This window comes from Anguilla rostrata, chromosome 10, assembly GCF_018555375.3.
Source record: "Anguilla rostrata isolate EN2019 chromosome 10, ASM1855537v3, whole genome shotgun sequence".
Classification (NCBI taxonomy): Eukaryota; Metazoa; Chordata; class Actinopteri; order Anguilliformes; family Anguillidae; genus Anguilla; species Anguilla rostrata.
In genome coordinates this window covers 15985280-16107175 of record NC_057942.1, presented here as the reverse complement: position 1 = coordinate 16107175, position 121896 = coordinate 15985280, and the positions used below count along the sequence as shown (strand labels likewise).

Here is a 121896-nt window from a genome sequence, read left to right as displayed (position 1 = left end):
ACCTGACAAACATTGACACATTCACCCGACATTTAAAAATTTGGTTATTGAGTTATCAATCAACAATGTCAACATACATCACTACTAAACTGCATGTGTGTTGTGCAATATTGTGGATTATTTGCATGTCATCATGTGATGCATATGCTTTAATACTTTCTGTATCTGCTTGTTTTATGATGTATATGGTTGCCTTATGTGGTCCATTGTTCCTTTGCATGTGCCTGCTTCTGTGTTGCTCATGCCTGCTTCCAAACTCTGTGTGTCTGTTTCTATGTGCTTTTAATGTTGTACTATGGCTTCTAGTCTGGTCTGCTTGTTATTAATGTGTTAACATCAGCCTGCCCAGGGACAACAGATGGAAATTAGCGATCTAGCTAAATCTGGCACATTTACATCACATAATAGTGATGTTGATCAATGTAAATGGTAAATGGTAAATGGACTGCATATCATACACTTTTTATCCGAATGCTTTACATGATGCCTTCTCATTCGCAGAGCAGTTTAGGGGTTGGTGTTTGCCAAGGACAATTACACGACAGGGGGTTGAACAACCCTCCGACTGCCAGACATTTCGTTTACCTCTGAGCTATGTCGCCCGTGTATGTGTATTCCTAAAATTAAATAAATTAATAAATAATAAATAAATAAATAAATAAATAAATAAATAAATAAATAAATAAATAAATGCAAATCCATACCTTTGGTTTCATGTGAACTGTTTTGGATACTGTGTGTGTGAGAGAGAGTGTGTTTGTGTGTGTGTGTGTGCCTGAAAATACAGACAGACTAATCAAAAAACCATGACTGCACAAGTACCTTTCCCTTATAGAAACACTTGAAAAGTGTTTGTGTAAATTGTGTAAAGTCCCATGAATTATTGTACCAAAAACTGTGAACATCATTTGAACTTACATTTTCATGAGTTTATTCAAAAAGAAATCAAAAACTTTTTTGCCCAATGACAAAAATCTTTGACTAAGAAAAACTCACTGTTTTGCCTCATACCTGCCAATTATGAAAGCATTTGTAAGATTTGTAAGATAAGACCAGGGGACAGTTGTACCAAATAAAAGTTGAATTTTCATTGCGGACCTCATGAAAACTTGCTTTATGAATCTATTAGACTATGGAAGTGTAAGAAAAAAGTTTTGTTTTTTGCAGAAGGGTCTGCCAGCATGTCAATTGAAAGCTGCATTTCTAGTGGTGCCCACAGCAGAATCCTCATGATCCAAAGCATACAACCTCATCCGTGAAACATGGTGTAGGTAGTGTTACGGCTTTGGCATGTATGGCTGCCACTGGAACTGGCGCATTTGTGTTTATTGATCATGTGACTGTTGATGAATTTAGGAAGAATGTGAGAGCAGGACGAATTCTGAAGTGTAGGGATATATCATCTCAGATCCCATCAAATGCCTCAAAACTCATCAGGCTGTGCTTCACCTTGCAGCAGGAAAATTACCCCAAATATTCTGTTAAAGCAACCAAGTGAGTTTTTCAGGGCCAACTGGATTCTAGTTGGGTGCTTGACTTGGCCAGTCAAGCACCTGACCAGAGTTCAATTGAACATGTTTCACTTGCTAAAGACAAGACTGCAGGAAAAAATCACTTTAAGCAAACGGGAACTGTAGATGGCTGCAGTACAGGCCTGCATGGCAGAACATCACCAGGGAAGATGCCCAGTGCTTGGCAATGCCTATGGGTCACAGACTTCAAGCAGTCATTGCATTCAAAAGATTTGAAACAAAGTACTAAATGTGTGACAGTAATGTCGAGATATTGTGTTTGACTTTGATACCATTTTATTTGTCCAGGGAATTTGGATGCATGTTGTTTTTGGTTGTTTACGGCCCTTCAAGTGGCAAGGTTGTGGAAGCAGCAGCCACTATCGTGGACTGCGTACATAAGTTGCAGCAACAACATCCAGAGGCCCCAGCTATTGTACTCAATGACGTGAATCAATGCAAGTTAGACATAACACATTTTATCTATATGTTGAAGGATGAACAAGGAAGGAACATATGCTTAATAAATGTTTTGTAGTTTTGTAAGCTTGGAAAAAGGCCTATGTGTCAAAGGCCAGGTTACAAATCAAAACTAAAGCATAGCAAACCAGTGAAAGTCAGTAGTCAGAGTCTGGTCACCTGAAAGCATAGAAGAGCTCAAAGCATGTTTTGATTGTACAGTGTGGGAGGAGTTTCTTTAGGGCTCTTTAGATTAAATATATATCAATATAACTGACTATATGGACTTCTGTGAGCAGTCTATTATACCTACAAGGAACTAAAAGTTTACCCAAATAACAAGACATAAATAACTAAGGACATGAAGTCTACTATGAACCTTGGGAAGATTGCTTTTAAGAACAAGGACAGAGGAGAATTATGGCGTGCAGGAAAATAACTAAGAGGGAAATTGGCAAAGAAGGTACATAGGCTACAACTAGAAAACACCTTAAAACTAATAATTCTATTTGTTTCTATTATAATTAATATTTTTTTTTCATCGGTGCTGATTGTACCATATACTGACTTGCATTTTGCACAATATTTCTTATTTTGATAAAACAATAAAATAATTTGATCACAATAATAATAATAATAATAATAATAATAATAATAATAAACTAATAATTTTAGACAGTTATGGGATACTATGAACAGCAAGACTGGGATATCAGCCTCCCGGAAACTACTACCGTTAGACAATGAACTGGAGTTCACAGACAGATTGAATACGTTCTTCTCCTGGTTTGACACTGAGAATAATTTAGAGAAACGTTTGAAACTTAGTTACACCTGTAGAGTCAGATAGGACTTGGCAACATTACTATTGACCAAGAGGAGTGCATTTTTAAACACACAAATCCAAGAAAATCCACAGGCCCAGATAAACTTAGTGGCTTTTATTTAAAAAAACATTTGCATCTGAATTGGCCGCCGTGTGGCAACCTATTTTTCAGTGGTCCTTGGATAGCTACACCATTCCAATAATATGGAAGACATATATCACACCTTTTCCAAGAAAATTATGTTTTGAAGAACCAAATGAGATTCATCCTGAAGCTTCAACATCCATTTCGATTAAATCATTTGAAAGAATTCTGATCCAGCAACTCACCATTTCCACAGGTAGTAAACTTGATCCCTATCAGTTTGCATACAGACAGGGCCGTAGTACAAAGGATGTAGCAGTTATCTTAACACACCTGATAGAGAAGCTTGAACAACCTAGAATATTTACTAGGGCTCTCTTTTTGTATTTTTCATCTGAATTTAACACTACACAGCAAGAGATCCTACTTACAAAGATGATTCAACTAACAGGTCAACCCTTATCCGATTTAGTGGTATCATCCATTTCTCACTAATAGACTGCGAGTGGTTAGGGTCAACCAAACCATATTATTACCAGGGCTGTGTGAGCTCACACCAGCTCTTTACTCTTTATACAGATGAGTGCACAGCCAATACTTCAAACACATTCATAATAAAGTCATCAAGTGACACAACATTACTGTTCCTGCTTGAGCCTGAAGATGATCCCATTCTTCATCAGTTCAGCATTGACAGATTAGTGTATGCTGTGACCAGAATTGTTTTATTATTAATTTAGAGAAAACATTAAAAACAGGAAATTATTTTTGGTATTCCATTTGAATCTTATCCTTCCCCAGTCACAATTCATAATATGCAGATTAAACTAGGTACTTCATATAAATATCTAGGTATATATGTGGATGATACCTTGTTTTGGAGGATGCACATAAATTTCACCTGCAGCAAAGTATAGCACATGCATTTTCTTAGAAGGCTAAGGTCATTTGGGGCAAACAGGCAGATTTTTTTTTCCATCCATAATATAGAGTATCATGCGATATGGGTTCACTGTTTGGTACAGCTGTCTTTCTGTACAGCTTAAACGTATATTGTCCAGAGTATATTGTCCCATTGTTTGCAAGTATGCTAAAAGACTGTACGTCAAACATTTATATTTCAAGCTGCATACATAAAACAAATGTTAAGTCAGCTGGTGGTATTTCATCTGACCTTTCACGTTTCATCTTATGCCATCTAACAGAAACTATAAGGTCCTACAGGTTAGACTTAACATTCTGTGGAACTCATTCAACTCAAGTCTATCAAGCTACTAAACAAAAACATGGGCTCAGGATAGGCCATGGGAAAGTGTATTTTGTTGGGGAAATGCCATGTAATTGTGTATAATGGGCTATGGGCAGGTGAAATGTGGGCCGATGCAATTTTGATGGGCACCTGTGTACATTTTATAATGACGTATTATTAATGAAATGAGCTAAAACTGTTAGTATTGTTTGTCTTATTTTATTGTATCAATGTACAGTACGTCTGTACCTCTGTATGTGAGAAGTACGGCTTGTGACGCAAGACAAATTTCAGAGAAATGTGACAATAAAGTGTAATCTAATCTAATCTAATCAAACTGTTGGGGAACCACAGAATTGTCTAGAATGAAATTTTATGCTCTAGCATTAAGATTTGCCTTCAAAAAAAAAAACTGACGAATAGTTTTCAAAACTGGAGAAATCAGCCGAGAATAGTTATTAAAATGATTGTTTAGTTAGCTATTTGGTTAACTAGCTTATCTTGGTGAACAGGCTGTTTGGTTATTTAACATTTCAGTACATTGCTCGCCAATATGTTGATTAATGTTAGGCTGTGAGAACAGGTTTAAACCTATTCGGTCAGCAAGCTATGCTGCAACCCCTAAAGTAAATAGGCTGATATTGATATGATATGTTTTATTGTGGTATTACATAGTGTAACAACACTAAATTTTAGATGTGAATTCCTCAGAAATTGGGTATACCAAGTTAGTGGGCAGCATGCCCCATACCTATACAGCACCAAGTTTGGCATTTTCAGGGTTTCCTACAGAAATTACCACAAAGACCTCACATTCTCAGCCCTTAAGAACATTAACTTTTGTACCTTCTGACCTTATGTAAACAGACAGACTTCACGTGTTCCGAAGTAGAACTTCACATGCACACACAACAAAGCCACACACTTGGGTCATTATACATTTTCTTCTTCGTCTTCTTCTTCTTTGTCCTGTGTATTACATCATCACAAATACTCCAGTAACACAATCAATCATTCTCCCCATTTTGTGTGGAAGCTGGCTGGCTTGCAACCTTATTCTCTATCATTGTACATGCAAACCCCACAGAATATTGTTTCATGACTCAGATAGCTACATGACTACAAGATAGGCCAAAAACCTTGGACTGAATTTGTGACCATTAGACTACTGTTAACCAAAACATTTTGTTTATTATTTAAATAGCACCTTTCAAACAAAAAGCACAAGGTTCTTTTACAAGCAATCAGCAAAACATCCAAAATAAAGACCATGAAAAGTTCAGGCAATATATAAATAATAAAGCAATTTCAATATGCAGTTAGTGACAAAGGAGACAAAAAACAAAATAAATTAACAATCTAAAGCAAATATATACATATATGTATATTTTGTACAGAGAATACATTAAAAGACATTAAAAGCTAACTTACAAAAATGTATCTTCATGACAGTGACTCAGCTGTTCTAATGGCCTGGGGGAGATTGTTCCAGAGCCTAGGGGCTGTAACTCAAAAAGCACAATCTCCCTTTGTCTTCAGGCTTAAACCATGCAAAGCATTAAAAATAATTAATAACATTTTTAAATAAACCTGTGCAAGTAAGCTAAAATTGGAGTAACATATTATCTTTGATTTGTTCTTGTTAACTTTGGACCATTTGGAGCCGTGCTACTTGATGGCTTAAACAGGTACAGTATATAAGGAACTACAATAATCCAAACGTGATGATACAAAAGCATGTATGACTTTATCAGTATCCTCAAATGATAAGATTGATCTAATTTTGGATATATTTCTTAATTGGTAGAAACATGCCTGAATTAGCTTGTTTATATGCAGGTGAAGACTGAGGTCACACCAAGATTTCTGAAAACAGATTTCACATTACAAGCAAGAGAAATAACATTTACCTTAATTTGTTCAGACATGCTTTGATCCAGCACTTCAGTTTTATCGGTGTTGAGCTTGAGGACGTTTTGAGACATCCAGCATGGAACATCAGTCAAACAGTTATGCAAAAGAGTTAATTTGCTTAATTAATTAGGTTTCTCAGATGTAACTGAGAATCATCAGCAAAAAAAGTGATAGGATATGCTTTTTACAAGTGGTAACACGTATATAGAAAACAGAATTAGCCCAACGACAGATCCCTGAGGAACACCACATTTTATCATTGCTGATGATGACGCAAAATTACCTAGAGAAACAGAAACATTTTCTGTTCTACAAAACCAGTTCAGTGAGGGACAATTTAGCCACACAGCTTCATTAAATCAGTTGAATGGATAGCTAGTGAGCTAACTTCCGCTCAGTTCAGTTAAAATGAAAAATGAAACTAATGTTCCTGAAGTGTAGCTAGCTAGTCAGCATGGGCATGTGGCATCAATAAAATACTATTAGATGGATGGCTACCTGGCTGTTTCATCACAGCAGTACACTAGCTAGCAACCTTCTGTGCTGTTAACTTATAATTAAAACTAAAACAACTGAACAATAGTTTGCTAGCCAGTAACATTAACTACAGTTAAAAGTTAACTCCAATAAACCAGCTAGCAGTTTCCACTCACTGCCTGTAACGGTGAAGACACATGTTAACTTCAGGGGGTAATAATCATAGACATGCATATTTAACTAGACAGGAAAGTCCTAAAGGTACGATCTGTACAGCATGTGAGGGCAAAAAATTGGAGCTCCCATTAAAGTGAATGGGGAATATCAGATTTTTGAAAGCAAATTAAAATGTCCTTGATGGTATTTTGAAACTCGATTTACAACCGTTATGTTTCATGTGAAAAGCAGATTGAAAAATATGCATTATGTAATAAAATATATATATTAAACATTAAACATTATAAATATTTTCCCAAAACTTCTCATCCAAAACATTATTGTTTCATAAACTGCTGCACATAATGAAATTTATGGTCACAAAAAGAGTCCAGTTCCTACTGTATGCATGCTCTATGGTAATAATGGGGGGTGGGGGGAGATTTTGCCCTCACGTGCAGTACAGATCGTACACTCGGGACTGTCACATTTATAGATTACGGCATAAATAGATTACGCCAAGTGTTTTTAATTGGTTATTGTATGCATGATAGACGTACTGAGTTTATGTCGGAAGATGATCTATAGGCCTAGCTAACATTAATTTAAACATGCCATTTGTAATGTAGCTACAGCTGACTCATTAAAAAGTTGTTAAAGCCACAGCTTTAAACAGGGACCGCTGTCCCTTTAAGACAATCAATAAATCTGTCGTCATGAAATGCATAGCTTTGTGGCTTTTACTAAACATATGTATCAAACATTCTTTAATAATTTGAATATTAATATTGATAAGGAAATAAGGTTATAAACAGTTACATAAATGGTCATAAACGTTCAAATTGGTTCATTTATCGTACCTGTATGCTTGATAATTTTGACTGCAGTGCATGAAAAATGGACTCCAATAGTGTCCAGCTGCAGGCCTGCAGAACAAGTCCCGTGGCTGGGCAAAGCCTGCAAAAGTAGCCCTAGGGTTTAGGGTCAACCTCGCAGTCATGTAGCCGTCTGAGTTATGAATAGGCTTGGGTAGTGAAAGCCAGTATCACTATGGCCTACCTACTGGACTGAATTGCAACACAGATTTTGGGGGTTAATTTCAGTGCCATCTTGATCACCTTACGCTCGCTCTGCAAGCTAGCGAATGGCTTTAACAACCCTCTACATTCAGTTATCTTATTATATGCATTATTTTTAACAAACAATACAAAAATAAATGATATCTCAACAGAAATACATTTTAAAGCACAGAAAAATGGCAAGTTTCTCACTCATACAAAGCACTGTCTACAAATCATGAAACTCGCAAAATCGAGGCCTGCCGTTAAAAGTACTGGTAGGCCTACAAAATGAGGGAAAGTTACAACAATCAACATCGGCTATCCTAGCTCACGTAATTCAAACAAGTTATATTCCAGAGCAATGTAATTTTACCCTGTGTTTTTTTTTTTTTTTCCAGTAATAATTTAAGAAATATGTTTCGCTTTTTCTTAGGTTCCCTTTGTCTAAAGTACATTTTGTCTAAAGTAATTCAGCAAACAAATATACAATAATATAGGAATCAGGAAGAGGGCAGATATTTTTCATGGCACTGTAGCTACTCACTTCAGATTTATTTTTGGGCTGGACCGCAACAGCGGGGCCAGCCCTACAAATGCGAATGTCTGTGACTGAAGTGATGAAGTTACATCATTGGTCGGCTGAGTTATGAAGTTACACCATTGGTTAGCCGGAGAGGTCCAGGTATACTTGGTTCTGGCCAGGTCTTGTTTAAAGTGATGCTATCACTTTAAGGCACTGATGCTACCACTGTAAATAGATTACTGACGCGACTCAAAAGATGTGTAAAAAAAGGAAAGATTGACTATGGATGCTGCCTAAAAAGGGAGCCACTCCAAAACGGTAAAGAGACATAAGCTGAATGTCTTCGTTTTACACAATAGTATTTCGATCATCAGATTTTCGGGCAGTCAATAGCAATGGTAAAAATTCAGTCATGACAAACTTATTGATGGGCCTCTTACATTAGACAACACATTATTCAAGTAATGTGCATTAATTCATCAAGTAGGATAAAAGACACAGACATTCAACAAATACCAATAAAAGTATTATAAATGTGAAATTATTGCTATTACAGAGGGCTGGGCGATATATCGAATATTACAATAATATTTTATGATTTTGTAGAGGATACAAAATGATGAGACATCGATCGCGTGCTTATAATTTGTGCGGCCAAATTAGTTTCTTGAAGACCCGTCTAGTCGAATACGGAACCGGCACGGCGCATGTAGTATGTATCTGTTTGGCAGACATGGAGGACGGCAGCAATGAGATAGCATTCTAGAATTCTACCAGAAGTGGAACGTACAAGTGGGGGTACCAAAGCGTGGCAGTCGCAGCATGTCAGTTAACAGTAAAAACGTTCGCGCAGTCCACCAGCGGGCTGCCCAAACAATCCTGGCACATTATTTTCATTTTATTTTATGAACTATTTGTTAACATCACAATTAGGCCCACGTTGCTTGTCGTGTTAATTTGTATTACTGTTAAATAGCCCATGTGCTGCTAGCATTTTAAAACGGGTTTAAAGTATTTCCCTAAGTAGCCTATCTTTAATAAACATAACTATTTCTCCTGGGGATGTCTTATTTACTGTAGCATTTTTAGTTTTGCTGTGTTTACAATCAAAGTGCCCTCCGTCCTCAACCCCACCCACTCACCTTCGTTATATATTTTCTATCCGTTTTTATAGCGTTTTTTTCCTTTTGATTTTTCGTGTCTCCGTGTTTTGATAGCTGTTGCTGTCGAGGAAAAGCAGTATTAAGGTTAACTCTGGTTTCTGAACGAGCCCTGTCAGCTTTTCGTTCTCTCTCGGAGAGCATTTAGTTCCAGTAGCAACATTCTGTCATTCCACAAAGCATAGGCTAACTCAAACCAGAAACTGGATTGTGTTCTGGCCAAAAACTTCTAAGAGCAGCTAAGTTGCTGAGAGTTTGCCTTACACAGGAGTCAGAACCCATACACACCAACATAAAACATACTTGGAAAAATTACTTTGTGCTTAAAGCAGCTATTTTTTCTGTTAATTTGCACTGTTTTGTAAGTGCGTCATGCTCATTCGGTATGCACTATTTCCGTCATTGTCCCACAGACCCCACTCAATTTTTTGGATCTATTGAAAAAAATATTGTGTACAGGGGAGAATTTGTGTTTACCTTTTCAACAATTTATTTTCATTTGGCATGCATTAGTTTTCTATGTTGCATTTGAAGTGACTTGTTTTGCACACAGGTACTTTTATTAGATTTCTTTTTACATTTAAAAATTTATTTTTTGGAAAAATATTTAGTGCAAGCATGCTGTAGATTTATCTGAGCACTGTTATTGTCTTATTGAGTAAGCTTCTAAAAGAGGTTATGCACAATTGGTGAACATCTGATTACACTAAATATATGGTTTACATGAAGTATGTGATTCTGATTGAATGTAACTGTTAAGCTATTTCAGAGAATGCATTAATATCGAGATATGTATCGTATATCGCCAAAAAGCTTGCAAGTATTGAGATATTATTTGAGATATATATCGCCCAGCCCTAATATTACATATCAGGTGAGAAAGACTCGGGAGCATAGATCATTGTCCCGATGAAGGCTTGGCAGAACTATTTTTGTTTAACAATCATTTTATTCAGTTAGTTATTTTTTGCTTTTGAATTTCATACATACACTAGAGAACTGTGAGGTAGCAGCACAATATTATTTGTTCACGAGCTCATTGAATCAGAAAATTCCCAGAATGCCCTCAGTGGAGACGCAGGGGTCAGCACGTGAAGGAGGATTTCTGAAAGTCATGCCAAATGCGGAGCAGCTCACGTGGTTTAAATCCGGTCGCGATGACCAGGCGGTAGAACAAGCACCTGTCGTATTCCAAGCGACGGATCTCAAACAAGTTTCGCATGTACGGCAGGCTGTAGGAGTACGCCGGCCGCACACCCAGCACCCGCAGGCATAGACCCACGTAGACGTCCTCCATGGGAAAGGGCCTCACAAATCTAGACGCCCATGAAATCCTTGCTGCCAGGTCAGTGGAGAAGACATACCCCGCCCCAGAGACGTAAGGAGGATAGGACGGTTCGGGGTAAACCTCCTCCGAGACGTACCACTTGCTTTTCTTGTCCCTCCGTGGGTGGCCATCGCTGATGACTGACCCGGTGATGTACCCCTGCCGGACGGGGGCGCTGGTGGGGGGACCCAGGAAGTGGTCGACCAGGTAGCGCACGTTGAGGAAGATGTCAGCGTCAATCTTCATCGCGTAAGAGGCGCCCTGGCAGCTGGAGGCCAGCCAGTTCATCATCATCATGGTCTTGATGGTCAGGTTGCGGTAACTGTCCAGGAAATTCATCTGGACAATGTCGCCGTGCTCCTGGCTTTCCCGCTCCAGTTCTTTTTGGACACGTGGGCCCTGCTCGCCGGTGGCCAGACCCACAAAGAAGATCCTGGTGACGACCACGTCTGGTATCAAGCCCTCCTGACCCCAAGTTGCCCTGATGGCGTCCCTGGAGGAACGGTCACCTGGGGCCACTGGGACCATGAGCACTAGGAAAGGCTTTTTTCCTCTGCACTTTTCTGGCTGGTTCAGTACATACCTGTATGTTGATGGAGAGATAAACTTGTAATACTCTTGTGCAATCGGATGTGGACTTTGGTTGGTAGTTCCGCGTTGCCTCTGAATTAGAAAGAAACTAACGATGAAAGTGGACAAAGCGACAAGTGAAAGTGAAAAGACACAGCATTTAATTAACGTCCGACTGCTGTGGTTAAACATCCTTTTACGGTAAAAAGTACGAGTCGCATACAGAGCTAAGTATAGCTTTCCCAGTGTGCGGTGTCAGTTTACATTCCAGCAACAGGAGAAATGAACGTTTTTGCTCCTGATGAGATCCCGGCAGGCAGCGCTCCATGTAAAAAATAAAAAAAAATTCATCCGCTACTTCCTGGCTTTGTTCATTGCAACATAGAAAGCCACTCCCTGAAATGGAAAAAAAAACAGATGACATCCAACCCCCCTTTACACGGGCTCCTCCTCCCTCTGCCAGGACGAGGGCTATAAATTCATTTGTGAAAGTGATGTCTGGCCCGAGCATCCACTCCGTCCGTTGCTGCCGTGGAGAGCGGCCGGGAGATCAGCAGAGCCACTTTTATTTCCTCTTTTGATAAGCCACGGACGGTGAGGGCGCCAGATGGGCTGGTGTGAGATACTGTGGGCGGGGTACCTGCCCTGCGTACGTCCTGCTACATCTCGTCCATCCAATTCTGATTCGCATGATTTTAATACGCTTTAATACACTTTGCTGAAAACGATCGATTTCCTTTGAAACATAATAAGCCACAATCAGACGTATGGCCTTGATCCATTTGAGAACCAGGACAAAGAGTACTTTATATACTTGTTGTTTTATTCACATTTACAGTACTGACACAAATGATAGAAATACTGCATTTAGAGCGTTTGACTATTTATGCAATATTTAGCAACATTTCCTCTTTTTAGCATAATAAATGTAATATGCAATAAATCTAATATTGACATACAACTAAAATGTAGAAACAATGAGCATTTATGTTATACAAGTAATAATCATTTAATCTACCTCTATGTATAAGTTCATACCTGCATAATTGACCAGTCTTATGTATCTTACTGTTGGAAATTGTATAATCAGCTTGAACATGTATTTCTCTGTTCACTATACTTTGTGCCAGTACTGTGTGCTTTTGAGAAACATCTGATCTCACAGCAAATATTATCAGGCACAGGTTTTGGTAATTTGAATGAGAATTAAGCTTTGGCATTTTGTGATCATTCATGGTATTCAGCAGTGCGTGGGTGTGAGCATATACATGCACGTGCCTGTGAGTATATATTGTGAAAAGCAGCTCAGATCTGACTTGCTTGAAACTGGTAACAGACCTGTGACCCAGCAACCTCTCCTTTTAAATTTCATCTTAGATGGAGAAAATATCTTCTGGTTGCATCCTCGTTGTTTTGCATATTGTAAAAACAGACTACGTTTTTTAATTTTTTATTCACAGGTCTGAGTGTGCGGTGGTATCTTACCCTGATCACAGCAGAGTCTTATAGTGTGCTGGACTGCCCAGACTGGCAGGGCTATCTGGCAGTTTTTCAGATAGTTGAAATATTTCAAATCCTTGTAGTCTATAAGCGGTAGCCAGAGCTGGTTATCCTCTGGCATGGATTCTGTGGAAGGGATTCACTCCCAAAGACTTTCTGTATCTAGTATTGAGGCCTAGACATTAAACATTTACCGGAAGTACCACACGTTTCCTGCCATCTTCTAGCCTAAAGCCACAGGCCTGTGGCATTTTTATCTTCAGCCAGTGAACACAAACTGTGCTATAGTCTGGAACCACTGTTATGAAAGTGAGGCAACCACATTCCTCGGGTGTAATTAACCTCACACCACAACTTTGCTACAGTATGTTAAATCATTGCACGGGAGTCAAAGAAACTCAAAATGGCTTTTTTTTTTAAACAAAGGTTGTTTTATTGTAATAAGGGTTACATAGGAACACCTGTTTTTCACTTAGTTAAAAAATAAACAAGACAAACAAACAACAAAACAAAAACAACAACAAACAAACAAACAAATAAAAAAAAACCCCAGCAGAGTATTTTTAACTTACACAGGTATTCAGTTGGGTCAGTGGCTTTAGCTTTTAGGCATTGCCATTATAGGGATATATTCCTGCCATCGTAGCACAAGGAGTTTGGGATCTTTGCTGCAGAAGCACAGCATGTTTGGTGCATGTAAATGTTTTGTTTTTTATTTTTATTTTTTAAGACAAATTCAGATTAGGAGAGTGTCCAACCCAATCGTTTTCACAAAGCTGACGAAGCTGAACTTTTTCAATTCACAAATTCTGCATTAGACTGATTTACCTTTATTTGGATCCCCACTCCTCGTACATTTCTACAAATATTTTTACAAATTTTTCCCACATTTTGCAAAAATGCAATCATTTTCTTTTTTTAATATAATATGTTGAATAACAGGTCCTGCCTTGGATTTTGTAGAAGACATAATTAAGAAATAAACTGAAATCTACCAATTTTTATTTTTTATTTTATTTTTTTATATATTTTTGCCCAGGAACTAGAACATGGAAAGTGAATAGCAGGGCTGCGCGTGGAAGCCGACTGCATTGGGACTGTGGATTTACATGTTGCCTAAAGTGACCTGGACATGCATGGAGAATATTCAGAGGTTTTCCCTTGCAAATCTTTCCCTTTCTTTTCAGTGGATGGTTTAAGCTGATGGAGAGATGAGGAGAGGACAGCAGGGGGGATGGAGGGATGAAAGAATGAGTGTGACACCACTGCCCCCCCTCTCCCCACCGCGGGGTCTCTTCATTAAAGTGTAACACAAGTGTCCTCATAAGACTGCTTACCTGTGTAAATGCTCTGTTATTCATATTATTCATACCTTCATCAAACTGAAAACTGGTGTTTGTGCTTATGTTCAGAATAATTGTTGAGTTGATATGCCTGTGAGGACCCAATGGAGCCACTGTATTAATACTTAATGAAGAAGAGACTCCACAACCACAAAGACCACAAAAAATGCATCTGTCCTCTGCACAAAAACCAGGGTAAACTGCTATGCCTAGATGCAACACTGATCAGCGAAACATTGGATTCTGTAGCTAAGAAAAGAGATGAAAGCACCATGCCAGACTCGTCTGTATTGTACCAATGCTCCATCCACCTCCTAGTCTCCCATCTCAACTTCAACTTTGCAGAGAAGGAAGAAAAATTGGTTTCATCTTTTGCTCCAGAGAACATAGTATTTTCTCCTCTTTGGTGTGTGTGTGCACGTGTATAAGTGCTCGTGTAGGTCGTACTGTACTCGGTTGGTTAGCCGAGAACTGTAAGTCTGCAGTAACCACAACAGTCCTTAACTGACCTTGAACCTAGGTCACACAACCACTAATGGCTGAGTCTGGAAAATGAAGGTCTGGGCGGTATGTTGGGGTGGCGCATGTGGAGGGGAAGAGGGCGTGGCCGTAGCTTTGGTAGATGCGGGGGGGGTGACTGGGCTTGCAGGGACAGAGGGGGGAGGATGGGACACGATGAGCGGCCAAAGGGCAAGCGGGCTGGCTGAGGGTCTATGATCGTTTCCTCCTGCCCTCAAAGTTTCTAAAGTTGGAAGGCCGGATCTTCATTTCGGCGAACTCGATCGAATGCTCGTGGCCTTTCCAGTGGAACCAGTTGACTCCCTGACAAAGTAAAAGAAAAGTGCGTTAAAGTTCTAGTCTGTCTGGAAAATGGTGCAGAGATCAACATTATGATGCAGAAAAGCCTTTATGGGCACTAAATATCTAAAATAAGCACATGCCTTATGGCTATCATCATATATAACCACCTTTAAATGTTTCAGGAAAGATCTTACACAAAGATTCATGAGATAGCTCACTGTGTCTTAAAACCTGAATTATTACTCCTTAATACATCCAACCAAACTCTCTCCTTTAGGTTTTTTCCTGATAGATGTACCCTTTTTGAAAATGGTTATTTTTGTATGAAAATTATGTTTGTGGCACCTCCTTCTCCATAGGTGAGCATCTGACAAAGGTTTTTTTGTGAAGGTGTTCTCCTAAGTTTCTTCCAAGACCAAGCTTGATGCAACATTGTTCTCCTCATCAGACATTCTTAAGTTTTTGCACTCCATTGTGCAATTGATTTATAACAGCTGTGGCTGTTGCGTTGTGTGTGCATGGCATGGGATGGCCCACAAAGCAACTGATGTATGCCTACCTGAGGAGTGGCCCCAGCCTATGTGGATAATGTAAAGTTTGATATGCAGCTAAACTCTCTGTGTGGTTATTGGGCGGCATGTGAAGCGATCTCACCTTGCTGTGACTGTTGTCCCCGTACCGTCCCATGATGTTGACACGATGGCAGTTCTTGTACCAGAAGGCGCCCTTGTAGGACAGCGCGCAGTTGGTGACGGCAATGTCGTTGTCATGGTCGTACGTGGAGAACGGGCGACCGTGGTGGTAGGTCATGGAGTCACCTACGAGTGAGAGGGAGCGAGTAACCAGATCATGGAATGAATAAAGATAATGGAAAATGCTGAAAAGCACCTAGAAGCTTGGAGAAAACATGCAAATAATGGAAGTGTTTCCCAGGATGTTGTGACACACTGATTTGCTAATGAAAGGTGCTTACCCAGGGTGACAAAATAACACATAGTCCAGCTGGATATTAACAGAGTGTACTGTATTTCTAGTAAAATACTTCTTGTACTCCTGGATGCAATACCAGAAAAGCCACCCACAGATTGACCCGTTTTATCAGATTTTTATCAGCACAAAGCTGCTGATGACGGCTGCAGCTTAGAGTTCTAAACCGTTCGTCCTAAACGGACAGAGAGGAGGGCGACGGTGGAAATGGAGGCTCGGGCGTACCGGCAGTGCCGCTGTAGCCTCCCACGTGGACCTTGTAGCGGCTGCGCGGCTCGGAGACGGTGAACCTCTCGTACTGGGCGTAGGCCGTCTCGCCCTTGTCCCGCAGGTCCACCCGCAGCTCGTACTGGCCGGACGCCGTGATCTTGTGGAGGTTCGTCAGACCTGCAGGGGGGAGACGCGGCACAGTCATCTTTCCTGTAATACTGAGCATGTGCGACCGAGGACTGGAGATTACAAATGAGACAGACTTCACTGAAAAATATGCACATTGGTTTGGCATTTCAGTGCGAGTTCAGAACTTTATGTGGTCCATTTCCTGTGTTTCAATCTCACTTCGCATCTACGGACTGATGAAGTGAATTGTTCTTTACAGATCATGAGCTTCTTTTAGCACTTTTCTCAATAAAAGTATAAAATTTACAATTAATATTCTTTAGGACAGCATTGGCTGTAAAATGTTTGTTAAGATGCGTTATCCAAGATAATTTCCAGACACCGTGAAACGGCTCCATATTATTTTCCTCAAATGTTTTTTTAGATTATTAAAATGTAAATGTACTTCTGAATTTAAATGGAAAGACATGATATATTTGCATTATAATAAAAAAATCTGAGCCTGTTACGGTCAGTTACAACAGCCACGATGTTATGAAATAACTTCCCCTTTCTCCTTAACGTGTCATTCAGGGGACAGGATTGCGCACGCTGGCGTCTTTCACAATATTGCCACATGCGTTTGTCTGTGTTCCGCATCACAGCACCGAAGCCGAGTGCTAGCATCATTAAGCGAACCGGCGGAGGACACACCGAGCCAGAACTCGTCGTTCATGTCGCCGAACCCGGCCGTGTAGTTCCTCCAGTTCCGGAAGAACTCCAGCTTCCCGCTCTGGCGTCGCACGAAGACCTGCGAGAGAGACGAGAGCAGTGCTGAATCACACCCGTTAATCCTTTGGGCGGGCGGACACTTTTGTAATACCGCCTGCATCCATTATTAGGCTCTTACATAACTGAGACAGGCTGCGCTTCATTGTTCCCACGGTCAAATGAGATTATATATCTTCACTGCAGACATCTTTACTGTGTAATAATCTATACTGTATATATTGCTTACATCTATGAGTTTTATCTATATGTTACACTTAACCCACAGTGTAGGAAAAAAATAGCTATTCGGGTTTCCTTGGCAACTCACAATCCATCCGCCTCCATCTGTGGTCATATCGCAGTACACCTGGATGGGCTGGCTCTCGTCTCCGCCCAGGTAGATGGTGTAGAGGCCTGAGGTAGTTTCGCCGTTCAACAGCGCCTGGGAGCAGTCCTTGGGGTATCTGTACAGCATACCAGCTACACGCGCACGCACACGCAGACAAGCACAGGCAAACAAGCACATATAGATTACATTCACCACATTTCCCCATATGTCACTTTGTCACCGTATTGTTTGATGTTACTTCCACTTCTAAGTGTATCAAGCAATTTCAAAAGGGTGTACTGTAGGCTGTAGACAAACAATCAACTGAAAATGGCTCCTTACCCCTTTTATGAGAGGAAGGCAAGAAATGAGAGCGGTACAGACAGGAAATGAAAGGGGTACAAGGAAGACAGTGGAGCAGAACAAGGTTTAATGGAAAGAGTTAGAATGGAAAGGGTACTCAGATAAAGGGGCTGGTGGTTGGGGGGCATGGTGTCTGAGCAGCTAATGGTAGCAGTAGTCCTGTATACTCACTGGTGGTGAAGATGGTGGTGATGTGGCGACTCCTCTTGGGTCCAGCGATGGCCTGCAGCCTAACAGAGTACTCTGTTGAGGAGCTGAGCAGGGTCATGCTGTAGGAGGTGGCTGTGGGGCTGAGGACCACTTCCTGGATCAAGAAACGGCCACAAGTACAGTTACTTCCTGTGACATGTCAAACGTGAAGAAGATCTAAATACAGACAACATTGTCTAGATTCATACTGATGCATAAGCATATATACACACTCACACATACACACAGGGGCCATCTGCTGCTGGGCCAACAGTGAATAGCCTCAGTATAAGGACAGGGCAGCCACCAGGGGGCATACTCACCCTGACTTTGCCATCGGCCGACTCAAAGCTGAGGATGTAGCCTGTGATGTCAGCGCGAGGGGCCTTCCAGGTCAGAAAGGCGCTTTCTGACTGGACATTGCTTGCTGCTAAGTCCTGGGGAGCATCCACATCTGGAGCAGAGGGGGTGGAGCCAGAGAGCAAACAAACTGAGGAATGGCCCAGGTAACCTCACCTTCCCATAGTGAAACTCACCGAATATACAGAATACACTTAGTTCTGCCATTCCACTAACTTTCTGTACCAGTAGGTTTTTATTTTCAAGTTCTGAGGTAGCGGTTTGTTGGGTAAGGAGACTCACCGGTGGTGAAATCGGTGCTGGTGGCGGCGCTCTTCTGGGCCTGCCTGACCGCATAAACCTTGACGGTATAGTGTGTGGCGGGCGTGAGGGAGCTCATCTCAAACTCAACAATGTTTCCGGAAACGCGCTCCATCACCGGGGCCACTGCAGGGAAAGCACAGGGCTAAGCTGACTGAATTATCTATATAATAAGAGTCTTCTGTGATGTGAATCTTTATTATTATATACAGAATGTATATACGATACATTTTTATCATTTAACAAAAAACGATATATTTCAGGGCTCCAGAGAAACCCAATCCATAAAAGCCCATGCAGTGGCAAAACCCATCAAGGGTAAAGGCAGGTTTCCTTAGTTACAATTCCAGTTCCTTTTTGCGTGACCCATAGTGCTGCCCTTAAGAATATGAGTTCACAAGGTGATGTTTCAGGGCTTTGAAAAGGACTTCTCCCGTATTTCTGTTTGTTTCAGTGAGTGAGCAATTCTGTTTTCCGGAGGTTGTAAAAAATAAATAGATTGTCCGCATATAGCAGCAAGCATAATCAGTTGCATAAGTGACAGACATCCTGCCAGCTACTGTGGGAAGAGGAGAGGAGATGCAGCCAATCAGAGGTCTCCTGGTGTCAAACCTGTATCCATTACTGTACCTGTGTCTGAGCTGTAGGTGATAACATAGCCGTCGACCATGGCGATGGCTGGTTGCCACAGCAGCAGGGCCTCAGTGTCCGTGATGTTCATAGCGGTCAGACCGCGAGGCTTGTCCAAAGCTGGACCACAACCGGGAAAACACACAGTCAGGGTTATCAGTATGGTCACATGGAACACCCTTCAGAGTGTAAAACTATCCCTCATACTCAAAAACAGATATTTATAATCCTGTCTGGATCAATCTATACTTTCTGTCATCTACATATCATGATTAATGTTGTGCAAAAACTGTGTTGATTTAGCTGTCACAGCTCATATCATTCAAGCTCATTTCCCCAGATTTCTCACAAAGCTTGATTCTAGTGCAGATTGCTATTTTTCTTATGTATAGCAAGCCACTTAGGTATAGGTTTACTGATGATCAAGACTTTTTCCTAGTCATAATTTTTTACTTCAGCTGGTGCCCACTGGAGGTCCAGTCCCACCCTTCCCCACTAACACCTACAGCAAGACCTGTTCACCCTGTTCAACTGAGTCTTTGTTTATGTGTAGAAATAAGAGGCACATGATCTCCTGATCTACTTCATGTGATTATGTGCCTCAAATTTCTACATGTAAACAAAGACTCAGTTTCTCTTTACTGTCCCACCAAGGGGTCTTATTGCTTTTGAGTGTGAGACAATGGGCAAATAAAGCACATGCGTTTTGAGGGGTTCTGGAGGGTACTATCTTTCATAGAGCCTCTAAAGGTTTAATATGACTGGGTAATAAGGACAATATTCCATTTAGGTTTGGTGTCATTTGGAGAGGTATAGGGACACAGGGACACTTGGGGAAAACACCTGTCAAATGCTTTGCTCAGTCAGTTCCATGCTCTTCATCCTGGGGTACTACTGCAAAAGTATTTTATTTTATTTTTTACCCAGTATATCCTTCCAACAGGTTTACAAAGTGTAACTGGTTTGATTCATTTTAGTACAGGGGCACCAATGATTTCTAGCCTTCAAACATGTCTTCTCTGTGTATAATTTGGGAGATAATAGTATTGATTTAAGACAATGAAAAACAGGTGGACATTCTTATAAAATGTTGACCAAGCAAATTATTACATAATACAAACCGGCAAGTGTATTTGTTCAATAAGTGCATGATTTATACAATAAGCGCAAGTGTAAATGGGTGTGTGTATCTTGGTGTGAGTACTCACCTGTGGTCACAGATGACGACCCAGGTGCGCTCTCATCCAGGCCTTTAACAGCGATGACGGTCACCTGGTAGGTAACTCCCGGGGTCAGGTTGGACAGCACTGTCTGTGAGACAGCCCCGTTTGCGGTCACGGTCATAGGGCTTCCTGTGGATGCAGGAGATGACACGTGAAAGACAATAAAGATTTCCCCAAAACCAGTGTATGTGCTTTGATACTGTATGTGACTTAAGGTTTGAATAATCTTATGTTGACAGAAATTCATTTGGTGGTGTTTTTCTATTTTTTATTTGAATGCTGGCAGATGCTAAGATAATAGGTAGTTATTAATTGTGTATCCATATTTGAAGTTCTTACAGCAGTACGTTTCTCAGAAGTGAAGACCGTTTATTATCAGGATTCATTTTTTCTAGTTTCACCAACAAAACTTTTCAAATGAACACATCTTTTTTCATACTACCACTAGAGGGCAGGCCAAGACTGGCTATAAAACTTCATTCTGCTAATGACCACACTTATTAAAGTGCCACTTATGTTATTTAATGAAGGGTGCATAGAATATATGCAAATTCCAGGCTGTTTAGGTTTTAACACATGAAGCAAATGTAAAAACCTATTACTGTTGGTCTGCTTCTAATTGACTATCAGTGAAGCTGATACTGAGGTGAACTGTCGTGGCACAAAAAGGAGTATTTATGAAAAACAATGATCTTTCCTCTACAATAAAGCTCAGTTCAGTAATGGCAGGTTTCATAATATTCAGAATTGAGACTGAATGTATTCTACCAAGCAAGCAGTGGCCCATATCACTGATATCACCAAAGCTTAAATTTATAACAATGAGACATTCAAATAACTTGCACAATATTTTAAAGGAATGAAAAAAAAAGAATCAAACCATTCAGGCACCCATTATTGCATGTGCAACATCATTCCTGCATTGAGAGTTTTTTTTGTTAGAGAATGTGTGGTGTGTTTTAAATTGGTTTGGTAAACAGCCGCTTGGCCCATTGGGCACTCACCTCCCTGGGTGGGCACGTACGTGACCCGGTAGCGGTCCACCCTGGCGCGTGGCACGATCCAGTGAACGGTGGCAGATGTGTCCGTGACGTCAGAGAAGCGGAGGCCCTTGGGAGGTCCCACACCTGTCGTGGCGTGACGAACGAATCCGAGCCAAATTAACAAACAAACAAACAAATGAAAAAAATCAGGAAAACAGTCACTTCCTGCGAGGAGATAACTCTGAGGCATTACTTTTGATTGCGGGCCCAACACCGCAACAGGCATCTTTTGTTCAGCTTGAGACACCGATCGATGTTTAGTCGATAAAACAAAACGAAAAAACTGGAAAAAACTGACTTATTTAAACTAATGGAATACAAACATTCTGAAAGACTGAGCACAGATAGCACAGCTAATATCATCTGACTTCAAGTGGCAGAAGTGCATCAGGAAAGAAAACCAATCTGGATTAACAATAAAATATAAAACGATCAGTACAGAAAACATAAAATAAAACATTCAACAGCATAGTGCAAGGCCAAGCGGTTACCTAGAGGAAAGGTGTGAGACAAAGAGTATAAGGAGATGACAGCCCACAGGACAGACCCCCTCCCATCCCTCGCCACCCACACGAAAGTCAAACATGCCAGTGTCAGACTCAAGATTATAAACAGGCCGGGGTGAACACGCAGGTGCGTTTTTCCCTGGCTCAGAGTTTGACAGAGGGAAAAAAGCAACCTGTAAAAGGTAGACACGCAGTATACCCTGAACACACAGAGTCAAGCATCGCACAGTCAGAGCCTTTCATTTGAATCTGAGACGTTACTGTTTGGGAGAGAAGAGGTGAGGGCCAGCAAACACAGGCCAAGCACTGAAATGAAGCAGCAGGTGCAGGAACAGAGTGTTAAAGTGAGGAGAGATTCCCTGGCTCAGCGCTCAGCGCTCAAGAGAAACTGTAAGCCATTATGAGGCACAGACACGGAGGGCACTGTTTAATATATATATACATATTAAACAGATTTGTCTATATATATATATATATATATAAACAGAAGATATTGAGGAAATGAAAAGAATCAGTCTTAAAACCAGTCCTGCAAAGCAATAACCCCCCCCACCAACAGATAGAAGAAACATGAGCAAAGTCTTACTAGCGAATATTTCGTCAGACTTCAGTCGGCCAATGCAAAATAAATAAAAAAGCACAGAGGGGCATTTAATCCTGCTTTTGTCACCTGCTTTCCCCGGACTAGCTCCCGTGCAAAAATACCTGTTTGGGTAACAGCAGTAATGGGCTGGGAGTGTCGTCCCAACGTCACACCGTACAATATGATTTTGTACTGGGTGTCCGGGCTGAGACCCGTTATGACTCTGAATCTCTCGCTGCCGGCGACGGTGAGCTCCTGCAGCTGGTCCGCAGGTTTTTCAGAATCGCTAATTCTAATGACGAAACTATCAAACTCGTCATCTTCGGCTGTCCAGGTAAGTCGGAAACTTTCCGCGGTGACGTCCGAAACGAGAAGATGCTCCACTTCCGGTTCGGCTTCTGAATGGCAAAGGAATAAGATTTTGTCCTGATTTGAGAATCATAAAATTGCATCCCCTGTAAAAGACTGTGAATACGAGACTGAAGGAAACACTTATGACCTCGATCCCTCAGTCAGTGCGTGTAAGAAATCAAAATTAAAAGCTTTTGTGTGTCATTCAAAGCTGTTAAAATTTGGTTTGAAGAGTGAGGTCACAGTGAAGCAGATTTGTTTTATTTTTTATGATGGCATAAAATTTCGGAGACTTTTAGACTTTAATTTAGAATTCTTCATTATGAACGATGTCAGCGTAGTTAACAAACAAAAACGATCATCATCTCATCTCCTGCCAATGTTTATTTTCAAATGAAAGCTAAGCAACTTGCTTCACAGCGTTCTTTCTCTCTGCTTTCTATTTTACAGCCTCGTGAAACTGGTGTAGTCCATAGTTAAGAAACAGAAGATGTTAGTATCAGAAACTGGAGAAAAAAGACAGTTGGTACTGCTGTGGTACCATCCACACTGATCTGGTGAGAAGCTGAAATGGATCAGTTAATTATATGGTGCTTAATTTAGAGGCTGAAGTTAAAGCCGCTGAGAGTTTTTAAAGAAAACGCGGCAAATATTATGTTGGAAAGAAAAGAGAGGAGTAAAGGAGTGCAACTTGCCTGTAACAAAATCTCATTAGAAAGATGTGTGTAACATAGGGAGACAAAAATGGAGAAAAGCAAGTGTTGCTGTGGCACGGCTGTGAGAAGGCCAGGTTCTGTTGACAGCTGGAGAGTTCTCAACCAATACTCTTTGTGTCAGGTACTGTACAGTACAAAACTATTTCTTCTTATTACCACAGTGGGCCTTTTAACCAGTGTGAAATGGCTGACCCCTGCACTCCTACCCCTAATTTGCTTTGTTTTGCTTGCAAATATAAACCATATCTACTTGTTCTTTGCCTTGTCAAAGTTCTTTCTGAGCACTTTGTGTAATTTATTCTGCATGATTTACTGCAGAATTGGCATTGCGGTCCATTTGGTGTAGACCAACACTACAGTGCATCTGTCATAGGACAGCATTTGTGAATTTGGTGTAGAGTAGACTGAGGTTTCATAGAGACTCTAACAGCGCAAAGCATTGGTGGAGAGCTCCCTTATGTTGTGCCGAGGAATGGTACTTGTCAGCCACTGTGACCTCAGGCCGGAACACTTTTCAGGCCTTAAATGAGAGAAATGGTTTCCCAAGAACTCCCCGGTGTCCCTCACCAATGTACAGAAATGTCAAATCCATCATCTTATCCCTCCCAACAAGACCTAAAGGCTCAATATAAAAAAATTCTTAAGTTTTCCTCCGTGGGTGGTTCTGCCAAAGCAGGGGATGTAGGGGCAACATTGCAATGAGAAAAAGGGGATTGTTGGGATATGAGGTATGGATGACAGCACATGATTTTCAGTGGACAGTGAAGGCAAACATTCCCCATGTCTGACATATTTTTTAATAAAACATATATATACATGTACAGAAAATGTATTGGACTAGCGGCAAATTACGTTACAGCCAGTGAGCATATTGGGATCGGCCTGTATTTTATATGTTCTTTTCTATGCTTGGGCAACATAAGATATATCTCGTCATGCCAATAAAGCTTTTTGAATTGGAAATATGCTGCAACCACCTTACTTATGACTCCATGCACATACACCATAATCAAAGCCACACATGAAAAATGAACGAACACTGCTGTTTTTCCAATGAGAGACACTAACCAATGTTTGCCTGAATTGAATTATACTCAGCCGTAAAATGTATAAACATGTATAGAATTACAGTGACATGAACAAAACCTGCATGTTAAACCAAACAAAATGCATTGCAAGACGCAAGCAGCCATTTCAGCTTGAACCCAATACTGATTCACAGATAGAAAGTGTTTGATGAAACTCAGGAACATATGCCCTTCAATTCATACGATTCATTTTTCATTGATCATTTTAAAACCAATGAGTACAGGTATTCATCAGTGATGAATCATATGCGTTTAAACCGTCGTCTTCATTTCAGCATGAAGCAATCCTTAAATCGCTGAATGTCACAGCAGAAAATGTATTTCTCAAAAATAAGTGCCTTTCAAAATGCCATGGACTTTACAAACATCATGACAGGATGTTGACAATGTTTATGATTTACTGATCAGCGTGTAGTAAATACAGAATGCACCAATATGGTCTGTTGGTACTGAAATGCAGCATCAGATGAAGACGGAAAAGAATAATAAGGGACTGAAGCATGCGCTAGGGTTGGTGGTCGATAACGGCTCACACTTGTAATCTGTTCATTCTTGTAACCAAATGGACACATTGCAGAGCAAGCTAGATCTTTCAGCACTTTTGGATTAAGGCTGAAAGTTACTGCTTTCACTTTCTCATGTTGGCAGGTTGTCATGACACGAACCCAGAAGGCAGTCATGATATTTAAATTTTCACCTTCCTGATGGGTGATGATCCCAATGGTATTTCCAGACGACAGTGTCATTTTTTTTTGGGTTACAAAAAAAAATCGGTCTAAAGCTGTCATTGTGAAATAGTCTTCAGCCCCGGTTGATAATGGGTGAGCACAGCTGTTAGTGACAGGAAGTATTCTGATGCAGCGGATGGGCCCGTGGCCTGTCTGCACTGTACTATAATTAAGTAAACATTCTTCCAGGAAACAACACGAAGATAGAAGGCTCAACTATGAGTGCTTTCTGGAGGTTCAAACAAGAAGGAATTATCCCTGTCCTGAACAGTAAAATCATAATTTGGCCAGACAATGAACGAATCGCATCTAAAAGCCCTGTAACCTTTAAGGAAGGACTGCTCCTCTGCTAACTCAGGGATCACCCCAATAAAAAAAAGATCACGAAAAACAAGCAAGGCTCAAAAGGGGCTGAGATCTAAATGCAGCAGGAATTCGATTTGAGCCCCGTCCCTTCAGATTTGTGTGAAATGCCAGCGCACAGAAGCCGTTTTGTTGTAAGATGTGGCGGAAATGAGAGGCAGACCTGACAAATCCCACAGAGCCGTCAGTTCTCATTAAGGCCCAAGCCGGTGCCTGCCAACCGCTCGATGTGCGAGGGAGTGAGAGAGAGAGAGAGAGAGAGAGATAGAGAGAGAGAGAGAGAGAGGCAGAAAGGGAGAGATAGAGAAAGAGAGGGAGAGTAGCTGACTCTTCAGTAGCACTATAACATATGGCAGCCACTGATCCCTTACCTGAGACCTGCTTGTGCAAACATAATCTGCGCTCACAAAAATGAGGCCACGTCTGCCACTGGAAACGGAATGGAGGCCCGTCTAGCCAGCTTAAAGTATCCCGTACTGTGCAGCACACCACATCTTAAGAATTTGGCAGAAACAAGAGTTTAAAAAAATGGCCATAGCTACAGTGTTACAAGCAATACCTTTTTTGTGGGTATTTCTTGAATCCTAAAACCCTTACAGGCACCATCTTGCTTAAGACGTGTGGCAAGGAGGGGGCAGGGGTTGGCTTGTTCTCTTCTTGTTTTCCTAGGCAAACTGACTATACAGCCATTGAATACATGCTGGACAGGTACCAGAGTGCTTTCCAAAGGCTGGCTTCGTTTTACAGTCAGGTCAGCTTCGCGCACCAGAATGGAAACAGGAGTCAGACGACGACGAAAGTGCCGAGACGGCATTTTATGGATTAGGATTAGGCGAGTCGTTCCCGGTTCGTCTGGTTTGGCCTTTTTTCATTGCATTAGCATGCAGGGTTCAGTGCCTGGCTGCCACTTTCAGCTGTGGTCTCTGAAAATCCCTGGCAGCCATGAACGCCCACCCCCCAAAAAAAACGTGTGAATGCTAAAGCATGAGAGCGACGGGAAAGTCCAGCGCCGGGGAAACTCGGGTCGCATACTGAGCGCGGCCCTCCCAGGAAGAGGCTAAATAGCGGGGGAACAGCCCTCAGTGCTCCCTCCTGTGGGGCACCCCTGTGCTTGCCCCTTTCCAAAAAAAAAAGAATCTGCATTTCCATTCAGTTTTTTTGGCCACAAAAATAAAAGCCAAAGAGAGCATCATCAAGAATGACTCATGGGAAAAAAAGATTGTGGATATTCATTTACCTAATGAATGAATAAATGAACAAATTCTCATTTTTCACCGTTCGTTCAGAGTTTCTTGACAACGACTGGATGACCGCCTGGAGAGTATGCGGGACATTAATCATTGGAGAGGTGACACAGTGCCTGCAACATCTTGGGGGGGGATACCATGCAGGTATGGAAACAGTTGGCATGGCAACAGTTGCCCCCTATGAGGAACTAGCTCATAGCCACAATATCACAGTATATAATTGTGGAGGCCAGTAATCAATTAACTGCTGAATGTCAGGCATTACTCACAAAAAAGGCAAATACAACAATATTTTGCAATGCCTTTTGGGGCAAAGGGAGTTACAGTGTTTGATTACATCCTTGCTAAACTCACAGGCAGTTTTCCTGTGATGTCAAAGAACAGAGATAGTGAAGCCCTGTGACATAACCTTGGGCCACTGAACTCTGATATGATATATGATACACAGGAGTCAGTTATGTTACTGGTCAGCGAGTCGGGAACATACAGTGTGCCAACCATAGGCTCAGCCCCTGCACTCCAGGTATCCACTGTAATTGGCTTTTCAGTCAAAGTGGTATATATTATCAATACCACAGTTGGCAGATAGGCCCAGTCCAGAACTGTAAATGCAAGTTTTAGGCAATATAGAACATTTACATCTGTTATTAACATTGTCTAAATGTACTTGGGGAAATGCAGTGACCAAAATCCAACTGAACTGTCATCACATGCAAACAGGAACCTTTGACCTTTGGAACTTTTTTGGTTCTGAATTACGATGTCCTGAGATATTCAGGTTTAGGAGGACATGTATGAAAACACTATAACAATTATGGACCTGTAGTAATGGCAAAAAGCCATGTTCCAGTTGTCTCAGATCTCTGTAATATCAAAATATCTGGCAAAATTTTCACTACACATTATTACAGTATATGCTTGGCAATGCATGTGGCTGCCCATATTGTACAGGCTTGCAAATCTTTGCTGAAGATGTGCCCAGTGAAGCATATAGGCTACTGTACTTATATATGATGGGCATATAGTACAGCTGTTATGCTATTCTTGTGTAGATATTTAGCATCACATTATATAAACACACACAGTCTAAGCTTGATGCAGTGATAGACACTTTTATTTGTAGATAAATGCCAAGCACTACTGCAGATGCTCTCTAGTCTGAAGATAAATGGCATGCGTAGGTTGGCTGAATGGCCTGTTCTCATCATTATGTGTTCTTGCGTTCTTATGTGCTTATACAAACGTATTTTGGTGATGCATAAGTATGATAGTTTTTTCGGCTATAGATTTTCCTTGGCATGCTAATCGCCCACACACTGAATACTGTACATCCCTTCCCTCGCCCTCTCCCTCATCCATTTCCGGTTGTAAATGAATGCTGCTCAGGTTTGTCATAAATCTCCTATCTCTCCTCTTTTGTATAGATCAGAATTATCAGTTGGATTTGAATGGCATGATAATAGATGGCAAAAGGAAATATAGGTGAGATGTCGTTTTGTGACAGCTATGGCATTTCAGGGATAGGTGTATGGGTCGTGCTGACACGTACAACGCCGGGGAAAAAGACACATGCCTGTCAGGTTGCCGTAGGAACAGCAGCCATGAATCAAGGAGGCCGAGAACTTACCTTTAAACTGATAATGCTTGCAATTTTAACAAGCTTTCCGGTATTAAATTGGATCAGCCTGCCGGTCAGTGGATTCCTTTTCACTCATGTTAAATGCCTTGAATGTGAACCTTTGCGCACTTAGACATTAAGACATTAATTATTATAAAGCTAGATTAAAGGTTTAAATCAAATCATATGAACAGATAGCCAACCTGGTTCTTCTATTAATTTTGTTTAAATTACACTTGATTTGAGGTCAAGGGGAACATGGATGAGCTGGCAGACCACATAAGATGTAGTCAAGTATGAAAAGGAATCAGCTAACCAGCAGACCATATTTGCATTGCTATTGCTTGTTAATCACATAGCGCTACCAACTACAGTTTTAAGATACCACATTGGATAAAGATACTCTGCCTCTCTCACTTTTATCACAATAAAGATCTCAACAAGACCCACTCTACCACAAGTATTTAATGAATGCCTGAAGGGTGCCTTGGTCCTGTTCCCTTAAAAAATATACTGTACTGCATCATTAGATTTAGAGGGAAGCACATCTACTCCCTCTCCAATTGACACAGAATAAAACTGAGGGGTTAAAGCGAGTGTCAAAAAAAACAACAACATACAATCCTGCTCCATTATAGCCAAGTTTTTTTCCTCCACACAATAATCTGGCATAATCTGACAGGGAGTGGTATGTCTTTTCCATTGTCGATTTATACATTACCACAGTTGGAATCCATTTTGCAGCCTTTAAGATTATCCCTTATCCCAAAACTATTCAAAGACAAATTTGGAACTGATTTTCACAAGTGAAATTAGGCTTGTGATATGTACAAGGCATTATTTGCAACTGTCTGGGCAGAATGGCCACACTCAAAAAAAAAAAATCAAGCTTAGCACCACATTTACTGTAGCACCACAGATGAAACCCTGCAATCATCCACAAGCCAATGAAATCCTGCAGCTAACTGCATTATTTCCAGGCACATAATCATTGCTCAGTATTACCAAACCATTTACCACCTGCTCATTCTAAAAAGCCTTTTTTTTGATGAGGTGAGCCTTAGATTCGATTGGCTAAAAAGGCTCTCATGAGGGCACGTGCTGTAGGACCATAAAGGGAAGCAAATGTAATGATGCATTTACAGTCAAAGAGCCAAATATGAAATGGCTCAAATATGAGCGCCCATTTAGCCGCGAAGCTATTCATAAAATGGAAAAACTTGTGAGAAGAGGTACTTTTATGACCGAGATGTCTTTCATTTTATAACCACCTCCATAAAAACCAGACAAGAGACCACTTACGCCTGATATCTGGGGTGTACTGGAAGAAGTGGAAGAGATGGGGGTAGTAGGGCACTGGGAAATCTGGAAGTTTTTGGGTTTCACCTTACCTCGCCATAAGGAAACATGGAATACACCACGCCGTGCATTTTCAGAGCCCAGAGTGACACAGTGGCTGGATAACTCAGAAAGAACATTTTAATATATTTTGAAAAAGAATTAAGTTGGTGTGTGGCATGCTGTGTGTTTTGCAACCTTCAGGGCATAGAATAGAGACAAAAAGCAGATGGTGTTAAAAGAAAATCGCCGGACGCCACAGGGCTAAAAAAGAGAGAGAGAGAGGTGGATGAGCGGAGCGCCTAGGAGCAGAAGAGAAGAAGAAGGGTCCTGGGCCCCCCTGGGGGGGAATACCTGTGGTTGCCACGGCAAAGACGGGCTCTAAGAGGGTTCCCCGGGACACCCCGTAGAGGGTGATCATGTAAGTTGTGCTGGGGGCAAGGTTGGTGATGCCCAGGGTCTGGGTGTTGCCGGGGAGCGTGTGGTTCTGCCCATCTGTGCCCCCCTTCGAATCTGCAACCTCAATAAGGAAGCCCTCAAAGGCCCCCTCCGCTGGATTCCAGGACAAACGGAAGCTGTCCCAGGACACGTCTGAGACTTTCAGACTGCCCATGGAAGGTTTTTCTTCCTCTGGATGACAAATAAATCATAAGTCGTGAGAAAACAAACTCATAAAAACCCTGTAAATATTTGACTCAATTAAATAGAAGTATTGTGTTTCCTCCCCTTTCTTCATTTTTTCTTCCGTAATTCAGCCGATTTTGCTGAATGTGTTAAACGGTTTCTGAATGTTTGAAAAGCAATCACACCCATTTAGCTGTGAGCCAGAGTTATGGACAAATGTCAGTTGAATCCAGTGCTAAAGGCATGGAAAATAAAAAAGGTGGTATGATTCCAGAGTTAATTTGCCAATGTAATAATTTAAAAAAAACTTACAGCAGCAAGTGTTGCTTGGTGCTATGCCTCAGCTTGGAGGAGGTGCTTTTCCTCCTGGCAAGCAATAATTAGATGTTTGGCATTTACAGTATGAGGTAGTAATTACTGAGTCAGTGCCACTTTGATCTCAGGGCATGATGCACAAAGTTGCTTCTGGTTAATTTTAAGCCAAATGATGTTATGATTATAAGCTATAACAATTCAAAACAATCAATTTAGGAAATATATATTTTGCCTTTAAGACTGCGCAGTTTTGATTTTCATCTCATTTAAACCACGAAAAAGGCTGCAGATGAGAAGATGGAATGCAAATGAAATGAAGACCCGATTTCACTGAACAGAACTTGTAATATGATTCAGTAATGAATGAATGCCAGCATAAAAAAATATAAAAATTTGTATTGCATGGGAAAAAAATGAATAAGAATCATGGGAAATGTATGGCTGGCCAGTATTTTAAGACTTCTGGATGCAAAAAAAGACTTTTTTAATTTTCAAGTGAAGTGATATAGTGCAGATCACATCAACTGAATGGTGAAAATATGCAGAGAAAATTTTAGTTTATTAAAACATTTCCTCATTGTTGCATTATTTGAATGATATTCCCTGAGCCATATCAGTGAGAAAGTTTCAGGTACATGGTTTCATCACATTTAAAAAAAACTTTCATAGCGGAACCAGGCTAGCTCATTATACCTCTATATCCACTGCAGAGTGGTTCATTAAGAACCTTCAGACTGGTTCATTAAGCCCTGTTTCTACTGTAAAGATGAAATCAGGCTCATTTGACTCATTTCAGTGGCTTAGATTGATTAAATCCAGCAGTGAGGTCTCCCAGAAGCTCCAGGTTTGAATCCTCATGTTGTATATCAGAAGTTTCTTGCACACTGACACAAACTGAACCAAGACTTTAAGTTTTTTAAGATAGTTGCTTTGTGTTATGTTCGGGTGCCCTTTCAGGGTGGAAGACAGACCAGAAGATTAGCCACCTGCAAAGGTTAAAGCTGTGGAACGGAATTAAGACCAAACAGCAGCAACAAAGAACAGCTCCAGTGCTGGGAAATCATAAGACAATGGTATGAAGATTCCTCTCCTGTGAAAAAAGGTGTGATTATATGTCTTTTGTCAGAAACAGGTGTAGTCAAATAAGAGAGGGAGGGGGGAAAAAAATAAATGTCCTTTCAAGTGCTTTACTCGTTCCCATCTGCTCAGCATCCAGGGAAAACCCCTAAAAGGTCACCGCCACAGAATGGGAAAAAAAGGGACGGGGTGACTGGTGGGTTCATTAGCACCACCCCCTCCTTTCAATGAGGCCTGACAAGCTCACGTGCACCTGGCCTACACCCGGCCCAGCAGCCTGTGCGTTGCTTTAATGGCTCTTGACGAGCCATTAATCTTTTGAAGGTCCCGCATAGCCCGTCTGAACGGAGGTACGCGGGTGCTCTTCAAAACGGTGAGGAAGCCATGCAGAGCAGAGCGCGTTCGCGACGTGGCAGGCAGCTTCAGGATTCACCAGCAGAGCCCACTGTCTCCCCTGCACTGCCCTCCCACCCAAAATTAGTTCTGGAAACGGGGCTAGAGTGCTCACCCTTTATTTGATAATCACCCTGAACATGTTTGTTCATTTTGCACAGTTAGCAAACCTCATGATTTACGCATGGATCAACGGTCTAGTCGCAAGCTTTTCGAGTCTACTGCATCCAGCATGGTTGTTCTGCCTCCATGGCTGAAATAATATTAGCTCTACTGAATACAATAGACCGATCTCTAATTTCTTTTTTATGAATTAAATAAAAATCATTACAGCCTAATTTGAATGATAATTAATTATATTATCATTATAATGATAATGAATGAAAGGTATACAAAGATGATTCTATTATACTTAGTTAAGAAAAAAAGTATCCTGTTACCAACGGCAATCCTTAATTACAACCGGCAAACTGTGAAGCACAAAAAATCATGTTCAGTACCTCTACTGGTAATTATCATGGTTATCAGAGCAGTTCATGGTTCAGTGGTCACATTTGAGTGGAAAAACATTAATGAAATGGGATGGAGAATGATGAGAGTTAATGAAATTACGTGAAATGCTTGTTGGCCTTTACCAGTTTACGGAGATTAAAAATTGCTTTATGAAACTCAAACGGGATTAACAGGACAGGAAAGGTTTTTTTTTTTTCTTAAAAAAATCAAAATGTTTCTGTGACTAGAGAATACTTTATTCCCATTAAAATGCTTTATTTTATTTTATTTTTTTTACGTGTTCTCCATTAATTTCTTCCATTAAAGTAATAATCCCCTGTCTGTTCAGTTTAAGGCATGTAGAGGATCAACTTTAAATGAGTATTTTACTTGTGAAAATGTGGGTGCCTTCACATAAACTGAATGTGTGAAGTGGGACTGGGAGTATGTGCTTCAACAATCTGTTTCCATTCCCAGTTTGAGGCAGTAAAAGCAGCTCTCTCTGTGTTTCTGGCCCAGCCTTCCCAGCATGCAAATGGAAATGAGGTATGATGATGCCAAACGGATGCTCTTTATGGATCGGTCATGCCATGCTTTGTGCTCAACCACACAAACTGTGGGAGCAAATCTCATGCAACGCATTCATTTCGACACCGAGGACAAAGCAGGACACTTCCAGTGCCATTTCCAGGGAAGGAGATTTCTGTTATATCCCATAATCCCATTGTGCTTCTGCACTCTATTGTGTAACAATTGCACATAAAATACACCCCCCACCCATACATGACAAAATGTCTGTTGATGATTGACATTAGCATATGGTAGTGATGGGGAAGGTCAACTATAGAACAGTGTCCAGCATTGTAGCATCTGAAAGAAGCTATAAATTGAAAATAATGCAAAAACATACATAAAACAGATTTAGAGAGAATCATCTGAGTGGGTTTATATCATCGTGTTAGGTAAAGAAATATCATTTTCTTGATCTTTTTGTTTTGACTGCCAACCAGTAAAACATGCTTTATCTTTCTCTGCAGCTTTTGGCCTTCAAAATGTCTATTGCTTTATTCATATATTCGTGAAATTTCCTCGAAGCCTTCATATAATTAGCCAAGTTGCTAAAATCCCTGATTAGCTAAAGTTATGGTAATCCTTAGCAATGATTCATAGCTCTCTTCATTATTGCCCTACTGGAAAGAAAAGGGCAAAAGTTCAGCTGAATCGTTTGTGTTCACAGGTTTTATCATATGCCTTGACTGAACATGGAGGTTTTTTGTGTGATGAAAACATTATTTGGGTGAGATGAAAATGATCCATCATATGCTATGAAAAGCAATACCAATTACAACTTAAAACACAAAACAATGACATATTTCCTTGCGTCTTATCTTGCTGTTATAAAACTATTTTCCTTTCTTTTGAAGATTTTTGGTCCTGAAAACGGAGGGTTTTTCTTTCTAAGCATTTGTAGAAGGGGGTGTCCTGGGGGTGTTTGCGAAACGAATCACAGAGGCTCTGTAAAGTCGGCCCGCTTCGTGGTCACACACTCCAATGTGTCCCTGAGCTCTTGAACCCCCGATCCTTGTAATCCTCTCAAAAAAAAAAAAAAGCTCAGCGCAATTGTCAAACAAGAATAAAGCCCCAGACCTGGACAGTTCCCACCCCCACCTCTGTCCCCCCTCTGCCCCGCCCTCCCCCCCCTTTTGTATTCCTGGCGAATGTGCATCTGCGCCGCATGTCTGGGGGCTGATAATGTTTGCGATTCGATCGGGAGACGTAACCGGGGCAGATTACGGGTTTTTTTTTCTTTTTTTTCTTCCCGGAGAGACAATGTTTTCTGACGGCGGACGCAGCATGGGAGCCATTCATCTGAGGACGCCGCAGTTCATCGCGGTCAAATCGCACAAGAACAGAGGGGGCGCGTATCGGGCTCGCCAGGCCATTATCGCCTAAATGAGCTTTGTGCGGCGAGCTCTGTTCTGTTCCTTCGGCAGCACGGGGGCAAAGAAAATCCAATAAAGAGACATTCATTCTAGCGCCCGGCCGTCCCCCCACCCCTGTTTCCTATCAATTTTGCCGACAAGCACACTGTTTTATGGTTACACCCCCCCCCCCCCCCACCACCACCCCCCAGTCCCTTCACATAACTGGAATTCTCGCAGCAAAATGCACTTACTTTGGAGGTGTACCCGCCACACTGATTCTGAAGTCAAAATAATAATAATTATGTTTTTTTATTGTTGCCCTGTGTCTCAGAAGGGATAAAAACGTACTTCCGTATGATAAATGCATGTCTTTGCGGCATTGGAGGTGGCATGGGGGCGTTTATCAGAGGCAAGACTAACAAGGAAGTCTGTTCCTCTCTTGTGTTTAGCTTTAACACCAGATAATCAACTCTCTCAGTAATAACAAATCCTGTGTACAAACATCACAAATCTCGGTGAGCCAATGGTCAAGAATGTAATTTTAAGAATCCTCTTAATACGAGGTTTCTGGCCTCTGATCTCTCTGATCTCTCATCATCACCAATGATCTCTCCCGATGTTGCTTGTCCTGAACCAGAATGTGGACAGAGAAAGGTTCCTCATTTATATTCCCAAGTACACTCTCTAACCTGTACGACACATTACATTACACTCTTACTTTATGTTAAAAAAAGCAGAACAAAAAGGTTTAACCCCTGGAACAATAACAATCAGAGCACAAAGGGATACCAAAAAGAGTTTTGTGAGTTTTTGTTTAAAACAAATAAAAGGGGGACAGAGCTTAAGAGGGACAGAGCTTCCGAGCCCTCCAGGGGAGCTCCGGGACACTCACCTGTGGATGCAGCGAGGGAGATGGGGGCGCTCTGCTGCCGGCCCCTCTGCGCCACCAGGGTGATGGTGTAGAGCATGCCCGGGATCAGGTTGCGCAGGGTGGCGGTGGTGAAGCTCCCCGGCACCTGCAGCTCGGCCCTCCTGCCGTCGGCGGACACGTACGTCAGCTTGTAGGAGTCGATCTTGGCCACCGGCCTCTGCCAGGTGACGATGAGGGTGCTCTCGGTCACCGTGTTCACCTCCAGGTCCTTGGGAGGGTCCAGATCTGAGGGGCGTTTGAGAATCTCAGCGTGTGCCTCAGGTCTCATGAATTCGGTGTCATGGAGGTGCAGACTGACTACATCAGACAGGACTTCACTAGTCTACGGGCAAATCATGGCTGACAAACTAATAGTGACTTACTCAACTTACTCAAATCAAAAAAATTATTATGTTTGTGCCCAACTTAATTACAAATGTCCAATTATTTTTCTGCTACTCTGTGAAGTATCTTTGTGACAGTTTTCTTTAAAAAGTGCTATACAAATAAAAGTGATTTGATTTGATTTGAGATGAGACAAGACAATACCCAGCTCATAATTAACATATACAGTAGTAGAACCTTCAAAGATAGCAACTGACCGACCAGTCTCCTGAATGTGGTATAAACCTTAAAGTACCATACATAATTGCGCCTTATCGAGTTCCTTATTATCGCTAATGCAGAACGATGAGTGTTAAAAACTTCTGACAAAACTTGAAATACTATCAAAATTAGGCAAAGAGCATGTCTTAGCACTGCTGATAAGGAATTCAATGTGGCAAAAGTCAAAAGTGTTTTAAGGGTCAGATCAAAGAGAAAAAATTATTCTCACCCGTTGCTGCATTCGTGGTGGTGGGCAAGCTCTCGCGTTCGTCCTTCACTGCAGTCACTCCCATTCCATACTCCGTCCCTGGCTTCAAACCTTGCCAAACATGACGACAGTGATCAGTTTGGGTACGTTATTGACAGACAAAGGCATGTACAGCTCTTCAGAGATCACCAGAGATTGGCCACGCAATGACCAAACAACCATTCTTTTAGGTTTCATCAGTATGGACACTATTTCCAAATGATAGATTTCACTTATTAAAGGCCAAAATAAAAATCAGCTGTGTTCTTTGGATTACTGGGATCGGGTGAAAGATTTCTAAATAGTTCTTTGACATCATTATTACAATAATTACTTACAGTATGGCCATCATTACTAGCATTATTACCCTGGGCTGCGGTTGTACCTACTATAAAATGCCTAGGCCGTCTGCCTGAAATTTGATCATATTTCAACCATGTTCCAACAGGCTGGCCAATTTTTGCTGTGCTTGCAATTTATATCATTTTGCAGAACTGGCAGGGGGGTGGGAGAGGTTGTCAGGAAAACAATATTTGCTATGATACGAGGGGCTTTGAGATCCCCCCTCAGCCTCGCTAATTGGAGGCTCTCGGTCTCAAATCCCACAATTCACTGCACCTAATTCCTTTATTAGCTCCAGCAGAGGTCAGCACACAGGAGTCTCCCGGCATGAAATTATACCTAATGCCGAGGAAACTCATTATCAATAAAATCACAAAGCGTGGCAGCAATTACCCATAATAACAGCATGTTTGAAAAGAGAGAGAGGGAGAGAGAGAGGGAGAAAGGGAGGAAGACAGAGGTAGAGAGGAGAGAGAGTGAGAGAGAGAGAGAAAGAGGGAGATAGGGAGAGAGAGAGAGAGTGAGAGAGAGAGAGAAACTGGGCTGAATGGCCCCCGCCTTCACCCATCCAGGGGTGCCGCGAAGGCAGGGGGGAACAAAGGAGGGGGTGCAGACAAAGACACTTGCGTGTTTGGAAATATCACTTTCTCAGGGTCCCTAATCCTCGCATGCAGCCGTGCGAGGAGGGGGAGGGGCTGACTGCGAGCTGAGCCTATAACAGGCCCCGGCGATGAGTGATGGAAAACCGTTCTGCTCGTCCTGTTTGACCAGGATTTGGTATTGAAACAAGCCGGAGTGTAACTCCAAATGAAGGGACTGAATGAAATGTCTCCTCCAGCCCTTTTTTTCCCCTCCTTCTTTTTCTCCTTCTTTTTTCTAATAAAGTGGGGCTTTTGTGGTTGGAGGGGACAACGTTTCAAAACACAAAAACAAAGCCGCCCATTTAAAAGCAGTGTATTCAATTTAATACCAGCAATTTGAAAAACACCGCCACAACTGCCAAAGCAGAATACTTGGCAAAAACAGCCTGATATCCTTTGTTTTTCTTGAATAATGTCAAAAACTATTCAATTTTGTCAAAGACACTGTAGACCAGGCATGGCTGCCTACTTTTTTTTTTTTAACTTTCTTTTCAAAGAACAAAAACTTTGTAAAAAAAAAAAAAAAACATCAACCCAGAACACACAAAATGGTTTAAAGATGCAAAGGCGATGAGCCTTACAGCTGTTCACTACCATGGAAGAGTTGACTATGAGCAATGACGGATGAATGAAAAGACACAAAATGGCTTGATTAGATGTCCGCTGGCTGTGCTTGGCTGAGACCTGTGTTTTTGTGCTGTCAAACGCCTGCCCGTTTCCACCGCGAAACGCGCGCACGCACGCCGCGTGACTCTCACCGGTGATGGCGGCTCGGGTGGTGTCCCGCGGTCCACTGGGGAACATCATTTCCCCGTGCGCACCCCCGGCGAGGGGGCCGTACTTGACCCGGTAGTTCCGCACGTCCGCCCTGCTGTTCCTCCACTCCAGTGTGATGCTCTCATCTGTGTGCGTCACTGTGCGCAGTCCCTTGGGGGGGTCCAGGTCTGGAACACATGCGTGTGTGAACGTGCGTTTTCCTGAAGCTGTGCCTGTGTGTGTGTGTGTATGTGTGTGTGTGTGTGTGTATATTCCTGTTGCTACATACATATACATGTGTGTGGTCTACATTTATAGCCAAGGGTCGTACCTAAGCTAAGTCTCAGTATCGAATTGCTAAATGCTTACACTGAGTCTCCTCTCACAAACGGTATAACTTTAAGTTAATTATAAGAATAGCTCAATGTTTATAATAATAAAGGCATAGACTTTCATGTACATGAATTACTAACCAGACTCTTCCTCTGTTACTTCTAAGTCTATGCTAAGATATTCGAATTAGTTATTAACACCTCATTGAAATGGTTTTATAATAATTTTGGAAATTAATCTTCTTGTGAATCAATATCATTTTTTTGTACCCAGTGAGATCCAGCAGCACAAGCAAGCGTTTGTGAGTGATGGTTTTGATCGATCTTATGAGAGGTGACAGCATTAGATGATTTTAATCACAGGAGAGGGGGGTGGGGAAAGGCTGGGATAAGGGTGGGGAATGGTGGGGTCGTGTGTGGGCAGGGTTTACGCCCCTCCCGCTCTTACCTGTGGTGAAAGTTTCATAAAGAGGTTTGCTTGTCACTGGACCCCTCTTGGACATCAGGGACACCTCGTATTCGGTGTCCGGATTCAGGCTGTCGATGTGGTACTGAGTTTCCATTGGTAGGAGGTCCACGCTCTTCCGCACCGAACCCGCGCTCGGCCCATAGTTCATGATGATCCCATCCACCTGGGCTACAGGCTGGAACCAGGTGATCAGTGCCGAAGAGTCTGTCACATCACGCACCTCCACTTGGCTGGGACTGTCAATCACTAAGGGAAGGAGGATGGAAGAAGAGGGTTGGTACGGGTCTCAATTTTGGCGAATGTGCAAAGTATTGTACCTTGATGCCTCTCATTGCATTCCAAGGAAAGCCAGCAAGACTGAAACCTTAACGTGAAACCTTAAGTGAACTTTAAAGTGCAATTTTCTTTGCCATGTACCAAGCCAGTGGAACAGAAACCCACCAACAGAAACCAACAGAAGTTTGTTTGGATATGTTCCACCCTCCTTCTGGATATATATAAGACTTTCTTATTATTTTTCGCTTGGTTACTGACTTATTAATAAGCTCTCAGGGGAGAGGAAAGCATCACTTCACACCCCAGAATCAGTTTGTTATACCCAGCAACTGTTGAGAGTCACCTTCTGCAAAAGGCTGATAAAAGTTTAAATCTGCATTTTGAGCTTAACAGAGATTTGTCTTTATTTGATGTCTCGGTGGGCTGATTATCTCTTGGGATGAATGGAGCACACATCACACATGGGGGCTGTCTCTCACACTGAGAGACAGAGATAGAGAGAGGGGGGAAGAGCAGACAGAGGACAGTGTGGGAGAGGCTTGAAGAAAGATTGAGCAAGACGAGGGATAGATAGAGGAAGCTAAGTAAGAGAGGTGAGAAAGGAAGAGTGAGAGAGACAGAGAGAGAGAGAGGGAGGGGGAGAGAGGAATGGATGGATGGAGGAGGGTCTTAAGGCGGCAGGGTGTCCCATTATTAAAATCCTGCCTGGTGAAAGCAAAGTGTCTTTCATGTCAGGGGACACTCACTGACTGGAAAGTTAAATAGAAGAGAAATCAGTCTGACTTCCATGTGTGGGGTGATCCCTCTCTGCACCTGAGTAATCCAGGCTGAGCTCCATGCATTGACAGCGTATTGTGTCAGACAGCTGAATAGCAAGACACAGACGCTCCAAAAGCCCCCCTCCCTCAACACTACTGTCGAACGCTTCCACCTGACCTCCCCCACCCAACTGGAGCAGGAGGATGTGTGTTGGGGGGGTATGCTATGAAAGTTAAACTACACCCGTGTAAATGCAATGCTGGTGAGTTCAGTGAAATTATGGTCTTTTAAGCACAGATGTTGCTCGAACAGAGCTGTCACATTCGACTCCATTTCGGGGGCTATAAAGCTAAACTGCACAAGATCAGTGGGGTGTTAACGGGTTTCCTCTCTCTCTCTCCATCTGAAATTTGTGCCATTCTTGACAGTTTAATTGGACCGTTGCGCTCTTTTTCACCTGGACAAAGAACTGCGCTTTTCAAACCTTTAAAATTGAAGGAATAGTCGATCGAAGAGACCTTTATAAAGCTCCGTAATGGTTCTGTAATTCCACGCTGCCACACAAGCCATTACACTTTATAGATCAACGGCATTCCAGGATTCCACTCCTTGCCACAACACCACCAGACACCTTCCTTGAAGGAAGTCCAGATATTGACTGATAACTTGGCTACAATCTTTTTGTTATTTCTTGAGGATCAAGCCTCCTTTTGGCCAGAGAGAGAAAAAAGGGACCCGGTTATTGCAAACTTTTATCTGTACCTGGGTAATTTGGTACAGATTATGTTTTGGCTTGGCATGCTTGTTGCTACACTTGTTGCGGCACTTCATCTTCTAAGTGCACCATTGGATGAAGGGGAAAAGGGGAGGGAAACAGATAGTTATGGAGTGGGTTGATCATATGGGAGCTCAAGGATGAAAAAACTAAGAACTAATATAGACTGTTTTCTGCCTAGTTAAGGTCATTCATGAAGGGATTTGGCCAAAGCCAAATCAACCCTATCTTGCACTGCAAAGCAGGCAGCACTGAAACCTCTTTGTACAGCACCTTCTAGACTCAGAAGTACAGCAGGAGAGAAACTCTTGTATTGAATTTTGATTAACTAGACAGCAAATTAAATGCTGGTTGTGTAATGAGGACTCACTTGTAATTACGTTCTTGCTCGCGGCGGGTCCTTGGCTGTTGTTCTTCACCACATGAAGCTTGACCTCGTACTCCTGTCCCGGGCCCAGTCCCGACTGCTCGAAGGTGGTCTCAGGGCGTGACAGGGCATTGAGAATCTCTCCGTTCTCCTCTTTCTGCAACCCCACATTGAGAGGTGGTTTGTCACTGCTCTTTAATTCACGCACCGCTCTAGAGACGGCCAAAGCCCAGGACTAGGCATGGGAGAGACCCATTATGGCTGGAGCTGACAGGTTCATACATACTTTTGGCTCATTGCTCTAAATCAATTATTGGCTGAGATTCATTCAACATTTGTCCTTAACTTTGACTTACAAATAAAGATAAGTATCATTTATTTCTCTTCACAAACACATTTTCAGCAGTGCAGTAACTGCCTAATTGTATTTGCCAGTGTTTTAATAGTGTTTTTAATGCTAGTTTTTTAAATAAGTCACAGTAAAGGATATGTTTTAAATGAACCAGGCCATAGTCATTCTTAGAAAAGCTCGCAAAAGTAAGTTCCAGGCAGCTTGAGGCAATTTGTGAAGCCTCCCTTTCCCATGTATATCCAGGCACCATCTAATGTGCTCAAAAGTCCCTTTTCTTACACAGCTGTGTATCAGGTCTACCGTATGGATTGCGTTTGTCCTGTTTAAAGACTAATTGGCCAGAGTTCAAGTGAGATCAGTAAGTTCAAGGAACTTTCTTAATCGATCCTTGAAATAATCTCTTAAATAAATTAGCATGTTATGCTGATATGTATCATTTCCAGATGACTGTAATGATATGAATGTGCTGAGCAGTAAAATACATTGTCTGTTTGGCACAGGTTTGACTTGCTGTACTGGATGTGGATTAGCACATTTTTGCAATGGTCATGCGATCCAAAAACACTGGAGAGCGTTGAAAACTCTAAAACCAGCAAGCGTCGCTTTGTGCGTTGGTGTTAGCAGCCTCTGTATGATCTATGGTAGCAGTAAGGAGACCAAACCTCTATGGTATCCATATGAGTGTTCTAATGCATTTTGCTACCTTGAGTTCCCTGTATTTGGATCTTATTTTCGCCTCCTTTTGTCCTTTTCTCCGAATTTTGAATGGTTAAATTTGTCACCCTATCCTGTTATCACAAAATGCTTTGTCAATTTTGGTGTGCTGAAAAGAACCTCCTAAGTGTGTTCTGCCAGTACAAAGAACTCAACAGCAACTTGAGTACCTTTTCTTTAAACCCCAGACCCTCCAGGCTCTGTGCATGATGTATAGCAGTTTCCACTGGATGTTCGGTGTAACACCAATTCATGTTTCCACCGAGAGATCAGATCTTGATTTAATGCTTACATTGTGGCATGCAGCAAAGGGCATGCACTTTCCTGAACAGGAAAAGCTGTACCATGAATGTTCACAGACTGCAGATTCCAACAACTGTTAGAACTGGCAAAAACTATGCATCTTACAGAGCTTATAGCCATTCCCTCCTTAAACTTCTATTCACTTGGGATTCCACTTTGGCAATAATGACCTAATCATGTGATAACCCCTGGAACGTACTTTATGAGAAAGTGTTATTCATTAAAAAGAAAAAAATATTTAGTAGTACAATAAAATTACTCCTGTATCAAATTATACTACATTACAATAAAATTACCACAGGATTCAAAAAGAGCCAGCAAGCCATCTTAAGGGAAAACTTAACTTCTCCAGTTAGTCAGATTTTCTAAATAACAATGGGTGTTTTGATTCAGTGCATGGGGTTGATTAAATCTAGGGGCATATACATTACTGGAACTAAAAGTTGCAAATGCTGTGGCCCTCCGGGACCAAGCCTGTATGTTTCATGTCTGGAAAATGGCAGCTTTATGCTTTGGTAGAAGGGGGATCTGGCAGACAGACTCTTCGCATTTCTTTAAACATTTTGTGCTGTCCTTGTTCATAGCTTAATTAGGAATTGCCACTTGTGGGTCTTGAGACCTTACTCTGTCTCCCTCATCCACAAACCAGAGTCTATTTTCCACACTACAGACCACACGGTAGTAATAGTGCTCACGGTGTTTCTGAAGATGAGGTTCCAGCCATCAAAGGCGATGTTCAGGGGGTCCCACAGCACCTCCACAGAGGTCTCCTTCACAGATTTAAACTTCAGGCCCTCGGGCTGCGGGAGATCTGAGCGGTTCAGAGCAAACACAGGCTTTCTTATTTATTTGCATTCAAACTCTTCAGACAACATATGTAGATTTTAATAAACTGAGCACAAAATAGCTGAACTGGCGTTATCATACAGGATATGAAGAACTTAACTAACTGAAATTATTGGGAAATAATAATAATAATAACTGTAACAATAATAATAATAAAAATAATAAAAACAAAGGTTATATTCATAAGTATAGGTAAGATAGTGGTTAATGATAAGCATCTTTAACAAATGGGCATTCTAATGGTGTCTAGACATAACTGCATTAGGCAATGCAGCAGAGAGCTTTTTCTGTTTCATTATTTAGCTGATGCCATTAACCAGAGCCACATATATAATGTAGATAAGATATTTTCATATTGCGCATATTTACCTATATATATATGCAGCATGGTTTTCATGGAAGAAATTAAGCCCATGTGTGCACCTGTATAAAGGGCTAATATTTAAAAACTGTATGCTAATCACTGGACAGAGCAAAGGTGTTTGCTGAAGGCTCGGCTAGCTCAACATTAGCCTTATGTCATTTTTATTGGCTGCAACCCAAAGGGTCAATGTTCCATCGCTTGCATTCAGCAATGGCCAATACACTGTAGGCTGAATACTGATGTTGCAGATATTAGGCTGTGTGTATCAAATGGTGTTTCGCTGGCAGTAGCTGACATAGAGTCAATTTGGCCCTGTTATAGATAACCCACTGCTGGCACATTTCAAAACATCTTTTCTGGAAAATTGAATAGACCTTCAAACTACCAACATAGCCTGCTGACTGAAGTATGAAATATAGCACAGAATTACTGGACAAAAATGACTTTCTGATTGATTAGTAATAGCCGTTGGATTACAGCAGAAACAAAAGCAAGCCAGAGTTGGTCTTAAATGCTGACTACACAGGCCACTTTGACAGGGCAAGTAACCGAATAAAAATCTACAGCCATGAAGCAGCGAACGACGGTTGGGTTGACCTACGCGTAGCCACGCGGGCGCTCACGGGAACGCTCCTCTTGTTGTTGAGGATGGCGTAGACGCTGATCAGGTACTCCACGCCTGGCTCCAGTTCGCGGATGGTGGCGGCTTTCTTGTCGCCCGGTACGTGCATCTCGAGTTCCAGCCCGCCAGGGGCGGTTGGAACATAAGTGATCAGGTACTCTGTCACAGTCATCTCGTTGACCCAGGTCAGGTTCACCGTCTCTGGGTTCACCTCTGTCACGGTCAGGTCCTTGGGAGGAGACACTGCCAATAAAAGAGAAGTTATGATGATTAATGAATGAATTTATCACCTTGTGGTCTATAAAGTTCCCCCTGTGTACAAGCTCATATTATTATTATTATTATTATTATTATTATTATTATTATTATTCAACAACAACAATAATCATCGTCATCATCATCATAAACATCACATTTCCTGCCCATTATACCAACAGGCAGGACAGTGACCAGTATGCGATTTATGGACTCTAAAGTAAAAGATAAAGTGATCTGAAAGCTGTTTATAGAGTAATGATATTTTTAATAATTCTTTGAGAACTCATGGCATGTACTCTAGATAAGAAGGTGGTCAGAATCACAGATTCAAAAAGAGAAATCTCAAAAGCATCTGCTCTATGTCTGCAGTAATTATTCCTCCCTCCACCCTCGCTTTTCCAGGAAATGAGAGGTGCCCAGAGGCAAACAGAGAAGGCAGACAGTGTTATGTAAAGGTTCTGAAAAAGAGTTTGACGCAAATATTAACTCCTTCAGGAAGTTTGCTGACAGTGTTTAGTCAGACAGAAAAATAAGTGAATGATGTCCTTTTTTGTCTGTTCCTATCAAAATGTCATGATATTAACTCCTGATATTTTTCTGAGTTGATGTCAGTGAACAAAAAGGTTCTCCATGGGATAGCTTAGTACAGGTTGCATTTGTGGTTGCATCATGTGACTTAAAAGAACATTTTTTTTCATTTATCCTATATGGAGTAAACAAGTTTATTACATGCTGAATGTAGAGAAAGAAGAAAACATGCATTTGTGAAATATGCTGACATCCCATAATATCATCCCGCACCGTCCGCCGTCTTACCTTCGGAACAATCTGCACCGATGAGGCCCTCGTCACAGATGCACTGCCCATTGACGCAGCGCCCCCTGTCGTTGCAGTTGTTGGAGCACGCGAGGTCCCCGCAGTCCTCCCCCACGAAGCCGCTGTCGCAGACGCACATCCCGTTGATGCAGCGCCCCCTGTTGTTGCAGTTTTCGGGGCAGGTGAGCGAGGAGCAGTCCGTGCCGGTGAAACCCTCCAGGCACACGCACTTGCCGTCCACGCAGTAGCCCCGGTCCCGGCAGTTGTTGGGGCAGGTGCGGACGCTGCAGTCCTCGCCGGAGTACCCTTCCTTGCACACGCACTGCCCTTTGACGCACCGGCCGCGGTTCCGGCAGTTGTTGGGGCAGGTCATCGTGCCGCAGTCTCGACCGCCGAAGCCGGAGTAGCACACGCACTTGCCGTCGACGCAGTCGCCGCGCCCCTGGCAGTCGTTGGGGCAGGTGCGGACGCTGCAGTCCTCGCCTGCGAAGCCCTCCTTGCACACGCACTGGCCGTTGACGCAGAGTCCCCTGTTCTGGCAGCTGTTGGGGCAGGAGAGCTCGCCGCAGTCCTCGCCCTGGAAACCCGCGTCGCACACGCACTCGCCGTACACGCAGCGGCCCCTGTTGTTGCAGTTGTCCGGGCAGGACAGCTCCCCGCAGTCGTTGCCCTGGTAGCCGGGGTCGCAGATGCACATGCCGTTGAAGCAGTGGCCGCGCCCGTTGCAGTTGTTGGGGCAGGTCATCTTGGAGCAGTCCTCGCCGGTGTAGCCAGCGCTGCACACGCACTTGCCGTCCACGCAGAAGCCGCGGTTGTTGCAGTTGCCGGGGCAGGTGAGCTCGCCGCAGTCCTCCCCGGTGAAGCCCTCCTCGCAGTAGCAGGTGCCGTTGTCGCAGCGGCCGCGGTCGAAGCAGTCGTTGGGGCAGATGAGCTCGGAGCAGTCGAACCCGGTCCAGGGCTCGTCGCAGACGCACTCCCCTTCATCGCAGTGCCCGCGGCCCAGGCAGTTGTTCGGGCACTCGCTCTCGGAGCAGTCGTCGCCCGAGTATCCTTCTGCGCAAACGCACGCGCCGTCGATGCACCGTCCGTGTTCGCCGCAGTCCACCGCGCACAGCTCGGTGCTGCAGTCCTCGCCGCCGAAGCCATCGAAGCAGACGCACTTGCCGTCCACGCAGCGCCCCTGGTCCTGGCAGTCCTCCGGGCACTCGGGCTCAGAGCAGTTGCTCCCCTTCCAGCCGGCCTCGCACACGCAGCCACAGGAGTCTGTGCTGTAGTTGCCATGGCCGCTGCAGTACGGCTTGGTCCCCACCTCACCTGAAGAGGAACAGGGAACGTCAAGTCAATCACCAAATGAAGCGTCAAAATGGGATATCAAGCTTGCCTCATCATTTCTTTGTACTCTGAACACATGACATAATGAGAATAAATTATTATAAAAATAATCAAAGGACCATAATTTTAACTTACATCATTTCTATTGTCTTATGTTTCAATGTTACATTAGAATGTGATTTCCACTGTGATGCATTTTGTGCTACCAATCTCTGTTAGACCCCTCAGTCCGTACCTGTAACCTGCGCCCCACAGCAGCCAGCTCCCATGGTGCACTGCTCCCTCAGGGCGGACACCTCGGCCTCCAGCATCTCCAGCCGGTTCAGCAGGTCCTTCAGCTCCGGGAGGTGGCTGTCACAGCCACAGGCCTGCCGGGGGATGTTGATGCGGTGGGTGAAGACGATCTGGTTCTCCCCGTCCACGGTGTGATGCTCGGCGGCGTGAGGGTCCGACAGGGGGGAGGGGCCAGGGGCGGGTTTGGGCTTGACGTCGGTCACGTCGGGGGAGTCCAGGTCCACACTGCACAGGGAACTCCCGGGCACATTGATGTTGTAGACGTGGTTGAAGACGACGGGCTGGTCGGGGCTGGGGAGGGTGACGTTCTCCATGGTGGGGGGCATCAGGGACTCCCTCCGGTGGCGGACGATCTTCTTCACCAGGCCGCCGCTGGTGAGCTGGAGCAGGATGGCAGTAGCCACACAGCCCAGGAAGAGGGCTTGCATCCCCATGTTCAGCTACTGTCACCAAGGTCTGGTAGCTCCAGGTGACAGCTGACTGGAACTCTTGCTAAAAAATTGGGAGGGGGATTGCCTATGCAATCTGGCAAGAAGAAATGGACAATGTCAGTGGGGTATTAAAGGAAAGATTAGTCTATAGACTTATCTGTAGGCTCTGAAAATGGGAGTTTGAAAGAGACCCTCATATTAAGACATTTTTAGGATTAGGCTTAAGCATTCAAAATCACTTAGGATTTTAACAGCTAATCACTTGGTTCACTGCTTATTTGTTCTGAAAAGACCACCCTCCTCCTCCAGGAAAAAGGGGCATCATTAGCCATGGGAGAGTGAGGCATCATTTCGGTGGAGCTGTCAAGCATTATCCATGGATCAAGTCATTGACTGGTTTCTCAGTGTCTGACATGTCATGGGAGAACCAGTCCGCTTTGGCTCAGAAAGCCTCGCCTTCCCAAGAATGAGTGTGACTAAAACAGCTACAAACCACCCCAATTCATTCACTGTGGACCAAGCGAGGTAAACAGCTGAACATCATGTGCGGTGAATGTTGGTGGTATAAGTTTTAAATCAACGCAACAAAGACAATTAAAAAGGGACAAAGCATTCCTATGGGAGAGATCTCCAGACAGATTTACTCTTTGCTCAGAAACATTTACAATGTTATTGTGCTGAACTGGCCCAGTTAAGCGTCAGCAATCATGTACAAGTGGTATGAAAACCAAGGTGGAACATGTGGCCTAATGAGCCACAGCTTATTTTCCACTGGTGTTTCCCTCCCTAAAGGCTTCCTTTAGCTGACGGCAGGCAACACCTGCAATTGGGGAACCACCAACCTCCCCACACCCCAGTCCAAGCTGACAGATTGATATTAGCCCGTTGAAGACAATCTGCATAGCGTCTGCTCTTTTTGACATTCAGGGCTGCCGCCAACCCACAAATCACCAGATTGGCAGCCTTTGATCACTGTCTGGATTCCCGTCCACGCTTTGCTTGGCAATTTTTATCTCTCTTAAGTTACACACAGGAAGCAAGTCTCATATTATGCCATGCTGGAGGGATGCTGTTTTTTAAAGAGTAATAGCCGGTCGGAAAATGAACAGAAATAAAATAGCGGTGGTGGAAACAGCTGTAAAACACTGTGTCTCCCCTTTGATGTCGTTAGCCTGGATTCCTGGGTGGTTGAGTGCTCTCTGTCTGGGGTGTGCCGTGAAATGTAACAAACAGTACGCAGGAACTTAGGTGCAGAGAACTCTGTTAATTAGATTAGCCGTGATTCTCAGCTCTGTAATCAGAGTATGATTAGCCCAATCAGATTGGTGAAATTTTTTTGCCAACACAGCAGGGAGAAGCTTTGCCAAAAGGTAAATTGGCACCTTTGACTAATTATGTGCTTGCTGGCCGCTCACAGATTTTTTTTTTTTCAAACTTTCCAGCTTTCAACTGCCAGATAATATCTACACAATGCATATTTTAGCAAGTCTTTGCTGCGTTGACAGCTCCTGCTTCTCTCGAATTGACACAATGTATATCTGTCTTCCCAGCAGGGATGACAACATTTCCTTACACTTCTTCCTATTAACGTATCATATGCAGTGGGATAAAGTGCGATGATGGTCTCATGCGGATTTACGCCTCTCTTTTAACAATCGCACGCGTTTCCATCTTCCTTGAACCGTAGCCTATACGAGGGCGATTCTCCTGAAAAATCTTATATATTAGCAGTAATCATGTTGCTTTTTGTTTGAATTTATTTCTGTCTTCTAAATTGCTGAATTAAACAAACATTTTATCAGCCGAGTACAGTTGAGTACAGTATATAACAGACCTTTGGGGAATTGAAAATGGTCATTTGTTATGAGGAACAGAAGGTCTCAGTAACTCTCAGACTCCTGGACTGTTTTTCTTTTATATATTTTTAGCAAAAATGATTTCTGAACCAACCCCTGGAGAAGCCCTTCTCCAGGCTTACCCAGCTACCAGTGCAATGATGGCTACTGTGCGTGGGACCATGAACTGGGCCAGGAGGGACGCCAAGGGGCCGATTGACTGCACACAGCCTGGATGAACACCAGAGTCTTCGGGGAGATCGTAAATCCTCCTTCAGCAGCGTGAGAGCAAAAGGCTGACAGCCACTGACAGGGTGAGGTCGTTTACAGGTAATTTCCTCTAAAGAGCTCATTTCCCCTCCACCCCTCTACTGAAGTGTGATTAACAGAGCTGACAGGCTTCTCCCAGGACCACTAAGGGGGTGGGGGGGGTGGTTTTGGCAATCACAGAGCCACACAAGCAGACGGCGGGGGGGGGGGGGGCACCTCCGTGAAGGCGACACAGATCGGCATGTTCAGGCCTGTGCCTCCAGGGACCCAGAAAAATACAAATAAATAAAAACCTCCCTGCCCTAGAGCCTTATCCCGCCTAACTTTTGTTGCCAGGGCATCAGACAAACCAGGGATCAAATCGACAAAATGGTTGGAAAATTGCTTTGAATCACTACTGGGGTTTAGTGCTGCATGGGTGGCTGCTGCTTCTTTGGAGGGTTGATTCCTGTCTGTCAAGGGGACTCCCAAGGCAATGCTAGAAAGTCATGGAGCCCCTCTTTGTGCACATCTTAACGGTAATAATGGGGAAGAACTCCTCCTGCGGTCATCTCTCTCCCTGTCTCTATCTCTGTCACTCTCTCTCTCTCTCTCACGCGTGATGACCTGCGTGGGCCCAGATGTGTTAATATGGCAGACATCTGGGTGAAGATAAGAACCAGTGCAGGTAAAATGTTTGGAAGTGGGAAACCATAGCGATTCAACCCCCCCATACCCCACCGCCCCAGCATAGGAAATGGACAATGGACTTTTTTGTTTTTTCAGACCTAAGTGCCTGAAGTTAAGGCAGACTGCAAAATTCAGCTGGAAAAGTTAGCTAGACCATAGGCGCAGGGCCATCTCTTTGGATTGTTTAAAATGATATGAAGCGGTTACTTGATCATGTGTGATTCAAAATAGCACAGACACGTATGGAAAATATACCCTGAAGACACATGAAATACATGTTACTATATAAATTAATTTACTACAGAAATACTATTTTTAGGCTATGTTGGCAGGAGGAATTTTGCTGTCCTCATAAAAGTCTGAACTAAGGAAACAATTCGGCACTGGTGCTAAATTACGTTTTGCAGAACAGCCAAACCCAGGAACACATACTACAGATTCAGTATATCATTTGCAGTGACACACGATGAAGGAATATGGGTCTTTGACCTACATATTGGACTCCCAATGCGGAATACTCACAGTCTGCAAATAAATCTGTAGGAAACATGGCACATTCTTTGGTCCCTGGGACCCTGTCTGGAGCAATGGCTGGCATCCTCAACTCTGATTTCACACGTTTTACTCTCGGCTAAGTTTCCTACTTTGAACTACTTCAAAAAGCATATGTGTTTTATATTGAATGAAACACACAGGCTGTGCTGACTATGGACAGGACCTTCTTGAAATCCAACGGCTGATATCAAACAGCTTCCCAGTGTGATTTGCCTACTTTTATCAGATTGATCTTATGGGGGTGTGCCCATACATAAAAAAACTGAATTTGGTAGAAGAGATGATGTAGGCTCAATTTGGGCATGCGTGTCTGTGAGCGTCCGGGAAAGCAACATGGAGGTGAAGAAACTGGTCAATAATACCGATGTTGTCATAAAATAAGCATATGGCCATATATCCTACATCTGTGCAAAGTGTTCCATTGCATTAGAGACTGTATGGCTTGGAAATAGCTGAATAGTTAAATAGATACATAACCACCCCATCATACATTGTGTCCCATAGCCAAGCAAAGGAATGTCAGCAATCCCATTGAAAGCTTTGTCTTTGATGCTCATTTCCAAGGTAGGCTGAGTGCGCTTTATTCTATGACTGCTTAAGGTTTCATTTCATGGGTAATAGCTCTGGTGCTAGGGAATGCACTGTTAAAATGCTGTAATGTCTCCCTGGGGTAGTGTGTTCATCAGTGCTTTTTGATTTTGAATGCACTTTGTACAGTAGTGATCATTTACCCCTAATGCATCATTTAAAAGAGAAGTTACTGCATCCAATCATTTCACCTCATGCTCCCTTGTATCAGAGCAATCTTGCATAAATGTGCTGCAACGGTAACAGGTAAACCAAGTGAGCAAAGTCAGAGGAGTCATAATGTGTGCTGGCTGAAACTATGCAACTGTACAGCATCACGCACCTCTGATGAGATCAGGCAAGAAGGCAAGGAGTGTTAAGTTGGCTCGCGATCAAGCTTTGGTGCGGCATTGTTCAGGTGTCATGGTCTTGCGCTGTACAGTGGCAATCGCCTCTCCCTCTCAGTCATGTTAATAAAACAAAGCACTTTCAAAGAATGAACGATTGAAAGAACAAAAAAATAAATAAAGAAATCCATTAGCTTTAACTTTTTTGGGCTTGCGTGAATAACACCATGCTCTGTAATTTGTCAAAAGTAAATAAATTAATGAATAACTGAATAAAAAAAAGGAGTCATTGCTGAGAATAATAGCTCTTTGAAATAACCTAGTAAATGGGATTCATTATCACCGGACGTAATTTCCCTGGAGTTTTCCACCTCTCGTGCCAGACTCCCCATTACTGTGACTACTGACTGTTACCCATTCTCCAGCCGTGCGCTCGTTAGGGTAATGTGGAAATGCTTGCTTGCCCCAGCCAGGGGCACCAGTCATCTCTCATGCCAGGCATTCCTTCCCTTCAAGCCTCCTACACTGGAGACACAGACCTCTCTGTACACTGAAGGTTTTCTTGTTTGATATTTCTTTATTTCTTTATTTTAAATTTCAGTGCAATTTTCCATGTCTGATTCTGAGATAAAATTATTCTCAGCCTATTTTCGTCCCCTGTGCTTTCGATCCCGATTTTGCAGTTCAGCATGCCTCATTAATACTGAGAGAGAATGGGATCTATTATACAACAGTTGAATTAGATTTAACACAAACAAACACACACGACCTAGTGAAGCAGCATTAACAAGTGTGTTTGCTATTTGTTTTAAGTTAATAGAGTGAAATGAGGGAGTAAGACCCCAGCATGCGCATAACCCCATTTTTAACGCATATTTAGCACTAAAAGCTTTTAAAAAGTTCAGAAATACAAAGAAAGCAGGAATGACTATTTGCTGAAACAATTGTTTTATTGCTTGTACGTTACAAGTGCTTTTTTAAAAGTCTAGCAGATATAAAACACCCTTCATCACATGCTTCAAATTCATTACTTACTAAGAAATGCTTCTGGAGTAGTCTATTAATTAAAGAGCGGTCGAAAGCTAGCCAGCAAATTGCTTTTGGAAAAAGATGTCACTTTTAAAATGGAATAATCTCAACCTTATCATGTGGGCAATTTCCCACGGATTGACAGCTCACTGCTGTGAGGGAGTCTTTCAGATGACCAGAAACCTCTGCTTCACGCTGGTATAATTAGATCCGTGTGGCGGCACTCAGAAATTTGCCACGTGTATAGAATGACAATTAAGTTTTAATGGCAGGTCACTCGATTCTTCACGCGGCTACCACTTACCTCATGCGTGACAGCATGTGTAAGACACAGATCAAATTAATTACTCCATACAGATGGTGTAACTGAACGCCAAATAGGTATGAAGGAGTGATTGTGTTGCGATGATTCGGCCATTCATGATGAAACATAATTTGACTTTGATTCGTTTCTCAGAGTGGTGTGTGTTCCAGGCCATGATAATAACAATCTGCATTTCATGTTGAATCAGCTACTATTGCCCATCCCATATGATTAGCCACTGTACTCCACAATTTTAGATATCCAATCAAACAATTCTCATGTAGGTAAAGTCTCAGCTTTTATTAAGTATTTTCACAGCACTTTTTACACATTGTTTCTGCTGCTGCTATCAGAAGTTACATCATCAATGAAGACAAGTGAGCTAGCATCTGTTGCAGCCATACATGACCAAACCATCACACCCCCATCACCATGTTTCACAGATGAGAGTGGCTGCTTTAGATGTTGGACAGTTCCTTTTGACCTCCTCACTTTGCTCTTGCCATCCCTCTGATACAAGTGAAACTTTGTCTCATCTGTCCACAAGACTTTTTTCCAGAACTCTGAAGGCCCTTTTAGGTACTTCTTAGGAGACTGTAACCTGGCTATCCTGTTTTTGATGCAAACTAGTGGTTTGCATCTTGCAGTGTAGCCACTTTAGTCCTGTTCACAAAATATTATGTGGATAGTAGTCAATAACACATCCACACCTACCTCCTGAAGAGTGCTTCTGACTGGTGTTTGAGGGTTTTTGTTTATTATGGTGAGAATTATTCGATCATCAACTGTAGAGGTCTTCCTTTGCCTACAAGGTCCTTTGCTATTACTGATCTCACCAGTGCTCTCTTTCTTCTTAATGATATTCCAAATAGTTGATTATGAATTTTATATAATAATAATAATAATAATAATAATAGGTATAAGTATTATTTTGTCATCAGAGGGATTCGTTTTAGCACAGAAGCCTTTGTAGACTCCAAACACTCCAAATGGTGGGACCACTGCTGTTCATACAAAGTTTCATTCCATTGCAGGTAAGGGTGTCTTCTATCCCACCACCCCACCCACCCTACCCACTCTCCCAATACAACGTCTGCACTTTTCACATTTCCGTTGCTTTTCTGGGAGATGTCCTCCTGTTCAGGTGAAAGAAATGCGTCTGTCGGCACACAGCCTGGCATCGCAACGCTCGGCCCCGCCCCGTTGTATGCCGTTACGTTCTGCAGCGGAAATGCTATCTTGACAGCTGAGTCCTGGTGACAAATCGTCAGAGGTGAACTTGTGGTAAACTTCAGGAACCCCGTTGGGCACGGAGAAGTCAGCCACTTCCGAGGGCACAACCCCTGCAAAACGCAGTTATGCCCCTTCCACAGATGCGGCCTTGTGTCACATCGGAAGCAGCAGAATTACGGCACTTTTAAGTTGCCTTGATGCCTTTTCCAGATCTTTCCATTTCATCCCTCCACCCATCCATCCTAAAGCTTTTTTTTTAGACTTGGTTCTGGGGGATCACTTAACAATCCATGAAAAACCGTTCATAATTTAGATGATTTTGTGTGTCGTAATCAAGTAACAGCAGGTTTAAAACAGTGATGGGTTTTGGACCGAGATAAGCTTGTAATGTGTCTTCTGGTGCATGAAGGAGAGTCAAGGAGGAGAGTTAATCTTCTGCTCGCACTTACTGGAATGCAAAGAATGACTAGTGATAGATGCTTTCCTGTTACACTTAGTCATAAACAGTAAAAGAGTTAAGAGTTGCAGTTTATTATAGTGTCCCAGATTTGAGGCCCCAAAATAATAAAGCTTTACAACATTGTTTTTTCATGGTTGTTTTCCTTCTCCAGTTCAAAATAAATAACATTTTTGGTACCCGTTTTCCCATTTGGTTACTACACAAGAAAAATTTTAATCTTACTGAGACACAAGAATGTGTAAAAATATGCAGTGCCTTGACCATAATTCATCTAAATTCAAATGAAGGTATACACATGTATAAGGGTTGAGAAAAAAAGTCTGTTTATAAAGAACACATATTAATAGTAGGAATCAAGGCCTGTTTCAGCTTAAATATGACTTTTTTTTCCTTTGCATGCATATGGATGAACTTAGCCATTTGTTAGCCATTCCCCGCTTCAGTGTGGGAAAGATAACCAAGTTCCAGTCTTATGGCGTAGGGATACAGGGCGTTCATGGGGGAGCCAGTGTGACAGGTTCGGTTTTGACAGTTCTGTCTTCAACATAACTTCCAAAGAAACAAAATTAGTAATGAAGACGACTGCTACATTTGATGTGCAACTGCAGCAAATGGTCCGTGGCTAAAACATGTCTCCCCCGCTTGTCTTTTATATTAAAATGGGGGTGGGGTGGGATCAGAGTGCTTTCTCGTTTCTTTTCAGTTGAATTATCAAGCTTGCCTAGTTTTGTAGGTCACCCATGACTAAAAACACGCTCGCTGTCTTCGGCGTACACTCATAATCTGGGTCGCCCAGACAGCCGGGTGAACAGCAATCGTCTTGGGGGATGGGGAGAAGGGCATTTTCACCTTCAGAGGTGCCACGCAAAGGCATTTGGTGGGTGCTGTGTGGGTACCCGCAAGGGTGAAAGTCACAAATGAATGGCCTCTATAAGGATAGGATAAATGATAGAAAAATCGTGCATCTGCAAAAAATATTAAGTTAATTAATAGAGGAACAAAGAAAAGACATCCCTTCTGCCAAGAGGGGTAAAATCATGGAGATGAACAACGGGCGGCGAATATTGAAATTCATAAATCATAATCAAGCTGTTCATGCAAGGTGGACTACTCATCTTCTCCCCCCACCCCCCAGACACACCCACAACAAACACACCCGTGTGTCCGAAAGCCATTCCATATCGATCCCTGCTCCACCAAGGTCAGAATCGGAGAGACAGACGGATAGAGAGAGCTGCTGAATCTAGCATGGGCTCAGGTTATAATCATCAAACACAGAAATGGATTTCCAGGATGTCTCATAAGCTCCCCCCCCCCCCCCCTCCTTCCCCCCAACATGGGATCGATGGCAGAGGCGGACATGCTCTGGCATTCGGTCATATTACCGCACTCACAAATGCCATTTTAAGCCATCGGCACTATGAACTGTGTGTTTCAGCCCCATACCCCTCCCTCAGCACCCCCCCTACCCACCCCCCCCCCCACAGCTGTGTGCACATTCCCTGTCACTGTAGGGGGCAGAGTGGCATCGCGGTTAAAGATGAAAATAAAAAATGGATCATTCCTTTCCCTGGAGAGCTTGCTGTTGTACCCTTGAGCAAGACCGTTTTTTGAGAAATGTACTTAACTTGCAGCGTACATATGCAATGGGAAAACATAACTATGAAGTCATACTGGACGAGGGCATTTATCCCTGGCCATTCTCAAATTGAAGACACCCGAGGTTGTTATTAAAAAAAGCCGCTGTATACCACAAAATTATTCCCTGTCTGTGGACCTCTGTAGATTCCCCTAGCTTTCTTATTTAGACTGGCAACCGCTCACTTTGGACAGCCATGGCCCAACACCGTGGTTTGAGTTCAGTGTCCATACACAAACAAATCCTTTGCTGCAGTAATAATAAGCACAACCCTGCATTTGTGAAAAGGTGAAAAGAACCCAAACATCACACACAGCATTCCTTGACCTTGAAGCGCTAAGAGTTTTGCCAGTAGTGTCTTCAGGTCACTGTTCCTTTGTTAGGCAAAGCCTTAGTCCCAAATTATTTATTGAAGGTAACTACAAGCGGGCTAGCCGATGTAAATAAACGAATAGATAAAATAACACCCGGTTCAGTTTTGCAATATGTGGACTCCAGATGACATTCCACATTCTAGGCTGCTTATTTTATTTGAATTCTGGAGGTGAAACGTGGGCAAAAGCAGCTACACTGTCACAGCGGGCGATATCAAAAGCAGGAACTGCAAACGGTATTTACATTTCCCGCGCATTTGAAAAAGTTTCTGATTTCCAACCCCGTGCATCAGGACAAAGAGAGAGAGAGAGGGAATAAAAAGCCGAATGAAGGCTAAATCAGTTTTAATAGCGCCGATACTTTCAGCGCCCAGCCTTTCGTGTCTTGGACTAGGACGGGTTTTTTTTTTTCTTCCCCTGCTTAGATAAAGCATAGTGTTACCAGCCGCATGGAAATGAGAGGCCATTAGGGTCTCTTTTCCAGCGCAGTAGCGAGGCAGAATATAAAGGCTCTTTATAGGTGCGCGTGATGGCGGCAGGAAACCCGTGCGCTCTGACAGAGAGGCTACTGTGCGCAGGGCCGATACAGCAGGTCGGGCGCAGATGGCCGCGGGCGGTGCAGACGCGGGATACCAAGCTCGCTTGTGCAGGCCGGACTCCACCAGAAAGGTAAGCGGTGTCAGGTTGACTCGGAGGGGGGGCCTAGGCCACATCCCTGGGATTAAAGCCTACAAGAGCTATTATGTCATAAAAACCCTATAGCCAGAAGGGGAAGAAAGAGGTATTTCTCACATAAAACATTCAATTTCCAGCACACATACTGCGAGGGAGGGGGCCAGATAGGGTATGTGAGTGAGGCAGAGAGAGAGGGAGAGAGAGAGACCACTTCCTATGTGCTATATATGGCACACTGACAATATTTACAATGTGTATTTCAAGCAGAAACTGAACGGAATTGATTAAGACCGAGAGAGGGAGGAAGGGAAACGGGAGTGACAAAAAGAGCGGGAGACAGAGAGAGATGAGTATGGAGAGCAGGGGTGAAAGAGAAATGGGGCATAGAGTGAGGAGGATAAAGAAAGGACGATCAGCCGGAGAAGAAGAAGAGGGGTAGAGAGAAAAAAGAGAAAGTTACAGAGATTTGAACAGAAAGAAAGGGTGGGAGGGCGATAGATGGCAAGAGAGCGAAGGGGACACAAAAGCAAAGGGAACAGAAAGGGAGAGGGGTCAGTGGAAATTGATGGTAGAAAGGGGGGCGTTTGACGGAGATGATGTTTATTGCATTAGGATACTGCTGTCCCCTGGACGGAGGATCCATAAATATAGTTAACTGCTGCCCCGGCGCTCTTCTGGCCGGGTCTGCGGAGGGAACGCCGCGCGCGTTTTGGCGCATTTGCCGCTCGTTACTCACCGGGGTCTTCATTTGCGCACTGAAGCCCGGTGACCTCACATTTTATTAGCCCGACCTCTGTAGCCTCCCGGCACAGAAGATTCACCTTCTCAAGACCTCCCAACCCCCTCCGAAACCACCACCACCACCCCCACCCCCCACCTCCCACCTCCCTCACCCAGCAGCAGCTGCTAACGCCCCCCCCCTATTCCCCCTCCTTCCTCTCAGCCACCCGTTAAAACCATACTGCAGAGACAATAAAAATTAGCCTGCCTTTCATTTGTCTGCTGCCCGCATTTGCTGAGTGGGGTCGCTCGAATGGCTCTCCTAGAGAAAGGGTCTTATGGGAGGACGAACGCAATAAAGTCACGACGGCTTCCCGCTTTCGCCCTCGGGTCAGCGAGGGCCGGTTTTATTGGACAGGGCCGTACACATCCTCGCCTTACTGGATCGTTCTGGTTTTGATTAAACTCGAGGAGCTCTCAGCGCCCTCGCCTTCCTGGGCCGGTAATCGGACCCGAGCAACGACAAGGAGACGAAGGCCTCCGCGCGGGGAAGCCGGGCCGCCATGGCGGGATATCCGATGTCTTTCATCACCCGTCAGGTGCTGCTGTGACCACTCATAGCCTCGTCTGGCACACGTTCATACTCTCTGACATTTAGGGGAAAAGAACATGTGCAGAAGGGAGGATGATAAAGGACGAGGTGGAAGAAATGCTTCATATTCCTCACAGAGAAAGAGAGAAAAGGGCTCAGCTTTCCTGTCACTAGCTTTCCGATCTAATGGTTTTCTCTTCCTGCACTGGAAGGAGTTAACCAAGGCATTCATTTCTTTGCAAAAGATAGAGAATCTTTGAAAGGAATCTGCCAGCAGTAGACAGATGGTTTCTTTATTTCTCTCCATCTCTCCCCCAACCCTCCCACCCCCCCCCCATCCCTTTCTGGAGAACACGGAGCTGAACAACGTCCAGGGAGTGTTTCCTCTGGACCGTGCTCCTCAGCGTGGCTGTAAATCCAGACCCTGGAGGCACGGAGGAATTTCTCTGTCCTTGGTCCTAATTCAGCGCGCTCGGGCTGTACCGCAGCTCACCGCTGGGGGAAGCGGGCGGACGCGACACGCGCTAGCATCAAAACAAGGGTCCCGTCACTAGGAAAAAACGGTAGACGGAATCCGCGTGTTGCCCCCCGAACAGAGAACTCCCTTTGTTCTCGAAGGAAATAAACTCAAGAAGTGCAGAAAGAGGGCGAATGGTCGTTTTGGTCTCCTTGGGGCATTGCTAGAAGAATGAATAAGGAAGCCAAGAAGGACCCAAAAACATACTGAGATTGATGAAAGGTTCGGATGAAAGCTGGTTCATAAGATAGTGACAGACACATCCGCCCACTTGTCTAGCGCTGGAGAAAAAAGGTCAGGTCGAAATATGTTCCACTTCCTTTAAAATCCAAGCCAAAGCAAACATTTTGACCTGTCTGAGTGATTCTCTGTTGATCTCTATAATTATAAATAAAAAATACAGGTTTTTTTTTTTTTCCTGTTGCAGTGTACAGCTGGCTTTGGTGTCGCTGAGTACGCCCCATTACACAAGTTCCATTCTTTTTTTTCAATACATCGTCCATAGTTAGCTTTATTGTTCTTAATTCATTCGGGCGTGGATAGCGGGAAACAGCGCGGAATGTTGGCCCGGGTTTCGGGGCATCTGTTTTGCCTCGCCCGAGAAAAGCAAGTCCGGAGGAGCCGCGCTCACAGACGCCGCGAATGACCCAGACCGCGGAGGATCAAGGCCCTGAAGTCCCCCCTCCGAAACCTGCCGCCCGCAGACTCGCGCTGCTTCCGACGCGTCACGGGCCACGCACGCGTTCCAGAGCCCAAAACGCGGGACGTCCCGGCCGCGTCGGCCACGCGCGCCGATCTCTCCACCGCTCCCCGAGCCCTCGCGCACCGAAGGCACCGCCAGCACAAAGACCTCGCGCTCCCCGTTCCCTCTCGCCTGAGTACCGCACACGCGTTTAAAACCACACGGGATATTGGCACTTTAAAAAAGATGATTCATCTGGGGAAAGCAGTCACAGGTTTCTGTTAACACGTCTGTACAGACCTGTCTTTCTCTCTTTTCTCTCATTCTCATTCAACTTCTCTCATTTTAGTCTCCTTTTCTTTGGCTTTCTCCTTCTGTTCTCATTTCTCTTGATTTGTCTGTCTTTTTATCAGCGCTTCACTCTTTCTTTCTCTCTCTCCTCCCTCTCTCTCTCTCTCTGCAGATCTGTGCTTTATTTAAGATGTGTTGAATGATGCCAGGCTAAACCACTGACATGCTTTGTGTGCCACACCTGCCCTAAAAGTCTGGATCCAAATGCTGAATAAATGCATTGGTTTCTTTCTCAGCATGTAAAGCTCCTAGATCAGTGCAACGTATGACGATTACTTGTTGTTTTTTTCTATTAATGGAATGGGGTTGACTAATTGTCTAAAAGGCGATGTCCAGAAAAGAGGAGGATTTCCAACAGGTGAGAGTGCACACTGGCTGATGGTAAAATAATAACTGACTCACACTAAAAAAAACACAGCAATTGGACATAAAGACTTAGGAGGTAGCCAATCGCTGTATGTGTGGTCCCTTTGTTACAGATGGAACACTTTATGTTATACATTTAGCTCTGTTTTCAGTTCCTTTTTGCATCCTCAGTGTTATATTTTTGCTACCTGTACATCAGAAAAGGGTTGAAACAACCGACTTGTTCTCCTGCCATCAGACAAACCGCAAATCTGCCAGCGCACCTTTCTAAATTTAGTGGCTAATTAGCGGCCTGGAAAATGATTTGCACAGTGACGACTAGATGCTGAACTGTTTAACAACATCAGATTAAGTTCTTGTCACAAAAACAAATTAGGTCTTGTTTGGTAAATCCATTCGGGGTGAACGGAATGCAATGTAGTAGCGAATTTGCTGGGCTGTAACTATTTCTAAGGGCCACAGGCTTCGCGGAGTGCAGACAAGTCGGCGAACCGCCGATAATAGCCAGCAGATAATTACACATCTCTGGCAGAGTCCCGCGCATCCTGCGTGTGCCATTTCTTGCTTCCTAGTTCCGATGAAAAGCACGCAGATTCCTCGGGGTCTCCGTACGCTTCTGCACCTCCAGCAGTCACTGTGAGGAACAGCCCCCCCCCCCTCCAAGTGCATTATCAAAGCTCTCGGGGTGTGGGACGGGGGGTTTTGGGCTGGAAACAGGGGAAAACAGCTGTCCAAACAAAGGGAAGTTTCTCACCCACCGTCTTGCGGGGTGTCACATTCAATAGCCGCTCGGCACAAAGCGGCGCCATCATAAAACATTTACACGCCGCGCCCGGGCAACGGCAGCGGGCGCTCCGCGGCAGAGACTCGCACGCCGCGCGTTACGAGGAGCTCCCCCCCCCCGGCCTCGTGTCGTTCGGGAGCAGCGGAGGGAAAGCTCGCTCAGCGCTCACGGACGGAAGTCTTTAATGGACTTCCCGGCTCAGGAATGCAGGGCAGGTTATCCCACAGGTAACCCTTCAGAGCGTGGCAGGGAAAGGCGTCTGTGCGTGCGAGCTACCCACGAGCCAGGAAGGTCAGACATTCGGGTCAAATATAAGTTCTCCACGAGGAGATAATGGATTTGTGTCTGCCTCCATTCATGCATCCCAGCATCATTTCTCCTTCCAGAGTGGAGAGAAAAAAGACGCGTCTGTGTTTGGGGGGGGGGGGGTGGATCTGTGGGGGGCTGCATCAGTTGTTTCAGTTCCCACAGTGATTCCCAAAACAGATAATTGTGATTGCACCTCTCCCCTGATGTGTAATTACCCACCCCGGACCACCACAAACCCCGGGATGCTGGGGTCATTTTGTTCCCCAAACACCCCCCCCCCTCCAACACCCCCCCCCCCACCCCACACACGCTCAAACCTCCCCACACAGATGCTCTCACACGCTCCCCACCCTCCCCCTGCTCTCTCTAGCGCGTGCGGGCGGTTGGGTGTGATCTCTTTGTTCGGCGCTGCTCCAATCAGAACCCTCGCGGCGGACCCCCCCCCCCACCCCCCCATACCCCCCGCCCCCTCGGCGGCCGGGCGGTCCGCGAGCCGCGCTCACGGCGGGGAGACGGGGGAAGCGCATGGTGCGGGCGCCTCGTAAGCGCACACCTTTAGCGAGGGAAACGGAGGGAGAGGGGTGGAGGGGGGTGGAGGAGGGAGAGGAGGGAGAGGGGGGGGAGAGGGGGGAGAGAGGCGAGACAGGCAGCCTAGCCCCCTAATGCAGACCAGCTGCCGCGCTCCCGGGCTGAGGGAAGGTGTCTGCTCCGCTTACAGTAGGGCTTACAGTAGCTGCGACGGGGGGGGGGGATTTTTCTTGGCAAGCAGCGCTCACGCTGGCTGAAGCTGGGCCAGGTGATCACATCGCCAGGCAACCCCCGTCTACGCTTACAGTCGCTCCACAGCTGAGCCGGGTAACCGATCCCTCCCTTCACACCCCGCCCCCCCTTCCCCAACCTTCATAATGCCCGTTTCACATCCCCGACACGGGACAGGACCCCAGAGCAACGGCATGCAAAAATATGTTAACAATTCCCCTAGCAACCATAATTGGTACCCTCCAGCAACCTCACAGTCCAAGGCAGTAAAGCAAGGCTAAGATGTGCTTTTGCTAATAGGAGCCAATATTGCGAGACAAAACTTCTCTTTTCCATTACATTCAGATGCAAGCATGAAATGCAGCTGATTCAAAGGGACCAAAGTTTTCCAACCAAACCACTTTGCAGCAATTAGAGAATTCCACATAATTGCCAAACACAGTATATAATTAATCACAAAATAATGCATCCTTTATTTAGTTACAGTCACTGTGTCTGAAAAATAAAAGAATCCGTTCAGAAAATAAAATAAACTCAAAATGTTCATACAAACTATTTTCATTTCATTTAAGAGCCAATTTACATTAATTTACAATGTAACATTAACATAACTCAGAAGTCAATGTCAAATTACCCTGCAGTATAAACATAATGTGAAAGATGAAAACATTCAGAAGCACTCATAGAAAATTTACAATGTCTGTGTGAATACAGAATCAATCAAGCTCCCCAACATTTCAAACAGGTAGAAAAATGTGACACCTGCACTTACCTTAGCAGAACACTCCCAGTCTCTCTACTACAGGATCCTACAGAGCAAGTTCACACAACCTGGTTCTCTGGAGTGACTCTTTCTCTCGTTTTTTAAATGGATAGAATACAGGGAATGTTGGGATTTAAGAGGTGAGCTCTAATTAGTTTTCTGATGTGTGCCTGCGTGCCTCACGGTGGTAAAGAAAGGACAGCTCTGCTTCCCCTCGTGATCCGTCTACTGCATCCAACCAAAGAGCCTGCTGATGCTGTAGCCTGCGAAGAGGTGGCAGCCGAGAGAGAGCGAGCACGCAGAAAGAGAGAGAGAGAGAGAGAGTGAGTGAGTGAGAGAGGGAGACAGAGAGAGAGACAGAGAGAATGGGAGAGAGGACAAGTAAAAGAGAGAGGGAGAGAGAATTCCCCTTCTCTTAAACAGATACTGTGGTCAGACCCCACTCCTACCGTCGGCTCTTATATACCCCCCCCCCCACCACCACCACCACCACCACCACAAGACACACACCCCCAACCCCCCCTGACTGTGAACTGTGGAGCTGAAACAGGATGCCTCTGGGCTGCCTTACACAAAAAAAGCAGAGAAACAGAGGGAGAGGGAGAGAAACAGTAAGTGAGTGAGTGATTGAAAGGAATAAAACCCACTGGCCACACAGTGAATCTGCATAGTTAGGAGGATTGGGGGAGGGATAACCCAGGAAGCTTAACATTAGCAATGCATTAAAATACTGGGAAGGAGCACCACGAGAAACAAAACCTTCATGTGTGGTCATAATGTTCAATTGAACAGAATACCAGTACTACTATTGTATTTACAACTATATTTACACTTAGCCATTTTGCAAGATATAAGTGCACATACACAGGTTAAGACAACAACAACAATTACTACTACTACCATTACTTGCTGCTACTGCTACTACCATTACTACTACTAGTGCTACTACTACTACTATCACTAGTGCTACTACTACTACTACTACTAATGCTACTACTACCATTAGTGCTACTACTACAACAGCTACTACTACAAATAATAATAATAATAATAATAATAATAATAACAATTTTGATAATAATAATTATCATTGATATTAGTATAAGTTTTTGTTATTATCATAACAACAGCAAGAATAATGATGATAATGGCGCTTCTGCTACAGATGACAGTGATGACACAACGATGAAGACGGAGTCAGATATTCAGAGCCTGGTATAAATGTATGCCTGCTCATGAGTAAATGATTACCCATATTTCTCTGCGTCTCTCGTTCAGAATTACTCGACTGTCTCTCTCCGAACCGCGATGGCCCTTATTTAAAACCAGTCTGGCAGAGATCAGCCCTGTTCCGCATGCAGCCCTTGATTCTTGTGTTGAGACACACGCCCCCCCCTTCCTCACCCTGGTGACCCTCAGGTTTCCACGGCACCCGCGTGTTTGCCTCACGGCAGCCTCTTAATTCTGGCTGCAGGTAGAGCGTAACCCCGGAGGACGGCGGTCGCAATTAGGGGAGGGGGGGGGGGAGGGAGAGGGAGGGGGGAGGGGGACTGCGCGGCGCTCTGGGTATTTTGACGTAAATGGCATGGCCCCCCACTTCATATCAACACGTGAACAAAAAAAAAAAAAAAGAAAAAAAGCGAGCCGGGTTCTCCGTCGCGTCCCAGGTCCCCCGGCGACGCGGGGAAGGAATCTCATTTCAAAGGAGCAGGCGCACACCAAAGGTACGTCCCTGGAGGCCACGTGCTAAATGAGCGGGGGGTGGGGGGGGGTTGGTTGGGGGTGGAGGGCGGTAGGGGCTCATTAAATCAAAATCTGACCCACTGACTGATAGGACAAGTACAAAGGCCCCCCCACCCCCCCTCCCAGCCGTTCCGCATCCCTCCCCCGGGGAGAAGCTCAAGAGCCCCCTTTCACAAAAACTAAAAGCCAGCCCTCCATCAGAGAGCCTCAGTTATTCATAAACCAGCGACTATCTGCCCGGTCCCAGCCAATCCCAGCGTTTAATCTCGGCCTCTGTCCCGCGACGGCGAGGCGCGAAGAGAAATAAAATAAAGCTTATCGGTCAAACCGATTGTTACGCGGCCCGCTACGCCTACTGACATGATATACATGTTTTAGGACTGGAGAGCAGAGAAGGGCCGACCCGACGCGCAGACTGATGGGTGGGGGGGGGGGCGGGAGGGGCGAGGGAGAAAAAAAAACCCTGCCACTCCAGAATGGAGCTGATAAGCAGAGCCCATGTGCGAGCCAAGATTCATAAGGAGAGCAGCAGTGTGTGACAGGGGGAAGATTTCGCAGCGGGGATGCGGGGGCGGGGGGACTGGGGTGGGGACTGGGGGGGGCGCGCACGCTCTCACGGGGGGGGAAATGATCCTCGACGGCTCAGCGACCGGGCCGGCGGAAAAGACTCATCCCTCGCGGAGCGCGGCGGCGAGCGGTCGCCGCGGACGACCGTAATCCCGCTCCAGGGGAGGAGGAGAACCCCCCTCCCCCCCCGCGCGTGTGTGCCAAGGCGCGGGGAGCGTTAGACCGCGAAGCAATTTCCCCGACCGATCCCGCCCGTCATTCGCGCCGCGGCGCCTCCCCCCCCGGCGAGCGGCCGCGATTCGACGGGAACGCGAGCGCCGGTGGGCTGTCGGGCGCGTTTGGACACCGTTCAGCTCGGCGCGTCGCCCCCGCAAAAAAAAAAAATCAGACAGGCCGCTCCCGCGGAGCCCCCGAGAAGCGACTCAGGTGCTGCTATGTTTACAGCAGGGCGCGCTGTATGAATCTCCCCATCTACGGGGGGGAGCCGCGCTGAGCCGTTCCATCTGCTGTTCTTCTCACCTCTCCTTCGCTCTCGCGCTCTCTCCCTCTCTCACTCTCTCCTCCCTCTCCCTGTCTCCCTCTCTCCTCCCTCTCCCTCCTGTCTCCCTCTCTCTCTCTCTCTCTCTCTCTCCCTCCCTGCTCCAGCTGGGCTCCGCGCTCCCCTCTCGTTTCCTCTTCTCCTGAGTTCTGCCAGATGCGCGGGGAGCGGGCTGGTTTCCCAGGTCGGCCTTCGCGCATCCCTCCTCCTTGCACTTTCCAAGCGGGGCCGGTCATATATCCATGCGGCCTACGCACCATCCCCCACACACACACAAACACAGCACCATATATGCCACTCACACCACACACACACACACACACATGCACCCAGACATGCACACTCACACGCACACACACACACACACATGCACCCAGACATGCACACACACACACACACACACACCCACATACATACACTCTCACACACACACACACTCAAACACACAGTCAGTCACACACACACACACACATACACCCAGACACATGCACACGCATGCACACACATACACATACACATACACACACATGCATACACACTCAAACATACACTCACACATGCACACACACATGCACACACACATACATACACTCACACACACACACACTCAAACACACAGTCAGTCACACACACACACACACACACACACACACCCAGACACATACACACACATGCATACACACTCAAACATACACACTCAAACATACACTCACACATGCACACACACATGCACACACACATACATACACTCACACACACACACACTCAAACACACAGTCAGTCACACACACACACACACATACACCCAGACACATGCACACGCATGCACACACATACACATACACATACACACACATGCATACACACTCAAACATACACTCACACATGCACACACACATGCACACACACATACATACACTCACACACACACACACTCAAACACACAGTCAGTCACACACACACACACACACACACACACCCAGACACATACACACACATGCATACACACTCAAACATACACTCACACATGCACACACACATGCACACACACATACATACACTCACACACACACACACACTCAAACACACAGTCAGTCACACACACACACACACACACTCAAACATACACTCACACATGCATACACACACACGCACGCAAATATACTGAATTTTTCCTATGTTTGTTTCAGGGTAACACATGGACATTTAGATTTGACATTGAAACATTGCCCATCTGACTGACATAAAGGGGGAAAACCACATGCATGTGAAGAACAGGGAAGACAGATTGTTAGCTAAGCATGTGTCCGATCAACCTGCCCATGGAGAAACCTAAAAAAGCACCTGCAACGTGCACCGTGCCCCTTCCTCTCCCTGCGCCCCACCCCCAGAGCCTTCACACGCATCTAGACCTAGTGCAGGGATGTGGAGGGAAGGAAAGCAAAACCAGTTGGACGCATCTATGTGATATTGTACAGTTTCAAAGGGTGTATCTGTGATCTACACAGGATAAATCTAGTTTTACCAACAACAGAAACACCACTGATAATTAATTTTTGAGGTGACGGAGGAGAAGGGGAGGTGTGGTAGGACAGGATCAGCACGGCCGCTTTTAAATGTGCCTTAAAGCAATCGGTCTGCTTGTAGATAATAGGCCATTCACCATTTGAATATAAAAAGATGAAAGAATATGGGGGGAAAAGAGTGCTGGGGACTCAGGCACTCCTCACCAGTGGCAGTGAGTCCTAATTATAACAGGATGGCAGCCCTCCGGCCTGTCTCTCTGGCATGGGGAGGGGAGCGTGCCACAGAGGGGCGGCGGGAGAGGGGAGAGGTGACCTGGAAAAGCTGGTTCGCCTCATTAAAAATGAATTCACAGGTAATGCAGCCAAAGCTCCGCACTCTCGCCAGTCTCCTCTCCTCTCCGCTGTTTCCCCGCCGCACGCATCATGCAGGGGGAGGCTGGCACGGCGAGGGTTAAATCGCGATAAGGTTACTCAAACAGCGAGGGGATATGGCGAGATCTTTCACGGATGTTTGCGGATTGGTGGGGAGTGGGGGGCGGAGTGCATCGATGATGATATATAACATAAACTGACATAAAGGGAGGGAGTGAGAGAGTTTTTTATTCATCCTTTCCTCCTCCTTGCCTCTCCCTGGTTAGCACATCCCCCATGGAATGCAGTGAGGTGAGAGAGGATCCATGCTGCGAGAGGGAAAGAGAAATGAACATGCTGATAGGGATGTGTTAGTGGAGTGTGTGTGCGTGCGTGTGCAGGGGTGTGTGTCTCATGGTCATTATTCTGGGAGTGAAACCCAATATCTGTTTAAGGCTATAACTGCAGGCACACTTCATTGACAGAAAAAACAGAGTCTTTTAGCTCTGATTCATAATTCATGACATACAAAGAGGACCTTGCTCCAGGGGACTGTAATGCAGCTAATATGAGAAATTGTTTTGTTAAGACCTCTATCCACTGGGCATAATGCTATAATTATAACAATAAACTATATACAATTTGCTTCTGTCCAAACCTATCATTATACACGCCTGTCCATCAACACATTTTAAGTGGATACAGACAGTGGAGGTGTGCTCAGAAAACTATGAGTGACCAGAACAATGTCTAGCTTCATTATTCCAGCTTTTATTTGAATAATGATTGTGACTATACACTCATTCATTTGAATTTGCGTTTTGAATTTATCATTTTATGTTAACTGTAATTGGCATTATTATTCCTTGAGGAAACTGGAATTTACAGTAAAGATTTATACTGTTTCTTGGAAGGTTTAAGCACTTGCACTGCCCCTGTGCTTTAGTCGCATACTATCAGGGACATAGCCAAATAACATCATGTGTTGGCAGCTATTAAATATTTTGGGTCAAATGTTTATTTTTATTTATTTTTTTGTTTTTTTGTCTTTTGCATACACAACCACAATGTACCCATTGATGTAGATCAAATCAAAGGGTGATGGCCAGAATCCAATACAGTTGCACTTTATGTAAGAGTGTCATAAAATTATGAGACCATTAAATTCAGGCAGCACATGATGTCACTAATGTTCTTCTTATAGAATAATTATTTCAAATGTCAAATGCAATATGCTAAATTATGCCTGGACACATTTCCCATCCACAAGACATTTATCTGGGACAGCTGGGTTAGGTTGGGCCATCTGAACCTTAAAAAAAACTAAGTAATAAAGTAATAAAATAATTAAAAACAAAGTGCTGTCATATATTTTAATCCTGTTTCTAAAACACCAGCGCAATGCATATAATGGATGTTGAAAGACCAAAAGAGTGTATAGGAGCAATGCACCACTGGACAATAGAGCGGACCAATTTTGTACTTCCCGAGCTCATGAACACATGAATAACGGACGGGCGATTGCATTAAGCCTCTTTAGGGTCGCCGGCAGCCGCTGCGTGAGGAGGACGGGGTTCTGGACCACACACATTTGGCTTCTTTTGTGCTCAGACGTGTAGAAAGGCTGCAATTATCGCCCACACAATGACAAGGCCCCGCAATTTTACAGCGGGTTCCTGACCGGCGTGCCCCCTTTCGCGCGCCTCGCCCGCCCACTCCTTCTGCGTCGTCACGGACAACCGCGCGTCTGCCGTGGCTGCCGGTTCCGCCCGCGCGACTGTTCAAGGTCACATCAGGGGCAGGGGAGCGCTTTATTTTCTAACAACGTGCTACCGAAGTGAATTCACGCTATACCATAAAGAAATCCCACACTAGACAAACCAGAGCCTTCACAGTTCACTGTTTGAATACTGTAAAGAAGTCAAGTGGTTGTGTAAAAAAAAAAAGTCAAGTGTCTTTTCCATGGTAACTGATTTGCACAGCCGCGGCAGGGCATGGGTGCTTTCATGTTTATTTCATAACCCCGAGAACATGTTGCTAACATCCCGGGAACAAACCGTGTTAAGCCAAACTTTGTGGGGCCAAATCAATAATTTCCTCTTGGCTGCCCCTGAACAATGGATCCACGGCTGACGGGGTGTCTCAGGGCATAGATAGCCCCCTTCTAAAAAGAAAACTTTATTGGGGAGGGGAAGAGAGCGGTGGAGCTCTCTTCTGAAAGGTTGTGGAGACACATTGGTTTTTTTGGGTCCCCAAGGAACCCCTGTAAGGTCATTGACCTCAGGACTGCCCCATGGTTTCCATGGGAGAGGGCAGCCCGGCTCCTCTGGAACTTTCAATGGAGTCACAGGTCTTAGCCATAGATCTGATGACTCTATACAAATCACAGATGCTTACAGTATCACACATTCTTTAAATAATCTCTTGCTTGGTACTGATTAATTTCTACAATTCTAGACTATTGGGGTGTATTATTTATTTAATTTATTTTCAGTTAGTGATGCTCTTCATATTTTATCACAGGCCTACATTGGTCAGATAAATAAATCAACAAGAAAGGAAAAAGACAGACAGCTGAACTGCAGGAGTGCACAGGTCAATTCATGATATTTCAACTTGAATCAAATTCTGGTCAACCCAGCTGAAAGAGTGTCTTATTTTCACTTCCACTTCAATTACTGCTAATAATAATTAATTAAACGAACAAATCGAATATTAGATGCATGCATATATATATATATATATATATATATATATATATATATGTACATACATTCACACATACATACTCAGAAATTACAAACACAACATTTAAAAGTAGCTCAGATCACTGCATTTTATAACTGAAATGCAGAAGTCTTTGCATTATTATTTGCACCGGGAAATATGAGCAGAACTACTGCACAAAAAATTAACAGCTGGTTAAAATCTGAGTAACAGACCTGCGCCAAAGCCAGCTGGACCCCTGAGTGTAGCACAGAGCCTCCTCAAGCTGCTGTTTTTCTGTCAGACATTTTAAAGTGGTCTATTTGCGATAAAGAAACCTCTATTTGATAACGAAGAAACCCAGTGTTCAACCCCAGTTTTGGTGTGGCCCTTGTCTCCTGCTGCTGAAGGACTCTGGTTTGACTCTGGTCAGACAGGGCTGGTGCTGTTCATGGTCTGATCACAGCCTGTTAGACAGGTAGCCCAATCCATGTATCATAGAATTAATGAAAGGGTACATGATGGATAAATACATTAGCCTAGTTCAGTAAAGATGATCTCAACACGCCGATATCTAACAGTCTAGACATTGCAAAGTTGAGTCAGGGCTATGTCATCAGCTGACTTTGACTGTGAGTCTGCGACCGCTAGCCACAATTGGTTTCTGGTGAAGACTAAGGGCTTAAGCTCGGGTTCCATAGGCTACCCTTGTATCAGCTCTCCCTGGCCAGGTGCCCATTGTTATGGGAGGGGCCTCTCCTCCACCTGGTGATGGCTCTGCAGTAGTGTGCTGTATGGAAGATTTTCACCGGCTTTTCACAGCTGAGTGCCTTGTAAGACTGCACATGTATGGTTTCACTACGCAGGTGCAGGTGACTAAGTGGTGGCAAGAGATCATAATATAACTGGCAAGTACAAAACAGGAGGAGAGAAGTGTTAATGACCTTAGAGCACTTTGCAAATTACATTTCACACAGACTATTTAACCAATAACTGCACCCCAAAGGCATGGTCAAATGGAACACTCTTAGGGCAGACCTAATGGATTAAAATGGGTCTGGGACTGCCCTAAAGGATAATTATGAACTGTAAGACACTACATAAATGTACATAAATGATTTGCACTTGAGAGGGGGAAACTATGTGGTTACAGCTGACAGTTCAGGTGATTACTGTGTACATCATTTAAATGTCAGTTTATCGCTCCAGGGTACAGTATATGCTATCATTCATAAACAGTATGATGAAAAGGAATTTAGGGGGCAGGGGGGATGGGGGGTGGGGGGGGAGGGGGGTGGTGGCTGTGGGGTGGCTCATCTGAGATCAAATCCTGACCGTGCCAGTGCCGACTGAAAAGGGTGGCCCTGCAGGGTGACACTTAATTGCTGACGCATCTCCCAGGGCCTGGGCTAGGGAAGGTCCAGTCAACCAGGATCCACATCTCATGACTCTCTAGTGGCCCCCATTGGAAGATCGGGAACCCACGGTTCACTTGCAAAAGCTGAAGTGTCTTCCTGCAATGTATGCATGTGCAAGCTTGGCTTGTGCATTGCAGAGTGAAAAGAAGCAGCTGGCGGCATTGCATGCTTCTGTGGAGAGTTTGTGCTTGTCTACTCTCTGACACACTGACAGCAGCATGTATATGATTGGGCATGCCAAATTGGAGAGAAAAATGGGGGGGGGGGCTTTAAACATGTGCATAATGACAAACCCATTACTTTTCACGAGGCACCATGTGGTTGAATTGTGAAGTTATTTCCGGGGGTATCAAAAAGAGGATGCGGTTGGTAGATTGGACCCAAATTGCAAGGCAAAGGAGGAAGGCCGCTCTTAAAATTTACACATCAAATGGGAAAGCAGGTGTGCACTGAACTAAGACCCTGGAACACAGATGTGACCTGTATGGCATCCCAGTGCAGCTTAACAGTACACTGAAGGATTTCACATGTAAACATGCCAGCACATACTCATACTCATAGTCATACTCGTAAACATTTTTATTTAAATGCATAAAAGGTGTATAAATTTTAAAGGTGTATAACTGAGCACAGCACAGAGAGAGGGTTATAGCACATACTGTAACTGGCTGGTGAAGAAAATTGGCCAGTAATGCTAAAACTTTAAAACAAATGAATAAATAACCAAATGAATTAATTAATTACATTTTTTCATCATCTCCACAGAGTAAAACTAAGTAAATACACAGCACAAATAGTGGAATGATTTCTGAATTATTTCTACCAAAATATACGACCACAGTGCAATCTACCAAATACCATATCAAGCACCTCTCATATTCACATTACAAAGGCCAAGACCAAGAATGTAGCAAGCAATTACTTTTCCTTTGTTTTTTCAAAGGTACAATTTCCTTTGGATACGAAAAGATACAAATTTCTATTGACAAAGAAGTCTGAAGAATAACAGGTGAGACATTCAGCCTGGAATGTTCCCCCGCCAAAATTATATCCAGCAAATAATAGCATTTTGTACACCGTAATAAAATAGTCAATTTTATGGTAAAATACTGGCTGGGTACTTTACCAAAGCAGGCTGTATATCTATCCATCCATTAACTATACCCACTTATCCTGAGCAGGGTCGCAGGGGGTGCTGGAGACTATCCCAGCGTGCATTGGGCCGAGAGGCATGAATACACCCTGGATAGGCCGCCAATCGCTCACACCTATGGGAAATTTAGAGTCTCCAGTTAGCCTACCTGCATGTCTTTGAACTATGGGAGGAAACCAGGGTACCTGGGGGAAACCCATGCAGACACGGGGAGAACATGCAAACTCCACACAGGGAGCCTCAAGCCGAGATTCAAACCCACAGCCTTCTTGCTGCGAGGCGACAGTGCTACCCACTGCACCACTGTGCCGCCCGCTGTATATCTAACAAACGTTAAATGTACCACAGAGTTTCACCGTAAATAATATAACATTTCAGCTGTTTGCAGTTTTGTACCTTCACGATTTTACGAACTTACAGTAAAATTCATGGACATTTTTTACACAGCGTAGGCTATGTGACAAAAAGCATCGTGAATTTCTACTGACCAGAAGAACTGTGACTTCTGCTCTCTGGCCCAAGTTGATTGTTGCCCCCGGTTGACTCTAAAAGAGAAGCACTGCAGATGCCAGGGAGGCAGAAATAAGCACCAGGGGGGCGCTGGATAAGGCTGTGATTATTCGGCAGCTAAGATAAGAAGCGACCGCGACAACCGCCCACCCCATCACATAATTTCATCTAAGAAGATGGGAAGATTGAAACACGGTAAACAAAGGCTTAGTTTTAATAGCCTGCTTGTTCGGGAAGCTGTTCAGAGCTGGAGCGCAAAAAAGACACTCTTGTAAACTGCCATAGAGATGAATGATAATCCATGGAGAAAAAAAACACTTTGAAGTGTCTGTCCAAGTTACTGTCTTTCTTTCTTATATAATCATATTAACCGTGAGAGTGTAACAACCGAACTGTAATTTTAAAAAGTCAGTTTCTTTTTTTCCCCCAAAAAGATAATTACGTTATGTCGTTTTATGTGGCAATAATGAACAATATCAATTAAAACTACATTTACAGAACAGCATAATCCACTTGTAAGAATAGCATCCTTCTTGGAAGATTTTACTTTTGTAGCAGCATATTCATAGAAGCAGAGTGCATTGAAATGAATACAATGAGCTAATCTGGGTAAAGAAAATGTATTTCTAAATTACAACCTTGTATTGTTGTATTAACATAATATCGGTGAACAAGGCTTGTTTCAACATTGCTTTTAACAAAATACAGTCATTCAGGGACTGTTTGTGAAACTCACATCAGTTTTGTGCAATGCTTCATGTGATGTTTGTCTAAATGTACCATACAAGGGATAAAGTGTCAACAATTCCTAATCGATTTGAATCAATTTCTGAGAAAAATGTTAATTGTGTGAGCCTTGTAATACAATCCACAAGGAGAATTTTTACAATAATTTGACTGCTGTCCATTCATTCATGTTTCACATACCTGTATGAAAACACGTGTCGTAAGACCTTTGCTTGCCTGGTAGCTGAATAGTTTGCCCGCGTAATCTGATCACTTTCTTTGTACAGCACTAGCTCACTAGCGATACTACATGGCACAAATAGAATATTTCATGTTTTGGACTGAGCCATAATTTATTATGAATATAGCGCCTTAAGCTTTGAACAATATCAACATCTTATGGATTTTCATCACTGTGGCTGAGTTGTTTTTATGTCTAATATGCTTAAAACCGGGCTCCACTGTAATTCTGTAAAAACAGTTAATTTTGGCCTGATCGTAGTTCACAATGTGGTAGCAAAAATAAGCCCATCCAGCAGGGAAGAGCATACTGCATTTCAGTTGAATCTCCCCTGTAACAAGAACTTTTTTCTCATGGAATATCCTATGGACGAGGGGGTCTCAGTCCTCAGGTGATAGCTCGTGCCTCTGTTTGCTGGTCTTTCCTTTCTTTTTTCCCTCTCTAGAGAGTGTCATCCTTCCATCAATTCCTAGCCCACTGTGATGGGATGACCTGTGAAATGGCCTCATGGATCACCCATAATGCACCATGCACACTTTGAAACACTGAACTTTCTGTATCCAATTTTTACCTGCTACTATCTGATGTCATCCCCTGTGGCACAAACAGATGGAATATTTCCTGGGATGAAATGGATGTAATTTGATGGTCATGTTTCAACTGAACTCCAATTTCCTAGAGGAGGGGCTATCCAGCTGGCTTAAAATGAAGTTCAAAGGGCATTAAACATTTATATTACAGCACATCACCATTCAATTGCAGTAGGATAGAACAACATTGTCTGGCAGAGTCCAATGTACCATCTATAATTCAGTTTGTTAACAACAGAATTCAATGCCTTGAAGGCAACATCAAAGAACACAAAAATGCATTAGATACAGTCAAACATTCATGGACATTTTCTTTGTCATTTTTAAAGAAAATTTCTATATGGTATAACTTGTTTCTTAATAATAATAATAATAATAATAATAATAAATTCTCCCTCATCCTTAGGAAACAAGTGACTACCCACAGCCTCATAGAAAATCAGAAGAACTATGAGAGAGAAAGAGAGAGAGAGAGAGAGAGAGAGAGAAAAGACCACATAATAATGCATGAGTGGAGGGGACTGGAACCAGAGCCATCGCCATTCTGTTCCAAAGAAATCATGGCTTCCACACAGGAAAACTGTCTCGCCATACACAACAGAGAGGAGTTATTCATTTTCAAACCACCAAAGCCAGTCATTGTTGTTATAGAAGAAGGTTTTGCCAATTTTATGATTACCTTGAGCCCAGGACATTTTAAACAAAATTATTTTAATCACTCTCCCAGGTAGAATGACACCAGTACCATGGCATGCCTTTCAAAAGCCCAATGTCCAACTACCAAATATTAGGTTTGATAACATAAGTGGGAACTTATTGGACAGTTCTCTATGGACGGTAACGTCATCTTCATAATGACAGAGAAAATGTGTCATTTGTTCTCTGAACTAGGACTTATTGTTATCACTGATTACAACCTGGTGATGACAAGTGACAAAGACAAAGTTTTACATGCGCCACAGAAGTGATTTTGCCTTCAAATGGCATTTTACTGGTCCTTAGAACAATACCAGCAAAGGACTACAATCTATTTTTGGATAACATTACACACAAAAAGATCACAGATGACTTTTTTTTTTTTAGATCATACAGATATTAACTTTGCAGTCTGCACTATGGAGATAGTATCTATGACCTTCAAAATCTGAAATGTTTTCCACACAGACACAGACATAAACACACACACACACACATGTCCTTCCTATGAACACTACAGAAAAGCCATTGGGAGTTCATGCCAGCCCATACCATCGCATTGTATGGGCTGGCATACATCACTAATGGTTTATTTATACAATAAACCTAAAGTCAAGCTGCCAATTTCTAAAGTTGATTTCTATGGAGATTAAGATGGTTGAGGTTTGCTATAAGCAAATCATACAGCAGGACTGCATTGATGATGATCCCCAGAATGTTTACATTATAATATTTATTCGTTTGACAAAGGCTCCATTCCAAGGGCTAATTACATTACTTACAATTTACATAATAAACATGAGGAATCAATGTGACCCATGTTCAAGGGTCTGACTGCAGTGCCCCACCCATGATTTTAACCTGTGATTTGATTTATGTGAAATGAAAACAAAACTTGTATAAAATGTTCAATTGGTTGTAATTATGAAAGGCAGCAAGTATGCTTTTTAAAGGCAGGCTAAGCACTTCAAAAAATTATTAAATAACTATGCTAAGGCATATGATGCATTGGAAATAGTTGGCCACATTCATGCACCTTTTACCTTTTATTTGACTAAAATGTGTTTGGGGCATTTCTGGGCGAGGCGCTCTTTTCTGTGTGCGGAGGGATGCGCTACAGCATGCATGCTATCTAGCTACATATAGCCAAGTTCACTAACAAAGCCAACAAAGTTGCAAACAAAGGCTCTCGTACTCATCAGGGTTCACTGCTGATAAAAAAAACAGCATGACTGCCGAGGCATCAGTAGTTCACCTGCATTTACTACAGTCATTTATTTCCAACTCTGTACTTCAGGAATATAACAGGGTAATATTACTTTACACTACATTTTATTTGGCAGATGCTTGCGACAAAGCGACACAATAACTGCATACTGAAGGACATTGGAACAAATGCAGAACACAGGTCAAATAAGGCAGATACAATTTGCAAAAAGTACCCATTATCCATAGTCATGAACATATACATATTATGTTGGATTTGAGAAAACAAAGATGCTAGTATTTAGATAGGAAACGGATAAATTCATGAAAAAGTCATTCACTTTACCCGTGTATTAGTTAGCTGTAATAGACCTATGGCCAGCCAATGTTACTCATTAGACACACGATTCCGTGTTTACATCCTAGTTTTAACTAAATGTCCAGAATAGTTAAATACTGAACTAGGAAAAACACAAAATAGCTGCACATAGAGTAGCTATGGAAAGATGTTCTCAAATGCTGCAAATGCAGTGTAAAGATCGTTACAACACTGCCACGTAGCTAAAAATGCTGTTTTCAATATCCCTGACCACCTCCCCTCTTTGCTTGACATTCTGCTTGTAGTGCTTGAGGGTGTGTCCTCAAAGGGGGTGTGGGTGGGGTCGCGGAGACTCATTTGAGTGCAAACACAGAGTCAAGAAGGGCCGCAGAATCCTACAGTACACTTTTGAAAATTTACTTTTCAAAAAGACATTTTTGAAATAAGCAACAGCACGCTGAATATACAAATGATTCTGTTTTTAAATGGGTGGGGATGAAAAGGCTGAATCTTAAATGATTCAGGTTGAAAGAAGCCCTTCAATAAAAGACTCAGGATAGATTACTGGTGTCACATTCATAATGCAGTACTGCTGGAAAAGATCCAGTACAGAGGGAAGCTACAAAAATGCAAAGCTGCATGTGTTCAGTCTCTCAATCTCGCTTTCTTTTTTCTTTCTCCCTCTATCATTTTGTTTGTTAGACACGTCAGAAAACATGAGGGAAAATTGGAGGACAGGAGCACAAAATGAACAGTGAAAGAAAACAAAGGTACTCTGTTCAAGAACAAAAAGAGGGAGCTACAGTCACTGAGAGCACATGGAGACTGGCAGTCCCGGTTGTGTTAGAGACCACAACGACCTGAGGTGGATACCGTGATAAGAGGAGACTCTCCGTCTGCAGTAAAGAAATCAACTCTAAATGAACGCAAAAGTGGGGCACTTGTGGGATGTGACAGGTGACCCAGTAAGCGGTTAGGTGGGGGGCTAAATACCTTGCTCTAAAAGTGCGGGGGATCCCACGGTCTAGTAGTTCAAATAGAGAACTGCAGCCGGCAGGCCCGGAGGGCGACACGAGAGCCAATTGTGCATTGCTCGGCGGGGAGGGTTTCAGTTGGCCGGGATGACAGCTTCTTATCGCGCATCAGCAACCCCCACGAGTTTTCCTGTTCAGCTGCACATGGAGTGTCTTCCTACTCGTGTCTACATGAACCCAAATGCGTACTGAGGTGTGATAAGAAACAACAGCTGACGTCATGTGCTTCGGAGGAGAGTGATGAGGTTCCGATGAGCGCTGAAGTGTGAACATGTATTCTGGAGACTTACAGCACAAGCAAGTTGATCAGATAATCATGGTGAAGACTGATGGTGATATTGCGTGCCTTGCACTAGGTAATTGCTACAGTCAGCACTGGCACAACTCAAGACTCAACACGAGACAGTGGGGCGAGTCACACTCTGAAAACCCAGCATTTAAAGACGACTAGTCACTGGCTACCCTATTCTTCTGTATCCTGTGACGTCACTGTGAAACAGCACCGCCATCTTCCTGACCAAGAAGATCTAAATGCCTGCTATGTGCTGTGCAGCTGGGTGTGACAATAGTCAACGTAAAAAAATTAAATTTTATAGCATTCCCAAAGACCCTGATAGTTGCATAAAATGGTTAGCTGCAATAAAAAGGACAAATGGAGACCAACAGAACACTGTACTGTTCAATGAACACTTAATTCCTGCAGGCAAGCTATTTGCCTTAAAGGAGTCCAAATAAATATGATTTTAATGGCTTTCACTACAGAAAAAAACGCATGTTCCGTTTGAATCGCTAAAAGTGAAGGATGAGGGAAAACATACATATTCATACAGGAAGCCTTGCAATCAGTGTGAGATTGCAGAGAGAGCACTCCAATCGGCCTCAAAAGAATATCACTTTCTGTGTGAGGAAGGAGCGCACATGTAGATCAATATACGACTCAGACGTTTCAAAGGAATTCAAGGCTCCCCCCTGCACGCATGGGGACTTTTAGTAGCTTGAGAGGTTTGGAGGAGAGGGGAGCTCCGTTTAATTAAAAAAATAAATAATGATGTCATCCGCCTCTCCGTTGCCTTTTGGAACCAACAAGCTTTTCTGCTTTCTTCTCCTCTCAGTCTCACTCTCAGACCAAATGTTTCATTTCCCTTGGAAGTCGTCTCTTTATGTAGACCTCTTCCTCTAACACCCACCCCCTCTTCGTGAGCTCCCCCCCCCCACCCCAGAAGTCCCTTTCTTCGTTACCCACAGCTGCCTCTTATCAGAGTTCCCTTTCATCAGCATCCCCCTCCATCCCCCCATTCCCCAGTGCCAGTAATCCTGTGGGGCACAAAATAGAGGACAAGTCACACATCAGTACCACTAGCGAGCTGTCTCAACTCCTGTTCCTAAACACACACACACACACACACACACACTCACCCCCCACCCCCTCCCCCACACACACACACACACACACACACAGAGTCTTGTTACCATTCCCACCCCTACTTTTAATTCCATCACACATGGCTTGGCTTACGGTGTGCTAATGGGAAGCGTGCCTGGCTTGAGCCCAGCGCAGCAGAACGTGTCACCTGACACGGTGGTGTTGTCTCGGTAGCGGTGACACTGGAGAGCGTTAAACAGGGTTTTTGGGCCCAAAAAACCAACTCCTTTGTGAGCATTAAAACATCATGATGACCCAAAATCCCTGAATCAACCTTTCCATTACATACGGCAACACAAGATACCCATGTGTAGAATGCATCCGTTTGACGGAAGAGAGGTTCATTTGTTGTGACTCCGGAGCTTTTGCGTGTCTGGCACTTTTAAGGCTTCTCCACACGCCTGTCCTGAGGGTTATGAGGAAATACAAATCAGTGCACAAACTCCTTCTTCCCCGATGACATCATAATGTGGTGGAGGAACAGCCATGTGCTCGGTACTGTCTTAAATTTACGGCCCTCGTAAAAATGAAATAATGAGCATCAGCTACACTCGGCGAAGAGAGAAGATAGGAGTGAGAACAAAGGAGACAGAGTTCACAGAAAGACAAATGAGACAGATTAGGGTGACGTGACATGGAAAAAATCACACACACATGCACTCACACACAGATACACATGCAGTGTGCTCCCTAACATTTGAGACAGGACAAGGACATTCTTTGTTGATTTGGCTCTGTACTGCACAATTTTAGATTTGTAATCAAACAATTCACATATGGTCAAAGTTCACATTGTCAAATTTTATTTTGGGAATTTTATACCATTTAGTTTCACCATGGAGAAATTACAGCACTTTTTATACATTGTTAGGGACACAAATGAAACACGGTGCTGGAAGTGAGAGGTCGGGTGCCTGGTCTTCCATGTAAATGAAAGCACATTCTTTGCATGCAGTGACTGTTTGAAGTCTGCGACCCATAGACATCACCAGGTACTGAGTAGCTGTCTTATCTGGTGATGCTCAGCCTGCTCTGTACTGCAGCCATCTTCAGCTCCTGCTAATTTGGGAGCTATTTGCCTTAAGTTTTCTCTTCAGCATATGAAACGCATGTTCATTTGGATTCAAATCAGGTGAATGAATTGGCCAGTCAAGAATTTTCCAGTTTTTGGCTTTGAAAAACTACTTTGTTGCTTTAAGGGGTATGTTTGGGATCATAAAATGAAGTACCGTCCAATGACTTTGGAGGTGTATGCTTGAACTTGAGTGGATAAGATAATTCTGTACACTTCAGAATTCAGCAGTTACATCATCACTGAAGACAAGTGAGCCAGTTCCTGTGGCAACCATGCATGCCCAAACCATAACACTCCCACCGTCATGTTTCTTAGATGGGGGTGGGGGTTGCTGTGGATCTTGGGCAGTTTTCCTTCACACTTTGCTCTTGCTCCTTGGTCTCATCTGTCCACAAGACCTTTTTTCCAGAACTCTTTTAGATACTTCTTAGCAAACTGTATCCTGGTCATCTTGTTTTTGTGGCAAACTAGTGGTTTGCATCTTGCAATGTAGCCTCTGTAGTTCTGATTATGAAGTGTTCAGCAGACAGTAGTCACATCCACACCAGCCTCCTGAAGAGTGTTTCTGATCTGGCGTACAGATATGGGTTTTTCTTCATTATGGTGAAAATTAATCAGTCATCGACTATAGAGGTGATGATTACTGAGCTCACCAGTGATCTCTTTCTTCTTAATGATTTTGGTAAGCCTAAGGTTTGGCTATGTCTCTGACTGTTTTTTCCTTTTCTTATTTCTCTCCTTCATAAAAGCTTCCTTGACTTTCACTGGAACTACTGGCCCTCATGTTGACAAATGTCAATAACAGAGTTCAAAGGCAATGGAAAGACTAGATACTGAAAGCTCTTTTATACCTGCACTACGGAAGCAATTGAATACACCCAACTAATCAGAAACACCTGTGAAGCCATTTATCCCAAACATTATGGTGCCCTGAAATGGGGGGACTATGTATAAAAAGTGCTGTAATTTCTACATGGTGAAACCAAAATATTATAAAAATACACTTCAGTAAAAGTAGAGAATCTGCACTTTAGCCATATGCGAATTGTTTCGATTTTGTAGTACAGAGACAAATTCAGAAAAAAAGCAATATTCCTTTGTCCCAAGCATTATGGAGCTCACTGCATATAATGGTGAAATGGTGGCTAAATGTGGACAAAACGGTCACCGACTCATCACTCAGGATTACAAGGAACTCATAGTCGATAATGTCAAGAGTCATTTCAACAAAACATGATACAGTCATTATTCTATTAGAAATGAGATTTGCAGAATACTGACATTACTCATCTAGGAATACATCTTTTTGGGTCAGTTTAACATACTGTTTAAAATATTTTTGTATTTGAGAATGTAACATGGATAATAGTCTTGTTCTTTCTGTTTACAGGTAATTCTCACGTTGTGTAGACATAATGCTATGGGTGCCCTGCAGTAAATTTGAAGGCCTACAATACAACTGTGCAACTGGACAGTAGAGAGAAATGAAAGTTGGGAGAAATCATAACCTTTAAAATAAATTCTAATTGGGATGACAATTAATCTGCATTTAAACTCCATAAACAGTCAATACTTTACACTACAATGCTAACCACGGCATGCAAATACAGCTATTGACTAATGTCAATAAATACACATTTGGCTGCAAATAATTGTAGTGAGCAGCTGGATTTTTATAACCAAAGTCTGATTGTTTACTGTTGTTCTCAGAAGTAAATGATTCAGAATTCCCAAATTACTTTACAGCATGATCTCATTGTTTTGCTTTTCAGCTGCTTAGACAACCTTATTTAGGACCACTTAAATTACCAGCCTTTCAAATACAGTGTGTCCTCAATCTGTATTAAAATGTATTTTATATTGTTGAATATTTACAAAGCCACGGAAGGAGGAAATTTCCAGAGGGCCACCCCGAGCCACCTAAGAGGAATAAGTGGAAAATCTCCTTCAAAAAGTGGAAGTAAAAACACACAGCAAAATTGAAACAATGAAGTCTTGTACTACAGCACACACTATACACTCATTTATCTCTATAAACTTTACCAAGACATTTGAGTTTTCCACATAGGCTTTTGAACCCATGATAAATAGCTGGAGATGTCCATTCCCCATCACACTCTCACCACATTGATTACATGCAAAATTTCCTTCTAAAAACCACTGGAGATTTAGTAATATCAGAAAAAAAATCTTTAGAGATGTGTTGCTTTAGAAACACAGTGACATACAACAAAACAGTGTTGAACACAGACTGGCATTTCAGCAAATATATTTCTAATTTTAATTTAATGACACTCCATTCACCATCTACTGAGTGGAGTGTGGGAAAGGAAAAAAAAGACTGATGACTCATCTCAGACAAGGAACTTTTAGGGAGACGTGAGTCAAAGACCTCAGGGCAGCGACTGTGGTGAGGTTATAATTCCAAAGAGGAAATATCCCAGTCACTGCTTCCTCGCAGCAGATCTTGCTTTCAAGGGCACAAAAGTAGCATTCTTTTGTTACTGTAGTATGGTGTGCTTGCTAATGGTTAGTCACTCTGGTAGTTCTGAATAGGCATTGTAAGGCTGGGCTGTGGTTCAAAGATGCCTCATTCTTCAGCAAATCTCACTCTCAAGAAATTATGTGGAGATTATATCTGCATGGTGGTGAAGAATGAAAAATGAGCCCTCCCCCATAAGACAAACAATGAAATCCAGGGAGGCTGGGGAGTCTCGTCTTTATTCAAGAAGAAGGGAAAAGGGAAGACCACATAATAGGCTATGAGTGGGGGAGACTGGCTGGCAGAGCCACAACCCAGCTTGGCTCTGACCACCAAGTTATCAAGTCGTGAGTGAGTGAGTGAGTGAGTGAGGACAAAACCCGTCAAAAATGTGAACTATACACTTAAAAAAGGTCACTTTTACTGTATCTCAATTCTAAACACAAGAAATTCCAATGAAAGACAGAGTTATGCCCAGCTGATAATAATCAAGGAGCACATCAATTCAAACCATTTCTGGGAAAACTGGAAAAATATTCAGCTAACACCAAAGAGAGGACTAACGAAGAGTGAGGTGTATAGCACAACCGCATTGAAAGCTTGTAGTGCAATATAACATAATGGAACAAAGCAATATATTTAGAAATCTGAAATAAATAAAGATTGGCGACAGTTCTAATCAGATGAACTATGCAGTTACACAACCAGATCTCTGTATAAAACCGCAGAAACTCCAGCTCAGGAGGAGCCAGTGTACCAGATGGCGTCGTTAACGGGATTCTGAAACGCAACAGCCACAAGCTGCAGGAGGTGCTGCTTTAAACTCTTCGGTCTGTTTCCGAGTGTGGACTACTTCCCGGACATCTGGAGTCAGAGACTAATAATCTCCATTCCTTAGATTGGAGACAAACGCAACCCCAGCAACGACCAATGTATTTGTATAAACAGTTATCTCAGAACGGTCTTATGGAGCATTGTTAACATAAAGCATTATGGCTTTCTTAATGAGTACAATCTTGAGACTTGAGTATAATTCAAATTGGATTTCTTTCAACCATTACACAATATATGAATCCAGCACACCTTAATAGATATCCAAGTGAACCCACACACCAACACTGTAAATTATATATATATATATATATATATATATATATATATATATATGCCTACTTTGTGTGTTTCTAAATGCATTTGATTCCATTTAGAATGATGATTGACATAGACTGTTATGACATCCTTAAAACAATATAAACACAAAATAAATGGGGAAGAATACAACATACAATGCAACAAAAGAACACATTTCTTTACTTAGGGGAGGAGGCTAAGTAAAGCCTTGCTTGCAAGGCTTGCAGCCTCCTCTAATACAGTACAGGAATGAACTGCTGGAACAATTTACAGTCACTGCCCTCACATCCATGATGATGTAATAAAATTCTACTCTATGCAGATAACCTGGCTCTGCTGTCATCCACAGCATTAAAGGTTACAGGGGACTTTACTCTGCAAGACAATTAGTGCCATACTGGGGCCCTGGCAGTATGAAAACAAAAATTATGCCATTCCATGAAGGAACCATATCACAGAGACACAGATGTGCTCTCACGTTGAATTTTTTTTTTTTTTTTTGGAACACTGCACTCAGTAATTATATCTGGGATTAAAAATAATCATTTTTATGCAAATAATCACAAAGAGAAAGCATCAAGGGTAGTTTGTATTTGTGATGTATATATTTTTTGTGTTGAAAAAAAGCAAAAATAAATACATTTTCCATGTGAATAAAGCAAAATGATTTTTTTCCATTGAAGGATGTAAGAACGAAGTGAGAAATAGTGAAAGAAAGAAGGAGAGAAAAATAAATAAAAGATGGGGTGAAAAAAATGATAGTAATGGAGAAGAATGGGCGAAGAGCATCAGAGACAGAAAATAGCAGTCAGGGAAAAATAAGTGTGAGTGAGTGTGAAGGAATGAAAGAAATATAAAACAAGCAGGATGAATGCAGATGATGTTTATTTTATTAGAATATTGCTCATCCCTCAGAGAGACTACTGTGTACTAACTTCCACCATGTGTATGCCTCGGTAATTGCCGTAAGAGGCCTTGCAAGCCTTGTCTATTGTCATAGGAAGAATGTTGGACCTGAAATCAGACCAGGAAGAGAGCTCTGCTATTTGGCTTTGTGCATCCTGGGACAAGTGTGACAAGATCTGCTTTTCAGGTAGTTCCAGGCCTGTGGCATAATGGGCTTTGCATCATGTAGGAAGATAGCTCAAGTGCATCTCCCCAGTGCTGGTCATTAATATGGACCGTGTTGCTGGCACTTTGCCGGTTGGTGTCATTTCTTTCAGTAGGGAAAATTGACTGCGGTATAACTGCGGTATAACTGACTGCCTGCCTGCACGGGTCCGGTTTTTTGCACTCCTGCCCGCCACCACCGGCCCCCACATTATTAATTCTGAGACCAAACCGTCATCCGTTCTCAAGAAGAAGAAGAAAAAAACATGTCTCTGCAACCCACCGGACCCACATATAAGTGAACTCAGTGCTCGCCCCAATAGCGATCATGGTAAGGCCTATTCCATATTCCCACCTCTGTAGGACATTCTTTTTTTTTTTTGTGAGACTGTCTGCAGTGAATAATGAATGTCATACCATGGAAACAGAGTATTTTAATATTGTCTGAGGCAAAGGTTTGTGAAAGAAATTACGCAATTCTTCATATATGAATTTTTTTTTTATGAGTAGACTGCAAGCAGTAACTAAAATAAATTTGACAATAATAAGGATGCTGAAACAGTATCCTGTATCGACTGTATACTTGTGGAAATTCATTTTGTACAGTATGTCAGCCCAGAATTGCTTGTGCATGAAGCGTTGCCCTTACCACCACATACAACATGCTTTCATCACACCCCCGCCCCCCACCCATTCGCACACAGATACACACACAGAAAAACAGCACAAAAAAATGGTTTTAAGTAAAAAGACTTGTATTATGTATCATGTAAAAACATGTATGTCAACACTATATTTCAAACCCATCCTGCCCCATGCTATTCCTCTTTCCACCCTTCACGCATGTTTTTTATCCACCCACCAGCTTTTTTTTTTCTTACAGGTTATCCACAGATTCCTGTGGATAGCCTACACGACAATGGACTCTAAACTGAAGTCTTGCTCCATGGAGATGCTCCTCCAGTAAATACATATTTATTTTGGGATTCTATTTACATAAAATATTGATCTTTAATATAATTACATATGCAATTAAATATGTGGTACAGAACAAACCTTAAATACAGAAAGAAAAAAAAACTGAGAATATTCGCCAGCTAATGGTGTCAGCTTTCAAAGTTTTTGCCACTCGGTGCTATGACAACGGCACATCTGCCCTTTCCGCCTTCACACTAATCCAGTCTGTGGTATTTGCCTGACCACATATATGCTGCAACCTGCAAGGTTCATGTCCATTCAATCCAGACCAGCTGGTCAGCAAGTTTGAAAAGGCACACACCCACCTTCAACTCCTCTCTCCTGCCCAGAAACCCATTTTGCCTGCACACTGACCAGGGCCGCCTGCTATAAAGCCCCAAGAAGCTGAACAGAGAGGCAGGAGGAGAGTTCTGTGTAAACCCTGCTAATCGACTCTGGTCTCAGGCAAGGATAAATCAAACCGTAGCTATTTGGAGCGAGGTACAAACACCGCAGCTCAGAAAAACAATCATGTATCGTAAATCTGTCCTGGGGCGCAGCGGGTTACAGGGTAAAGGTCAGGCCGCACTCCCTGCCGGCATTCGGGAGCGTAGTTCAGAGCTGGAGATCATAAACATGATGGTGCACCCTGCATTAGGTAAGAAGGTTACAAGGCAGGCCTGACAAGCCGAGGGAAAAAAAAACGAATCAAGACCACAAGACGATAAAGAGAATTACTTTGTAATTTTACACATCATAAAGATGAAATGGCCCGGCAGTAGTGACGTTTTGCTTTGACCAGTCTTTCTGTGTCATTTGGACTTTTTTGTTACCTTCAAGACTTCCCAGCTATAATTGCTTTATGTTCAAAAACCGGAAAACGTTGATGGGCACAAGTGTCGGCAAAATATCTGCAGCTATGCCGCGAGGCCTTGGTGCTCTTCATGTTAGACTTTCCAATAAATTGAAAGACGTAATTCCGGTCTGCAAGAGTCTTTAAGCATGAAAGAAACCTTAAGTGATGCTTTAAACATCCATTAGCTTCCTCCAGTCAAGTTAAATGGATGGAGCATTAGAATCTTTTTTTTTTAGCTTACTGTAGATCCTGAGAGAGAAACCAAAGGGAATATAGAATAAGAATTCTTTGTTAATTCTTCAGAGACTCCACAACTACTTTATTTTGCTCCTGTGCGAAATCCGAACTGTGATCAGATGGGTATAGAAACCCCATGGTGGGGCGGGAGATGAAATTCCGCATTGAAATGTCAGTGATTTTCAATACTGACTGGTAAATCGCAATTCAAGGGAAACCTGTGCTACCTGAACTGAATAAATAACTGCAATCGCCAGCTTATTGGTAGCTGGAGGCTTTTCTAGCTATGAAAACAAATGACATTCCTTTGTGTTGATATACAAGGTGGCGTTATAAAATATGTGGAAAATAAAGATTTTTCCATTAACGAGGAGTCACACAGCCTATTGCTTTATAACTCTGAAACCAACTCTGGATGCCTATCACCCCATGTTTGATCCTTGCTGCCCAAAGCCTTATTCCTTCAGCATTCCTATTTGGATACACCCCTTATTACCACTTTAGTTCCTCTGGACTCCCATCGTAATCTCAGTCCAGACACTGATTACTTTGAGATTGATTTTTACCCCCCAGACTAACTAAGCCAAATTTAAACACAATAACATATTTTAAATGTCACTGTGACAAAGGCATAAATAAGCTTAGTTCCTGCAGCTGGTAGGTAGTGAAAGTTTTATTACTGCAAAACATATTTTAAGCAGCAAAAAACTTTTTTGTATCTTTAAAAACAGGTTTTTTGTTTGTTTTTAAAGATACAAAAACTATATTATTATTAATATTATTATTATTATTATTATTATTATTATTATTATTATATCAATTCCTTATATTTGTATATTGCTTTTCTTGAAACTTAAAGTGCTTTTTACAGTGATGAGAGGCAAACTCACCTCAGCCACCACCTATGTCTAGCACCCACCTGGGTGATGCACTGCAGCCATTTTGCACCAGAATGCTCACCACACATGAACTGAGGGGATGATTAGGTGACAGGTTGTGAAAGCCATGTTGGGAATTTGGCCAGGACACTGGGGAACACCCTACTCCTTGCAATAAGGGATCTTCAATGACCACAGGGTAAGGGCCTCGGTTTAACTTCCCATCTGAAATATGGCATCTCCTACAGCACAGTGTCCCCATCACTGCTCTGGGACATTCGGGGTTTATTTGTCTAGAGGGGAAATCATCCCCAACTGGTCCACCAACACCACTTCCAGCAGCAACTTAGTTTTCTCAGGAGGTCTCCCATCAAAGTACTAATCAAGCCTTCACTTGCTTAGCTTTGGCCATTTGGCAGGATTAGGTACATGCATTTACAAATACAGTATCCTGTGTAAGTATGTGTTGTAAAAATTAAATATTTGTTAATACTTCCTGACAGTGTTCACAAGTCCCTTGTACTTGCACTATGTACTAAAGCCAGGTCCCAATCATGGTCCTGGAGAGCCAGAGGGTTATTATTTTCTTTTTTAAACCTGAAATTTAGTTATTGGTTCAAACCAAGAAACCAGGTGAGGTGAGTTGCCCGAGCAATCAAATGAGCAACAAGGGTTGTGACTTTGAGAACCCCGGTTACAGAGGTGGGAGAGGGAAATATTTTATGTTAAACTTCATTTCAAACGTCTTGATGCACTCAAGCAATTGCATGCCAACTCATATGTAACTACTGATGAAATCTACATTTAGTTACGACGTGAATAATGAGGATGGAGGAGGACTTGTACGGTTTGCATATTTATATATTTTATGGTGTGAATACGCAGGTGACATGAGGCAGGCAAGACATGTCAGAAAGACAGAGTCTATTGACAGTTTATCTCCACAAAGCATTTTATTTTTTACAGACTAGTTATCTCGCAGGTTATAAAGTACCACAGGGTGGCTTATCTCATTAATACAGCAAACACTTTCTGGGCAGTCAATAAGACCGATTGTGCCGACGCCAAGTTAAGCAAACCGAGGGCACCGTTGGCATTTCCTTGCTGCGCGAGTTCGTTGCCAGAACCGCGGTACCCCCATTTACACGTGTCAATCTCCCTTGTTGTCATGGTAACCAAAAGGAGGGAAGGGGGTTGGCGTTAAGCACCAGCTGAAAGTGCGGTGTCCCTGTTGCCAAGTGGTAACAGTTTCCCCTTTGTTATATGACAAATTCCCAAACCTCAATGTTCATCCAGTTTTTTTATATTTTACATTATTTTAATCTGCTCAAAAGATAGCAGATATATTCATACTGGAATTGTATTGCCGGCTACAACCAGAAAAATTCCCCGAATGAATCAAATGTAATCATGTTTATAAAGAAATTACGCAGGCCCACTTCCTAATGAAGCTCTCAGAGCATTTCCTCTCTTTTGCCAATGCATTTATCGGCACTGGCCTGAAAGCCTATCGACGTGAATGATTCGAATCGATTAGAAGGCCTTCTTACAAGTTTACGGAATGTGAAATCTGCTGTACGTTTGAAAGTGTCACTCATGGCACGGCCCTGTTTGTGAGCCTGAGGGTGACGATCGGGCTGTCCGAAGGCGGCCGTTATCAACTAAATCTCTTTCCGTGCTTCCAAGTGGGGGGAGCCGGTCACAGTGGGAACAGCAGCTAAAACAATCCCAGCTACGCAGCACATAAATCCATGCAGCGGCCCAGAGGGGCTTGAGGTACTGTACAATGTGCTCTTTTACAAGCTGCTGTGTGGACTGTACATTCCAAACCATCTCCTGTTAGGCTGCTTCCAGCTCTGCCTCAGCTCAACAGAACGCAACGCTCTATGTGTCGCGTTCCTCCAGGAAAACTGACCTCTCTCCAACAATAACAGACCCGTGCCTACCATTCATTTTTAATGAAGGAGAGAGGGAGCCAGAGAGAATCCTATTAGCAATTCCTTTCAATAAACTGCCATTTCAGTCTCGACAGAGGCCCTGCTAAGCTCGCCAGGCACACGATCCGAGGTTTCACTTCCACACGGCCTACATGGCGCTCTTTTAAAAACCGAAGAAGGACACCGTATTTCTTCCTTTCGGAATCTGGTGCACACTGCACAGCATTTGAAACACGCCCGCATATTTTTTTGGGCAGCGCACGTTTCGGGCTGGCATCTGTGCATTTACATTCTAATGACTAAGGCCTTAACCCGAGGCTGCCTTTGTAAATAAGTACTTCAAATAACAAGAGGCTGGCAGAGGCTTAAGTTGGAAACTTGGGGGGGGGGGGGGGGGGGAGAAAACCCAGTCCATATGGGAGTCTTTTACTGCTGCCTGGTAAACCAGAGCGGTGTGGGTTGGTAATTTGGAAAGGCTGCTCTTTATGCTGAGGTCAGCTCTCCTTCCATGAGTCTGAAATCCTTTTCTGAGTGGCCATTAATTATAAATATGAACAAATTGGCAATAGACCTTTTTTGCCGGTTGCTTTAAAAGGAATTCATTATTAAACAACACGCAGAAGACAATGAGATGGTTTGGCGTTTGATTTAAAATCCTGTGAACAAAAGCATCCGCAAAGGCCTGCCGGTCTATTACTTTACTGAATGAGAAGACAGATTCTCTAATGAAAAAAAAAATTTGCTTCCAAAATTCATCCTTCACAAGGCTCAGGAGACCCCTCTACATATGCATTCCCTATTATGAAAAGTTTGATCTTTATCACCCTTGTAAATGTGCAAAAATGGTCCAGATTGAATTTTATGCCAATGACATCTCATTCAATACCTAGCAATGCTTCAGCGCGTTTGGACGTTGAGAAAGGCCATATCTGTCTCCATCTACATAATGTTATGGTGACACATTTTTTCATTATCTTGTCAATACCTTTCCCTAGTTTCCATGGGAACGCATACAACTGCAACAATAAGAATAATGGGAGAAAACTGACCTCAATAGGGTGAAATGATCTGCAAATTGAGCATTTATAAGTGAAATCATGATATGAAGCATAATGGTGGGAGAAATACAACATTTATGAGCAGTTATTATTATTTTAAATAATTTATACCTCAATTTATCCATTTTAAGAACTGATGATGCAGTCAATGTATCTTGTTGCCAATTGGCAATGTTACACTGAAAATCTTACTGCATAATAGCTATGTAAGACATGTTAATGTTTCTAAACTAGATGTATGTATAATTAAATATACACATATTGAATTAAGGTTAAAGTTAGCATGCAACTACAAAGTTGTGATTAAACTGTAGTGCTAAAAGTAACCACAATGTAATTACAATGTAGCTACAAAGGATTCCTTTTGACAGATGTCTGAGAAATTATAATCATGGTTTTGATTCAAGTATGATAAAAGAAAAGATTATTCATTGCAGAATGAAACATTTTTGTATGACCGTGTCACAGTTGTAAAAATACTTGTTACATTCACAAAAATATTGTTAACTTATTGTTTTTTCCATCACTTTCCCTATGCTGAATGAGACGCCATCCAAATAGGTTTGCAAGCCTGAAGATTATGTTATAGAAATATATAAACCCTGAAGTCACTCAATGTCTTTACTTGTTGCTATTTTAACCAACTCAAGATCTATTTATTCATATGAGTTGTGTGAGTGCCCTTCAGAGCTTAAAGGATGCATGGTTTGGCACAAGTAATGGTAGAGCCAAACTCTTCTATTTACACAGGCTGTTCTTAATGAGCTCTGGCCAAAGTCCTGTCAGGACACAGCCACACACATTTGGGCTTCAGCTCAGCTCAAAGAAACAATGCAGGGGGCCAGTACTGCACTATTCTTTCTGTCCCCCAACAGCTCCACTCCTATCAATGGACAGGATATGTGGCATATTGATGAGTGGCCAAGTAATGGTTAATTTGGATTTACAACAGATGCATTTCAGTGTTTATAATATAAAGTATAAAAGGTGTATATATTGAACTTGTGCTGAGAATAAACAAAATGCTTGATTTTTGTAGGGTTTTTTGAATGTTAGTCACAAGTATTGTCCTTTTTTTTGGATGCAAGGAGTATCCGCAGTTTGGTTCAGTCCAAGTGTCACCAGTGCTATTAATGTAGGATTTTTATGTATAAATCCTGATAACATTTCTCACAGATTATGACATCTGATTATGTCCCACTCAAATGAGCTCAATGTTATATTAATTTTTCAGGGGGATGTTTGTTTAAAGCGAGGGGATGTTTTCAGAACCCCTGGATAAGGTCTCCTGCAGCTACTGCACATCTGTAAATCCCGTCAGTGGTCCACAAGGAGAAATGCGGTCACCAAACAGAGAGGAGAGAGGACACTGCTGTCAGAGCAGGACAGAGGCCTCTGCCTTCTCTGAGATGAGCCACATAATGGGATCTCCATCCGGTGCCAGGATATACAGTAGCACAGAATATTGCTGCGATGCGAAACAGCACAGGAACACAGACGCTATGTGACAGAGCACAGGAGCACTGACACAATGTGATACAGCACACTGACACAATGTGATGTAGCACAGGAACACAGACACTATGTGATACAGCACAGGGACACAATGAGATATAGCACAGGAACGCAATGTAATGTAGCACAGGAGCACAGATACAATGTGATACAACACAGGGACACAATGTGATGTAGCACCAGAACACAAAGACAATGTGATACAGCACACTGACACAATGTGATGTAGCACAGGAGCACAGACACAGTGTGGAACAGTACAGAAACACAATGTAGTACAGTACATGAATGCCGGGACAATGTCACATTGTGAACAGTCACAAACAGACATCTAACAGTAAAGGACAGGAACGGAATGACAAAGTGATACAGTAAGAGAAACACACTCATTGTGATAGAGTACAGAGACCCACAATCAGCACAGCATCATAGCCATATATTGGGATTAAATTTTTTTTTTCCTCTGGTGAGATGATATTTAATTTCAGTTTTACAGATAATTGCTTGAGAGGCCTGTTTGAAAAAACAGTCAAAATATGAAAGCTAAATGCAATATGAACAGAATATATATAGGGATTTAATAGCATACAAACGCAGAATGATTTGTTTCAGCAGTTTCCCCTTAACATTAGACTTGTCATCTTTGATTGAATATGTTCTACCCAATCCTTAACAGCTTCTGTATGGAAAATCTTTAACAGCTCTTGTATGGAAAATGTTTGCTCTAAAATTCAAAATCTGGCTTTGGTAATATTTCCAAGCCAGGTCCATAAAGCCCAGTAATTTATTAAATGTATTTGGGAAGAACACAGTGACCATACAGCTCTACAAAACTGTAATAAATTCTTAGTTATTCTTTGAGAGATGGTCAGTGTTTACCAGATGCACACACACACACACACACACAAATGATGCAGGCACACACACGGACACAAATACACACATTTTAGGGACATACGTATGTCTGAATATTCATATAGGACACAGTTATCCTGTTATTGATCATTATCAGGGTATCAATAAATGTATTTTGTTCTGTGTAGTGAAGAGGCTGTTGTTGAACTTCATAGTGAAATAGAGTTTAATAGTTTTGAAAAATAAGCCATTTAAGCTATAGAAAGAGGGAAAAACAGCACACCCAGAGGCCTTCGGCAATCAAATTGAACCCACAAAATAGCAAGACATCATTACAGGCATTTAGCAGACGCTCTTATCCAGAGCGACTTACACAAATTTTACATAGCATTTTACATTGTATCCATTTATACAGCTGGATATATACTGAAGCAATTTCGGTTAAGTACCTTGCCCCAATGGGTACATACGGCAGTGTCCTACCCGGGAATCGAACTCGACCTTTCGGTTACAAGCCAGTTCCCTACTCACTGTGTACACTCGTCGTAATATAAAATATAACATAAACATATAAATATAAACATCAAAAATATAAAAAGAAGACAGGCCATGTCTGGTGGAGAGAAAATAACAGAAACCTGCCGTTTGGAATACAGATAACAGGGTATTGTCCTCGGAGGAAGATGTAGAGTCCAGGTCCTGAGCCTGCAATTAGGAGTCATTATGTCTTTTTTTCTTACACTTATGGTCACACCATACGCTGTTCTATCATCTTTATTAGGTTTATATTGTTTTCATGCTGACATTACTACGTAGTCAACTGAATGGCAATCATTAAAAAGAACATTGCCCATCCTTGGCTGTCAGACCAGATGGATATACAAACAGGAGCACCTTTGGTCCTCGTCATCACAAATTAACTAACAGTTTAAATTAAGCATTATCATCATCCCAAAGCACCTTATATACTAACAAGATATCACCAGCTCTTCCCAGTGCACATTCTAAATGCTCTTTATCCTGCATTCTTAGAAAGGAGAGACAACTGGTTGTTACAGGACTGATGTGTCATCATTGGACACAATTCAGTAGAAGTGTATTGATATATTAAGGCGAGCACATGGATTAGGAGAGTTAAACAGAAATGTCCCCAGTCCTGCCTCTTTGGCTTGATTGGTTCTCTGCTCACTGTCATTCTTAAAGTCTTATCAAACTACATCAGCCAGCTGCTGAACTGTGTAGGTCCAAAAAGGATAACTGATTGGAATTAGTCGATTAACTCCCCCAAATTACAGTTATATGCGAAAGTATTGGGACAGTGACACAATTCTTCTTGTTTTGTCTCTGTAGTCCAGCACATTGGATTTGAAATAAAACAATGAATATGGGGTTGAGGTGCAGACTGTCAGCTTTAATTTGAGAGAATTTATATAAATATCAGGTAATCCCTTTTTTATACATAGTCCCCCATTTTAGGGGAGCAAACATAATTGGAAAAATTTACATAATCTGAAATAAAGATGTAATATTTACTATTGGTTGCAAATCCTTTGTCTTCAAAGATTGCCTGAAGTCTGCAACCCATAGACATCACCAGACGCTCAGTATCTTCCCTGGTGATGCATGTGTGTATGTCTGTGTGTGTGTGTGTGTGATGTGACTTTGGCATACAAAAGTATCTGGCCAAAACCGTGCATCACAGGATTTAATAGTACCGCATAGACTGAAATAAATAAGGCAGAACGTCCTTTTTCTAGCCTGTACTGTGATTTTATTCACCTTGGCCAAATCTGAAATCAGCCAGCAGCACATAGGACAAAGCCTTTTGTTTGCTGGGCCCTCCTCGGCTATAAATGCTGACACACTTGTTGAACCTGACCATATGGGGGTTTCACGGCTGTCTACTCTAAAATAGGCACCACAAGTACCTCTTCTTCCTTGGAGAGCCACGCTTTTTCCTCCCCGAAAATGTACAATACACAGCTTTACTTAAAGGACACAAGTACATCACTGCGGGGGTTCAGCTAACCTTATTAGGGAGAAAGTGCTCTCTGTTGTATTTGACAAAGCTTTGTTGATACAGAAGATCACAATCCTTGGTTCTAAATTCTTCACGGTGAACGAGGGCTGTGAATCATTGGGACAGATAATGCAACTCACATAAAGCTGGGCAGAACACAAAAGTCCTTCTCCCTGCCTGCCCACCCCAATGCGGGCCATGGAAGCTGGAATAATGCTACACGCTAGCGTGAGAAACCGGTCAATTTATGGCCGCCCAATGTCTAATTATAGACAAAATATGGCCACCCTTTGCAGTCATCAGAAGTTCACTCTTAGGTTCAGGCAAATAAATAAGTTCAGACAAACATAAAGCCCCCATTTGATGGAGACCAGGAATAACACTAAACCGACCCAAGAGAAACTCCCGCTTGTTTCCTGTTGAAATCTTTATGATTTATGATGACGTCTCTTTAAAAAACAAAATACATCGTACATACTTTCCTCCTTGCCTGTTCCGCATATAGAGACAACTTCCATTTTTTTCTGGTTTTCAATTCCAGCTTCCCCAAGGTGGCTTATTTAGCCACCAAGGTCAAAAGACGGTTCATCCCTTGTGAAACGGTGGAGGCTGGAAGATTAGGCCTGTCAGCTGATCGATCTTGGGGCTGGCTGTGGCTCTGACCAATCTAAACAAGGCAAGGGACGGGGATTATTCTAGGGGGTCATCCATCCAGGTAATTACCTCCTCTCCATGCCCCTAGTGAGCTGAAGAGAGAAACTTTCATTGTTTTTTTGGGAGATGCGGCATGTTGACAGGCATGTTTGTCATGTGTAGAGCTTCTTTTAAAGTTCCCCATTGTCTTTGCAAAGCTTTTGCCGGGAGACATACATGAATCCTGTCACGCACTGTTGATGACATTAATCTACAATTTAGTACTACCATGATTCATTTGACATGTTGTTTCTTGCAAAATGCATCGTGGGTAAAAATGAAAAGAAAGAAAATTCAGCCTGAATAGGGAACTCAATGTATGACAGCTGAGCAACTGCTGTACAGCATTGTTAGAAATGTATTTGTACTGACTGTCTTGCAATTGAGAGCCATGGTGGAAAGATTACTGCAAAATCCCACAGACTTCTCTGAATATGTACTTCAGTCGGAGCAAATATACTCCTTCAGGAAACTGAGTAAATCCAAGAAAATACTCAGGAAAAGCATTTACAGTATGCGTTACATTTGCTAAATAAATTTCATGAAGTCCAATGCATGCATGCATTTGTCTGTGTGTGTGTGTGGGGGGGGGGCTTCTGACTATTCCGCTCACCTTAATGAATAAATACATCAAACAACTTATTATGCACTGCATCAATGTGCTGCATATGTGGAATAATCACAGTATTTTATCATTATGCAGCTGCTTCATATGAAATAAAGTAGCTACTTGTCCATGTAAGTTAGAAATAAAAGAAGAAACTATGGAGAAACTATAATACATTAATATTTAATTTTTTCACAAAACAATGTAACATTGGCTCAGTCAAATAGTAGAAAGAAAAGTTCTGGGGAGACAGTGGCAAAATTTTATAATTATTCTTAAGTTACTGTCCTTCTGAAAGGTGAACAGATTCTGCAGGTGCAGTCAGAGATGTCCATCCTGGTTTCAAACTTATCTAGTAGTTTCCTCCATATTTAACAACTGTCACCACTTTTGTTACGTACTGACAGGTAACAGACCCAGTGTATAAAACTGTCAATGACTAATGATCCCAGGCTTTAAAAAATCTAATCTCTCAAACTGCTAATTTATTGAGTTGGCTGCTGACATGCTCGGATAAGCAACTCGGCCAAAGGTGTGGCTCTAATTATTTTCTGCACTTAATTGCAGATCTGGGATCAGCTTGCACCACCAAATCTTAACCCTTAACCACAGGAGTAACAATGCAAAACTGATTCTGGAGCTGCAGAAAGCTCAAACCTACAAAATGCGGCGAACAGTACATGAACAGAATGTGGATCAGCTGCTCATACAAACATATTACATCATAACATATTAACCTATTAAGTCTGAAGCATGGTTTTGAAAATCTCTGTTTGGAGGAAAAGCAGTGGAGTGAAAAGTAGAGAAGTTAAATTATTATATACAATATAAATCCTGGAAAGGATTATTCAATTACAGCAACAAGAGTACTTGTAATCTGTTACAACTCTGCTGGTGAGACAGAGAAATCGATACAAACCGAGATGCTCTAATTGTGTTTCATTTATATGCATCTCAGAATAGCAGTGCACTTAATGGTTAATGTGAGAGAAAAGTAACACTGAAAAGAAATGAGAACAGCTTTAGTGCAATTTGCATCCTGGTGCACTATGCATATTTTGTTTATGTAGTGGCCTTTTTAAAGTTCATCTGTTTGAATAATTTCTTGCACTGACATTTTTCCAAGACAGCACAAATGAAACAGGAAGTAAGCACTGTGTACTTTTAATATCTGAACTACAGCTGTGGATGTAATTAATTTGTATTAAATCCCTCCCTAAATAAAGTAAACTTTATTTTTGGTAAAATCAGGTAAAATAAAGTATTGTTTTTTGTTTTTTTATTGCCGCTTGGGACATTAAAATGGCTCCCATGACAACATGAAATCTGTCTTTTGCCCACAATTAATAATGACCAGTGTCTGAAACACAGATCAGTGCTGTCTTGGAGGGAACATCTTGCATCTTGCAGTTCCCTGGCCATGATTCACAGACTTAGATATGTACTCCACCCTTGGAGCCACTATAAACAAATGAAGGAAGGCAGGCAAAGCCAAACTCATTCATCTAATTTGTGGGCCAAATCAAATAAGAGAAGGAGAAGCATTATAGAACCACTACCATGGCATGTGGAGGATTCATTTTTAGGCTGGCATAAGAAATCAGTCAAAACCGTACATCCTTTTTTAACGAATATTGGAATCCATTAGTGGAAATTCCAAAGGAATTGAAATTGTGGAAAATCTGGCACAACACAGCTGGATTTTTAATAAAGCATGTGTCCATCTTGGGACCTGAACCTACAACCTTAAGTTTACATGCCTAGCACAACTTATTCCTCTTCCCCCTCAAAAAATAAATTTTCCAGAAAAAATTGCAAATGCATTGGACCCTGTTTGCTTTAGCCCAGGGAACCAATTCCTGTTCATTGCGCTCCATTACTGAGCGGTTGATCCTCCCCCCGCCACCTTCCCCAGCACACCACCAGGCAAGACATCATTGGCATGTGAACCACTGTTTCAGACCAACTCCGAGACGTTTGCCCACAGATTGAGGCCCATTCGAATGCTGCATCCATGGCTCGAGTTACAGGCCACATTTAATGAGCAGTGGGGTTTTGGTGCAAGTGGACGGAAACATTTTGGCAGTGCCGAGAGCCATAATGCATGGCCTCATGCCATCACTTCCAAACCCACACACGAGCACTTCTCACAGACTGCCACAGGGTAAAGGTGGGAATATACTCGATAAAAAGGCAAACTCAAAGGCCGAAATCAAATCACAGCCAAACACGGAGCAGCATACAAACATGTGTGTACTCATTGCAGCTTTGAGCTTGTCATTTAGTGAAACTCCCAGCCAGTGGGGACCGTAGATTCAGGTTCTGTGATTGTGATAACCTTGGCTAGTTCGGCCAGCAGGGATAAGCACACTGCAGTGGTTGAAGTCAGTGCAGAGTTTAATTTCATCCACAAGTGCATCATTTTATGTCATTAAGTTTGTGCGGACTAGCCTAAGTTTGTTTCCACAGCAAGTATTGGTTGTATATTCCCTTCTTATTCCACAGGGCTGAGGGAAAGTTCAACGGCAAAATGAACTTCAGTATACTGTATACTCTTTGCAAAGTCTGTCATATCACTCATTCACCTGTGGTGCAATAACACACCTCACCTCTACCTGTCACATGGCAGCCTATATATGACAGGTCAGGGATTGCTAGTCTTGTTTGCGCGGAGCCATGGGTCTGCTGGTTATTTCACCTTAGAATCTACCACCCAGAAAACCAGGTGAGATTAATATAATCCACAGCACAAATGTGTCACAAGGAAAACCAGCATCCCCTGCGGCTGTACAGATCAAGGACTGGAGAACCTTGTGATAGACAGGGTATTTTTTGTTGCAGGAATGGCTGATGCAGTACTGTCCAGCTTTCTCCTCTCTGGATAAAATCTAGGTTACTATGACAGGGGCAGCGATGGGCACTCCAAAAACCTTTCCACAGTTACCACGGGGTTATTGGAGTAGCTTGGGAGCCACACTTCAGTAATGGAGCACAGTGTATGGTTGCGTTATTATAGTAGCATATTGTACAGTAACATCTAACCAAATAGTCAAATGTAAAATTTAAGATAACAAATAAAATGAAATAATTTCATAAGTACTACTTGTTGAACGTCTTTCATCCCATTTCGCAATGCATTTCTCTTCATACGTATCATTATTATGCAATGAAAGTCATCTCGATAATCGAAAAGTTTGAAAATCTGTGTGTGCGTGTGTGTGGGTGTGTGTGTATGCTGTTTATCTGCTTTCATTGTAACTATGCGTTTAATCGAGACAGGAGAAGCCGTCACAAACTGCCGAGATAAAATCTTGCGTACAGCCCAAGTCTCGGAGAGATGGAGGAAGGAGATGATTCCCTGAGCTGGAAAGCGGGTTTTTTAGGAGCAGGAGCGCAGCGCTAACGCGAATCCGCATCGCAGCGGCGCAGCCTCGCCGCGGCCTCGCCGCAGCTGTCACCCGCTGTGTCGCGTGCGCGGAGCACAACCCTGTCTACCCCGATGTGCAATCACTTCCCCTTCATCGCCTGGGCCTACTGCCGTTACCATGGGCGACGCCTGCCAGCCTGTAGTCTTAAGAAGGTGGGTGCCACAACGGGCAATCTGAGGCTGATAATCGCTGAGTTTTGCTCAGAAATGGAATTACCCAGCAGTTGGTTTGCTGGTTTGGCACAGTTTTTAACAGCTGGGCTTTGTGAAGCGGAAGGCTGCGGGTTTGAATCCCTGGACACCTATTGGAACCTCAAGAAAAGTACATACGCTGACTTGCTTTAGAAAAAAACCAGCTGTAAAAATGGAGAATGCGCAAACTATGGGTTACCCCCCAGAAGGAATGTGCTTGCATGATGACTTGATAATGTTATTTTTGAAGTGAAAAGGATATATTTTTTTAAAGGCATATGCTTTTTTGAGGACAAGGTATTGCCGTAGAGATTTGGCATTATTTTCCTGGACTGGCTCATAAACCAAAAAAGAAAATAAAGATAGCTCCATATGAGCCCTGTTGTCCTCTGAATCTAGCTATGAAGTCAACCTCCCAACCGGTGTTCATAGACCTTACTCCATTAGCAATCGGTGGAGTGAGAACACAGGAAAGTTCTACATTTTTTTGGACTGTGGCCCATTCTTTCACGTCGGAAAAACCATAAAGCCACCTACAGAAGCCTCCACGAAGGATGAAGGTGTTGGAGGGGTTATGGGGTAATGCGGGTGGGTATTGTATGATGACTGACTGAATAAGACAGCATTCTGTTTTTACTTTGGCATTAGATTTCTGCAGGGAAAGCACAAATGGCCAGTGGAAAATCTTGCATCAAAACTCACACAGACACACACACACATGCGCACACACACACACACATGCACACACCCTCAGCATTTCCACCTGGCGAGGCAATCAACACCAGTGTTCCCCCCCCGCTGCTGACAGAATCACTTCCTCTCGGCTGCGGTGACGCCCAGCGGCGCTCAAGCCCTTCGCGCCCGCCTTCGCCGAATAACCGCGCAGGATGTTCTCCGCGGCGGCAGCACAACCTGCGGCGCTCCATCCTCCTGGCCTCAGGCTCATTTCCCACATCAGACCAGGCTCAATTTCAGCTGCTTTCTCCCCCCCTCCCGCTGTCGTGGCACACAGGTGCCGCAGGTACGGCTACTCCGAGACGTCCGCGTCCCACATCTCTCCAGCAGCGGAGGGCGCAATTATTTCCGACCAATTTGTCACGCGTGAGCGAGATGTATGGCTTCCCTTCCGCCCGCTGGATTGAATCGACCATTCCTGTCCCATTTCTCCGGGGTGGGGTGGGGTGGGATGTGTGTGGGGGGGGGGGGGGCATTGGTATCCCACCGGGCGTGTCCTGTTTCAGCCGACTTGACTCTAGGCCTGCATTTTATCCATCTCTGATGCTGCGGAGGGACCTGGAAGACTGTAGGAAGACTTAATATTGCCTCCAGAACATATTGCATTTAGAAAAAAAGATCCTCACAGATGGGTGATATTACCTCCATAAACTCAACATTGCTTTGGATACAGATGCAGTGCACTGTAGGATTTTCAATGGTTCTCAGCTGAGGTGATTCCGGCAGGGAAACATTGTTTCATACCTATAATAGGTCTTATACCTATTACTGACTGCATGACGAAAATGGTACAGTATGGTTTCCATCATGGTTAAGAACCCCAATCAGTGGCACTGGGGCATCTGATTGAAGACTTCTGCATTTTCTCATCGCCTCGGAGACCAGAAAAGGATGAGATGGAATACCGACGTCTCTCTCTGGCCTTCGCCTTCCAGTCAACTTCCTCTCGTGCCCAGCCTTGATTGCTCTCCCTCCCGAACAATCACTTACATTGTGCAGAGCATTTCTGCAAGTCAGCAATCTACAAATCACAAAACCAGAAATACCACCCCCTTCCACCCACCCACACTAACCACCCCGCTTTCCTTCCCTCCCCTTCACTCATCTTTTTTCCACTCATCATTTTGAGAGGGACTCGGCAGAGCAGGAATTTTTCCCACACACAGCTCAGTTCTGCTGGAGACGGGTTTCCCCTCTCTCCTGCTTGGCACATGGCTGTAGTAAACTGTGCGTATTGTATATCCACCATGCATGTACAGTATACGTACCATGTAAATACACTTCCCTATGGATAACGATGGGTAGATAATGATGCCCACACCCCAAGCTATTATTGAACCAACAGTGACCGCTGTTCCAGTAGAAATCCAATAATTGAAATAACATGATAGATGTATGTGTATGTGCAGTGTGCGTGTGCATTACGTACACGGACCCAAATTTGCAAGGCTGCACATTTTTACAAGTGTGTGTACATATGCTGGATATATCATCAAACATGAAGTGATTGACTACTGTGTACATTTCATTGAATTTTATCATAGTGCACAGGGGCACATTCACTCTCTGTACCCAGTACAGAGAGCAAATGCCCAGGACGCATATGCAAATTGATATTCCTATTAACATAAATATCCCCTGTGTGCCCAACTAAAAATCAAACTCAGTATTCAGCACATATAATTCACTCACACACTCTCTCTCACTCAGTAAAGAATTTGTCTGAATTAAAGCAGTTCTGCAAAGAACAGTGTGCTAAAATTCCTCCACAGTAATGCAAAAGACTGATATAAAATTATAGGAAGCATTTGGCCAGTTATTGATTTGCTGCTTAAGGTGGTGCAAACAGTTATTAAGTTTAAGGGGGGAATAACTATTTGAAGTGTTTGATAAATATTTGAATTAAATAAATGACCATTTTTAAAATGTGCGTTGTGTTTACTCAGGTTCCTTTAGTCTAATATTACATTTTGTCTAAAGATCTGAAACCATTCAGTGTGACAAATATTCAATAATAGAGGAAATCATGAAGGGGGCAAATACTTTTTCACAGCACTATATATATATAGCTGCATACATTCAAATAACACCACATGTTTGGAAATACCTCTCAAATGATAACCATTCAATATGCAGGAATTGACAATGACAGCCCCCTGAACATTATCTATTGCCACAGACCCGTAGACCTTCTTTGTATAACTCAAAAATCGTGTGTATGGTGTCCACTGACAGCTTTTAACAATGCACAAATTTATACACAAATAATTGAGCAGTTGCAAATTAAGCACATTTAAAATTGTAGCACCATGTTCTTCAGATTGCCTGGGTAACAATCCACATAACACCCTACTTGGCAAAATGATTTGAGATCAGTGTCTGACGAACTTTATCATAACTTCTAAAACACAAGGTGCGCATGGGTCATTTGACTTTGCATTTCATTAACAGATGTTCACCAGGGCATTGAATTGCAGGGAGAACATGTAACCTGGCAGGGAACTCAGCATCAGAATCACCTGTAATCCATTAAACATCGTTCAATTTGAATGAATCAACAGATTGCGGTTACCACATGTCCTGGGTGACAGTCCACGGTATGCCCATCTCTGTGAGCATGATTTGGGGGTCAGGGGACCAGGGCTCCTTCATGCCCTCACAGATCCACGCCATTTTCGGTTGGCTTGAGTTTCTAACACCCTCTGCTTAAGCAAGCTTGGTAAATAGGGCAAAAAGAATGGAACCACAAAGAACTTGGCAGAGATTCTTGTACTGAACACTAAATGAGCCGGCAACATCTGGCATAGAATACACTAACACAGATTGGCACAACGCATTTCAAATGAATTATGTGGGGGAATCACATTAAATACATTTCCTTTCCTTCACAGTAATTATTGATATGCCAATTAGAGTTTTAAAACCAAAAAGCAGTTTTTAAGAACCAAAAGCAGAGTGCCAGGTGGGCAAAATTGGTTCTTTGCCATGGATATATTATTGTAAAGCAGATGGTGTGTTCCATATATCTGGGTGGTCAAAAGACAACATGATTTTCTTGTAGAACCTGTTCATTTTCTCTCTTGGTGCTCATGTGGTTGTCCGCAAACAACAGCGATTGATTGATCACTCTCTAAACCCCCGTTTTTACATCAAAGGGATGATTCCATTGCTTACTTCCTGGAAGGACCACATTGGCTGGGACACACTGCCAATTCATCCCACATACACTGGGGTGCCTGAATGAAGCTGAAAACTCTGTGGTTGCAGATGTAATCAGTTATGATTACTATGACCATGACAGCCCGAATATTCCTGAAGGGTCGACTCAAGCGGACGTCATTTCCCTCCCACGTTCCCTGACTGAAATTCCAAAAGCATACAAACACTCTGCAAAGCACGGATGATTTCACTGTTTGTGTTGACTGGGTGGAGAAAACCAATCAGTCGGAAGGCAAGTTCATATTGCGCCTGATCACGTATCTGCCGATCAGTTTGGCTTGCACGGCTTTGGGTTCCCCATCTTGTCTGCGGTCTCTCAAGCCTTTTTAAAAGTTTGGCTTCCAAGTGGTTAAATTATCGACCTGTTTCAGAGGACTGAATAAGACTGTAAACACACCATTCTCAGCTCTGATTTACTTCTGTGCTCTCATACGAGCAACGACATGAAAGCAAACAACCTTAAAACCAACACCTCACAACAAAGATATCTCATTCATTAAAACATAGTACATCAAGGACAACATTAGTTGAATAGTTACATAAGATCTTGCTTTCCAAATAGTACAATATATAGAATATACAGAATTTTTTTCTGTGTTGTATGATTATGCTGAATGTTTTCTGCCTCATCGAGCAAGACTAATAAAAATAGTACACTAGTACACTATATGACTAAAGGTATGTGGACACCTGACATCCAACATCTAATCCAAAATAATGGGCATTAATATGGAATTAGTCCACCCTTTGGTGCTATAAGAACCTCCACTCTTCTGGAAAGGTTTTATACTAGATGTTGGAGTATTGCTGCAGGGACTTGCTTCCATTCAGCTAAAATAGTAGAATAGAGTGGGGTTGGACAATTAGACCGGGCTCTAAAGGTGTTGGATGAGGTTGAGGTCAGGGCTCTGTGCAGGCCAGTCAAGTTCTTCCACAATGTTTTGAACAAAACAATTTCTATTTGGAGCTCGCTGTGTGCCCAAATTGTCATGCTGAAACATGAAAGGCCCACACAGAAGTCTAGAATATGATTGTATGCTGTAGCATTAAGATTTGCCTTCACTGGAACTAAGGAGCCTAGCCCAAACCATGAACAACAGTCCTAGACCAAGAGGCATCCAGATACTTTTGGTCATATAGTGTATCTCGAACTGAATATGAATTATAGAGTGCAACAATAACACAGTTCCAAAGCCAACCACAACTTTCTCTCAGGCAACATTTGTATTTAATTTAAAAAATAATTTAAAGAGCTATCTATATGAATCAATAAAACATAATAAAATATTAAAAGCTTCAACCACCACAACATGTACAACATCACAAGTAAAGGTAAAAAAAAATCTGTTCTGTTTGTAATAAGCTTAATTTAGAGAGGTTTCTCTCCTGACTGACAAGCTTGCCTTCAATGTCAGTAAGAGAATAAGATGTGTGCGTTTTTGCATACAGTTCACTGGTGTAGATAAGATGTATGTAACTCTAAGAGGGAGATGAAAGGTGTCCAAATGTGTAAATGCTCCCAGAAGAGAACTTACAGGTCCGGGTGCAATACCTTTCAACTCCAAGGGGCCCAGTCATAAATTCTGTGCAAGCAGTGGCGAGGAACATCTTGATATGTTCCCCCATCTTGTGCCCGTTTATACGTTCAACCAATCAATTTCAATTACCTAAAATTGTTCCGAATGTTCCTTTCCAAAGAGTTTACTATTTTTTTTCAAAATATTATGAATGACTGCTACATTTCCTGAAAAAGCGTTCAATTAATCTTGCTCATTTTGAAAGGTAATGATGCTTAGCTGCAAGTCATCCAACATGATTCAATGCCACCTTCACAGCCCAGTCAGGTAAATCTCAACTATTTTTGAGTCTATACAACCCAAAGTATGAAATATTGAGCTTGATTATATACAACATTTAGTATGCAATAATGATTTACATTCATTCTCTTGCTGTTTCAATACATTGACTCAATAGCACAAACATGTCCTGAGAGATTGGAATGAATCTACCATTTGCACACATATGGGAACTATCTAGTTTTCATGGCATTGTAAAATGAGTTATAATACTCTAAACCTGTCAGATATTCCAAGTGAGAATATTCGTTCATTTTATTTTTCTATGCACAAGATGATGAAACTATCATCTATCTTTCATATATTTGTACAAACCACAATTACGCCCCACTCAAATAATTTTGAAGTAACTGAAAACCAGAATCATAGTATTTTGTTTCTGGGTAATCACATATGTTACAACCATCTCACTCTACTTCCTATTGGAATATAAGGTATGGTATATAAATACAAAAGTGTTAGGTCACCATTAGTACAGCATTTAGATGTAAAACCAAGAGCAAAACAGCGTCCTTATGTTTTGAGGGCAAGATGAATAAATCTTACCAATTTTACTAATATCACAACTTTTGCCAATGCCAAATTGGCAGATATACTTTCTCACTTGCAGTGGATCTTGTCTGGGCACTCAGCTTAACAATCACGACTTGGGCTCTTTATTATTAAGTGTTTATTGATGTCTGTTGGTGTTATTGACCAAAACCACAAAACATGGTCTTGCATTCTACAGCTGGTCTGTACAGAACCAATCATCTTATGTAAAAACAACAGCTAATGGATTTCCGGTTGACGTTGAGTACTTGAGGGTGCCACGGAGTACATGGACCATGAAAGTGTTTAGCTGCAGTTAATTTTTCCTTGCGCCAATGACCATATCACAGATTTTTCTTGTATTGTGAAACCTTAACAACTGCCTCCTTGGCAGGTAGGAGAAAAGGTTCTGCATTTCATAGATAGTTTATGTGCTAGGCTTTCCTTTAGGGTGCCTATATCATAGGGAGATATAGATATAATTAAAAAAAAATGAGAGCCTCTAAGGCCAGGATCCAATCAACATTTGTTCATATTGTTGACTCACAATTTAAAACATTCTCTTACCCAAAGACAGGACACAAATCAGTGAGAGAGATCTGTATGTGTAATATTATTAATTGGCAACAATGCTGGTTTGTGAAATGAATTGCATTTGTCGTGCAAATGAAAGAAACAGCAACCTGAATTTGGCCATTTATTCACCAAAGGTCTAAATACAAGAAAAATAACTTGCAGTGAGGAACTTAGCAGTACTGAGCAACTTCAGCATTGAATTTACCACACAGAGGGTTGGACAAAAAAACCACTTCCATTGATTTGTAAGTTTAAGTTTAGGACAATTTTTAACTGAATCCAGGCCTGAATTTCTCCTTAGAGAACACAGGAGGCACATAACAGGAGGAAAATATAATAGCGGAAAGAATACTGTATGTAATGTATACTTTGCTATATAGTCGCTGTGGGGCTTCTACTTTATCATATTAAACTATAACAATATGTACTTTAAGACAAAACTTCAATGACGTAGGAAGCCAAGGGTTTCCTTGAGTGTCTGTAGAGTGAGAAACTCTCCAACAGCTACCTCTGAAAATGACCTAGACAGGGTTCAGTCTTGCCAAAAGCAAGCCAGTGAGGGTTAATATATGATGAAAAGGGGAGGGGGTTGCTATTATTCTGTACTTATGGCAGAAGCAATCATCTATATTATGCCAAATCCTACTTGGCCCACAGAATACCCAATACTCAGTGATCTTGTATTTCCACAGTTACTAACAGAAACAAGGGTTTGGGGATATAGTTATGAGGGTATTGAATTGGGGGAATTGAGGACAGGGTCAGACTTGAAAAAAATGCACAAAAAAGAGAAGCAGACAGTGGATAGACAGGGATTGAAGCCAATAGCATGCTGAGATGTACCCTCCAGAACTGCTTCGAACCCTACCAAATCATATACTTCAGTGGCAACTAAAACAAACAAGATAACAAACAAGGAATGGCGTATATATTTGACTGTACGCACAATTGCTATTGTACAACCCAGGCAACTGAGGTGAGACCCCGCTGTGCTGATCCATGACAGGCTTCTCTGCATGTCAGAGCAGCCTCCCACTCCCACTGGCTTCACTGTGTGTGTCATCCAATCATTATGAGAAGCTGCCAGCTTTACCGCCTTTGAAAAGCACTGTATTGATCTCTCTTCCAGAAAGTTCTTCAAGCCACTCCTGAACTCTGAACACAAGCAGTTAATTAAAATCTACCATCTTTATGCTCACGATCATTTTAACCAATTGAGATACTCGGTATGTGACACTGGAAGAGAAGAACAGATGGTCTCCTTCAGGTTTATTTTTGTAGAGGAAAAAAACAGAAATATTTTAAAAGTTGGTGAAAGTTATAAGCAAATTATCTTTTTAAAAAATAAGTTGCCAGTTTTCCAGTAAAGGTTTGAGATAAACAAGCCCATTTGAATCTATTTTAAGCTCAGTCAGTCAATATTCACATGAACTCTACAGTGGTCACTGAATAAAAATAATATTTAAAGTTATCACTCAAAGTGTCTCGATTGATTGCACCCTGCCTTACCCCATTGCTAGAGCAAACCAGTGGGGGTGGGGGGGTGGGTGTTGGGGGGGGGGAGTCGGGGGTGGGCACCTGGCAACTGGCTTTAGTTTTAGTGCTTTAGCTCACTGGCAGCCTGTATAATCAAAACGTTTGTATAGCGGGTTTGAAAAGAAAACTGGCACCCGTACATTCCTTCTGGCAGTCCATCCCCTGCCAGAATACCTCCCTCATTGGACAGAACAAACACACATTTCTGACAGTTGCCAGCTAAAAATGGGAGTGACATGTAGATGCGACAGAAACAAAAATCGTATGTTTTATTTGTGTTACAGGGATCGTAGAGTTAGCAGGTGATAAACAAATAGTAAAAAGAACTAAGCAAAGTGACTGCCTGTTAGGATGCATCTGAGCCCGTTCTACTTGGACAGTGCCTCTACAGAACCCCAGGAAGTCAGCGATTCAGGGATGGGGGGGATGCCACGCAAGGTGTTTTTTCTTCCTTCTCATTTCTTTTCTCTCCTTCTCCCATTGATTGCTTGCCAAGCGTACTTGACTGTTGTGAGCAGACGCCGTCTATTGAGGCAAATTTGCTCCGTTTTGGAGGAAATGCAGGGCCAGTTCAGTGGCACCAGCATGGGAGACAGGCCACCAGGGAAAACGGGCTGTTGTTATTCGGCATGGTCAGATGACCACCCTGCATTGCCCTACATTCCTCCACTGAGGCAAGGAGGAGAGGGTCCATCAAAAGCAGTCCGTTTGGAGGAGATTTTACGAGTGGAGTTGGAGGGGGATCTCTGCTGTTGCAATGCCTATTGACAGTGTAAACACTTCAAACCATGCTGCAAACACTTTTACTTTTCTTTGTTAGGTGCCATTGCTTGGATTGCAAGGGTTGACAAAATCAAAAATGTCATTGCTGTGGTTGGAAATGACTCCCGGATGACACTTGCAGCCACAGTCTCTTCTACCATAATCATATAAAAATAAGTCAGACAGTTTTTTTTTTTTTGGCTTTGGATTTTTAAATGGTTATTCATCAGGAAAACTGTCAAACACTATGATGACCTGATTGATCAACCATCAATACAGAAGAATGCATTTCCATATATTAACACATTATGGGACTGAATGTTAATATTAAATACTTATATTTTAATATTTCTTTATTCAGACAATATTTAGAATATTTAGACAAGCAAAATACTATAACAGAGACAGTCTAGAGCTTTGATCAAAGCCTATTTTCCATCAACACAAGACCAGGATTATTATTTTTATTTTTTGATTTTGTTGGAAGATTAGTTTCCTCAGCATGGCTCTCAAGAATGCTGAAGTAAAGTTAACCCTCTGTAGTTTCCTTCTATCTTCTTCCATAAGGGTTCAAGCGACCGTGTCTTGACCTTGACCCGAGCTGTCAATTTCCCGGCCTGCTACTCTTTGGTTGACGTAGTGACCCTTGACCCCTTGAGCACTATACCATTCGGTGGTGGAAAACTTTTTTTCTTTTTTTTTTTTTTTCCAGCGGCAAACTTTTTTCCCGGTGAGGTATACCGTTCTAGGGATAACATGCTCCTTGTTATTCCAAGAATGGAATTTTTGGCTTTAAAGTGTGATTAATCTTTTGACCTGGCAGACGGTCACTCCATTAGTGTCCCCTTTCAGAGGGTAGTCCAAAGCAGCCAATGACCCCCACCACCCAAGCCCCCTCTGTCAACATGTGCACCCCAAACCTGTCTCTCAAATGTAAGAGCAAAATAAGCCCAACAGATCCGGTCCATCCATCAATCAGGTGGGCCTATCAGCACTCAGTGTCTCAGGGGAAGACAGGCACTTGTTAGAAAAACTCATTACAGTAAAGACCTGCAAGCAGGTAACAATCAAGGCTATGAATAGAACCTCTCAACAAACATTGCAGGGTCTGTTTAAAATTAAAATTATTGATGAAATCAACCCTTTTATAGAAGGTTAATGTTCATGCTTTGGGGATGCTATGTTACAATTTCCTAGATGCAATCAAAAGTGTTTAGTCAGTTTGTAGGAATGTGCATTTCAATCAAACCATATATTTGGAGTCAAACATCAAAATACAAACACATCTTTTGAGCTCTTAAAGAAAAATCCAAAACAAAAAGCAAATGGTGTGACCTGAAATTTGTGGTGCCTGTACAGTTAAAATAAAGTGTTCTGAAATCCCAGGGGTGGTGGAAACTGAGCTACCATCAATTCAAGGGCCTTGGATCCTAACATTTCAAGTGTTTCAAAGCCTTGCTTAGCTGATAGAAAAACTGTATTTTAAACCAATGAAATTTTGGCATGGCATGTGTGGATTTCAGCAGGTTGAAGACCAGGAGGGCAGCAGCATTCTGGACTAGTTGAAGCAACCTAATGAGCAGTTACACACAGTTCAAGCAACTTAGCACAGACTGATATACTGGCCAGCAATGCATTACAACAGTCCAGAATAAATATTATAAGGGCCTATACAAGTAGCTGTGTAGCGCCTTGTGTGTAAGGAGTAAGGACTGAGTTGTTGCTGCAATGTGTCCCAATAAGCTCAGCCAATCATCCGGGGTCATACTAAGATTCTTAGTTAAGCGGGAGATGTTGCACAGCTATTGGAAGTGATTGTAACATCAATCCACAGAGAACGCTTTGCCAGAAGGAACCGGCCTGTCATCCCCAGCTTCAGCTTCAGGCGGTAGCAGGACATCCAGGCTGCAGAGTCAGCCAGGCATGCAGAGACGCATGTCTGAACTTGGGTGTCGAAGAGTGGAAAATAATTGAGTGTCATCAGCATAGTAATGATATGGCATTGATATAATTGAGCCAAATCATTTTCTGTTAAAGGAGTACCATGGTGGTTGAACGTGACACTTCCCAGTTGTCTTTAGGCAACAACAAAACAAATGTGCCTAATTTTTTTATTCTTCAGTCATTTAAATGTACTTTAAAACGTATTTTTCTAAGCCTAAATTTCCCACTATAAAAATTCACCCGAACCGTCTGGGCGTGGTAATGAGAACTGTCAGTTAGCTATGATTGACAGACCGTACCCCGTTACCATAGCTACCCCCATGATACGCGCTCTTTGGGAGACTGAATTTTCACAAGCTAGCTAGCTTAGTAGTATATCAAGTATCGATAGATAGCTGAGGTAAGGATGTAGACTTATATCCAATTATAATTTTTGCTATCTAGCTAGCCAAGTTAAGATAAAAGCGCAACTATAACGTCCTCATAAAAGCAAACTAGCAAGCTAACGTTATCGATAACATTGCCTTATGAAAGCAAACCTCCTATCTAGCTAACGTTAGCTAGCTAGCTAAATGAATATAACCAGAAATAATCTAAAGGCACTCTAATTTAAGTGAACCTAACGTTAGTCAAATATTTGCATTGTCTTGCCTGTAAGCCAGCAGCGCAAACTATGGGTCTTGAGTTATCCATGGGTCCCCAAACGATTTGGAATTAGCTATCACAGCAATCTGACTGACATAAAAACTCACCTCGAATTTGCGAACACGCCATTGTTTTCATAAGTGTCTTCAACGTGTAAATCGACAGTAAACATCATTAGATTAGCGTTGTTTTTAGTAGGCAATCGAGTACTTTGAATGACACTGTATATGCTCCAATATGTAGTCCCTTCAGGAAATCGCGATCTTGTTATTGCAATAATTCATGCAAATTCAACCAAACTCCGCAATATAGGGACCAAATATGCTCCCACTGGATAAATGAACATCAGCTCGGAGGTAGCTATAAATTGCTGGTTGATTTTAAAAGTTAATTCGATTGAATGTAACATTATATAGAGTAGAACCTGGAAGGTAACAGACATGGAGATAAGTGACCTGCTTCGACTAATCAAGATAGCTGAATGGTGTAGTCATTGAATCAAGTGTTAGTTCTGGATTGGAACAAAAACATTCTATGAGGGGGTATTCTAGGACTGCAGCTGAATACCACTTCAGTAATTGATTTAAATATTTTTATTACATCATAGCAAATTAATTAAACCACTTTCCCATGTCTGAATATTTTGCATTATTTGGTTGGAAAACCCCAAATAAATGTTACAATACACTCTGGTTTGTTTGATAACTTTAATAAATAACATTCTATGTGTAATTTAATTATTGGTCATTTTAGCTAGCTAACTAGTTAATGTTAGTGCTATATAAACTAAAAATAAATCGAGTTGTTAAAAATAAAGCGAGCTATTGAGAGCTAGCTAGCTAAACTAACTACATTATATATCTAGCTAGCTGCGTTAGCTAGCTAGATATATAATGTGGATAAAGACAGTTAGCTAACGTTATCCAAACAGCCAGCTTTTTAAAAATCGTTGGTAATTTTAGCCATGTCGTTAGTTTATCTAGATAGCTAGCGTTTGATAAACGAACAATAAATCCGGTAACGTCAACTATGACAGTAAGTTAGTTTGCTTGCTAGCTAAGGTTAGCTAACTTATAAGGCATGGAGATCATGATAAAAACCTTCCAATATGTATGACAACTACAAGTATACTTAGAAAACGTATGTAACTATATATTGCAATGATAATGTAAATGGGTTGTTATACGTTATCATTGGTGAGACAGTAATCAATCATGCTCAAGATTAGAAAGTAGTGGGGTTGCTTACCGTGCTAGATAGATGGAATGGCGCAAAAACAGCAGGGCGGTGTGTCCTGTCAGATTTCTTTACGGGGCGTGGAAATGGGCGTGGTTACTGTATTCGTGACGTAGAAAAATGAGAACTTTCTAAACCGGCTGAAAATAGGACGATGAATTTAAAACGCATATTTCTCCAAAAATACAGAACGGACATATTTAATACTTTGCTCATTGTGTTTCTTCAATGCCTCTTGTGCAAATAGCACATAAAACCGAGAAAGTGTGAAAATCACCATGGTACTCCTTTAAGGACAGAAGAGGACCAAGCACTGGACCCTGTGGAACACAAAGAGAAGGAGGCAGACCCTATCCGGGCCTTGTAGAATTGGTCTGCAACGATGTGAGAGACCACAATGTCTATATCTGCAAGGGATGAGAGAAGGATACAATGCCTGAAAATGTCAAACACAGCAGACAAGGTAAGCGGGGTGAAGACTGAACTGAATGACTTAGCTCTGATACTGTGACTGCGAGGAGAGGAGTCTCAGTGGAATGTCCAGATATGAAACTTAATCACCTGAGGTCAAGAGTATTCTGCTGGAGATGGAAAAACAGTTGATTGAAGACTGACCATAGAGAGATATAGAAAAAAAAGAGTGAGAGGAGTGCCACAACTTGGTAATTGTGTATATCTGCATTTTTATCCAATGATAATTATTTTTTGTGCATACCATGCTAGGTTTCAAAACACTTTATTTTAGCAGTGTATGCAACATTTAAGGAATACAACAATTATCTAAAATAGTCCTTTCCCATTTTTGTGTAAAAGTTTTGGACATATGGTCTGTAGGTTGGTGTGCAGCATGTGGCATCTACATTGTTTCTATGTAATAATGACTTGGAGGAAGATAAGTGTTGTTCATTCAAAATAAGCTGAGTAAAAGCTATTTGAACTATTAACAGAAGAATTACCATAGAAATATTGTGTTAGATGTTTCACACAATTAATTGTTCAATCTGATGTTTAATGATGATTAAGGACATCAAAAGCTCATATAGACATACTGCAGCTTACTCCTGGGTAAAACAACTAGTCACTTAAAGCTCCTCCGCTTCCTGACGACCACATCAGTCAAAACATGCTACTACTGAATCATGGTGAGTGCAAGTTGCTTTTGTCATCATTCTTTATTCTAGGTCAAGCATTCATTTTGACTTAAGCATTCTGATATGTCTTATGGTGCTGATGAACTTCATCACCTCAATTTAAAGGCCATAAAAGTATGTCACATTTGAGAATAGCATTTCCATAACACACATTATGCCATCCTTAGTGGATAAAATTTGCTTAAGAATGATTCATAAATATGTTATGATGTGCAAATTAAGCTTTATTTGCACAACATTCTGTTAAAGGTGTGACTATATAGTGACTATCAAATGAATGGATCATACTCTATATAATATACATTTGTTGCCTTGGTTTAGGGGACCTAAAATAAATGGCACAGTACAGGTTCAGGCCGTAAGAGGTTATTCTCAAGCAAGCCTGTGTGCAACTAACAAAATTAGATTTTGATCACCTGCTCTACAAGGTAACATCCTGTAAAAATATAAAAATAAAATGAAAAAGCAACTGTTAAAATTCCTCCATTAGATTTACAAATGAGATGTTCCTGAAAAGAACAAGTGGCTTCCATACATTAGCCCTCTGGACCTTAAACAGCTTAATGGATGTTCATTATTGCTGTGCATGCTTTGCTCAGCTCATTCTTGCTTTCTTCTGGCTCAGAGCATCCTATAATTAAATACTTAATTCACTCAATTCCACGGGAACCCAAAAATGTTTCACTGATTTGCCACTGAATTTACATTTTGAATGTTAGAGATTGTTATCGTTCTCGCGTCTCAGTGCTGAGCGCTTAGGTAGGCAGGCTTAACTCGTCACCCATTATATTTATTCATTTTTTTCTGAACTCAGGGCGACATTGGACTACGCGCAGTGTTGGTTTTTTCGATGTGATATTGTCAACACTGAATTCTCAGGAATGATTTTAAGCATGCGTACCTTTAATCTCCTTTCTAAAAAAAATTAAATAGTCCAATAGGACAGGCTAAGAGACCTGACTGTCTTCTAAGCGCAATACGAGCTTGACCTTTGCTGACATATCCGGGATACTTATCTTGGGGGGGGGGGGGATTCAGTGTGTGGCTGTTAAATATTTATGTTCTTGCAAGAGATGATTGTGGTTATATGGTCCAAAGATGTTTCAGGTTTCAGACAGACTGCTTAAGTAAACATTTTGATGGTCAGCCGAATTCCCATGCATTGTGCCTCTTTGCAGATTCTGAATGTATTAGGCTTACATCGCTGCTTACAAGCAATTTATATGAGCTTTTTTGAGGAAGAGGCAATTTAAAGCCCCATTTGTCTACCCGCGGACAATGCAGATAATTGAGAAAGCAACTGTGTAGGATCTAAGACAACCAGCTGCATATATCTTTCTGACATACTGTATCTGTTGCCGTATTCACTTGTGTAGTAATTAATTGTACAAGGACAAAGAACAGAACACAGTAATGAAACTAGATACATGAAGACAGAGTCAGTGTGTGAGAGAGAGAGGAATCTCAGGTTTACTATCCCACAAGATATGCAGTGCTCAGCACCGCACAGAACGTGACACAGAAACCCAGCAGTTCTCTCTGTCTGCCGAGTGTAACCTGGAGGCATGGCGAGGTAATTTTCGGGGAGTAATTCTGGGATCGAATACCTTTAAAAACCTTCTCTTTTTTGCTCCCGAGAGGACCCCCCTCGCCCCCGCCCGCCGGCATGCTCTTCACAGGCATTGTCCTGCTCGTTATCTTAAGCAGCCCATAAGCCTGGATCATCTCCATGCTTCCTTGGCGAATTCCAGGCGCCATTTCATCCTTGAATATTCACGTTAAGCTCATTAAGTATTAAAAAGAGGGCTAAATATCCAGCATATCTGGTTCCTCTGAGTAAGAGAGAGCACAGACCACCCCCCCCCCCCACCCCAACCCTCCAGGTCACCCCCTCTTTCCTTTGACCTCCACCTTTCAAAAATGTCCTCCACCCTTTATTAATCTTCTGTAACTGCTCACGGGGGGTTGAATATTTACCCACTTAAAAATATGCAGATTTTCTTACTAATTACAATATGTCTCTCATATGTAATACTTCTGAGTTCTGCCCTCTGAGTCACCTCTGTCTCAGGCATAAACTCACAGGTAGCTGACTATAACTTGCAATTTCATGAGTTAAAAAAATAAAGACATATCACTGCACGAATAATACATTGCAATTTATTTAACCCCTTCCGTATCACCGCCCTTTTAAGTTTGAAAATGACCAAAATAAAATGGTCTCTATTCTTGAGCCCTTTTAACTACAGGCATAATCCTGGTATCTTCTGAAAGGTTACCCTTGGGAGTTTGTTTTGTTACTCTAAACAGTACTGAAACAAAAGTGACAGAAGCTCAAACACAGTGGAAGTGGAAGTTTTCTCTCACCTATAATATTTTTTTTTCTTTTGGAGTGGATACGGTGGCTTGTGACTGTGCTTAGTGGGTATAGAAACACAGTGCAGACACAGCCACAACGGACAAATGGACAAATCTGATGACAATACCACCAAAAATGCCACCAAATAAATTTTGCATAGTTTTTTCTAGGCAGGTTTGTAAAGAATCAATTTGAACATGCCTAAAAAACACTTGATAACTAAAATATATAATGGGCTATTCGAGGTGTATACTTTGCTCATGGAAGAAGTAGTGCCTTGCTTTCCCTCTGCGTGTTACCCTCCCTCTGCCTCTCCTTCTCCCCCCTCTCAACCTGCCTCTCCTTGTTCTCCCCTTGCAACTCCTGGCATGTCTGGAAGATGGTAGAAAATAAATATATTAGCTATTCAGTTTACTAATCTATTGACCGAGGTCCATTGATTGAAATTTACGTCAAATACCCCACAAATAACCCACACCCGTCAAAATATTCTCAAAATATTTTTATTATTATTCAGCATGCCTACTCCTTATTTATAAGAGTACTGAATAATAAATAAATAAATGTTTTGAGAATGTATTTAAATGGCCCACCAAAATAAAATGGGACCAAGTCCTTCATTGAACATGCCCTCTGCTGTGGAGTAAAAGCTGTTTTCACTGTCCTCCTCAGAAATTATTCACTCAGACTAGTATTTTCTTCCAAGACCTTTAAATGCCAAGTCTTCTGTTTAGACTTAGGCATTGCAAAATACATTTTAGAAATGACATTTCTAATGGTGTATCGGTTGTTTGGCTTGCGTTCTTCAACATACTTGTGTCACATGTAATGTTTCCAGCATGTGCACTGAAAAATCCACGGTTGGCTTATGCAGGAGAAACAATGTGTGTCCTTTTATGCAAGCCTAAATACCAATACATTGATATAAACATAATTGTATTTTCTAAAATGCTTCTTTGTCATCATTATAATCGCTTGCCACTGGCTGGCAGTGCACTGAGCAGAAGTTATACAGTTCATGTTGGGGGACTACTTGGCCAGTACTGGTCCAAGACACTTATAGATGGGCTCATTTTGTTCCAGAAAATCTATACAAACTGGAAATAACACTCTTTAGTACACAATATTTTTGACGTGTATGCCAAGGTGAAATAGACAACAATGATAATTCCTCCAGATCATTTCTATGTAAACTATGGACAATCTATCGAGGTATCAAGTTAGCACGTTTTTGGGACAAAAAATGACAATGGATTTTGTTTGTGGGATTCTTGTCATGAAAAGCATACCGTCATAAAAAAAAGCATACAGTGATATGTGTCGTCTTTGGATTTCAAGCATGTAAAGAAGGTAAGGACTCCCCAAGCTTGTTTTGCCACCCCACGTTACAAAATAAGGAACCATTGCCACTAAAACATTGATGTCATAAAACAGTTTATACAGAACCATGAGTTTTAACTCTTTCAAGTGGTGTATCATGTGACCAGTTTGACAGAAAATTTCACCATAAAAAACCAGAATGAATGCAAATAAAGCCACACAAGCCTGAATATGGGCCAGTGCGACTTAAGGGGTTAAATTATAATGTACTACATCCGATATCCAGTTTCAGCAATTGTAGGGGAAAAACTGTTAACTGCTTCACTGTTTTCAATTATGGACATTATAGCAGTGCTGCATATGTTATCTTTGCTAGGCAACTTGCATTTAATTTATTTTAATATGAGCAATTATCACATCTCAGAGTATAGCTTCTGCATTGTAGGCAAATTAACGTGCCATGAAATTAGTTCTGTGAGTTCATCAGGGAAAACTTTGATGGCAGCCTGACAAAGTATTCCCATATAATATTCAACCAATAACATTTTGAGTAGAAAACGAAGAGTTGCATTCTGCATCTATAATTATGGGCTGGAGTAAGCTGTTGAAAGGTGTGCACATTTCTTTTCACTTACTGTCATTTTCTGAAGAGGGCTGGTGTAACAATTAAGGCAGCAACCTATTTACCAGTGTCTCACCCCAAGAAACATTTGGAGTTTAAATCAATGAAACTGAAACTAAAATGTCCATTAAATAATTGCTGAGACATTTAATTGTAGTTGACAGATACACATACAGTAAACACATTAACAGAAGCAGAAGAACCAGTACAGGCCAACTACAGACACACAAATAAACACACTTAATGGTTAAAGCAAAGCACCCAGACTCCCTCTGAGACTCTGTAGGGTTGAAGGTGTGTGAAAAGCCTTCATTATTTAGCCAGTGCCTGCTCACTTGTGATGTTTCGGTCACCATGGCTACAGAACTCGAAGCAGGAGGATATCCATGGGGAGGCTATGAAATGTAATTCTGAATTGCTACTATTTAGACTGTATGTGTACAGGGTGAGGGTGGGTGCATGTCTGCTTGTGCATGTATGTGTGTGTGTATATGTGTGTGTTGGGGGGTGGAGGTTGGTGATTAAACAGAAACTAATTTAAGAATGTCCTTTACTCAGGCCCAATTCTGTGCTCGGTCCAAGTTGTGTTTGAATGAGTGGTGGGGATGGGAGGGGGTAAAATATTTGATATGCTGCACCAAGCATGAGGGACATGGTGTTTCACAGACCCAAGGGATGGATACAAAACAGAGTCAGAACAGGATGTGCAGGAGGTGGTGAGCTATTCAAAAGTAACAAATAGATAGAACAGAAAAGCCTTTTTATTGTGCAATTTTATTCTATAGGATAATATGCTATAGAGAGAACCTGCCATGCTCATTTCCTTTTGTTATCCATATTGTTATTACTGGCATTGATTATTCAGGGAATTCATTGGAATGGAAACAGGTTGACAGCATTGATCAGCCTAAAGGCAATGTTTGTGCCTCCTATGTTTGCAGTTCATCTGCTGCTGCTGGTCACAGATCTCATATGGTGCTTAACTGGTATGGCTCATATTAAATTCTGGATCTTAACAATGCTTTCCAGTAAAGTTGGCATTAGATCATTATTGGAATTAGATCATTATGGTGCTGCTACGGATCTACTTATGCAGTTGATGCCGATCGCGTGACCCGTATCCCTGGGAGTATCATTGCGCATCTCTCTGCTTGTCTCCCTCTCTTTGCCTTTCTCCGAAACAGAAGCAGGTGAATCCTGTCGCTGACAAAAAAAAAAAGTCCAACAGAAAGACCTGAAGGGAAAACATAGAGCCCAGATGCTCTCAGACATGTTCCAGCTGCTGTTCTGGATAAACAGGAAAACTTTCTCCAACGGCGCTTCCCAACCCACTGATTCACAACACGGTTATGTCAATTCAAGCTGGTGTCTCATTTTATTTAATTCCTCCTATATGAGTTTCTATGAGCCAAATTTACAGAAGGCAGTTACCTGGTGCACCATGTGAAATGCAGTACACCTGTCAGGCTGGATGTTATGGCTAGAAAGCTGTAACTTTGGAAGCCATATGTTCAGACTTCCCAAAGAGATCCATGATTTCTCCTGTTACATGTTTCTGAGCTGTGGAGTGGAACAGTAGGTTCCTGGTTCTGACAAGTAGGCTCATTCCCTTATAAATCTTCTCATGTTAGTAGTTTATGACACCCCCAATTCACAGATGGACAGCACACAGAAATTCCCAAAGAAGCGTGATCGCTGGCTAATACAGTATGGTAAATTAAATTCATAGTAACAGAAAATAAATGGCATTTATTCATTTAATTATTTATTTATTGAGGTTGTTAATATATTTTGCTCATAAAAAGTTGGTTTATATTTAGCCCTTCTTTTATTAAATAGGTAACACATTTTTGCAAACATTTTAACTGTGGAAATTCATAGGATGGCTACAAATTGGTCTATTGCCCCATTGATACACTAAAATGTGTATGCACAGCAACCATATAAATTATTTTGATGCCAATATACAATACATTTTCCTTTGTGAATATCTCTTACTTATTTGTAGTTTCTTACTCATTGGCTGCCTTTCAAACATTATAAAAGTCAGATGGATTTTTCTTTCATGACATCAAATACTACCTCTATCAAGAGGTAAACTTTGTCAGATGGCCAATAAAACTGTGGGGGTTCTCTAAAAGTTTCCACAGCCTGCAGAATGAACAGCCTCCATTTAT

The 121896-nt window shown here is 42.5% G+C and overlaps 2 protein-coding genes across 5 annotated transcripts; both read right to left on the bottom strand.

Moving 5' to 3' along the window:
* Window positions 1–3865: 3865 nt before the first annotated feature.
* Window positions 3866–11842, bottom strand: LOC135265124 (beta-1,3-galactosyltransferase 2-like). The gene has a single exon (XM_064354425.1). The coding sequence runs from the start codon at window positions 11508–11510 to the stop codon at window positions 10506–10508; it is 1005 nt and encodes a 334-aa protein (XP_064210495.1). The 5' UTR covers window positions 11511–11842; the 3' UTR covers window positions 3866–10505.
* Window positions 11843–13226: 1384 nt separating this feature from the next.
* Window positions 13227–63887, bottom strand: tncb (tenascin Cb). Of its 4 annotated transcripts, XM_064354421.1 has the most exons (23): window positions 63460–63887; window positions 47161–47744; window positions 45594–46907; window positions 44499–44762; window positions 43383–43498; window positions 41322–41475; window positions 39121–39387; window positions 38343–38528; window positions 36584–36673; window positions 35731–35994; window positions 30367–30642; window positions 22686–22961; window positions 21436–21558; window positions 20417–20560; window positions 19209–19328; window positions 18561–18704; window positions 18242–18372; window positions 17901–18033; window positions 17367–17518; window positions 16982–17078; window positions 16175–16336; window positions 15617–15780; window positions 13227–14983 (listed from the first exon to the last, which is right to left on the bottom strand). In XM_064354421.1, exons 2-23 carry the CDS (start codon window positions 47651–47653, stop codon window positions 14873–14875), a joined length of 5181 nt encoding a protein of 1726 aa, XP_064210491.1. In that variant the 5' UTR covers window positions 47654–47744; window positions 63460–63887; the 3' UTR covers window positions 13227–14872. The 4 variants fall into 4 exon arrangements, with proteins under 4 accessions (XP_064210491.1, XP_064210493.1, XP_064210492.1 ...); XM_064354423.1 differs by lacking the exon at window positions 22686–22961; XM_064354422.1 differs by lacking the exon at window positions 38343–38528.
* Between the last annotated feature and the right edge of the window lie 58009 nt (window positions 63888–121896).

What these genes read in the sequence shown, in the direction of transcription:
- tncb (XM_064354421.1), bottom strand. Translation starts at nt 47,653, where the DNA reads ATGGGGATGCAAGCCCTCTTCCTGGGCTGTGTGGCTACTGCCATCCTG. An exon ending in CGGTGCAGATTGTTCCGAAG is followed by an intron (nt 44,763 to 45,593) that starts GTAAGACGGCGG and finishes TTTTATTGGCAG; the next exon opens with TGTCTCCTCCCAAGGACCTG. An exon ending in GAGCGCCCGCGTGGCTACGC is followed by an intron (nt 43,499 to 44,498) that starts GTAGGTCAACCC and finishes TGAACCGCTCAG; the next exon opens with ATCTCCCGCAGCCCGAGGGC.
- LOC135265124 (XM_064354425.1), bottom strand. Translation starts at nt 11,510, where the DNA reads ATGTTTAACCACAGCAGTCGGACGTTAATTAAATGCTGTGTCTTTTCA.